Genomic DNA, 141,752 nt, shown 5'->3' with positions numbered 1-141,752 from the left:
ATATCATCACACCTTTTGAGTTCCTTTGTCCATGACAGAAAATTATTTCACCACCCCATTCCTTTTTCCACGCAACTTCATCTGAGGATGTAGAGTGAGTTTCCTGTAAACAGTACATGTTATATTCCTTTTCTTTTAGCCATGTAAAGACTGATCTTATTTTTTTATAATCTGCTAAACCGTTTCAATTATAACTGGCTATACTTATTTCACCCCTTACCATACCTAGATAAAGAGTATCTTTACAAAGCTGTCCATTCATTGCATTTATTTACAGAAATAAAGAAATGTTAGAAACATAGCTAGCTAGCTAAACTAACCTGGTTACATCAAATTTAAGGTAATCTCTAACGTTAGCTAGCTAACAGAATTTGCATCCATTCTCCTCAACTTCACAAGTCCGAATAAAGCTGTCACTGTCAGAAACCATTGAAAACCATTGAAAACCAGTAAAGTAACACTAACTCAATTAATCACCATGCAAGCATGAGATAATCCTGCCAAATAGCTTGGTTATATTATCCCACATGGAGAACAAGTGAAATCTTGCTATGGTAACTTAGCTAGCCAGCTAACTTAGCGAACATTAGCTAATGAGTGAAACAGTGTCGGAGACAGTCCAGAAGAAGTGTCAGACAGTTACATTCCGCGACAACACTTCAGTAAGCTATCGAGCATGGTCACGATGCTAACGTTAGCTAGTTAGTTAACGTTACCACAGCCAGAGATATTAGCACAGAAAATGGCTAGCTAGCACTCAAGCTAACGTTAGCTAGCTGCCTAATTATGGTATAATAACCTATTTAACCTGAATGACCATCAAATTCATAATTTGTAACGTTTGTTACTTACTGTTTTCAGTCAGCCATAACACCCTTAGTAGGTCGAAATAACGTGAGCCGTTTTCCACTCTTCAGTCACTCAGTCGCACTAGAACTACTATACTTCCAAGTATTCTGGTGGACTTCATGTGCTGGTGGCAGGAGAAAGGCTGGGCTGGGTATCCATATGGCTGGGCTGGGTCAAATATCCATAGCCCAACCTTAATGACCCAGCACCAACAACACAACATTTCTGTATTTACAGAAAATAACCAAACTATTGACCCAATTGCTGGGTTGCAGGCATTGGGTCAATAGTTTGGTTATTTTCTGTAAATACAGAAATGTTGTGTGCTGAATGCTGTCTGTTCTAGTAGAAATTCATCCTTCCAACGTGATCTAGTCTCGTGTAAATTTCGTTATGTAGAGTGGATGTTTAACCATTTGCAACCACAGCTCACGCTGGGGTTTGCTTAATCTGACATGAATTGGGTCACATGGGCTTTATGCTGGCGAAGAGAAGGGCGTGTTTCATCCCTCTCCAACCAATGTCTGTTCACTTGGACGTGGCCACTGAGTGAGCATAACATTACTTATGAAAACAATTCTCTCATTTAGAAGGCTGAAATTACATTTAATCTTTTTGACAATAGTTTCATATTATATTATATATTATATATTACATGTGAATCTGATTACTAGAAGGTGTAGACTTTCCAAGATACAATTTATGTTGTCCTGTCATCAGTAATAATGTCCCAGACAACAACTGATCTGACATCATATTCTTTAAGTACCAACGGGCAATTTCAACTGGTTGGATTACAGAAATATTTTTCCTTCCCAACCTTCTGATGTTATTGTATTGCAAAGTCTCTCTCTGTGGTAACAAAGGATTTTCAAAAGTCAATTTTTGTAGTGGAGAGAGAAGGGGGAAAGGTATTTAGGGGGGGGGGGGGGTCATAAACCGGTGGGTGGCAGAGAGGGAAAGGGGGTTTTATGACAATCACCCAACAGGACAAAGTCATGACAGTACTGTAGCTAGCTAGCTAGATAGCTTGGTTTCTATTTTCCAACACATGTTTCTAATCCTCTTGATTGGTCATCAACAGTTATTGTTCTTGGAACTCATGTGTTCACCAGAAACGACTTCTGGTAAAGTGTTTGCCACTAGTGCCAATAAATATTGTTGTTGCCAACGGTTTGCCGCAGATTCACCACTAGTGGCAAACGTTTGTAAACTTCTAGCAACATTGTGTGGCACACTATTTAGTTTGCAGCAAATTTTCCAGAAACTTTCAAAATTCACTTTTGTAAGGGCAGTGGTCTCCCGTTCAATTACTGCTCAAGGCTAGCTGACTCTGCTTAATTCATGCATTTGCCAGCCGACAAGACTACGGAAGCCACATAATAATTTTATTTTCAAGAAACTATTCTAAACATTGGCATGAGTGGTAGTCTTTAATTAAAAGTGTTGTATTATTGGTAATAATTATACTGGTTGCGAGACCTTGACAGAAAATAACGAATTATGGGGATTAGAAAAACAGCACAGAATTGTAATGTGTGATGCACACAAAATGTATGGTCACATTTGTGTTTATGTATTGTTTCTTTGTATTGGGGAAGAATGCTTTTACTGAAATGTCAGTCCTCCAAGGTTTTGCCATTGCAATGCACTTATACTACTGTTGCCCAGTAGGGGGCAGTGAGATGTGTTCCTTTCACACTGGGACTATATGCAATCCTGCACCTGTGTGTTCTCATAATTGAGAGCAACTTTGAAAGAGAAGCCACGTTCTCCTGTTTTATCATTTATCCTGTGTTACAGGAACTATTATCTGCTGCACCAGTCCCAAAACTGGTACCTGTAACAATAGCAGTCTAGCTCTCTGGTAATGAAAACATCAAACATACAGTAAAACATCAGATATACAGTAATGTTTTCAACCAGTAAGCTTGGCAGTGAGCATTACTTGAGTCTGAAAACAATCCATCAGCTTGGCAGTGAGCATTACTTGAGTCTGAAAACAATCCATCAGCTTGGCAGTGAGCATTACTTGAGTCTGAAAATGATCCATCTCTGCAACACTGATGTTGACTGTTTCTGCATGAGATTCTATAAAAATATAATCTTACAGAAATGTGTCAAAATTCATGACAAGAGTTGCAAAGGCTAATATCACTGAAATGCTGCATCACTAGATTCATGAACATTTCTCTTGGGAGCAGCAAAGAGGGACCAGACTTTTGTTCGTGTCACTTTTGTAAATCGTTTTTGTAGATCATTCCAGTTGGATCAACATAATCAACCTGTTGTTGTACTTGGGCAATTCTACAGAAACAGAGTGACGCTGATACGTACTTTTTCACTCTAAAATGTATGCCAAGCAAAAATTAACTATTGTAAAATGTACATTTTAGTAGACACTTATCCAGAGCAATTTATAGTAGTGAGTTTATACATTTTAATACTGGTCCCCCATGGGAATCAAACCCACAACCCTGGCATTGTAAGTGCCATGCTCGACCAAGTGGGCCACACAGGACTAAGAAGTATACTTTTAACAATTGCCACTGAACATTTTACTAAAACACATTTACTTTAGGAACGGTGCAGATACAACGTTTGGTAAATGACAGTAAAATCTCCCTCCGTTTTTTATGTGACCAAGTTTTCCAAAAACTGTTAAATATCTACTCCAAATTAAGATTCAAAGTTGTCTTCAAAAAGAATGCGATGCCAGCTATGATATGACACCTTGAGTTTGAAAATCTGTTTTGGTTATTGAACTACAGTAACTGAAGTGGATCCACACCCGGTAACAGAATTACAGTTACAGAATGACATCATGGGTCCTTGATCTGTACTATCCAGAAATGCATATGAATGTCATTTCCTTCATGGTGATGTATCCTGAATAGGTACCCAAAGTAGAAACATTTTATATCCTCCTTTGCATGTTTTGATATTATTCACACTGCCTATTTTTTGAATGAGCTCGGCCCCCAAACAAGACCAAATGTGGTTGGGCCATACCAAATCTGTATCCAAGCATAGACATCCATGTTTGGACACCACAGTACAGCACAGTAGAGTACAGAAGAGCAGAGTAGAGAACAGTACAATACAGTAAAGAAAAGTAGAGTAGAGATTAGTTCAGTACAGTACAGTATAGTACAATATAGTAGAGCACAGCAAAGTACAATACAGTAGAGCACAGCACAGTACAACATAGTAAAGAAATATAGAGTATAGTATACTTCAGTACAGTACAGTAAAGTACAGTCCAGTAGAGTATATTATATTATACTGTACTCATGTGTGCTCTACTGTACTGTACTAAACTCTACTGTGCTATACTGTGCTCTACTGAAACTCTGGTTTGTGACTACTATAATTTCCCATTGTGGCCAATTCAATTACAGTCATTATGTGACAGAATTTTTGGTCACTCTGTTACTGATTTGGTAACAGAGGGATGTGTTTTAATCACTTTTAATAATTCATAAACAACATTATCAGCAAAAACACCATAAGTAATTGGTAGGTCTACCTTTACTTGTTACTTCTGTGAACGTTCATAATCCTCCTTCCTCGTGAGTGAGAGAAATGAGAGAAACGATCTTAAAGAGATGTGGGTTTTTGCTAACAGAATGACAAGACATTAGGCAATATTTCTTAAACTTACAGAAGGCAAATACATTCTCCAAAACTAAATACAAATGTTGGGTAACACTTTACTTGACACCCAGTGTCATACGGTAACACATTATGACAGTGTCATGACCCATATATTTACACCTGTTGTGACATATATTGCGTTATTTTATGGCTGATTTTGACACCTACATAAGAGTGTCAAAACACAAGTTAGTTTTTTCAAGAAGTTTCCTTTCTTTCGTAAGTTTGTTTTTAAGTCATTTGTTTTATTGTTGTAATGAATTCTTTACAGTTATGTTTTTTTCATCATATTTTAAATAACTTGTAGAAAATAATCTTTATGACTGTCACGACCGTTGTATGTTGGAATAGAGGAGGACCAAGGCGCAGCGTGAAGTGAATACATTTTCTATTTATTGAAGCGACGTAATGAAGAACACTTAAACAAAACTACAAAACAACAAACGAACGTGACGCTATAAACAAATAGTGCTGACACTAAACACTACACATAGACAACCACCCACGACATACCCAATGAATATGGCTGCCTAAATATGGTTCCCAATCAGAGACAATGATAAACAGCTGCCTCTAATTGAGAACCAATCTAGGCAGCCATAGACATACAAACACCTAGACTAGACAAAACCCCATAAACATACAAAACCCCTAGACATGACAAAAACACCTACATCCCCCATGTCACACCCTGACCTAACTAAAATAATACAGAAAACAAAGATAACTAAGGCCAGGGCGTGACAATGACACTGCCATGAAGCATTATGACCAGCATAATCATATAAGTCACGTACATGCCCTTATATCAGTCATCAGTCAAAAAGAGGGTGTCTTGTCCTGCTCCTAAAAATCTGCTCCTGCTTTCATCCCAGTCATCAGAAACAGAGCATTGGGGTGGGTGCTTGTCTGACATCCACGTGTGTCCAATTACAGTGCTAATTTAACATGGTCAATTAAAAAATTGTTGACACGTAGGCTATGTAATGGAATGTTTTGCCTCGTGTGGTAGGTTTTGTGGGTTTTGACATTCTTATGTAGATGTCATAACCAGCCATAAAATAATGCAACATAAGTCACAACAGGTCTAAATATATATGTTGTGGTAGTGTTATGACCATATTATAACAGGTTATAACACGTTATAACAAGTTAGGTCAGCTGTCATGACATATCATGTTATGACGCGGAGTGTCACATACAGTTTTACCAACTTTTTCTAGATGTTTTTTAAGACCCCTTTTCCATCTGTGTGACCAGAAATCAAAGCTTTTGCGTATTCCACATTTTTAGGATGGAAAATGTTTGAAAAACGTACCTATGACTTAATTTCCCATAAATGTACACTTTTAGCTTTCATTTGACATCAAATTTGATATGCTCCTATAAACTTAATATGGGTACCCATGGGTACTTTTACATGGAAATCACCACTTGTGAGAAACAATATACTTGAGCACGTCAAAGGTTAATTAACATGTGAGACTCCTCCACTACAGGGTAGAGTTGATCAGGCGATGTGTGATGCTGTGGGTGGTTGTGATGGCTGTAAGTGATATGTGCCCTGACTCTTGTTGGCAGAGAGGCTTCAGTAAGGGAAACTACTGCAGTGTATGTAGGCTGTGACAGTATTGTGACGATTATTGTGACCCACCCACCCACATACTTCGTCTTATCTGTGGTCTTTATCTGCAGCTGACACCACGTTGAAGAGGCGATGTGACAGTTGTGACGTGTTCCTTTGGCTCTTAGTTGATGCAGCCAATATAGGCTGGTTAGGAATGAAAGAGTGACAGAGACTTTAAAGGCGGCTGTCTAGAGAAGTTTAGTAGGCGTGTGGGATTACCTTGTGACATTTTTTGAGAAAGTGTTACCCACAAGCATTGCATAATATCAACTAGCTCACAGGGGTATGCATGAACCTCTGACTCAGGCTGAGAATGGTCTTGCCATCAGAACACATCATGTAATGTGTACAGAGACACACATGGATTTCACATATACTGGTGCAAATCTCTTTCACTTCAAATAACAGTTCATTAAATACATCTGTCCTAAATCTCTCAGATATATCCCTCCCCCTCTATAGAAATGTTGTACAACGTGAGCTCATGGGCTCTCATTAAGTGTTTGATTAGATTTTTGAAACATTTGCATTGATATTAGAGTGATTCGAGGGACAATAGAGTGCTGAGTACCAGGCAGTTAGCAAGTTTAGTAGGCTGCCAATGACCATCAGCAGCATCAGCTCTTGGAGAAGCCTAGTTACCGTGACTAAACGGTCAAATGGAATTTGACTGCCGTCACGACTTGAGACTACCGGTGTGGCGGTAATACGGTCACCTTAACAGCCCTATGCATGACCACAATGTATTGATACAAAAACATGAATGTGATGAAGTTCACAGATCAATAGTTTAAAAAAAACTGTAGATTAAGTCTATAAAAACATGTGGTTTATGATTTTTAATCTAGCCCTACTATATTTACTATATTTATTTCTCAACTTTCCTAATATTAAGCACCGTGGGCGCCACTTTGGTTTTAAGAAACATAACCTGATGGGGGGTGTGCTGTCCTTCCCCAGAATAGTTTTGGGCATCTTCAGCTCATTTCATGCAGTTTTACACAATCAAATATGCTGTCTCTATATAGAACAAAAAGTAAGAAAGAATGCCCACAGTCATCAAGCTAGCTAAGGGATCATTATTAAATATGTGACTCGTTTCAGGAAACTAGGCGTGTGTCGTGTGTCACTACTTCACAGGAGAGCCATTTGAATGTAAACTTAAAAAAATAATCAAAATGTGTTTTTTTTTGGCAGAAATGCCTTCTGGAACATATGAACTTTCGTGTGCCTTATAAAAAAATGTGTATGCCATCTGTAAATACAAATAAAAGTGTTAAATTACAAGTCTAGTAGCCACAGAAAAAGTCAGCAACCTTCCCGCTAGACATGATAAGCTGAGATAATGAGTAGGTTGGATATGCCGAGTGATGATTTCAGATTGGTCTGCCAAGTAGCACGCTTCTGTCTATAACATGAGCTGGTCAGTGTGTGTAGGTAATCCTTTCTAAATAAGCTTTTTTTTTAAAAATATCACATTGTAGAACTGCACAAGTGTTGCTCTCCACTTTCTGGAGGACCAAGTTTTGAAATCAGTGGAATTAGAGTATGATAGCTAAGGAGATGGATACAATTCTGATGTTTGATTTCAAATATGCAGACGGATTCGAAAAGAGAACACACTGTTGTATCAAACATCGGTCTCCGGATCACATCTTAAAACAAAGGGCAACCATGGCATTCGTGACAGAGAGGGAGAAGTGTCCATCCATGTTTACAGGTAAGATAGTCGAGCTAGCTACATTTTCAGATATTACACGTTTGTAATTTTGTCAAAAATTAGTTTTAATTTCAAGTTAAAGTGTACTGTTAGCTAGCTAGCTCACTTTAGCTGGCTGGCTTGCTAGCTAACGTTACGTGTATGAGATCTGTGTAGTTATATTATTCATATCACAGATCCATTTGCATTGCTACTAATAGCCTAATGTTAGCTAGCTAACATTGCACATGGTTGTTTAGCTACCTGTCAGTAAACTTTGGGAAAAAAGCGTAATTCAATTGTTGTCAGCAGCACAGTTGCAGTAACCAACGCTCTGGATAACATAAAAACAGCCTAACCACCTCTGCTAGGGAGAGTAAAATGGTTAGAGTGAGCTGTTCTCTCATTTGTGCCTGGAAGTAGCTAGCAAGCTAGCCAATGTTGGCCAGTTAGCTTGGGTGCTTGACTGCTGTTGTTAGGTCAGAACGCTTGGATCAACCCTACTCCTCGGCCAGAGCGTCCAGTGTGCTCACAAAACTCTCCAAGATCGAAACGCTCTGAATTTATGAACGGACAATCTGACAAAGCTCTGAGTTTACGAACGCCCAGTGCGCACTCTGAGCACACTCTGACACTCCAGATTAAATGTATGAATACACCCGTAGTATAAACCAGCCTTTAGTCTTGAAATCTTTGGTTGTTTAGTACATGGCCTCACATGTGAATCCTTAAAGTAATGGGTGGGGCTAAGGCTTTAGATGGTGTGAACGATGATGAATAGGTGTAGACAAATTAGAGCTCTCCAGTAGGTGTAGCAAAACATTCAAGGCCATTTTCTTAAAAGTGGGGTTACAAGTTTATCAACTTTCAAAGTAGAATTACTTTCCCATTGTTCCTCAACTGTAGTGTATGACATACAATTGTCTAGCTCTGAGTCTCTATTTTTATCCAGTGTAAAAAACACAATTTCAAATTTTGCTACATAAGACCGATTTGAACCGGTCGGTCATATATGTTCAAGTGATTAATAAGACTGACATAGATCAAAGGTAATCCAATAATAAATATTGTGTTGCACCTTTAACCAATAGCCAAATAAATTAACAACTCTTGAAAAAATACAAATACCTTTGATTGTCTTTATTAAGACATCCTCTGTATCAAATTTCAGCAAGACTGACTAGCCAGCACGAGCCGCCTGCACGCCTGACCCCCACCAGTCTAGTCAATAACTCAACTCTGTCACAACCTGATCTGTTTTACCTGTGTTTGTGATTGTCTCCACCCCCCTCCAGGTGTCGACCATCTTCCCCATTATCCCCTGTGTATTTATACATGTGTTCTCTGTTTGTCTGTTGCCAGTTCATCTTGTTTGTCAAGACAACCAGCGTTATTGTGTCAGCTCCTGCTTTTCCCCAGTCTCTCTTTTCTCGTCCTCCTGGTTTTTGACCCTTGCCTGTCCTGACCCTGTACCCACCCGCCTGACCACTCTGCCTGACCCTGAGCCTGAATGCCGTCCGGTACCTTTGCCCCACCTCTGGATTACCGACCTCTGCCTGACCTGACCCTGCCTGTCGTCCCGTACCTTTGCCCCTGTTGCTGTAATAAATGTTGTCACTTCGACACGGTCTGCATCTGGGTCTTACCTTGATACCTGATAAACTCTCTCCCAACACAATTTCTTTCTCAGTTCCCAACTGACATTTTTAAATTCACAAGGAAGGGTTTGGAAACAAAAAAAAACACAAACAACCCACATACACTTCAAATATACACTACCGTTCAAACATTTGGGGTCACTTAGAAATGTCCTTGTTTTTGAAAGAAAAGCACATTTTGTGTCCATTAAAATAACATCAAATTGATCAGAAATACAGTTTAGACATTATTAATGTTGTAAATGACTATTGTAGCTGGAAACGACAGATTTTTTATGGAATATCCACATAGGTGTACAGAGGCCCGTTATCAGCAACCATCACTCCTGTGTTCCAATGGCACGTTGTGTTAGCTATTCCAAGTTTATAATCTTAAAAGGCTAATTGATCATTAGAAAACCCTTTTGCAATTATGTTAGCACAGCTGAAAACGGTTGTGCTGATTAAAGAAGCAATAAAACTGGCCTTCTTTAGACTAGTTGAGGATCTGGAGCATTAGCCTTTTAAAATGAATTTAATCAATTGAATTTATGCAGGTGGACTCCAATCAAGTTGTAGAAACATCTCAAGGATGATCAATGGAAACAGGACGCACCTGAGCTCAATTTCGAGTCTCATAGCAAAGGGTTTGAATACTTATGTAAATAAGGTATCTGTTTATTTTTAATACATTTGCAAAAATTTCTAAAAACCTGTTTCGCTTTTTCATTATGGTGTATTGTGTGTAGATTGATGAAGGATACAATTACTTAAATCAATTTTAGAATAGGGCTGTAACCTAATAAAATGTGAAAAAAGTCAAGGGGTCTGAATACTTTCCGAATGCACTGTAAATAACTGTCACACCCTGGCCTTAGTTATCTTTGTTTTCATTATTATTTTAGTTAGGTCAGGGTGTGACATGGGGAAGTTTGTGTGTTTTTGTATTGTCTAGGGTGTTGTATGTTTTAGGGGGTTTAGTAGAGTAGATGGTTTAGTGTTCAGTGTAGGTATCTAGGAAAGTCTATGGTTGCCTGAATTGGGTCTCAATTAGAGACAGCTGGTTATTGTTGTCTCTGATTAGGAGCCATATTTAAGGCAACCATAGGCTTTAGCTGTTTTGTGGGGAATTGTCTATGTCTAAGTGTTTTGTGTCAGCACTTATGTTTGTATAGCTTCACGGTCGTCTGTTTTGTTGTTTTGTTTTGTTTTTCCTTCTTCTAATAAAAAGAAGATGTATTTTTTCACGCGCTGCGCCTTGGTCCTCTCTCTCTCCCTTTGACGATCGTGACAATAACATGAGCAAGTCTACTTCTGATAAGCTTCCAAGTAAAGCATTAAAAACAATCAAGCAAACCAGAAATGCTAAAAATAGCCCATATTAACATATGTAGCCTAAGAAACAAGGTTCATGAAGTCAATAACTTGCTTGTGAAATATTCAATTTATATTTGACTATCTCTGAAAGTCACTAAGATAATACCTTTGATGATACAGTGGTAGCAAAACATGATTATAACATCTACTGAAAAGACAGAAATGACAATGGGGGGGGTGTTGCGGTTTATATTCAGAACCACATTCCTGTAAAGGTTAGAGAGCATTTCATGTTAAATACTGTTGAAGTAATATGGCTACAGGTTAATCTGCCTCACCTAAAGCCCATTCTTGTGGGAAGCTGCTATAGACCACCAAGTGCTAACAGTCAGTATCTGGATAATATGTGTGACATGCTTGATGATGTATGTGATGTCAACAGAGAGGAATATTTTCTGGGTGATTTAAATATAGACTGGCTTTCATCAAGCTACTCACTCAAGAAAAAGCCTCAAACTGTACCTGCAACCTGGTTCAGGTTTTCAGTCAAGCTACCAGGGTAGTTACAAGCTGCACAGGATTGAAAATCATCACCATGTATTAATACAGTGGCTGATAGAAATTGATGATAATATGATTGTGCTGGCTGTCTTGTTAGATTTCAGTGCAGCTTTTGACGTTATCGATCATAGTCTGCTGCTGGAAAAATGTATATGTTATGGCTTTACACCCCCTGCTATAATGTGGATAAAGAGTTATTTGTCTCACAGAACACAGAGGGCGTTTTTTAACGGAAGCCCCTCGAACATAATCCAGGTAGAATCAGGAATTCCCCAGGGTAGCTGTTTAGGCCCTTAGCTTTTTTCAATCTTTACTAACGAAATGCCACTGACTTTGAAGAAAGCCAGAGTGTATGTATGCGGAAGACTCAACACACGTCAGCTACTACAGCGACTGAAAGGACTGCAACACTTAACAAAGAGCTGCAGTTTGTTTCAGAGTGGGTGGCCAGGAATAAGTTAACCCTAAATATTTCTAAATACAAAAAGCATTGTATTTGGGAGAAATCATTCACTAAACCCTAAACCTCAACTAAATCTTGTAATAAATAATCTGGAAATTGAGCCAGTTGAGATGACTAAATTGCTTGGAGTTACCCTGGATTGTAAACTGTCATGGTCAAAACATATTGATACAACATTAGCTAAGCCGGGGTGAAGTATATCCATAATAAAGCGCTGGTCTGCCTTAACGAAACTATCAACAAGGCAGGTCCTACAGGCCCTAGTTTTGTCGCACCTTGACTACTGTTCAGTCGTGTGGTCAGGTGCCACAAAAAAGGACTTTTCAAAGAAGGAAAATTGCAATTGGCACAGAACAGGGCAGCACGGCTGGCCCTTGGATGTACACAGGGAGCTAATATTAATGATATACATGTCAATCACTCTTGGCTCAAAGTGGAGGAGAGATTGACTTCATCAATACTTGTATTTATGAGAGGTATTGACACGTTGAATGCACTCTATTCCACATCAAGTAACTGATGCAAGTCGTAAAATTAGATTTAAAAAAGAGATAAAAAACACCTTCTGGAACAGCGGGGACTGTGAAGCAACACAAACATAGGCACAGACACATGCATACACACACACGATAACATATGCACTATACACACACACATACACATGGATTTAGTACTGTAGATATGAGGTAGTGGTGGAGTAGGGGCCTGAGGGCACACAGTGTGTTGTGAAATCTGTGAATGTATTGTAATGTTTTTAAAGTTGTATAAACTGTCTTAATTTTGCTGGAGTCCAGGAAAAGTAGCTGCCTTGGCAGCAGCTAATGGGGAACTATAATAAATACAAATACAAATACATCTTTACTAATGCTGCAGAAATTTGCTTTAAAGTTGTATCCAAATCCATAGGATGTAGTGATCACAATATAGTAGCCATATCTAGGAAATCCAAAGTTCCAAAGGCTGGGCCTAATACGTGACCTGTTTCAGGAAATGTAGGGTCACTACTTCACAGGAGAGCCGTTTGAACGTGAACTTTATTTTGTTTTATCAAAATGCGTTTTTTAGGGCAAAAACATGTGAACTTTCATGTGCCTTAATAACAAACTTGTATGCCATCTGTAAATACAAATTAAATTATTAAATTATGAGCCTAGTTGGTTTAGGCACAGAAAAAGTCAGCAACCTTCCCGCTAGCCATGATTGGCTGAGATAATGAAAGGGCTTGACATGCTGAGAGATGAGTACAGATTGGTCTGCCATGTAGCACGCGTCTGTCTATTTGAGACGGTCAGTATGTGTTGATAATCCTGTCTAACGCTTCTTTAAAAAAAAGAAATTGTGTAGTAAAACTGCATAAGTGTTGCTCTCCACTTTCAGGAGGACCGAGTTCAGTTGAATTTGAGTATGATAGCTAAGGAGATGGAGAAAACACCTGTCTCCAGATTACATCTTCAAAATAATGTCAACCATGGCATCCGTGACAGGAGACTCATCCATATATGATGTATACAGGTAAGAAAGTGGTTTCATTTCCAGGTAAAGTGTAATGTTAGCTAGCTAACGTTAGGTGGCTGGCTCGCTAGCGAACGTTATGTGCATGATATTATTATTCGTATCTCAGAGCCATTTGCTTGGCTTGCTAACATTGAACCTGGTTGGTTAGCTACCTGCAGAGTCATGCGTGAGTTGTGATTATGGTTCATTGTTTAGCTAGCTAGCTACATGTCTGAACAAAGACCCATCTAGCAATGAGGAATTGGCCCAGAAGCGGGCGGCCCTCTTCCGGGAGGCCAGAACTGATTGAATCGGCCCAGAATCGGGTGTCGGACTCCGGCCGGAATCAAAATGAATGACTGAATCGGCCCAAGTACCTCGGGCCATTTCCATCTACCGGAATTCAGCCGACTTTGCCGGCATCTTACCAGAATCCTCCCAGAAGCAGCCCAATGCAAATGTAAATAAATGTATACAAAATTACCTGATTTAGTCATTTTAAATATGACTATTTTATACATCCAAATTATACTCATCCAAAAAAAACATTTTGTGTCGGAGGAAACACCAAATCAAATCAAATGTTATTTGTCACATACACATGGCTAGCAGATGTTAATGAGAGTGTAGCGAAATGCTTGTGCTTCTAGTTCCGACCATGCAGTAATATCTAACAAGTAATCTAACCTAACAATTTCACAACAACTACCTTATACACACAAGTGTAAAGGAATGAATAAGAATATCTACATACAATTATATGAATGAGCGATGACCGAACGGCATAGTCAAGATGCAGTAGATGATATAGAGTACAGTATATACATATTAGATGAGTAATGTAGGGTATGTAAACATTATATAAATTGACATTGTTTAAAGTGGCTAGTGATACATTTATTACATCAATTCTTCATTATTGAAGTGGCTAGAGATGAGTCAGTATGTTGGCAGCAGCCACTCAATGTTAGTGATGGCTGTTTAACAGTCTGATGGCCTTGAGATAGAAGCTGTTTTTCAGTCTCTCGGTCCCCGCTTTGATGCACCTGTACTGACCTCGCCTTCTGGTGACCGTGTCAGCGTGCATGTGCCTGGCCTGTCATAGAAGTCGCTACATCCCAGCCGGCCAAACCCTCCCCTAACTCGGACGACGCTGGTCAAATTGTGCTTCGCCTCATGGGTCTCCCGGAACGCGACCGGCACGGGTCTTGAACCAGCATCTGTAGCAACGCAGTTTGCACTGCAACACAGTGTCTTAGACCACTGCGCCACTGAGGAGGCTCCATGCGCAAAGTCTTTAATGCTTATCAATTGCTTTAAACGAATGAAAAAACTAAAATACTATGCAGAATTCTTAAAGAATTTAATCGAAATGTTAATTGTATTTTTTTAAATCACAGAAACAATGAGAAAATATGGAAAGATAAATGATGAAATGTTAATTATATAAATCAGTGTAAATCAGTGGCCTTAGTTATCTTTGTTTTCTTTATTATTTTGGTTAGGTCAGGGTGTGACATGGGGGATTTATGTGTTTTGTCTAGTCGAGGTGTTTGTATGTCTATGGTTGCCTAGATTGGTTCTCAATTAGAGGCAGCTGTTTATCGTTGTCTCTGATTGGGAACCATATTTAGGCAGCCATATTCCGTTGGGTATTTCGTGGTTTATTGTCTATGTCTAGTTGCCTGTGTCTGCACTTTTGTATGATAGCTTCACGTTCGTTTTGTTATTTTGTATAGTTTGTTTAGTGTTCATCTTCATAAATAAATAGAAGACGTATTCATATCACGCTGCGCCTTGGTCCTCCTCTCTTTCACATTACGACGAACGTGACAATCAGCCCGTGTAATCATCTGCCAGAGAGTAGCCCCAATCGACCCGAGCCCCAAGTAATACATTTGGGCCAGATAAATCACATCGGAATCGGACCGAGCTCAAGCCTCACATCCTAGCCATAAGTAATAGTGCCGGAGGCGGCCCAGACTCAGGCCACATGACGTTGGCCGAGTCTGACTCTCAGCCGAGTGCCCAGACTCACTGTGCTAGCTGAGGATCCACTGTGCTAGCTGGGGACGCCACTGTGCAAGTATCCATTTCAATAGAATGTCACTGCGACAACTGTTGATAGACGTTGGTTATCTACCTGCAGATGCATAAATCGTAGCAACATCATGAGTTGTGATAATGGTTCATTGTTTAGCTAGCTAGCTACATGTCTTAACAAAAGTCTTGAATATGCAAGTATCCATTTTAATAGAATGTCACTGCGACAACTGTTCATAGACGTTGGTTAGCTACCTGCAGATTCATGCAGGGTAGTAGCGTCGTGAGTTGTGATTATGGTTAATTGTTTAGCTAGCTAGCTACATGTCTTAACAAAATACTTCAATATGCAAGTAACCATTTTGGGTGTGTTCATAAATGCAGTCTAGCCATCTACTCCGATATCAGAGCACTCTTGTCTGAGTGTGCCAGAGCGCAAAATAACTGATGAATTTAGGAGCTCAACACCAGTTGAATATGGCCGGTGTCAATAAATGTTGGCAAAAAAGCGCAACTAAATTGTTGCTGGCAGCACAGTTACAGTCATCAACGCTCTGGGCAATCGGACAGCACAGTTGCAGTCACCAATGCTCTGGATAACATAACAGCCTAACCAGCTCTGCTAGGGCGAGTAATGTTCAGTGAGCTGTTCTCTCATTTGTGTCTGGAAGTAGCTAGCAAGTTAGCTTGGGTGCTTGACTGCTGATGTCAGTACAGAAGCTTAAGAGTTGGTGAACAATGCTGAATAGGTGTAGACAAAGAAGGGCTCTCCAGTAGTAGTACCAAAAGATTCAAAGGCCATTTTTTCAACTTGTATACAAGTGAGTATACAAGTTTATCAACTTTCAAAGCAGAATAACTTTCCCATTGTTCCTCAACTGTAGTGTATGATATACCATGTTGTAGTCTCTACTTTTATCCAATGTAAAAAAAAACAATTTGAAATTTTGCTACATAAGACCGATTTGAGGGGTCGGTCACAAATGTGCTCAAGTTAATTAACGTTCAATTACCGTGAGTCTGGCAGTTTTTAGCTTGACAATCACCAGCTGACAAAATGTAAGGACCGCCACAGCCCTAGTCATGTGTCTGTCAGCACAGTCTGCTCTTCACTGTACCTTTTCACAGAAAATCTCACCACACTGGCAAACCCACACAGAGAGAGAGCGAGAGAGAGAGAGAGAGAGAGAGAGAGAGAGAGAGAGAGAGAGAGAGAGAGAGAGAGAGAGAGAGAGAGAGAGAGAGAGAGAGAGAGAGAGAGAGAGAGAGAGAGAGAGAGAGAGAGAGAGAGAGAGAGAGAGAGAGAGAGAGAGAGAGAGAGAGAGAGAGAGAGAGAGAGAGAGAGAGAGAGAGAGAGAGAGAGAGAGAGAGAGAGAGAGATACCTGATGCCACTGTGTAACGTCACTGTGTACAGCAAATAAAACCCTCACGGTTGAAAGGAGAGGATACTTAACATTATGAACACTCAATACATACAGATGACAGTCATATGTCTTCTGTGTTTTTGGACTTCGGGTTTAGCAGCGGATCTACGATGCAATGATATGTATGAAAAAGATGGCAGATGTTGTGGACTTTGTCCACCAGGTTCGTTTTTAGCCTCTAACAACAATTCAGTAGACTAGTGACCATGGGATTAAACAACTGAACATATGATATAAAATCATTATACCAATTGAAATCCTTTTTTAAAATCATAATTATTCTAAAAAAGGATGCATGTAAATTTTAGTTGGACCCTGTGTGATGATTACTTGATGTATAAGACATATAAAGTAATATTGAATGAGTGATTCTGTGAGTGGTAGTGATTATGATATACAATCCTGTCTTGGTTCATAGGCACATTTTTGAAGAAGCACTGCACCACTCATGCCAAAACCGACTGTGGTGACTGCCCAGCGGACTCCTACTCTGAGTTCAGTGACCGCGTAGAGAACTGTCAACCATGCCTCAAATGCCAACAGGGTAAGGGTTAAGATGAGAGGTGACATAAACAAAACATTCTATTGATCTAGCTCTGAAAAACATTAGCGTCCTACACTTAGATTGTTGATGGAGCCTCAATGGTCAAAACAAGTAATGATACTGTAGGAAAGAAAGAATGTCAGGAAAGTGGTGGCTTCTGGGGCTCACACTTTCATGTCATTGTTTGGAAATCCCATTACTGAATTATTGGACTCACACCTAGTTGTCTTCTTTCTCTCTTTGCTTTTCTGGGCAGTCTATGCAAGAGCATGCACCTCAACCGCAAACGCAAACTGTTTGTGTGGCTCTGGTTTCCTGTGCTCAGACCATGTCTGCTCAAAATGTGAAAAGGAAAAGAAATGTCGTAAAGGAGAGGAACTGAAGAGGACAGGTAAGACATTCATATATTTTCCTTCCTCATTACTTGTCACGGACTATTTACAAATGTAGCGAAAGGATCAACAGCCACTGCTAACTTAAAGTATGTTTTCCAATGGCAGGTTCAAGGGAATACACTTGGAAATGTGTCCCATGTCCTAATAACACATACTCTGACACTGAACAGGGTCACTGCAAACCATTGACACAGTAAGAACACAGTTTTGAAAAAATAGCCAAATATCAGTTCCTCTATCGTGTGAAATGTTTTTGGAGGCTCCTAAATAACTTGTAATACCTTGTCACCAACAGGTGTGATACACATGGATTTGTTGTGATCTTCCCTGGGAACAAGACCCATAACTCAAAATGTGGTATACATGGTATGTTGACGATTACAGTCAAGCAGTTCATAGGTATTAGAAATGTATTTGGGTTGTAATCATTTCTTCTGTTTATCAGGGCAAGGAAACAAAGAGGACGGGCATTACATTCTGGCCACTGGCTTCTTCTTCTTTGCTGTCATCCTCTTGGTGTTCCTCACTTATGCCTGCATCAGGAGAATCGGGCACAAGCCTGAAGCTAGTGAGTACCACAGAGTTGGTTAAGTCGATGATACTGTGTGCTGGTCTATTTGGAATACTTTGGAACACATAGCTTGGGCTAAAATTTATTCTCAAATGAATTACAGTAAAGATCAAGTTCAAGTACTGATGTGTTAAAAACAGCCTTCAGTGAACTGCCCTGCAACAAGTATTTCCATCGCTTCTCCAGATATACATGGTCTCCCGCTGTCAAAAGAGGAGAGTGAAGGCCAGCTCATCCAGCATGCTGAAACCAAGGACAATGCCAGCCAGATTCTGCTCTCCATGGCGAGCCTCTCCACTGTGTGATATCTTACATCTGCTTGCAGGAGGGCTTTGACTTCAGGGTAGCATGTCAGCTAGTCCTGAATGAACAAATGCTACTTCTACAATTTGTTTTGCAGTTAGCTTGCTATAATTCCCTTGTCTTTTGTAATCTTGTTTGTTGCTATTTCCTTTATTTGTGCAGTCTTTCATCAATACTAATTACTATTTTATATAGCTTTTCTTACTTTTTTTGCACAATTAATACTGTTTTGACTTTTTCTAAAGAATCCCAACATTTTTCGTTTTTTATTTAACCTTTATTTATACAGGTTTTCGCGCATTAAGATAAAATCTATTTTTCAAGAGAGACCTGGTCCAACAGCTACGGGGGAACAAAGTTTCAGGCAAAACATCTTACATACACTGATACAACATTTAACAAAACATTAGACACATATACAGTAATATAATTACATATTACATAAAAAAACACAAATGTCATAACTAAAAAACAGCTGTCCCAACGACAATTACACTTTTTTATGATATTACATTGACCAAGTGTTTAAACTCCACCAGCGTGACTAGATCATCTAATTTTAAAATGTTTAGGAGATAATTCCAGGACAACGGAGATGAGTAACTAAAACTATTTCTACCATGACCTATTCTAATTCTTGGTACTACAAGAAAGCAAATGAGAATAGGACCGTAATCTATATTTATTTACTGACCTGATTAGAAAAGAACAGAGATAAAGTGACATTATACCCAATATGGCCTTTTAAATCAGTGTATACCAGTGTTTAAGACTATGCAAGGTCCATCACTCTCCTTCTTGGTCAAATAGCCCTTACACAGCCTGGAGGTGTGTTTTGGGTCATTGTCCTGTTGAAAAACAAATGATAGTTCCATAAAGCGCAAACCAAATGGGATGGTGTATCGCTGCAGAATGCTGTGGTATCCATGCTGGTTTAGTGTGCCTTGAATTCTAAATAAATCACTGAGTGTCACCAGCAAAGCACTCCCACACCATCACACCCCCTCCTCCATGCTTCATGGTGGGAACCACACATGCGGAGATCATCCGTTCACCTACTCTGCGTCTCACAAAGACACGGCGGTTGGAACCAAAAATCTCAAATTTGGACTCATCAGACCAAAGGACAGATTTCCACCGGTCTAATGTCCATTGCTGGTGTTTCTTGGCCCAAGAAGCCACTTCTGCATTGTCTTGGCTGTGTGCTTAGGGTCGTTGTCCTGTTGGAAGGTTAACTTACGCCCCAGTCTGATGTCCTGAGCGCTCTGGAGAAGGTTTTCATCAAGGATCTCTCTGTACTTTGCTCCCTTCATCTTTCCCTCGATCCTGACTAGTCTCCATGTCCCTGCAGCTGACAAACATCCCCATAGCATGATGCTGCCACCACCATGCTTCACCATAGGGATGGTGCCTGGTTTCCTCCAGACATAACGCTTGGCATTCAGGCCAAAGAGTTCAATCTTGGTTTCATCAGACCATAGAATCTTGTTTCTCATAGTCAGTCCTTTAGGTGATTTTTGGCAAATTCTAAGTGGGCTGTCATGTGCCTTTTACTGAGGAGTGACTTCCGTCTGGCCACTCTACCATAAAGGCCTGATTGGTGACGTGCTGCAGAGATGGTTGTCCTTCTGGAAGGCTCTCCCATCTCCACAGAGGAACTCTGGAGCTCTGTCAGAGTGACCATCGGGATCAGACCATTTGTTACCTGAATATGTTACTTTACTTTGATTTGTCTTTCCTTCCAGGTTACCCATCTGGTCATTTTGTAAATATATATTATTTTCTGGAACCATTACATGTACCCATCTCATTGTTATTTAATTATTAGAGTTATAAACATGTTTTTGGCACCCACCATGCGTCGTGTCCGCAATGGTCATGTGAGGTGAAATGTATATATTAGGGATGTGAACACTCAGTGTGTTGGACCTGACACAGGTCTGTTTCCAATCGAAATGTTGTCAATAAAGGAGTGAATTGGGAGCTTTAACAGTGTGCAGGCCTTTTTGTTCTATACTTCTGGAAGGTTCTATCATCTCCACAGAGGAACTCTGGAGCTCTGTCAGAGTGACCATCGGGTTCTTGGTCACCTCCCTGACCAAGGCCCTTCTCCCCCGATTGCTCAGTTTGGCTGGGCGGCCAGCTCTAGGAAAAGTCTTGGTGGTTCCAAACTTCTTCCATATAAGAATGATGGAGGCCACTGTGTTCTTGGAGACCATCAATGCTGCAGAAATGTTTTGGAACCCTTCCCCAGATCTGTGCCTCGACATAATCTTGTCTCGGAGCTCTACGAACAATTAATTGGACCACATGGTTTGGTTTTTGCTCTGACATGCACTGTCAACTGTGGGACGTTATATAGACAGGTGTGTGCATTTCCAAATCATGTCCAATAAATTGAATTTACCACAGGTGGACTCCAATCAAGTTGTAGAAACATCTCAAGGATGATCAATGGAAACAGGATGCACCTGAGCTCAATTTCGAGTCTCATAGCAAATGGTCTGAATACTTATGTAAATAAGTTATTTCCGTTTTTAATTTTTAATAAACGTGCAACCCTTTTTGGCAGTTATTTGCTTGACAATCACTGGGTGACAAAATGTAATGACCCCCACACCCCTAGTCATGCGTGTGTCAGCCCAGTCTGCTTTTCAGTGTACCTTTTCCAGTTGTGATTTTAGCATGTAAATCTTGGTGGGGCAAACAAACCCCCCAAAATAATATATGCATGCCAGCAAAGCCACTACACAATACTAAACAATACATTAATTGCACTATAACAGTGACAAACGGCACCCACAGACTCTTATGGCCTACAGAAAGCTGTTCCAACAGCAGAGTCCCAACAGCAGTCCCAACACCTTACCACTGCTACACCTGGCTATCAGCGGAGCCTTGTCTGGCAGCGAAACATTTCATTCAGCCTCATTTACTGCCTTTAAAAAAAAAATCATAGTTGATATGGCTGACTTGTGTAAACAAATGTGGTTTCTACTGACAATTGAGATTTATAAACTATGGCATAAGGGAAAAACGAGCGATTAAGAGGCAATCCATAATTTCGATTAAGAGATTAATGAGCGAGCTAAGATGGACGTTGTCAATATAACTATTTGTTCACGACTTTTCAAATGTACAGTGACAGAATTCAGAACATGGGCCATTCTTACAGTGTTCTCCCTGTACACCATGTCAGAATCGTAGAATAAATAACGGGGGGATATAAGCAGACAATGAAAGCTCTTACAATAGTCAATGATTACTTTTATCTAAAAGAGTCTCTAGGCTACATGTGCACCCCCAAGTGAGAACAGTAGGCTAAATTAAGAGGGGAAAAGGGACCAAATGATTAGCGTGAGGCACATGGGCTACTAACAGCTTACTACACAACATACACTTAGTATTATTTTCTTAGCTACAGTATACATAGCTCCCTGGCATATTACATTGTTTATGCAGCAGCATACAAGACATATTTTGACTCACCTTGTTGTGCTGTGCTCACTTGAACAGGAAGGTGGGGTGTCGGTCCTTCGTGGGCAAATGTTGTTATTAAAGTCTGGCATTCTCTAGATTTATGGTGCTCTCAAGACAACTGGGAACTCGGAAAAAAACAAGGTCGAATCATGATGACGTCATTGATCTTCAGGTTGTAGCTCTAGAAAGAGGCCCGAGTTCCTGACTTACAATTCCGAGTTGGATTACCGTTCAAAACGTATTTCCCAGTCAGAGCTCGTTTTTTCCAGAAATCCCAGTTGACTTGAACTCACTGAAGTCAAGTTTTCCGAGTTCCGAGTTAACAGTTGTATTGAGCGCGGCACAAATCAGACTTCACTGACAGCATGGCCAATGTTGAATGTTTATCATATTAAACTTGGAAAAGAGACACTTAATCCCAGATTTGGGACCACACAGCCACTCCACTGAATAGCAGGCAAGTGATTGCTTTGCAATGCTTGCAGTTAGCTACTGTCACTGATTCCTTCCAAACCACTCATTGTTGAATTTGCGATTTCCAACTTGTTGTTTAATGTTTATGTCCAATGGCCAATGAGCACCGATACGTTTTGTCTATAATTTCTCTTCATTATTTCTCTTCATATGACAAGAATTAAAAAGGATTTGCCAGTACATTGTCGACTTGATTCATGATGATGACTGCTAGCTAAGATTTTGAAAGTATGATGTTGACATGATCAGTCTAATCAAAGCTACTGTAGATATAACGTGATCTGTGGGCAATGACCTTGAGCCTTCTTGGATGGGCTCTTCTAATGTAACTCTATGGCTGCAACCAATGGGCTTGAATTTTTTAGGTCGACCCTTAGACTTGCCGGTGACATACTGTCCCTACTAGCGACAGAACACTGAGCTAATCATGGCGCAACTAAAGAACATTACCAACACCTACGCTCCATATTTCCGGTGGCTGCCCCACCACCACAGAAAGCACTAAGCTAGAATGAAACACCTGCATTTTGGAGCTGCCTTACTGAAGAAAGCAAAAATAGACCATATTTATATTTATACATAGCTAAAAATAAGGGGCTCAAAACAGGTGCCCTAAATGAACGGTCGCCACTGTACAGAATAATTATTTAAAAGGGTGGACAGCTCCAGATCTGAATAGCAGGAGTGTGTATAAGCTTTTGTTCCAGCCCAGTTGATACCTGATTACAGATCGCCATGATTCGTTATGTTGATTTTTTAAGTCAGGTGTTAGAGCTGGGCTGGGACAAAACCCTTCTGTAGCAATGAAGTGCTATGAAAGGCTAGTCATGGCTGACATCAACACTATCATCCCAGAAACCATAGACCCACTTCAATTTGCATACCGCCCTAACAGATCTACAGATGACGCAACCTGTATTGCACTCCACACTGCCCTTTCCCACCTGGACAAAAGGATCACCTATGTGTTCATTGACTACAGCTCAGCGTTCAACACCATAGTACCCTCAAAGCTCATCACTAAGCTAAGGACCCTGGGACTTAACTCCTCCCTCTGCAAGTGGATTGTGGACTTCCTGACGGGCTGCCCCCAGGTGGTAAGGATAGGCAACAATACGTCTGCCACGCTGATCGTCAACACGGGGGCCCCTCAGGGGTGCGTGCTTAGTCCCCTCCTGTACTCTATGTTCACCCACGACTACGTGGCCAAGCACGACCCCAGCACCATCAATCCAAACTCATCTATCGGCATGTCCAGCCCACTCATAATCTCAGCCAATCATGGCTAGCGGGAAGGTTGCTGACTTTTTCTGTGGGTAAACTAACTAGGCTCGTATTTTAACAGTTTTGTCCATATTTACAGATAGCATACAAGTTTGTTATTAAGGCACATGAAAGTTCACATGTTCAAGAAGGTATTTCTGACCAAAAACGCATTTTGATTAAAAAACAACAACATATGCCTAGTTTCTTGACACGAGTCACGTTTATTTGACTTCCTGCAATGACTGAAACAGACCAAAGCAGGAGATAGTGTTCCAGGTCGAAACAGCTTATCTAGTTGAGAGGTAATAAGACGCAGGCACACCCATTGGTCTGGAATAGAGGAGGTGCAAATAAGGTTTGCAAGTTTTGGCGTCAATAACATAACAGTAATTCTACCACAAAAACAAACATGTGAATACCATTTAATTTCAAACCCACCATAGCAGGTAGGACTAAATAAGGTTACATAACCTTGCCTACTAGCTATACTAATTATCTGCTGTCCTGCAGTAAAGTAAGCAAACTGTTGACTCAAGAGAGGATGCTAATCAGTCCATATTTGACACCTCTCAAAAAGCCAGACCAAAATGATACAACCCCTCACCCACAGACACAAACAAACATTATCAAGAATGCATAGCTTCACCATCTAAGTTAGCTAGCTAGTTAACTAGCAGGCTAGACTGTTGGTTTATAAAAGCCAAAGAAAGCTAAACTAATTTTTATGATTTTCTCATGCTAGACAATGGCTGGACAAATAGAATGCTAATGTAGCCACCTAGTCAGGCTAATGTTGCTAACTAGTTAACCTTGAGCTATCTAGATAGATAACAGGTATTGTGTACATTTAAAACTTGCCCAAGACAGTTCACAGAATTGTCAATTTAAACAAATTCAGCCAAATTTTCATTACTAAATTTAGCTATCATAGTTCATCCAGAGATTCTTACCTTCTGCCTTGGTTCTCATCCAGATCATCATGGCCCTGGTGAGTGAAGTGAAGCTTGAGACAGCAATTCGCAGTTCTGTTCAGCAGCTAATTAGCATTTCATTTTTTTTGGGGGGGGGGGGGGGATGGGTAAATAGAGGCAAACATATTAATAAAAGTCACCTCGGCCTGCGGCGACAGCAGGTGTGGTAGAGACTTCGAACGCTTGCCCTGAGAATCCTACCAGAAATGATTTTTGACCGGTAGGAGTAAGTTTCCTGTTTTTTGGGCGACCCATGTCAAACTGGGTAATGGACAAACTGGCAATGGTTACATCTGGGAAAGTTTCGAGAAGTGAAATTGTTTAGATCTTTTGTGTATCCGCTGCCCAGAGGAAGTGGGCGCTTCGAATCATGGGTCTCGGGGCACAACCTGTCAAGTTCCTGACCTTATTTCCTTATTTCCTGTTCAGTATTGTTTAGTTGTGGGCATTCTATGTTATGTGTTTCTATGTTGGGTTCATTGTTTGGCCTAATATGGTTCTCAATCAGGGGCAGGTGTGTGTCATTGTCTCTGATTGGGAACCATATTAAGGTTGACTGTTTTCACTGTTTGTTTGTGGGTGATTGTTGCCGTGTCTGTGTTTGTTCGCCATACGGTACTGTTTTCGCTCGTTTGTTTCTGTTCATGTTTTATATGTTATCAAGTTCAGGTCTGTTCACGTCGTTTTGTTGTTTTGTATTTTGTCAGTGTTTCTGTTTGTTGGATATCATTAAAATTCGACATCATGAACATTTACCACGCTGCGCCTTGGTCCTCCTCTCTTCCACATAACGACAAGCGTTACAGAATCACCCACCAAAACCGGACCAAGCAGCGTGGTAACAGGCAGCGGCAGCAGGAGCAGCGCAAGAAGGAGGAATGGACATGGGAAGACGTTTTGGACGGCAAGGGTTGCTACACATGGGAGGAGATCCTGGCTGGAAAGGATCGCCTCCTATGGGAACAGGTGGAGGCAGCTAGGAGAGCAGAGGCAACTGGAGAGAGGAGCCAGCGATGTGAGGAGGCAGCACGGCAGCGCGACAGGTACGAGAGGCAGCCCCAGAATTTTTTTTTTTGGGGGGGGGGGGGGGGGTGGCTAAAGAGGAGTGTGGCTAAGCCAGGTAGCAGACCTGAGCTCACTCCTCGTGCTTATTATAAGCAGTGCGTTACTGGTCAGGCACCGTGTTATGCGGTTAAGCGCACGGTGTCGCCAGTGCGTGCCCATAGCCCGGTGTGCTATAGGGCAGCCCCCCGAAAGTGTCATGTGAGTGTGGGCATCCAGCCGGGGCGTGTTGTGCCTGCTCAGCGTGTCTGGTCTCCAGTACGCCGTTTCGGTCCAGGGTATCCTGCGCTGGCTCTGCGTGCTGGGTCTCCGGGCGCTGGGAGGGTGCAGTGCTCCTATGCCTGCGCTCCGCTGGTACCGGGCAAATGTGGGAGTGGAGCCTAAGAGAGAGGTGCACGTAGTAGGCACTAGATCTCCAGTGCTCACCCACAGCCCGGTTCAACCTGTGCCTGCACTCTGGAGGGTCCGGGCTAGAGTAGTAGTCCAGCCTGGGGGAGTGGTGCCAAGGCTGCGCACCAGAGCTCCAGTGCTCCCCCACAGCCCGGTCCTTCAGGTGCCTCCTCCATACACCAAGCCTCCTGTAGGTCTCCCCAGCCCGGTGGGTCCTGTGGCAGCCCCACGCACCAGGCTGTCTCTCCGTCTCCTCCCTTTGCTCTCCGGAGCAGGGAGGGAAAGGGGTGATCAGTGGTGTAGCTTTATGTGGATCAAATTAAAAAATAATATTCCTAGTGTTTGTGACTCCGGCCGTTTGTTGAGACATAGACCCTATGGCAATGGCAAGACTCAGAATACCCTGTCTGTCTTGTCTAGCTTCGACAGAGTTTCTACCTGATAAGGTCAGGTTAGGTTATATTTGCTATTCAGTGATGGCCTATGTTCCAAACCCGCTACAGTTTTTTAGGTGCCAAGGATTCAGACATGTTGCAGCAGTGTGTAGAAGGGAGATACCACAGTTTGAGAAATGTGCAGGAAGGCATAGTCAGAGGGAGTGTACCAGGTTGAATAGAGAAAGCACTCTACCTCAACTGTGGGGGTACGCACAGACAGGCGGAGGCGGAGACAGGCGGAGAATGCCAGAGTTTGAGTGGGGCAGAAATGTTCCTATGCTGAGCCAGTGAAGAGAGTAGAGGACAGCCCAAAGGTGAGTGAGTCGACTGGGAGCCCCCCAGTGAGTAGGCCTGAAGAGAGAGATCCAGAGAGGACAAGGTTTAGTAACGTTGGATTTCTTGCATTTATAGCCATGGTGATCAACTGCAATGCACTGATTGAGCGGAAATCACAGAATGTGATTAGATGTGGTCGTTGCAGCAGGAGTTAAATATGGGGTGTGAGAGATTTTAGTGCAGAAGATCTACAGGAAGTTTAGAGAGAAGGGGTTCCATCCTCCCAGGCCGAAGTCCTGGTGTACGATCGTTTAGTGTGGGATGGGGTGGTGGGTTTTTTGGGATAGTGTATAGGCGAAGGTTTAGATGTTGGTGTAATTAAAGATTTTCTCATTACCCTTTTTCATACATGTTTTTGAGTGACCAAGTTGTCTAATCCGCACTCTGACCTGCGAAATGCAGCAATATGCAACACATGAATACAAAGCTAATTGGTCTTTAGCATTTGCAAGTCATATGACAGTGCACACTTGTGCAAACCAGTGGTGCACACCACAACCAATGATTTATATTTCCACTAGATGACTTATAGGGTGTGCTGTGTTGAAGCAACTGTGCCTCCATCTTGGCACTCCCTCGCCAGTGTAAAAAATATATTTTGAAAGCTGTAGAAATGCATTCATTAATGTCCTCATTCCTTAATGCATACTTTTAAATTATATTATGTGAGCTAAACATACACATAAAAAAATGAAATACTAATTACTAATGCTACTGTCCCAATTATAACAAAATACTTAAATACATGTATTTGTTTTTGTCTTTGAAACATTTAATTGAATACTGTCGAATTCCATTCATTCCTACGGAGGACTGCTCCTAGTAGGCATTGCAAATATGGCCGACCGGTGGCTTCAAAGCCTCTCAGTATTCAATTCATTCCCATTGTTGGCCCCAACACCTCAAAAGAATCCGGACAACAAAAGTTTTGTGTTTTGAACTTCGGAGTAGAGCACCCGTCAAAGGAGTCAACTCAGGGGTGACGACGGATGTTCAGGTTGAATACCTGCATGTGAAGCTTGGTTATGTAAGATACGCCGTAAAAGCTTTCTTCCCAAAACCAAAGCAGAGTAAGAATTGTAAAGGATTTGGCCATGTTTCAAATGTGTGCAGACGAACAGAGTATACTGATGAAAGGTGTGTAGAAAGACGACGGTGTTGCAATTGTGGTGAGGATCATTATCCTGAGTTCCTGGGGTGAGGTGGCAAAAGTTAGAGTGGTCAATTGAATCTCCTATGTGGAGGTGATTAATAGAATTGAGAAAACAAGTGGCGCTAGTGAAGAGATGGTACTGGAAACACCACAGTCTGTAGTAAATGTTTGCTGCCAGACAAAAGATACCTTGTGTGTTAAAAAGGTGGATTTTGTGGCATTCATTTCCACAGTTATAAACTGTACAGCACAATTCTCAAATAAGTCAAAGAAACTAGACATGATTGTGGCTGGGACTCAAGGATTTTACATCGAAAGACTTGCAAGGAGACGTGCTGGCACCGGAAGACCTGCCCTCTCAGGTTCCCCTTGAGCATGTGTAGCAATCAGATCTGTTTTATTTATTAGTTTTTTTAACAGAAAAGTTGTTTGATTTATTTATTTAAAAAAAATGTTTTGGGAGAATCATGTTTCCATTACTTTGTGTGATCGCCAATATACCATATAATAAGTAATTAGTAGAATTCTGTGTTTTCCCACGAAAAGTGATGGCTTTTGATAAAAACACTGTATCTGCCTTATCAATGAAAAATAGAACAGTCTAACATTTACTTTCTGGAAAATAGCTATTTGTTTCTGTACAGCGCACCATGCTGCCTTGTTGACAAAATGAGAAGGGCGCTCTTCCCTCCCCGCTTACGCCCGGTGCCCCACGGCTCAGCATAATCGAATCCTCCCACTGCCAGCTTTCTGCCGAAGTTGAGTGGGAATATCAAATTCAAGATGCTGACACTTATAAACCGGCTTTTGGACTGGTTTAAGTCCCTCTTTTGGAAAGAGGAGATGGAGTTAACCCTGGTTGGACTTCAATACTCGGGGAAAACGACATTTGTTAATGTGATAGCTGTAAGTTTTTATTGTGCTGCTGTGCTAGCACTAGCTAGCGATATGCAATATCGACTTAGCTAGTATCGTAAAGTTAGCCAGCTAGCCACCGTTAACGTACAATTAAGTATTGCTAATTAGCATACCTTAAACGTACTGTGCTAGTTTGTAAGGTTAGCGAGCTATAGCCGGTAACTAGCTAGTTAGCTAACGTTATATGTATGTTGATATTTGTGTGGTTTGATGGCGATTAGAAGCAGAGGACTACGTTAGTTAGCTAACCACTTTATTGGAATTTGGCTACAGTACAGATCATATTTTTCTCCCTAGACTAGGTTTCTTTCTAAAACATCTGGATTAACTAGCTAGCCATGTTAGCTGTCAACTTTCATGTTTACAACTTGGCTAGCTAGTTAGCTGTCTAGCACTTATCTTCCCAGGGAGTAGGCCCAATTGTTGGTCATCAGACTGTCAAGTGTTATGCCGCGTTCAAAACAACTGGGAACTCGGAAAATAGGTGGTCAAATCATGACGTCAGTAATGTTCCGGTCAGAAAGTCGGAGCTCTAGAAAGTGGCCCGAGTTCCCAAGTTGGAATTCCGAGTTGGATGACAGTTCAAAATGTTTTTTTTTACTAGTTCCCAGTTGTTTTGAACGTTCGGAAATCGGAGGTTTCCGAGTTCCCAGTTGTTTTGAACTACAGTAGATTTCAGATGATGATGTTTATAGTGGTGGCATCATTGAACAGAGGTGGAGTTGAGAAACTCGGCTACATTGAACATTGTGCGGACCACACGGCTCTGTCTATATTGGTTTGATGTCACACGGCCCCTGAGGCTGTCACACGGCCCCTGAGGCTGTCACACGGCCCCTGAGGCTGTCACACGGCCCCTGAGGCTGTCACACGGCCCCTGAGGCTGTCACACGGCCCCTGAGGCTGTCACACGGCCCCTGAGGCTGTCACACGGCCCCTGAGGCTGTCACAAGGCCTCAAAGTAGCCACCCTTTGCCTTGATGACGGCTTTGCCCACTCTTGGCATTCTCTCAACCAGCTTCATGAGGTAGTCACATGGAATGCATTTCAATTAACAAGGCTAAGAAGGAAAAAAAATCCACAAATTAACAAGGTGGAGGTGGTATACATTTCTTTTGATTTTCCCATGATGTCAAGAAAAGAGACATGAGGTTGAAGGTAGGCCTTGAAATACATCCACAGGTACACCTCCATTTGACTCAAAGGATGTCAATTAGCCTATCAGAAGCTTCTAAAGCCATGACATCATTTTCTGGAATTTTCTAAGCTGTTTAACGGCACAGTCAAACTTCTGACCAACTGGAATTGTGATACAGTGACTGATAAGTGAAATAATCTGTCTTAACAATTTTGAGAAAATTATTTGTCATGCACAATGTAGATGTCTTAACCAACTTGCCAATATTATAGTTTGTTAACAAGAAATTTGTGGAGTGATTGACAAACTAGTTTTAATGACTCCAACCTAATTGTGCGTAAACTTACGACTTCAACTGTATACAACCCTAATTTTCATTGAAAAAAATGGAGATGCAATGACTGATTAATATGACAGAATTTTTTTTCCGGTGCGATAAAAATGATTGATAAAATATGTGAAAGTTCGGACTGGACTTAATGGGTACAGAATGTATCCTTTAAGCCCATTGGTGTTCCAAATAAGCCCACTTCTTAAATAATAAATAGTTAATATAAGGAAATCAGTCAATTTAAATAATTTCATTAGGCCCAAATCTATTGATTTCACATGACTGGGCAGGGGTGCCACCATGGGTGGGCCTAGGAGGGCATAGGCCCACGCACTGGGGAATAAGGCCCAGCCGGTCAGAATGAGTTTTCCCCACAAGGGCTTTATTAGAGACAGAAATACTCCTCCGTTTCATCAGCTGTACGGATGGCTGGTCTCAGACGATCCCCAGGTGATGAAGCCTGAAGTGGAGATCCTGGGCTGGCGTGGTTACATTTAGCCTGCGGTTGTGAGGCCGGTTGGCCAAATACTCTAAAATGACGGAGGTGGCTTATGGTAGAGAAATTAGCATTACATTCTCTGGCAACAGCTCTGGTGGACATTTCTGCAGTCAGCATGCCAAATGCACGCTCCCTCAACTTGCGACATCTGTGGCATTGTCCTGCGACACAACTACACCTTTTAGAGTTGCCTTTTATTGTCCCCAGCATAAGGTGCACCTGTGTAATGATCATGCTGTTAGCTTCTTGATGTGCCACACCTGTCAGGTGGATGGATTATCTTGGCAAAGGAGACATTCTCACTAATAGGGATGTAAACAAATGTTGTGCTCAAAATGTGAAGCTTTTGTGCATGTGGAAAATGTCTGGGATCTTATTTCAGCTCATGAAACATGTGACCAACACCTTTTACATTTTTGTTCAGTGTAGTTCAACTTGTCTTCCTAAAGCCTGTCTGAAGACGTTTTTAAAATCTCCCTCTCTACTGTTGGAACAAACATTTTAAACGCCTAGACGAATGAGGGACAACATATATATATTTTTTACCTTTACCAAGTCAGTTATGAACAAATTCTTATTTTCAATGAAGGCCTAGGAACAGTGGGTTAACTGCCTGTTCAGGGGCAGAACGACAGATTTGTACCTCGTCAGCTCAGGGATTCGAACTTGCAACCTTTCGGTTGCTAGTCCAACACTCTAACCACTAGGCTACCCTGCTGTCCCTAAATGCATGAGTAGTCATTTTCTAGTCCCTCATTTGTTTTTTTGTTTTTACCACTACTTGTAGGTCTTCTATCCATGATATCCTTCAACCTTGATCTTATTCTTATCTCTCTGCATCAATGACTACCTGTCCACTCCATACATCTTGGAGAGAGTACAGAGGCTTTCAATTTTTGTAAAGGCACCATGGATAGATGCATGATATGCATAATGGTAGTTTGAGTATTTTAATCAATGTAAATCTGAAGAAAGGCTCAGGTTTATTGAATATCAGGGATATCAACACACAATCCCCATGTGTCAATGCATACTGGGCTTAATTGGATGATTGCAATGAATTATGTTAATATATTTTTTGAAAGTTTCCTCAATATTTGGAAACTAATGGTCTGGGGTGTAAATATACACTATATACTACAATATTATGCTAAGTTAGTGTTGATAATATTGAACAATATTCATTTATTTACATTCTGTATAGAGGGTGCTACTTTTTCTTTTTAAGTCCACCTGAGAGAGATGTAACATTTACCAAAAAAGCATCCATTTATAACAAAGCAAGGTTAATTCAACAGTAAAATAAGACAAGTTGTATTAAATGTTAGCTGTGAATGCTTGAGATCCATTATATTTTTGTGGTTGACCAGTTATGCTGCCATTGTATTGACTCTGACATGTGGTACTGTTAGCATGAAAAACACATTTTCAGTTGGCAAGAAATGGCATACTAGATGGATATTAAGTACTGTAATGTGCATATGTCAACACATGAATCTCGTGTAATTTTGCATTAAGCCAGATCACTTATCTGAGAAGATGCTACAAATATCTGAAAAATGTCTCTGAGTCGCCCCATACAAATATTTTTTGCAGCTTTGAAATTGGCCAATAGTAGGAACTTACACAACTGTTAATAACTTAATAATAAAACATCTGATTGGCTTAGAATTAAAAGCTGCTATGGATACAACTAAATGAACTGGTTAAAACATTAAATAGCAGAAAATGTTTATTTTTGTCTTTTGAATCCAAAGATTGAAGTGGGTTTAATGGGTACGTGGGCTTAGTAGGTACACTTACCCTAACTCTTCCATCAGTGCTGTAGTGAATGAGATACTTGCCATTGATAGGGAAGTTCCCATGTGGTTGGTTGTAATCTGTTTGACTGAGTAAAAAGGAGTAGGGTGTGGGTGGTGGTTCCAGCTAGGCTTCAGTCATGAGACCTTTTGCACCCACTTCCTCTTATTCCTAGTCAAGTGACTAAGTCATGTGCTGTTGCATACTGTATATGCCCTAGACAAAGCATAGGCCTATTTCTTGCTGAGATACTGTTTGGGTTACACAGAAGGGGAAGAGAGCAGACATCAGAATGACTGAAATTATTTTCCTGTCCTATCGTCAAAAGTGTAGCCAATGATTTAGGGTTGGCTAAAAAAGACACAATTTTCAGTGATCTTAGAATTATAGAAGATTGGGTCTGCATGCCAAACATATTTCCTCTAGAGCCCTCAGCCAACTTTGGATTTTCCACAGCTTTATTTGGGGTGCAATTTAATTATCAGGTAGAATAGAACCAGCAGGCTCCAGACCTTGTAGTTCTAGAGCATAGTTTCCCAAGTTCAGTCCCCTCCCCTGATTTAGTTTGTGACCTTCACATGCCTTTAGGCTTAATGGAACTTGTGAAACTACCATAAACCTTTTGCACGTGATAATCTATTTTTTCTTCTCAAATGGAATAACAGGAAATGTGCAAAGTCTAGTAACCTACAATGAGGCCTAGGTTTGTCTGACATTCTTAGTAAGTATAGTGGCAATTCCAGATGACATCACATACAATTTGACCTAGATTTTCTGTTTATGTCAGCTCAGCTTGTACATCTAAAAATGTATCAACGGCCTTCTCTTCTTTTTCAGTCTGGGCAATTTAGTGAAGACATGATCCCAACAGTCGGATTCAACATGAGGAAGGTCACAAAAGGCAACGTTACCATCAAGGTAGGTCTTCAGTCACTACAGTGTGTAGGTTACTGTAATGTTCCACAGTGACAATCTATGCCGACTGCATGAGGAAATGAAAATACCTAGGCTAATTTTTGTTCCTCTGGTTTTCCAGATCTGGGATATAGGAGGGCAGCCGAGGTTCAGGAGCATGTGGGAGCGCTACTGTCGGGGAGTTAACGCAATTGTGTGAGTATCTGAGTTTGGCCATTCCTGTCATGGGTGCAACTTGAAATGCAGGAAGATTGATTGTTCTGTTAGGGTTAGTTCAGTGGCGACCAGTCAGTGTTCGAACATTGTGATGGGCATGTTTTGAACACTTCCATTACTTTTCAATATGCACAACACTTGCTCTTTTAGATTTTTGATGCAATTGTAAGCTTGTTGTGACCTTTTTTTTTTTTTTTTTTTTTTTTTTTTAGATATATGGTGGACGCAGCAGACCATGAGAAGGTGGAAGCTTCCAGAAATGAGCTACACAATTTGTTAGACAAGCCTCAGTTGCAAGGAATTCCTGTAAGTAGGCCTACACTTTGGAAACTGCTACGAACACATGTAAATGAGGGAGTTTCTTTATATGATCAGTCAGCAGACATTTCTGCCACACAAGATCTAAACTGTTATGCTTTTTAGGTTTTGGTGCTTGGCAACAAAAGAGATCTCCCCAGTGCTCTAGACGAGAAGCAGCTCATTGAAAAACTGTGAGTATGAAGATAAGTTATTAGGCAGTGTTGTAATACTCGAGTCCCAATTTCTTTCATGACTTGGACTCTACCATTGGTGACTCACAGGCCTTCTTGTGACTTCTCGGTATTTGCACTTTGATTGGATGGGCTAGTATGTTACACAGAATATTAGCAGCACTGGGTTGTGCATAGCATCAAGGGTTCTGTCCTCTAGCAGTGGAAAGGATATGCCAAATCAGGCATACACAGCCTACATCAGCTGGTGAGTTGCTGAGGAAGCAAGAAATGTTTGTGGGAAGGCATGCTCCGCTCCGCCTCCGATCAAAGGCTACATATTATTGCGCAAACAACTTTTGCTTCCTCCTAACCCCCAGCCTACTGCTTTACGAAATTGAAAACAATCGTATGGCGTTTAACCAGTTAAATATATCTAAATGTCATCCCTAAAATTCATAATTTATCGAGAGGGCCATAAACAATAACTAGTAATGCTGCATACTCCAATTTCACTTTTGAGGACACAAGCTCAAGTACAGAGTACAAATGATAAAAATATGAAATATTTGATGGTGCATTTCTTATTCAACAAAACTATGAATAAGACCCATGCTTTCTAAATATAGCATAATCTAATTATAAAACGACTAACTGTACAATATGTACATATTTGTGTGTTTAGTGTTCGAGAACAGTTTCTTATTTTCGAATGGTTTCTCTTGATCAAAACGTCTCTCCGCATCGCTTAGAACGTCAGAGATCTAGCTTGGCTTCCTGAACTCACCTTTCATTTCATATTAATCCTGTCTGTCTGACAGCGATTTTTCTGTTTAAAATCTGAATTATTTTAGATTAAGGGCTATAAATTGATCTCCGAATGTGCTACCATGATGAAACGACTCTATCCTGCGGCGTTATAATGTAACAATTGCAGGAATGTGCTTTGTCCGTGGCTGTGATAAAGGGTTCAGCCAGGAGTTGGACAGTTTGAAGAGCGAATTAAATGGTAGGAGGGACATCCCAGCTTCAAGTGGTTTCAGATTTCACGTCGTACGTCACACAGGTTCAGAAGAAATACTACTGTGTCAGTGGCAACAATTTGGATCTACAGTATCCACAGATCGATTTATAAGCTAAAATGTTGATCAGAACTGGTACCAGAACCATGCAGGTCCCCTAAAAAGGAGACCTTAAATCCTGAGCTTTTAATAGTAAAACGACAGTCTTGCTATTTTTCTCTCTCTCCCCTTGAATATAGAAAAGTAGGCTGTCTTTGAATTTCTTGTCTTGCTCTACCCTTCTGCTTTTCTCCCTGCATTCCATAGCCAGGTTCGATCAAGTCTCCCTTTTAGTTTTCACTGCAATAAAAAAATCAACAAAAAAATCAGTGGGCAATTACAAAAAAAGTAGCTGAAAGCCTGACTTATCATTCCTTTATGGAATAAATAAGTATTGAAACACAGGTATTGAGTGTAGAACTGAGGTAGTCATCAATAGTAAATTAGTTGGGGGTTTTCATGAGGGAGTGGCGATATACTAACATTCTGTGGCGACTAGAAACAATTGCATAATAAGACCTATTATATATTGGTGACTCGTACTTCAGCCATAGTGAGTCGACTCGGACTTGAGTACAGGGGACTTGGGACTCGACTACAGCACTGGTATGAGGCGTTCCCTACCAGTAAACCCACAGCAGTAATCTGTGATGCATCTGAGCTGAGGTAGTTTAACAACTCTAATTCTAACAGAATGACAGAAGAGTCCCTTTCATTTTGCCTTGCCATTGTGAGTGAGGGCCTGTAGTGGCAAGGTTCTAACATTTCAAAAGGCCACTTTAGATGCTTTTACAAGGACTAGTTCAAACACTTTTTTCCAATTGAGAGTTGAGAGTTTTGTTCTTGTTGCAATTAAAATGTAATTCATTATTCACACAAAAAGAATGTCCAGGTTTGTCACACAGATTCCAGTTGATGAATGGTAAAACAAAGCAGTAGTTTCTGGGTGTTCAAATCGAACTTTATTTGTCACATGCGCCGAATACAAGTGTAGACTTTACCGAGAAATGCTTACTTTCAAGCCCTTAACCAACAGTGCAGTTCACTAAACCAATTCCAAGTGATATTGATGAAGTCAAAAAGGTACAATACAGCAAAGGTAAAGGATGAAATAAAACAAATATGAATGATAAAGTAAATGGTTCAAACGGCTGGAAACTGTTTCTTTCCACAAGAGATTATGGCAGTAAATAGATTTAGGCATACATTGTGCCTCCTAACTTTTAAACAAAAGAGCTGTTCATTTTTCTTCCATGATGTGAACGTGGATGTGCTTATTCACTTTAAGACGGGTACCCTAATATGGTAGCAGGAGAAAGACGTTCATATCACACACAATGACTTACCCTACCGTTCAAAAGTTTGAGGTCACTTAGAAATGTCCTTGTTTTTGAAAGAAAAGCAATTTTTTGTCCATTTTAAATAACATCAAATTGATCAGACATACTGTGTCGACATTGTTAATGTTGTAAATGACTATTGTAGCTGGAAATGGAATAGAGTACAGAGGCCGATAATCAGCAACCATCACTCCTGTGTTACAATGGCACGTTGTGTTAGCTAATCCAAGTTTATCATTTTAAAAGGCTAATTGATCATTAGAAAACCCTTTTGCAATTATGTTAGTACAGCTGAAAAATGTTGTCCTGATTTAAAGACGCAATAAAACGGGCCTTTTAGACTAGTTGAGTGTCTGGAGCATCAACATTTGTGGGTTCGATTACAGGCTCAAAATGCCCAGAAACAAAGACCTTTTTTCTGAAACTCGTCAGTCTATTCTTGTTCTGAGAAATGAAGGCTATTCCATGCGAGAAATTGCCAAGAAACTGAAGATCTCGTACAACGCTGTGTACTACTCCCTTCACAGAACAGCGGGCTCTAACCAGAATAGAAAGATGAGTGGGAGGCCCCGGTGCACAACTGCGCAAAAGGATGAGTACATTAGAGTGTCTAGTTTGAGAAATAGACGCCTCAAGTCCTCAACTGGCAGCTTCATTAAATACTACCCGCAAAACACCAGTCTCAACGTCAACAGTGAAGAGGCGACTCCGGGATGCTGGCCTTCTATTTGATGTTATTGTAATGGACAGAAATGTCTAAGTGACCCCAAACATTTGAACAGTAGTGTATATATTTATGACCTTAACTATCTTGGAAAATTACAGTTACCATTCTTGAACATGAAGTTTGCTTTTATAAAGAGCTACTTTGCTGGAGGTTTTAAACATGTCTATTTTAATCTCACATCAACAAAGAGCTAATGGTTTTATTTTAGGAGGAGCAATTATGATTTATAAATAAATAAAAATGCCTTTTTTAAATAGAAGCGTCATTCTTACTGAACCATTACCCTCGTTTTCCATTTAGAAACACTGCATTCTATTTTCTCGGTCACTAGTACTGTATTAGAAATGATACAGGCTTTCAAAATTAACCAGCTCCCTCTGCTGGCCAGTTTAACAGTTTGTAGCAGGTTATCAGTTTTCTTTACTTCTTCCTTTCTATAGGAACTTGGCAGCTATTCAAGACAGAGAGATTTGCTGCTACTCTGTTTCCTGCAAAGAGAAAGACAACATAGGTGAGTAAGACGGTGACAGGAGGGTGACAGGTTTTTGTTTGTGTCCCAGTGGAAGGCTGAAGGAGAGAGCACTACAACATTGTGCACCCAAAGTGGCTATATAGGTGTCCGTTGTTTCACCCATTCACCTGCTGTCTCCTGTTTCTCACGCCCCCCCCCCCCATGCCTCTCCTGCCTTCCAGATATCACACTGCAGTGGCTCATCCAACACTCAAAATCTCGGAGAAGCTGAATGTACCAGAACTGCACCCTCCCAGCTCCATCTGCCATATTACCCTCATGCCACACCCTGCTCACGCTGATGTATAGTTGTCCCTCCAACTCCGTTACTGCACTGTGCTGCTTGTGCCCCCCCTGTTGTTGTTATCCCCCACAACCCCTCGTACTACTGCACTACTAAAAGATGGTACCCCCTGGTATATATCATATTCCAAGGCCCATGAATCACAGAATCGGCGTTACACCTCCTCCAAGAGGGGCTACTTCAGTGTCCTGAACAGAGCGATTCAGTCTGCCTTCTGCGTCCTTCAGGCGGCACGACAGACGTCTCCCAGATCTGTAAGCCCAATAGCCCAACTCTATAACACTAGTGCAGGGTATGCTATTGGGGTTGTTCAGCCACTCACTGGGGCCTCTAATCATGATACATGTTCTCCAGACAGTCCTGTATGACGCTAGAAGAAAGTACATAGACATGTTTATATACATCATTGGGACTTCCAGGTTCCCCTCCTGTTTGTCAGATTGTAACTTTTATGGCTATTGCCAAATCCAAATATTTTTGAAACGAGAGCAATGAAATAAGTAAATAGCTCAGCAGCCAGGTGTGTACACATATCAAGCTGGTAAGATTTTTACTGACATGAGCGTATGATTATATTTGAAAAGTTTGAATGTACTGAAGGTAAAGCTATAGTGTGTTGGTTGTGTGGTTATCAGCCTTGTTTTGAATTTGCCTCAGTGGGATGATGTCCTCTGTGGTCTATGAGAGAGAGAGTGGTAGAATTCAAAGTGCCTTGTGCAATACCTCTCATCCCTGAAGTAAAGCAGCATGCAATGTGTGCTTACCTTAGCAATAAAACATGAACGCCACTGGGATATATTGCAGAAATAAAAAGGCATGCTTTTTAATTTAGACATGGTACTGTTGTGTTTGCACTCAAATTGCAATATTTGCTGTGGCACACGTTTGAAAATGATAGATATTAATGGTGTCAATTATTATTTTGTAAATATGTTAAATCTGGGTGGATAAGAAGGGTGAGCTGTGCTTAGAGTAAGTTTGTAATAAAAATGAAGGAAAACATTTGATTTAGTCTACACTCATCATTGGACTAATAATTGTACCAAGAATCTCAGATGACTGGTAGGCTATGATTGTAACTCAAACAGATGCACAAACAAATGTCAGATAGTAAAAACAAAAAACAATTTGATGTAATTTGTTCTGACTGTAAATAATGCTAAGTATGCTGATGTGATTTTCTGGTCGAATGTTATTTTCTGACACCGCCTGTCTCTGCCCCCACTACTTTTTCATGCTTGTGGCTATTTTCTATTGGCTCTAAAGTTATATTGCTTGACATACAGCAAAACTGACATGCATGGTAGCCAATTGCTGAGACGCGCCGCCCCCCTCTTGATGACGATATGACTGGAGCTCCAATCACACCGGGGAACCGGGGAGGGGCTGGTTTTGTTGACAGGAAGAGTGTGGTGCGCTGTCGAATTTGTCAGCCAGGCTGCCTAGGTGGCTTGTAAGCAATACACAGAAGACAATTCAGCCATCTATTCATCAAAGGATTGTCAAATTGAACTATGGTTTTTAAGACCGATCCAGGGCAAATATGCAATGGAGGTCAATAGTGGTTGCTCTCGTCGTGCTCAGACTCACTGTCAGTTGTCTGCTATGGCTAGCGTTTGGACTGGGACCTAGCTGGGGGTTCAACTTCCCCCTTAATTTCAATTTCAATTTGCACAAAATAGAACTTTTTAAGCAAGATGATGGGGAATCCGCAAAGGCCAATTCCTGGTCACAACGAATACACGGCCATGGAGACGCACAATGCAGGACCTCTTGTGCCAGTAAAGAGGACTCACCTAAGAAGTCGTACCTTAGCCTCTTTGAGGGGGACAGGGACGAGTATGACAGGAGATATAGCTCCTTCCCGGACACACTCAAGATAAAGATGAAAGGCATGGCCAAAGACATGTTCTACTTTGGATATGACAACTACATGAAATATGCCTTTCCTGAGGATGAGCTGAATCCCATTGACTGTCAAGGGAGAGGGCCTGACGTTCTCAACCCGTGAGTCATCTATAGCCCGATAGCTAGGCCTAGAACCAATTTGGTAACACTCACGTGAAATTGATTATTAGGCTACGGGTATGTGTGTGCACGATAATTTGCTGGATTGATTGATGTATTAGGTTGGTAGACTACACTGTTTTACTAGCTGAAAGGTATGTCCACTGTCCGTTCAACATTTCCATTCTGACTGATGTCTGGTAACTGTGTGTGTGGTTAGTGTAATTTGCATCGGTCTGTCATGCAGGACTTGCTAACAGATCTGGTTAAAGTTATGTAAATATCTAAATAAATATAGTTATAGTAAGGCTGGGGGCTCTATTTGCCGGGAGACCAGGCAAGGGTTCTATTTAAGCAATATGGCTAAGGGATGTTCTTATGCACGACGCAAAGCGGGGGGCCGGATACAGCCCTTAGCTGTGGTATTTTGGCCATATACCACAAACCTCAGAGGTACCTTATTGCTATTATAAACTGTTACCAACATAATTAGAGCAGTAAAAATACATGTTTTGTCATACGTGTGGTATACGGTCTGATATACCACGGCTGTCAGCCAGTCAGGGCTCCATCCACCCAGTTTATTATTGCCTTTATATACCGGGTAGTTTGGATACTGGGTGCTGATTGGCTAAAACAGCATTCAGATGTGTGTATGTGAGACCATATACCACAACGGTTAGCCTTTTCACCTTGACATTCTTTAGAATCTGATAACAAAAGGCACAGCTGGACAAAACCTAATTTCTCTCAAGCTGAAACGGTCAATCCATTTAACTTGTTCAACGTGTGATCAAGTTGAATGTGATCCCGTTATTAATAACTTGGTGCTTGCAATATAGCCTACATATACATGCCCTCGTTTATTGTCAAGCCTGTTCTCCTTTTCATTGCTGTTTTTGCAGGTCAAACATCAACATCAATGATGTTTTGGGAAACTATTCCCTGACACTCATTGACACCCTTGACACTTTACTGGTAAGCAGCCTTATTCTGTATTCCTGTTTTATTTTTTGTGGGCTTTTAGAGGAATGGTATTGCTAAAACAGTTTACTGTCAAGGGCCTTTTTAATGATCCTGATAATGTTTCTCATTCCAGGTCCTGGGGAATGTGTCAGAGTTTCACAGAGCGGTGAAGTTGGTGATAGACACAGTCTCTTTCGACAAGGACTCCACTGTGCAGGTGTTTGAGGCTAACATCAGGTATACATGTCATTTCTTTCAGATAGTGACTGCCCTTTGTTTCATTAGCTTAGGGTCAAGCTACAGATGTAAAGATGGCGCAAACCGATTTACAACCACGGCGGAGTTTCCGCTAACGTTTCAGTAAACCACAAAGAGCATTTCGTTGTCTTCTCAAGTGGCACAAAAGAAATAAGCAATGAAAGTGTTGTGATTGTAGATGAGGTATTGATTAAGTATTGTTTAATTCGTTCATTCTTTGTCCCTCCAGGATCCTGGGTAGCTTGATCTCTGCTCACATCCTCCTGACTGACCCCAAGCATCCCTTCGGCAACGTGGGCCTGGTGGACTATGACAATGAGCTACTGCACCTGGCCCACGACCTGGCAGTACGCCTGCTGCCAGCCTTCGAGAACACCAGCACAGGCATTCCCTACCCCAGGGTAAGAGGAGAGGAGAGCTGCGTAGTTAATGACCTGATATTGCCTGGGTTCATAGCGATTTGACAGTCCTGGTTTCGTAGACGGGGGGGAAAAATACCAAACAGGGGTGGAGGGAGATCCTAAGACCATTAAACAACCACAGAGATCCACTACAGTATGTCTCATTGACATTTACTTGTTGTTTACAATATATTACGAGTACAACTATGCCCTATTGAAATGACTGTAATGTTCTTCACTGACTGGATCGCCCTGTCACTTCCTTTCCTCAGGTGAACTTGAAGAATGGTGTCCCTCCAGACAGCATCAATGAGACTTGCACAGCAGGGGCTGGCTCCCTGCTGGTGGAGTTTGGCATTCTCAGCCGTCTGATTGGAGACTCCACGTTCGAGTGGGTGGCCAGACGGGCTGTCCGAGCCTTGTGGAAACTGAGGAGCAATGAGACCGGCTTGCTAGGTGAGTAGAGGTCCATTTTTTTTGGGTGTAGTCTATGTTTGTATGTAGGTGTTTGCTTATGCGTAGCAGCGTCTTTCCCTTCTTGTTGCACGTCAAATGGTTACCTCTCCTCTTTTAACTATCAGGGAACGTGGTGAACATCCAAACCGGACAGTGGGTTAGCAAGCAGAGTGGCCTGGGAGCAGGGATGGACTCGTTCTACGAGTACCTGCTCAAGTCGTACATCCTGTTTGGAGAGAAAGAGGACTACCGGATGTTCCAAGCTTCCTATGAGAGCATCCAGAACCACCTGAGAAGAGGGTCAGTCCTGTGCTTGAATTGACTTGATTGTGTGTGTGTGTGTGTGTGTGTGTGTGTGTGTGTGTGTGTGTGTGTGTGTGTGTGTGTGTGTGTGTGTGTGTGTGTGTGTGTGTGTGTTGGTATATTGGTAATGTGGCGGCGTGTTGTTCTACGCTCTGTAAAGGTAATGTGTATGATGATGTCGTCTGAGAACCTTCTCCCCTGTCGACCTGCAGGAGGGAGTCATGTAACGAAGGAGAAGGGGACCCTCCACTCTACGTCAATGTGAACATGTTCAACGGCCAGATCATGAACACCTGGATCGACTCCCTGCAGGCCTTCTTCCCCGGCCTCCTGGTAGACACCTCTCTCTCTGGGAATGGGGAGCTGCGCAGCCCTGCATATGTCCTCAGCCAACATTGTCCCAATAAATGTTGTATGTTCATCCTGACAGTGTTATTACTGTTTGTGATGATGACGTTTTCCCTGTGTTGATCTCTGACCATGTGTTGTACACGTCAGGTGTTGAATGGTGATGTGGAGGAGGCCATTTGCCTGCATGCATTCTACTACGCCATATGGAAGCGCTTCGGGGCCCTGCCGGAGAGGTACAACTGGCAGCTACAGGCACCTGACGTGCTCTTCTACCCCCTGAGGCCAGAACTGGTGGAGTCCACCTATCTCCTGTACCAGGTACCAGTGCTTCACATTAATTTGAAACACAATGTTTGTCTGTTTTAATGTTATGAGCTGCTTTGAGTGAGCAATTTCATTTCCCCTCCCAGGCAACCAAGAATCCTTTCTATTTGCACGTTGGAATGGATATCCTAGAGAGCCTAGAAAAAAATGCCAAAGTCAGGTATGAGTCGGATCTTGGAAAAACACAACTTGAGAGTGTTTTAGGATGTCTCGTTCTACTGACTTGACGTCACACCTGGGTTCCCTAAACGGATGTGTGTATTTGGCAGGTGTGGGTATGCCACTCTCCACCACGTGGTGGACAAGTCCAAAGAGGATCGCATGGAGAGCTTCTTCCTCAGCGAGACCTGCAAATACCTTTACCTGGTATGTGTACCTGTACTGTCTGCAAATACCTTTACCTGGTATGTGTACCTGTACTGTCTGCAAATACCTTTACCTGGTATGTGTACCTGTACTGTCTGCAAATACCTTTACCTGGTATGTGTACCTGTACTGTCTGCAAATACCTTTACCTGGTATGTGTACCTGTACTGTCTGCAAATACCTTTACCTGGTATGTGTACCTGTACTGTCTGCAAATACCTTTACCTGGTATGTGTACCTGTACTGTCTGCAAATACCTTTACCTGGTATGTGTACCTGTACTGTCTGAAAATACCTTTACCTGGTATGTGTACCTGTACTGTCTGAAAATACCTTTACCTGGTATGCGTACCTGTACTGTCTGAAAATACCTGGTATGTGTACCTGTACTGTCTGAAAATACCTTTACCTGGTATGTGTACCTGTACTGTCTGAAAATACCTTTCCCTGGTATGTACCTGTTCTGTCTCTTGCCCTGTTGGTCAGAAACTGAAATGGGCTTTTCTAAGCTAATATAACCTGACTTTCCTTCTAGTTAATCCTATGACCCTCTCCTTCCAGCTGTTTGATGATGACAACCCCTTACACAAATCCGAGAACAAGTACATCTTCACCACGGAGGGCCATGTGGTGCCTATCGACAAGCGTTTTCGGGAGAAGCAGTGGAACGACCTGTCCCCCTGTGAGAAGGTGGTAACAGATCAGGAAACTTCCAACGGGCCTTTCTCTAACAATAGCAACGTAATGACCCTCTGATATATAAATACATATTACTATGACACTACCTGCAGATCAAGTACAGCAGTTAAAAATATACAGTAATGAATGACGTACATTTCTTTTATGCTAAAATATGTGAAATATGCGGAGTAAGATTGCTGATAGGTTACTTGTGTATAATATTTTTTTCTGTACAAATCTTCCGCTCTCCTCTGCTTCCTCTCTTCAGTGTGACCGGATCCCTGAGGAGCGGAGGTATTCTCTACCTCTGAAGAGTGTGTACATGAGACAGATCGATCACATGGTGGGACTGTTTTGAGCTCTTGGAGGAGAGGAGGACACTGGTGTGAATGGGTCCCCAGTCTGTAGACTCACTCAGGCACAGCTTGTTGTGTGAAGAGGACAGAGGGGAATAGACCCTTATCGTCTCACCTCACCCCCCACTCCGAACTCTTCTGCTGCTCAGGACCAAGGTGGACAATACCAACTCTCTAGAACACCTTTGATTTTTATTTTTTTATTTTGCGTTATTGTTTTATAATATGCATCACTTAGTGTACAGAGGGAGACATTTCTTTTTTAAAGGAGACTTAAAAAAAAAAATGTTTTGAGTGTGACTCGTCGGGGTTGGTGCCAGTACGACTGGGATTTTTTGCTTCAGGAATAAATGAACGAAGCAATGAGGGATTTAGTGTTTGGGTGTGGGTCTGTAGCTAGGTGTTCTGAACATACAGCTGATCTGTGAAATATTTTTGGGTTGGGGGAACAGTGCCATCCAGATACAGGTTTGTAGTTCAAGTGCATTACTCAAAAATAGATCGCACTACACAGGGTGACTAGTGCCTCACTGCTTGGGATTTCCAAAGGCCTTTTGGAATGTCACAGTTCTTATGTTTTCAGAGGCCTCCGCTTCGGAGTCATCCAGCTTTTCTCTTTTATTCATTCAGTAATATTACGTTTGTGAGGGGAGTGTGTGAGATATGCATCTCTGACTATCATGCGATGGCCCTTGCAATAGGCAGATGTATGCATGTCATTTTATGTGCCATGACCGTGAGATAGAGATACTACACAATCACATGGACAACAGTGCCTTGGGCTTTTTGGTTCATTATTAATACAGACTTGACTTGATGCCGTGAAATAGGTTATTCTATTCTGAGACCGTTCTGTTTGTTGGAAGTCATTCCTCTTTAGTACAATATTAATGACACGGATCACGGCACATAGCCAGGTCAGTCTGTCATACCTGTATCGTTTGAACAAAGCCATAAAGTGTGTCATGTTTTTAAGGTTGCTGTGTAAGAGTGGCATGTCTCCATTGAACAATAATGATACATTTCTATTCATAGTATTCCTATTCAAGAAAGGGCTATGTCATGTCAGACACTCATGCGGATATATTTTCTGTTGAGTATGCAGGTTGTACTGCTTTGTTCACATTCCTGTTAGCTTAGCTCTATATCCAAAGTTTTAGTACGTAGTAATACAGTATGTGTATGTGGAAGCAAATGGTCCTTCCCATCGATAACCATCCCTTAATGCTGCTAGCAGAATATCTCAAGTACCTGTATGTGGAGAGGAAACTCAGGGATTGACAAATGTCATGTTTCTTTTCTGGGAGTGAACTCTTGGTGGTTTTTGTTAAAGATGATCTTCTTGACATCTTGTTTTGCCTCCATTGTCTTCGAACCTTCTCAGTTATTTTGGTATTTTGATAAACTAATCAGGACTTAACCATTCTTCTCTTAGGCCGTCATGAATTTTAACTAACGATTTTCTCCTCTACAATACGATTCAGACCAAGTTGTAAGAATGGTTTTCTCTTCATGTCAGAAATCTATCTTAAAAATAGTCTGAAATAAATGCAAAGTACAGAACATGCCAATATTGAGGTGAATTTATTTAGTAATTAGTTCAGAGGTTAGTTTTCTACAGAAGCAAATGAGTTTGTGACCAAGCTACATCCATAAAAATACTGCATCTTTACTACATCAGTGAAATAGTTTTAGATACAAGTTACTCTCAACTTTACAAATCTGTGATGTTTGACATATAAGAATGAGTTGGTCCGATTTCATGTCATTGGTCCTCCTGTAGCTTGAGGTCTTTCATATTATGCCCACTATACATACAGCTCAATATCTGTTCTACACATACAACCCATTTTTGCTGATGAATGGGTTTTGTAACTTATTGTAACACAAGTTGAAATACGTCTGCAGGTGATGAGGCCATCTCGTGTCCATCTCTTATGGCTTTATATGCCAGTTACTGGAGCACAGAGATGATACATTGCCTTACACCTATTCAAATGTACTGTCTGGGGGAAGAAGAAGTGCTTTCTGCTGACAGGCGCTGATGTATCAACTACAGGTTGCATAGCACTGCAATGAAAAGGAGTTCCTATTCAAGACATTTAACAAAGGATGATAGCTTGACTATGATTGACTTATAACATAAATCTGTACAGTATAGATCCTCTTACTTTGACAGCACACCTATTTTCCAGGTCTCACATGAACTGAAATGTCTTTGGTTATGATGCTGCGTTTGCCTGTATGAATTCATGTCAGTGTGTGTGTAGTATCATATTTGTGAATGGCAGCTTCCAGAGACAGTCGATGTGTTGGTCTCCTTCGTCCGGTCTTCTTGAGGAGATTGTTGCCCGCAGTTTGAAAGGGGAAGGAGATAGGATTCTGGGGGTAAACCAACACCCTGAAACAGAGGAGTGTTTAGTGGAAATCACAGACGGCGTGTGCCATTGGGTGAGTGACAGAGAAATTACGTGCTAATTCATAGTGAGCTATCTTCCGGGTAAACTATAGTTAACTACGGGGCTCTGTGATTCAATGGGCAGAGTACCATCCCAGAGGCAGACAATCTCTCAGTATCATAGTCTCGGCCAGAAGAGTTCCACTCACCTATACGGCGTGCCTCTTAGAAGAGACCGCAACTCTTTAGGTTTTCTTTGATGATGATGTCAGTTACGGCGTCGAACACAAACTTGACGTTCTCTGTGTCTGTGGCACAGGTCATGTGTGAGTAGACCTCCTTGATATCTCGCCGCAAGTTCAGGTCCAGGAATTGGAGTTTGATGTAGTTACCAGCATCCTCATAGGTGTTGGGGCCTACAGGGAATCCAACAACGTTCAGGGAAATAATACTTACAATATTGTCAAAAGACTCAAAAGAAATCAGAGCTGTCTTAGGGTATGGATGACAAACACAGTATGCAATAGTTAAGCTCTGACATTGCTCTAACATCAAAATAACATAGAGAGAAAAAAAAATTGTGTTCCAAAGAGAATAGGCCAGAGTGACAGATCTGCTGTTGTGAGCCCACCGTCGTAGTCGGGGAAGCACATGCTGAGGTGAGCCTTCTTGATCTTCTCGGTGAAGACGTCTTTCTTGTTGAGGAAGAGTACGATGGAGGTGGCAATAAAGTAGCGGTGGTTGCAGATACTGTTGAACAGGTGGAGACTCTCGTGCATTCGGTTCTTCATGAGGAGAGAGCCACATTCAAAAAAGAGGGACAAATGGATTGCATGCATGAAACACGCTTATGAAACACATTTCTCTGCAATTCATCTGTCCGAGGGCTCACAAAAGCTAATTTGACCACGACACTACTACTACTACAGTGCCACAGTGACTACCTCAATCTACCCTCTTTGATCGTGACGTCTCTTCACTTCGTCCAACAGTGACTCCTTCAATCTAGCGTCTATAATGTGACGATAATGTATCTCACCACTTCGTCATCCTCCACCAGCACCATGTCGTAGGCGCTCAGAGCAGCGATGAAGATAATACAGGTCACACCCTCAAAGCAGTGGATCCATTTCTTCCTCTCTGAGCGCTGGCCGCCCACGTCAAACATCCTGCAGGAGAGAGCGAGAGGGAGCGCTTGCAGATGTCATTGTGTTGCTCGCCAATGTTATTAATATGTTATTAAAATGTTATTGTCATCTGAGCTCATTGGATTACTTAAGAGAAATGTTGCTTTTCAGTGTTTTGGGGATTCTGATCAATGGGGATTAATGCAGACTTTGTTGTATTTCTAGCCTCACCTGAAGTTGAGGTCTTTTAAGCCGAACTGGGTCTCTATGATACCAGTGGTCTTTACTCTTGATCGCAACATGTCCTGCTCAGTGGGGATGTATCCAGGCTGGACCAGCCTCTCCAAGTCATTCAGATAGCTAGGTGGGACACAGAGAGAGGAAAAACCTCCTTCCTTCGTCTGGTTCATCAACACACTAATATAGGATTAACGATTTCTCTATATAAATGTCTAGCAAGAGGTCCAAAGAACTTAGGGCTAGTTTCCCAGATATAGAGCCAGGCCCTGGACTAAAAAGCATTCTCAATGGAGATTCTCAATTTGAAAGAGCTTTTTAGTCTTGGAAACCAGCCCTTTGTAAACTATGTGGATATGATGGTAATGGTTTCATAGGGATGGGGGAAAGGGAACAGGGATGGGGTTGGTCCAGTCCAGGAGAGTAAACCTACTATCCAGCGGAGTCGTTAAGCTGGTACTCGGAGGCCCTGTCGTAGCATGCCTGGATACCAGTGTCCTTCCACAGCCGGATGATGATGTCAGACAGCTCTTTGGGCATGGAACCCTCCTCAATGGTGTCTGCCAGGTGCATGAGCTTCCTGGAATCGTCCTACAGACACACACAAGCACAAAAACACACATCATGCTCACTATACTCAGTTTGTCAAAGGATTTTATGTCATATCCCAAACAATCTGATGTCTGGCTTGGGTATGTTATATAATCCACCTGTCTGAATAGTGTACTGTAGACAGTCAGTGTACAGTAGCTACCTGCTGAGCGGTGTCACCGTAACCGATGTTGAGTTGAGTCATGCCCTTTACAATCGCCATGATGGACTGAAGGGTATTGCTGTAGATGATGGTGACAAACTCCATAGACTCTTCAAGAGAGTAACCATCTTGATGGATAATTCTGTTGCGAGAAGACAAGCAGCCACAAATAAAGTTGACATTTGATCTTAGAGACACCGATATGTTTTATGATATTGCACTTAGTACAATAGTGTCACCAGACTCACTTCATCTGTTTGACGATTGTGCTCTTTCCCGATTCTCCAGCACCTATACACAAGTGGGGGGAAAAGGTTTAGTGACACGCAGTAAAATTATTTAGATCTCAGGTGTATAGAAAGGGCAGACCGTGATCTACTGCATGGTGAGGTTTTGGGAGTGTGTAGATCAGTCTGTATGTAGGAAGCAGGATTCACATTTACAATACCAAAGATGACCACAGGGCCGCAGTGTTAAACTATTTTAGACCTGGATTACAGACCTGGAGTGACAGGCCCCAAAGTGTACTCCTTTCTTCCATTTCACTTTTCCCCTTTCTTTTCCTCTCCTACTATTCCCTACATTTTCTTTCCTGCCCTGTTATGGTCCCCTCTGTTGAATCAGTGTGTGCCCTGACCCACAGATGATCCACACAAGGGCACAAAGCTCATTACTCCTCTCCTAAGCCCCTCCAAAGCTGATGGCAGGAAGAACTTTATTGTCACGGAGATACAGTATGACTCACTCTCCTGCTGAGCCCTCTATAGCCATCATGGTTATTATTTGTCCCTGCCGGTCATCTATGAATGTTTGAACGTCTTGAGAAATGATCAGGCCTTAATGGCCACATGTTTTCTTTAAATCTCCACTCGGTACAGCCAGAAGAGGACTGGCCACCCCTCATGGCCTGACTCATCTCTAGTTTTCTTCCTAGGTTCCTGCCTTCTAGGGAGTTTTGCCTAGCAACTGTGCTTCTGCATCTGCATTGCATGCTCTTTTGGGTTTAAGGCCGAGTCTCTGTAAAGCACTTTATGACAACTGCTTCCATAAAAAGGGCTTTATAAAAGAAATTTGATTGATTGATTGCAGGGCCAGTGAGAAACACTCACTACTTTACTTTCTATTAGAGTTTATATGAGTTGTGGAGGCCCCTCAGGGACAGTGTCAATGTGATAACTGAGCGCAGAGTCCTATACATGCTGAATGCTGTTATGTCAGCAGCACCACCTGGAATCTGCATGTGTTCCACTTTCTACTACACCTCAGGGATTTACAATCCATGTTGTGGCCCTAATCAAGTTTCTGAAGACATGAAAGTGCTCCCTCCCACTGCCTCTCTCTCACCCTCTCATCCTTTAGGTCCTTCAATAGAAATCCTCGTTACTTCGTTCTGAACGATTTTGTAAGTTGAGCATCATTACTTCTGTATGGGTCTCCACTTTCTCGTTCTGAACTTCTAACGAGAGTGGGGCTGGTGTGTCTTCGTGTCAATGATCGCAAGAGCAGCTGCTCACCGGTTTGACGGCTCCAATGCAGTTCCACCTCCGACACCGACAAAATATCAACTATGAGGGTTTTTGCTATCGCAGGTTAACACTTGATCTGATTGAATCTAGGCCTTAGTTCATGAAGTATTGGTGCAGGGTGTTATGTTAAGGGTGGACGTTGGCGTCAGTAGAGCTATGATACGTTTGCCTTGGGGTAATTAGGCTGTAGGGCATGTGTGTGTGCAGTAGTGGGAGGTTAAACCTTCTGTAATGCAACAGTTGTTGTTTTAGGATTACCAGGAGATTGAGGTGATTAATTACCAGAGTGTTTAGAACAGTAGTGTGACAGCCAGGGGTGGATAAGCTACAGCCTCTGGCCTTCACATAGAGACCGATGCTTAGTCTCACCAATTTTGCTGATGCAAAATGTAGTGCCTCTGAATATCAGCAGTTTCAGTCAATTATTTTAGCAAATGTCTACAAGAGGGTAAATGTATTTGGCATAGTAATCCTATTATCATTGACATTTCCCCAATAAAGACAAAATCATGAAAAATGATGTGTAATTATCTCTTCAATGAAAATAGCATTTGCAAGGCTGGTAAAGTTTAAATTATAAGCCAACTTGGACACCATTCTTAGAACCAACTTGGTCTCAGAGCTTTTCTTATTATTCTGTGTGTAAATCCGAGACACTCCATTTATTATGATTTGTTACGCTTCGTATTGTATATATTAATTTGTGAATGTCCATTACCCATTTAGTATGATATATTAAGAATTACTATTCGTATAAAATCTTACAAATTTGCAAAACATGATATATTACGAATTCTAACTAGGTGGCTAGGTAGCTAATGTTAGCTAGCTTGCTAACATTAGCTAGGCTATGGGTTAGGGTTAGGGTTAAGTTTAGGAGTTAGGTTAAAGGGTTAAGGTTAGGGGAATGGTAAGCTAAAAGGGTTAAGGTTAGGGTTAGTGGAAGAGTTAGCTAACAGTTGCAAAGTAGCTAAAAAGTAGTAAGTAGTTGAAAAGTTGCTAAAGTTATACATGATGAGATTTGAAATCGCAACATTTGAATTGCTGGACGTTCGCATTATACGCCCACCCGTCCACCCCGGCCAACCAGCTTACTTTCTTTTTTGCCTTAACCATCTGTCTTATGTAACCATACCAAACGTAACTTATCATACTAATTTGAGTGTGCCCGGATTTGCATTTACTATGTTACGTCTAGTCTATGAGACCAGGCTGTTAGAACTGTAACTGGGTGATTAACGATGAATGATATAATACCAAGAGCCAAGATAACATTGTCTCTGTCTACACATCTGAATTATTCAACCCCACCGGACTTAGAAAAATTGCAATTGGCTCAGAACAGGGCAGCACGACTGGCCCTTGGATGTACACAGAGAGCTAATATTAATAATTTGCATGTCAATCTCTCCTGGCTCAAGGTGGAGGAGAGATTGACTTCATCACTACTTGTATTTATGAGAGGTATTGACATGTTGAATGCACCGAGTTGTCTGCTTGAACTATTGGTGCACAGCTCGGACACCCATGTGTACCCCACAAGACATGTCACAAGATGTCTCGTCACAGTCCTCAAGTCCAAAAGAGACCATGGAAGGCGTACAGTACTACAGTAACTCATGCAAGCAGTAAAATTTGATTTAAAAACATAAAAAAACACCTTATGGAACAGCGGGGACTGTGAAGCAACACAAACATAGGCACAGCCACATGCATACACACACACGATAAACATACGCACTATACACACACGAACACATGGATCTTGTACTGTGGGTATGTGGTAGTGGTGGAATAGGGGCCTGAGGGCACACAGTGCATTGTGAAATCTGTGAATGTATTGTAATGTTTTTAAAATTGTATATACTGTCTTAATTTTGCTGGACCCCAGGAAGGCAGCAGCTAATGGGGATCCATAATAAATAAAATAAAAAATACTATGGACATTATCTTCTCATCTCTGTCAAAGCTAAACGACAGAGGAAAAAACTATCTCTATCCCCGTCCATAGTATAGTCTACTCATCAATATAAACATAGGATTATACGCTTAGGGTCAAAAGGTTGCTTTTCACAAAATGTTCACATTTCTATTACATATGCTATGGAAACAATAGACCTTTGACCAGATAAGATACAAGCCAATCACTGGACAGTCATATAGGGCCTTCTAGACGTCATTTTGTGTATAGTCTGGAGGATACCAGGTTATGATGAGACACCCAATAGAACACCCTCAACCCAGGCCATTCCCCAGAGCACAGAGCAAGAGGACCAGACATGCAGATGTTACCCAGCAGCAGCAGCTTGACTGTCCTGGCGTCCTTCTCTGCATCCTCCTTGAGTTTCTTCTCCAGCTCTTTGGAGTGCTTGTCCTCTGCACTCGCTCCGGCCCCCATCCTCACACGCCGGCTTCGGCCCTGTAGTGCTCAAAACCAAACGACGGGGGAAAAAACAGGAAAAAGGGTCCTAGCTGATCGTCTAGAGGGCCGACTGGCGCCGTCAAATACGCAGCTGGCACGTCAACTGCTTCTAAGGAACGCGGGAGAGGCGAATGGTGGAGTGTTTTCGAGTCTTAGGGAAGATTTTGGGCATCCTCTGTCCACCTGATCAGCGATGGCCAATGGGGCACAAGGACAGGAGACTCCTGGGGCAGGGGGAAAGGGAGCGGGAGGCCGGGGGGTACATGGGCGTAGGAGTGACCTAACCTTTTTTAGGTTGAGGTTTAGGGGGACTTTGCTGTGCTCAGCGGAAGATGCACATCGGCTCAAGTGCTTATCTGTCTACTCTGTCCTCAGCTGCCTTGATAAGAGTGAGGGAGATAGAAAGACATCTATTTACCCACTGGCCTGTGTTCCAGGAGGAGTAAGAGGCCGCAGTAGTAGGTGAGGTAGAAAGAAGAAACCAGGTGTACAGTTGATCAGTGTGGTTCATGAAGCATGTTCAATGACGCATGTTATCACTTGTTTATGAAAAGCTCGCCTATAGCTCCTATCGTCTATAGAAACACTCGTCTGGTCGAAAGCAGGACAGGGGTAGATACTGCTGTGTTCACTGTCTTACGCTTTAGAGGCTCACTGTATTTCAGCTGTGCCTTTCATGCCAGGGCTGACATCACCGTTTAGTAAAAGACTACAGGGACTCTACAACATACAATAGTCAGCTCACGCTTGTGGAACACATTGAGGATGCTGTATTTTCCCCCATTGAGGGGTGGGATCACTAAGGTACTTACGGGGCTTTAACAGTCTCACCTGACAGATCGCATTGACCTCAATCTGAAGACGGCAACAGATCCTAATCCTCACTGTGTCCTCTGAGCGACGGAGGGAGGGATGGAGAGAGAGAGAGAGAGAGAAAGAGAGAGACACCTACTCATCCATTCTCACTCAACTCCACCACTCAGTTTTGGTAGTTGTAAGAACCACTACCGTCAAAGCACAAACCAATTAGGATTCAGTTGACACAATAAAAAGGGGTAAGGCCAGTGTACGAGACCCAAAACCTGTCTATGTTCCCTTACTGTATATAGATATCCATGCGCCATATGAATATAAAAAAAATGATCTGTTTTTATAAAATATAGAGCTTTAATTTTTTTAGTCAGCAACATCAATGAGAAAGAAGAAAGGATAGAGTAATTTACACAAGTCATTACAATAACATCAACTGTGCTTTATGTTATATTAACTGATTTTTCCTCATTAACCCATACCAAAAAATAACCAAATATGCATATATTTAAAATATGCAAATCAATTGTACCTTTTTGGAGAGAGAGATAAAGAGAGAGAGAGGAGAGAGGGAAAGAGAGCAAGAAAGAGAGAGAAGGGGAGAGGGAGAGAGAAAGAGAGCGAAAGAGACATAGGGGGTCCTACGCGGAGTTGACAAAACATTAAGAACACCTGCTCTTTACATGACATAGACTGACCAGGTGAATCCAGGTGAAAGCTATGATCCCTTATTGATATCACTTGTTAAATCCACTTCAATCAGTGCAGATGAAGGGGAGGAGACAGGTTAAAGAAGGATTTTAAAGCCTTGATACAGTTGAGACGTGGATTGTGTATGTGTGTCATTCAGAGGGTGAATGGGCAAGACAAAAGTGCCTTTGAACAGGGTATGGTAATAGGTACCAGGCGCACCGGTTTGTGTCAAGAACTGCAACGCTGATGGGTTTTTCACACTCAACATTTTCTTGTGGTATCACAAATGGTCCACCTCCCAAAGGACATCCAGCCCACTTGACACAACTGGGGCACGCATTGGAGTCAACATGGGTCAACATCCCTGTGGAACGCTTTCAACACCTTGTAGAGTCCAGTCCCCGATGAATTGAGGCTGTTTTGAGGGCAAAAGAGGGTGGGGTGTAACTCAATATTAGGAAGGTGTTCCTAATGTTTTGTACACTCAGTGTATATCTCCTGTGTTTTGAATATTCCATCACTAGGGTATGAGTCCATCTGCCTTTCCTTGCACTGACATTATTCCCATGTTCCCGCAACAAGAGAGACATCCACTGAGATCCGCAGCAACACACTGTAGCTTGTTGAACTAGTATCACAAACAGGACATTATACATTTCATGCACACAATGAAAAGCCACCGTCCCAAAGAGTTTGGCGTGTCTTTTCAAGAGCTGATCATTCTAGTGACTGTAGCTATATACATGGAGACGTTCCGCGATACACATTTGTGGCATTTGACACCTTTCCAAGGCAGAATGCCATCAACACCGGCTGATCAGAGAAGTTGCTTAAATTCTTTAGTGAGAGTTATGTAACATTTACCTTCTGTAGGAGCTGGATAACAGCTCAGAGAAACCTACGGTGTCCCTCTCCAACTAGTCAAACTAGAACTCTGGAAACAGTCTTCATGAACTTTCGCTTTAGTGACTTACATGGGCTAACCGTTGTTGTACGTCAGGTGACGTCACTCCTATGCGATGCTAGTCCCTCAACTGACAAATCAGTGCGGGCGGTATCATCGCCGCGCTAGTTGATTTAAGACAATGTGGACTAACGGTACATTACTAAGAGAGCTGTGATATGAAACTACACGGGACGATTGGAGGAGTTGAGAAATGTTAAGTACATGTCTTATGAAACAACTGAACCCATAAGGCGAACGGGAAATGGCTGGAATGCAAACCAGTATATTTACGGCTTAGTTTGGAAACGAAGAGAATGGGACCAAATTCAACAAGAAGTGAAAAAGTTCTCTATCTCTTGTCATAATTGTGCATAATCAAATTGGCACAAACGATTTAGCTGCCTGCTTGACGTTTTAATCTCAGTTGAACAATGGTGTACAAAGAGAAGGCAATGCTATTTAAATCCCATAACAACAATCAACCCCCCCCCCCCCCAAAAAAAAACAGCTTATTCTAACCATCATGGCCTCAAGAGTACAACATTGAGTGTTATATTTACACATACTCTACACAAATAGCCCACATCAACTAGTTCTGGAGGAGACTGGGAATATGAATGTAAATGTAACACATGGGATAGACAGAGAGCCATATTGGACCACATGGCCCAAGAAGAGTGGAACACAGGTGATTTGGGGTTGAGGGGATCTGGGGTCACCCCAGGGTCAGTTCAGCGGGCAAAGGAAGAGGGCGTTATTTCCCACCAGACCTTTCACTCTAGTGTCTCTCTGTGGCCGTGGGACCAACTCAAAGCTGCAGTCTCCTATGGGCATTTCCTCATCTCTCTGCGCGTCCAATGAAATGCTATGAAGTGTCATCCTTATAGTCCATTGGCTGTGGGAATTAAATGTCCATCATGGCTTTGGGGGAGGTTCTGGGTCATCACTCCATCAGTGATCTGACTCTTCCCACCTCAAAGACTACATACTGCCAGCAGTCAAATGGACCCAACATGGAGCCTACATACCAAAACCTTTCTGAAGGCATTCTTCTGAGTCCAAACAGCTGGAGATATTTACACTTTCAAATGTCCTTTCAACGTTTTGCTTCCTCCAAAAGACAGAACATAAAGATCTTTGCCATATAATAACACAATTTGTAATAAACAATGACACTAACAACAATAATAGCATCATAATAACAATAATATTTGCACAGATCTACCTATTCACAAAAAAAAGCCTTGTTTTCTATTTAAGTACAAAGAAATCCACAGAATCTTACTATGTACAACCTACAATAAATACTGTGTATCTTTTTTTTTAACAGTTAAGAAGAATCTGTTTGTTGCTTACTATTTTTGCTATTTGTAGTGGTTTCTCTTTCTGGTTGCTTTTGATTATTCAGTTTTTGAATCCTTTAAATTGAAGTCTTTCCCATTTTTGGAGGGGTGTGCAGAGAGGGAGAGAGCGGAGGGGACAAGGGGTTTGGTGTCGGGGTGTAGGGGGTTAGTGTGCGGCCTGTGGTGTAAGTCCAGGGGCCTCATGTCTCGGCTAGGTTGGTGTGCTCATCTTTGTCGTCCTCGTGCTTATCCTCATCGTTGTGATGCCGGCGGTTGCGGGGCTTCTTCTGCTCTTTCAGCTCCTTGAGTCCCCGGGCCTTGCTGATGGCCAGTATGGGGTCCCCCGGACTGCCCTCTCCCAGCTGCCAGTAGTCCTGACAGTACTGGTTGATCAGACCCATCTCCGGCTGGCTCAGTATGGTCAGCAGGTCCTTGTACTGACCCGCGCTGGGGGTCCAGGCGCTAGACTGGAGGGGTGGCAGGGCCGGGTTGCCCGTCTCCACCAGGACACTGTTGACCGTGCGGCTGGACAGGACCACCAGCTGCAGCTTGACCAGCGTGTGTTTGAAGTTCTTCTCTGTGGACGTGCACTGGTAGACGCCGCTGTCGGACGACTGGAGGGAACGCAGCAGCAGACCTTGCTCTGTTTTCACAGTCCGGCCCTCAGAGCGGATCTAAGAGCAGGGAGAGCGAGACGCCATTCATTTATCATTGCACTCATTTAGCAACCATTTTGTCCCCACAAACAGCAGGCCATATTGTTCAATGACTAAGGAGTCCCTCTGATTGTCAACCTATCCTTTAGATGTCAAGCAGTAGAAGACCCAATACAGTACATAGCTGCAGTGGGATGAGAGTTCCTGACTCACCTCTTTCCTCCTGTCGCTGTTCTCCCTCTGCAGGTGCCATTTGAGGGACACATGAGGGGACCTGGCCTGACACTCCAGGAACGTAGTGCTGCCCTCCACCCCATACTGCACCATCTCCAGCGTGTTCTTATTGGCTGCGGCAAAGCATCGTCACAAACATTATTCAAACACGTTTGAGGCGTAATTTCTCGACGTCTCTTACTGTAACCGACCAAATCAGTCAACTATTCCTCAGCAGAAATGTCAACCGCGTCCACGTTCCGTGAGTCACATAGGACACTAGTGTGTACGGCTTCTGTCACAGGGAACAATTCGGCACTGTTTGAGTGTCTAGTTTGGGGTACGTTAGAATGTTCTTGTCAGCTCACCGTTAGAGTTATAGCCTCTGCACTGGCGGATTGGGTTGCCATACTTTACATCCTGTCGACGGCTGCGCCTAGAGGGGTCAGATCAACATTCCCCAAATAAAAAGAGGTTAACTACGCTACGTTCCACAAACTGAAAATGTGCAGTGAATAAAATAAAATGAAAATAGGACAAATGGAATAGTATAGCCATGATGAAAAACATTATATTGGTAAGGGTTGCCATTCCCGACAGACAAAGACAAACACATTCTCTTGGAACTCACCTCTTCTGCGAGGCGGAGTAGCGGGTACAGGATTTGCCGTCCCAGGCGCAGTAAGGGTCCCGGGCCAGGCAGCAGTCAGCACACGCCTCCCCGTACACGTCACAGCGATGGAGGGCAAGGTGGGTCACACCCAACACTGAACCCACGTACAGCTGTTGCTGTAGGGAGAAAGAGGCGGAGAGACAGAGAGCGAGAGAGGAAGAGAGACCAAGTGGGAAAATGTTGCGTCATCCAGACTTTGGCGTTCACTTTTTACACTCCGCATTGATTTATGGGATATTTTATGGGAAGACACAATTCTGAAATTGTGTGCACTGAACCATCAGACCGTGGACATGTTTAACTTACCCTTTTGGATGAAATCTTCATGGTGGTTATGGGAGTTGGCACCTGAAACGTAAAAGATAGCAGCAGATCTTTATAAGAGAAGAATGGAAGTTGGAAAGATGTTCCCGCACAATAAATGTTTCTCATCTGAGGAATACTCCAGAGACTACGGATGAAAATAGCTAAATCTGGTGCAATGGCATGTCAAATGAACAAAGAAATAAATAGACACAAATAGAAAGATACTACAGAGAGAGAAAGAGGGAGAGAGAGAGAAATAAAAAGAATGAGAAAGACAACAGAGAAGAGAGAGAGACTCACCCTGAACACTTCCACCTCCTCCAGAACCAGCTCTTCAGTCTGCAGGTCATCTCTGGGCAGGACAATCACCTTCTGAACCGTCCCCCTGTCTGAAGACCCAAAAAGCAACAATTACAAAATACAATGACAAAATTCAGATACAAAATACCCTAAAGATCAAGGACTGAGTTTGGGAAATCCTTTGCTAAATGACCAAAAAGTACATATATATGTGAAAATTAACATACCAAAATTAACTGCAAAGTACACTGGGTAATATTATTGGCCTTATTTCAGGGCGGAGCTCATTAGAATAATACTCAACATGATTTTCAGTTGTTAATTTTTACATATACATTTATATTTTGTTGAATTAGCAGACGCTCTTATCACACCATAGTCCTATAAGACTTCTAATACGAATGCAGGGTGAAAGGGAGCCACAAAATGCAAACCACTACATAAATGGTATATAAAAGTATTTTGTATTTTGAAAATACAAATTACAGTATTTTGAAAATACCAAATATCAAAATACATTGAAGTGTAGCCCAATGTAATTCAAATGACAAAATACGAATTTAAAATAAATGTAACAGAAATACTGCCCTTCTCTGCCAAGAGGAGTGATCAGGTTAACCTCTAATCTAGTCCTCTCTGGCCTGCTCCCTCCCTCACACATCCTCTACTCATATCCACATCCCTCCAAAACATTTATCCATATAAGGTCAAATGCCATGAGGAAAATAGGAGGATCCCCCTCGTCGTGCACAGTTCTACAACGGGATCCATTCATCACCAGGCTGAGCACTGTAAAGTCAGCAGCCCTAGGGGTTCCCAGCTCCCACCCTCAGATCCACATGATTTATGGCCATAGGGAGAGGCTGTGTGAAGTACTGCCAGACGATGACCAGGGTAGTTCTACCGTACATTCCCAAAACAATTACTGTAACTCACATTACAGTAACTCAAATTACAGTAACTCAAATTACAGTAACTCTCCCATCTATAAAGATAGTAGGCTCTATGTTCTCCAGTCTTTGAGAAGACAAGCACTTCTAACATGTCATTAGGTGAATGCACCAATTTGTAAGTCGCTCTGGATAAGAGCGTCTGCTAAATGACTTAAATGTAAAATGTAAATGTAACAAAATCCTAACCACAATAGGTTCCCCAGATCGTAGATTGTTTAAGATCTCTGAATCTATCACAGATGTGAAAACACACGCACAATAACAAGTCTATCAAATCAACCAACAGGCGGGCACTCAGAGCACTGACCTGTCCCCAGGAATAGGACCTCGTAGCTCCCATCGGCAGCGGCCACCTGGTCCACGGTGATGGTGGTGAACTCATAGTCCACGTTGTTCCGGACCACCAGGGGGCGCTTGTGTATTGGGTATACAGCGTGGTACATGGTGGGGTGGTTCCGCATGAAGTTAATCACCTCGTCTGGGTAATCCTTAGTGGACTTCATGTTGGGGGTGAACGTACCTCCGGGACACTGGGTTTAGAAAGAGGGCAGAACCAGCCATGTTAAATGTATTAATTAATTGAATTTACAAATATATTTGTGTGTGTGTGTGTGTGTCACCCTCTGCATGTCACTCACCGTCCCAGGCCGAGGGTAGGGGATCTTCCCAGTGTAGGCCACCCACTGGTAGTTGGGCCCCTCCTTGTGAGCATAGGGTCCATTGAAGACCTGACGGATGTCAGCCATGGAGTAGACACACACTGCTGAGCCCTTAAACACGGATCTGCAAGGTAAAGGGACAAGGAGGGTCAGAAACACGAAAGGGCTTTAGGAGACATGGGATTACTACTCACTCTGCGAGCAATTAGCTACATTCTCCCGCTCATAGAATCAACTCGCATCACAACTCAGAGATATGAAACAGGCGTGCTCCAACATTACGATGCCGCACAAACACTCTCCACCACAGACGAGCTGTCTGACACACTGACATGCAAACACCCACACACAGCCAAGCGAATCATCTCTGCTGTGCTGTGGTGGGTGTACAGTACAGCATTATATTAGTATCTTCTGTCGAGGGCCCTATCATTAGCACTGGGGGGGTGGGGGGGGTGGGGGGGATTATTACAGCGAGTTAGTATTGAGGCCTTGGGTGAGACAGGGAAACATATAGAGTACATTAAAAACTGGGTGGCTTGAGCCCTGAATGCTGATTGGCTGACAGGCGTGGTATATCAGACCGTATACCACGGGTATGGCAAAACATGTATTTTTACTGCCCTAATTACATTGGTAACTAGTTTATAATGGCAATAAGGCACCTCGGGGTGGGGTTTGTGGTACAGAATATGGCCAATATACCACGGCTAAGGGCTGTGTCCAGACACTTGGTGATGCGTCATGCCTAAGAACAGCCCTTAGACGTGGTATATTGCCCTATATACCACACCCCCTTGTGCCTTATTGCTTAGGTATCTCACAGACGCCAACGCAGACACACATACAGTACAGCCGTGTTTATTATGACTGGGCGTGAGTGTGAGAGCGAACTCTCCGTGTGTGCACCCTCCACTCAAAATCTCCCGCTGTATATGCTGGCGCAGGAGCCGCGAGCCGATTCCTTGACTCCTAATGCTGTGCTGCTGACTGATGACTTGTTATCAAAGCCCAGCTATGTGGGAACACAGGTCAAGTCTCTCACTGGAGAACCCCTTCCCGACCGACTTCCTCCTCTGCCTTTGTAGTGTGCAGAGCAGACTGTGCGGAATAGGCTTTTTCAATAACAGACCGTGTTACAGAGGCGCCTTTGGGCACAATGAATATTGATGGGAGACGGGAAACCACGGGAGGATACCCCCCCCCCCCCCCAAAAAAAAAATATATTCTACACATCTGATGTCCTTTAATGGAGACAGATACTTGTGGAAATGCGATTTAGTTAAGGGGGGACACAGAGGCACACAGTCCGTGACTCACCCTGAAACTGAGAACACGCCATAGATGACAGGATTCTTGGTATCCTGAGTTGGCTGGATGAACACGTCCCCTGTTAGACAAAGCGAGAATTACACATTACCAAAAGTGGCACTGCAAAATGTCTTACGCTATCACTGTACAATAACAGTACGAAGGACTCTGGTAAAACAGTGGTAATCTGAGATAAACATTGAAGGATGGAGTCTATTCTCTTCTCTCTTTCTTAGTTAACCGGAGGCTCTATTATTCCACCTGGGATTCCTGAGCAACCAGATCTAATTCAAAGCGTGACATACGGACAGTTACTACTTCCTGGACAGGAGGCGGGTTCAAGGGGAAGCCCTTTTTGGATTGGACAGCACAGCAGTGGTTAGTTAAGTTAGCAGGGTTTCCGGCCACTGTGGGGTCCTGAATCAGAACGCTTCCAGAGCAGACCCCAATTCCTGTGTCTCAGAGGGGGAAGGTATGAAATGGAGATCTGTGGGGTAACAAGGCTTTAATGGAAGCCATATGCTTCCCATGATCCTCAGAGCTGTGGTAATTGGACCCTGTATCCTCCAATGGTTTAATGAGCGAGAAGTGAAAGGAAAAACAATAAAAAGGGGAACATTTAAATCAATTTAGAGTCGACTACCTCAGTTGAGAAGTGTAACACTTCAGCCCCTTGTTGGAAACACAATTCCAGGGTAAATGTTTTCCATCGAGAGAAAAAGAGTGAGGGGAGGAGGGGGAGGGGGGGGGGGGGGGCATCGGCTGACTCTTTCAAGGACAGGGAGAGTAGATAGGATGTGTTAACCCACAGCCACAAGTCATTGGAAATGCCAATCACTAAGAATATCTAATGATTAGATGAAGCAGGAAACATTATACCCTCCATTTATAACTCTGGACCTCTGTCATGTGCATTTATGAAGCCAGACATTACTAAGATATTGAGCCTCGTAGATATCAAGCAGCTCCACACCCTGAACTTTTCAAATAAATCTCTGGGCCAAGATCAAGTTGAAATGGAAAATACTCAAAGAACAAAACAGCAGGTTTCTCCAATCACACACACTCCTAACCCTTCTGGATTCAAGTTTAAGAACAAAATGTTACTTGGGAGTTTCTGCCCAAGGCCTTATTAAGCCTTAAGAGTGTTCTCCCGAAGAATAAACTTGAAGAGTTTTAAACCACCACTCTTTATTTTTCTAAAGAGAGATGGCCTCTGATAAAAGCTGTAGCTATGACTGAGTTGCATTGAAATGATGTATGTAATCATCACAAAGAAAATCATCCCCTTTTTTATTGCCAGAGTAGGAGAATGACAGGTTGAGGCCATAAACAAGAACGGGAATTAACTTTTGGTAAACGGGAGAGAAATTCCTAACACATCTGACGCCAGTTTGACAGCCCTCCTGGCTCCAGACAGAGGGGGGTGACTTCAAGAAAATTTGGAACAAGTTGCATCATCGACTTTTATGCTGTATCTTTTTTGATGCGTCATAGCAGACAAAGACTCCTTGAGGTTCATTGAGTATCTAAAGTCAGCACATTGTTCCTGCAGAAATACCACATCTATGAGAGAAACAGCGTTACTTTGCAATGTGTATGTACACAGTATGGTGTTATTAAAGACCAACAAACCTACTGCACCTTTAATTTTCCCTATGAATGCCCAAAATACAATTCCCATTCATATCACGAGGAAGTGCAGTATAATATACAGGTAACTGACAAAATAAAGGAAACACCAACATGAAGTGTCTTAACAGGGCGTTGGACCACTACGAGCCAGAACAGCTTCAATGCACCTTGACATAGATTCTACAGGTGTCTGGAACTCTATTGGAGGGATGCGACACCATTCTTCAATGAGAAATTCCATCATTTGGTGTTTTGTTGATGGTGGTGGAAACGCTGTCTCAGGCGCCGCTCCAGAATCTCCCACTGTGTTTACACACGCACACGCACACGCACACGCACACACACACACACACACACACACACACACACACACACACACACACACACACACACACACACACACACACACACACACACACACACACACACACACACACACACACACGCTCTGTCTGTCTGTCTGATGACGGTCAGATGGTATTGTATATATGGTCTCTACCTTAGGGACCCGTCTGACTGCACAGCGTTACAAAAGCAAACACAAATAAAAAGCACATGACTCCCTTGATGACACAGAAAAAGATGTATTCAAAATGTCCACACAAAAGCCCATTGCTCAAGAACGATGACTACGAGAAAAAGAACGGCAGATGATAAAAAAACTGACTGGCGAAGGAAGGGAAAGAGGTGGCTTCTGAGGTTTTGTCCTTGTGTTATTATAAGTAACTATGAAATGAACCAGAAACCAAATGTTCCTTTCCCCCATCACACTTTTGAAAAGGCAATAAAAAAAAATAAAAAAAATCTGACAGAGACACTTTTTGGAATCCTGCCAACTCTCTTTCACCCCCCCCCCCCCCCCCCCCCCCAATCCCTCTTCCTTTTCAGACTCTACTGTACGTAGCTCCAATGCTGGCCTGGGAAGACAAGAAGACTTCCTCAACATCTGACTTTACTCCCATCTCTGCCCTCACCACCCCCTCAGCCCCTCTCACCACCCCCTCTCATCCACCCCCTCAGCCCCACTCTCAACCCCTCTCTGCTATAGGCTGCCTGATGGTAGAGGTTGTGGGAAACCAAACCACAGACAGACGTGTGGTGGGTAGCTAAACGCTCAGGGGTGACAAGCCTAGTATGACCCTCACTGAGAGTGACCCGGACTGCAATTGACCTGCAGATGGGGCATTTACCTTGACAAAGAAATGAGTAAGAATTGCTCAACATAAGTGTGTGGTTTGGGTAGACATGTGGTATCAAAACTGGTCATTCACAGCCCTCAGGCTAAAGCTAAAATGAGCCTCCACTGGGCTATAGTATAAAACAAACAGAATCAGTAAAAACAAATGCCCTGCAATAAAACAACATCAGTTGTTGTGATTTGCATTTGACTACTAATGAAACATGTCCTACTAATAACTAGTGTTCATAATCATTTCAAGGAGAGCGCTCAAGTCTCCTCAGAGTCAGACCTCCACAGCACGGTGCCTCACACTGATGTTTCCCTGAGACGGTGAGCCACCAGTCATGTGAGAGGAGAGATGTGATTGACAGGCAGGGGCGCCCCCCCCCCCCCCCCCCCCCCCCCCGGCTGATTCAGAGACAGACCTTAAAGCCCTGCGCTTCATTACCAGTCCTCCCCAGACACTTACACACACACCTCTACCCCCAGCACTTCCACTGCTGTCTGATCGAGCCAACCTGAACCCAGACATGCTTATCATACAGGAGCGATGTTGACATCTAAAGCAAAACAGGCTGCAAGCTGGGTGGGACAGCGATATCTTGATCACTGCAGTACCTTCCTCAGATTTCCCCTTTCCTTTGATTTACAAGGGCAGAGAAGAATAGTAAAATGATTTTACAGACCCATTGGTACAACATAGGAGCAGTCATAAACTCTTTGCCAATTTCCTTTTTTTTGCGCTAAATCAAACTATATCAGGAAGGATGGCTGAAGACATGGTCTATGTTAAAACAAAATGGAAGAGTTACTGTCTGTGAGAAATCCCTGTTTGGCTACGGTAAAGGTCAGCAGTAACCCTACGTACGGTAGACTCTTGTTTCCGACTGGTCACATAGGAGCTTTCATTCTCCAGGTAGACTCTCGTGTAATATCTGCTGCCACAATGATGGAATATTGGACAGCAGAATCCCAGACACCACAATGTTACAGAACTCTAGAATCTAGACACATGATTCCTGTGCGGGCTGATGTGTGTCAAACCAGAACGGACACTTTAACGAAGCCCAAACGAAACAGGAGTGCAATTTGAAACGGTTCAAAAGAATTCAGATGTTACAGAGATATCCCAGAAAGATGACAGAGTGGGGTCTGAATGGATGGTTGGTCATTTTACATGCTGTCGCTTTTATGTGGGGCTGACTATGTTTAGTGTCTACCAGATGAGGGAACAAGGAGTAAGACAAAACTTGAGGAAAACTGGGAAGTTAGTGCAAGGGCTCGGACACACCAATAACGTTTGCTAGCCGGGAGTACTTAGCACCTCTGAACAGAGTGCCAGTTGTAATTTGATAACCGAGTGCGCACCGATTGAATCGCATGAAAATGTTGTCAGTCAGACAGCAGTGGTCCCTAAAACACAGTGCGTTGAACGATCGGTAGACGAGCGCTAGAACCACATTCGGTGGGATGTGTGCGAGCCTTAAGAACATAACTTAGCAACTGGGTTATACCACTGTTGGAAAATTCTGCCTACTTACGGAGCTCATCAAAGTGGGTCTCTATGCCGTCCACTCCAGGTACCGAGCAAATGAGTCTGGCCTTCAGGAAAGTGCTCCACTTGTTGACCAGACAGCAGTGTCCACCATCATCATTCTGCAAGGGGGGGGGACAAAAGGCAGTGTCACTCACACCTGACCCCTACACAAACACCACAAGTGGACCGGTCCAAAGATCCAAATCAACAGCTGTTTTAGACAACTAGCAGCCAACACTAGTTTAGAGAGAAGCCGAGAGTAAAACCATCCGCTGGGTTACAGTCTGTCTGCCCCATCTGTTGTGGACAGACGCCAACCCCTGCACAGAGTAAAGGGAGGGAGGTGAAACGCGGTGAGGGCGTCGCCATCATTTATATTGGAGTAATATAATAATCATCATACAAATCCAAAGTTATATTCCGTTATTTTGTAGCTTTTATAGTGAAATTAGATGTACTCAAAATGGTATCAACATGTGCGCTTTTTCTACCATGTACTTGTATAGGTATCTATGCCCAGTAGTGCTATTTCTAGTGGGAGTCATCAGAGGACAGTGGCTTAGGATCCAGACACAGGCAAGGACCAGCGTCCCTAGGGTCCATTCCGAGGCGTGCAGCGAGAGGGGGAAGGCTTGCACACAGCCCAGGGTCCCCCTCTAAGGATAAACAACGTTCTGAGTCACGGCAGCCACTGGGACATACATACATCATTAGATAAACATTACCCTGAGTGTGTATGTGTATGTTTGCTTACGTGTAAATACTGGAGGCCAAAGGCAAACTCTCCCACTCCAACAGTTTATCACAAGGGGACAACAGCATTCCCTTTAGTTTGGGTTTCTTAGACTGCTCATTGGCTGTTGAGGAAGTGGGGGGCAGGGCTGTGTTGTTTTTTGTCTGACTGTGTTGAATGGTAAGACACATTCATGGTTTATGCAGAGTTTCCAAGGAGACCCCTCTACTCTGGGGATGTCTCAGTATCATTAGTGGCCGGGTTCTGGGTTCGCAGGGTCAAAGGGGACAATATGAGGCAAGGGTCAAAATATGACCTCTTTCACATTCTTATTGACTGTGTTTTTTTGCAGATAATGAGTTACAGTATGTGGTTATGATGGCCACTTACCAGACAGATCCTGCCTATCCTGGACTGGGCCATGGGACTCTGGCCCATCTCTGAAGACTTCTCCCGGAAGAAGAAGTAGAGCTTGTCATCGTTCTTCTCAGCACTGTCTGGAATGAGGTGTGCCTTGATGAATGTGGGATCTGAAAGACAGAGAAAGTGCGAGAGAGAGAGAGAAAGACATAGAGAGAGGAAGAGAGAGGGAGGGAGAGAGATGGAGAGAGAGATGATAATGAGACAGATGCTAGTGAGAGTCAATTGAGGCCTAAATTTGAGCTCATGTCACTGCTGTACATTCCAAATATCCCTCATTATTCTCACTCTATGAGCACAATATGGCGTCGCCCTCTCTTCTCATGCTGGCTCACTGATTGGGGCACTGCTGGACACATCAAATAAACCCGGTCCTCCCTGCTGCTACAGAGACACAACCCAAATGGGGGCAGACCCTGTGGAGGGTGGGGAACATTAAGCCATATTGGAAGAGCAGGATGTCTTAGTGTGGCCCTGGGGCTGATGAACAGGACTCAGGAGGGGATGGGGTATGCCTCCTGCTGGTAGACGGTTGGGGGGCAACAGGGGCACTGTGGAGAACTGCCTGGGACCCAGCCCCACTCTGAAATAATCAAAAGTGGCAACACTGACCTCCCAAAGCCACCCACCCAGCCAGCAGAACTAACGTGCACAGTCTCGTGACTTTAGACTACGGAGAAGAAGAGACCAGGATCCAACATGATGAAATGCCAGCAGACATGTATTGCATTAGAACAAACCATCGATGACTCGGCTACAGCACATACAGCATGTGTCGAGGCTAACGAATGACAGTGAGGAGAAACGTTTCCTTAACATTTCCTAGAAAAGGCACTCGGTGAGTTGAGTACAGGCAATACTGGTTTGATGTGATAGGCATTGTTGATTTTCTAATGGCTGGAACAGCTAAAGGCTTGGACCAGAGCCATATATACAGTATGAGATAGGTACTGTGAGACAGCACCGGAATGTAGAGACTGAGGAATCGATTGATACACAATGGAAATAAAGACAAACGCCGTAGAGAGGTGATGTTTGTCAGGATGAGACGTGAGACGTTACCATTTAACCATTTGGAGTTGTATTGGTCCGTCCTCATGGCTGTCTGTTTCCCCAGAGTACGGAAGATGGACGCGTCTGTCCCCATGAAGTCAATGTAGACCCCCGCGTAGAGCTCCCCATCTGTCAATCACAGAAAAAGAGAGAGAGAGAGAGAGAGAGAGAGAGGGAGAGAGAGAGAGAGAGAGAGAGAGAGGGGGGGAGGGAGAGAAAGAGAGAGAGAGAGAGAGAGAGAGAGTGAGAGAGAGAGTGAGAGAGAGAGAGAGGGAGAGAGAGAGAGGGGGGGGGGAGAAAGAGAGAGAGAAAGAGAGAGAGAACCTTTCATAACTAAGCCATCACCTACAGAGAAATTAACATAGAAGAGACCCCTAAGCAAGCTGGTCCTGGGGCTCTGTTCACAAATACACACTCCCCACAGAGACTCATGATAGCAACACAATTAGACCCAACCAAATCATGAGAAAACAAAAAGATAATTACTTGACATTTTGGAAAGAATTTACAAAAGAACAGAGCAAACTAGAATGTTATTTTGCCCTAAACAGAGAGTGGCAGAATACCTGACCACTGTGACTGACCCGAAATCAAGGAAATCTTTGACTATGTACAGACTCAGTGAGCATAGCCTTGCTATTGAGAAAGGCCACAGTAGGCAGACCTGGCTCTCAAGAGAAGACAGGCTATGTGCACACTGCCCACAAAATGAGGTGGAAACTGAGCTGCACTTCCTAACATCCTGCCAAATGTATGACCATATTAAAGACACATATTTCCCTCAGATTACACAGACCCACAAAGAATTCGAAAACAAATTCAATTTTGCATATCGCATATCAATTGTGTGAAATACCACAGTGTGCCATCACAGCAGCAAGATTTGTGACCTGTTGCCACGAGACAAAGCCAACCAGTGATGAACAAACACCATTGTAAATACAACCTATATTTATGTTTATTTATTTTCCCTTTTGTACTTTAACTATCTGTACATTATTACAACACTGTATATATACATAATATGACATTTGAAATGTCTTTATTCTTTTGGAACTTTTGTAAGTGTAATGTTTACTGTTCATTTTTTATTGTTTATTTCACGAAGTGTTTATTATCTATTTCACTTGCTTTGGCAATGTAAACATATGTTTACAATGGCAATAAAGCCTCTTAAATTGAAATTGAATTGAGAGAGGAGAGAGAGAGAGAGAGAGAGAGAGAGAGAGAGAGAGAGAGAGAGAGAGAGAGAAAGAGAGAGAGAGAGAGAGAGAGAGAGAGCGTGAGAGAGCGAGAGAGAGAGAAATCAATGGAAGATCATAGAAAGACAATAACAAAGAGGTTGACAGGAAGGAAACCACGGGTGATTAGTGACTACAGTCCTTTGTTATGGAGATATAGCCCTGTTTTCTGTAGGGCAGGAACACACTGTATCCCTCCGCTCACCATAACCAACAGTAGGCCTCAGCTGGTGGCCAGAGTCAGGCTGGACAAAGAGGAGAGAGATCCCAGGGTAGACACTGGAGACCTGGGGCAGGATGTGAGGATGTGGTCATTGGCGCTGGTCATGCTAACAGTGTGGGGTGGAGACCTGGGAAATGCCCACCCCCAGTTGACAGTGTGAGTGAGCAGGTGCTGCCCCAGTATAGGACCTGTTTAGAGAGTTGACAGATCTCCCTAAAGACAAGACAGCATTTTCCTTCTACAATCGGATCAGATTGAACCTCTTCACCATAGCGACCAAACACGACAGAAATATTGGGGTCAAGAGAGGTACATTGAAATCTATAACAGAGGAATTCCTTGTTTTGTATTTGTGTGGTACAGTATGACTCTGTCCGTATTGTAGGTCGATTATGTAGTAGCTGAGTTGCTACAGTAAGTGGATGCTTGGTAGTTCCACCCAGGTCAGCTCTAGGTGTGGGCTGACCGGTGGTGTCAAGTACTTTTAAGTAAAAATACTTTAAAGTAGTATTTAAATGTTTTTTGGGGGTATCTGTACTTTAATATTAAGATTTTTGTCAACTGTTACTTTTCCTTCACTACATTCCTAAAGAAAATCATTTACTTTTTACTCCATACATTTTCCCTGATACCCAAAAGTACTCATTACATTTTGAATGCCTAGCAGGACAGGATTCACACACTTACAGCATCAAGAGAACATCCTTGGTCATCCCTACTGCTTCTGATTTGGTAGACTCACTAAACACTAATACTTTAATTGTATATCATGTCTGAGTATTGGAGTGTGCCCCTGCCTATCTGTAAATACAATTTTTAAAAGAAAATTGTGCTGTCTGGTTTGCTTAATATAAGCAATTTGAAATGATACTTAAGTATATTTAAAACCAAATACTTTTAGACTTTTACTCAAGAAGTATTTTACTGGGTGATTTTCACTTTTACTTAAGTACTTTTCTTTCTATTAAGGTATCTTTACTTTTACTCAGTGATGTAAAGTACTACTTAAGTAGTTTTTTGAGTATCTGTACTTTACTTTACTATTTATATTTTCGACAAAAGTAATGTACTTTTTACTCCATACATTTTCCCTGACAGCCAAAAGTACTCGTTACATTTTGAATGCTTAGCAGGACAGGAAAATTGTCAAATTTATGCACACATCAACAGAACATCCCTGGTCATCCCTACTGCTTCTGATCTGGCGGACACAATAAACACACATGCTTCATTTCTAAATCATGTCTGAGTGTTGGAGATAGCCCCTGGCTATCCATAAATAAATAAAAACAAGAAGAAAGTTCAGTCTGGTTTGCTTAATAAGGATTAGCCCCTTTTTAAAATTTTTGCCTAAAATGACATACCCAAATCTAACTGTTTGTAGCAAGGATATGCATATTTTTACCTTCATTTAACTAGGCAATTCAGTTAAGAACAAATTCTTATTTTTAATGACTGCCTAGGAACAGTAGGGTAACTGCTTTGTTCAGGGGCAGAACAACAGATTTGAACCTTGTCAGCTCGAGGATTCGATCTTGCAACCATTCCGTTACTAGTCCAACGCTGTAACCACTAGGCTACCTGCTGCTTTTGATACCATTTGAAAATAAACACTTTGAAGTTTATGGAAATGTGAAAGAAATGTAGGAGAATATAACACAATAGATCTGGTAAAAGATAATACAAAGAAAAAAAACAACCGTTCTTTTGTGTTTTTTTGTACCATCATCTTTGAAATGCAAGAGAAAGGCCATAACGTATTATTCCAGCCCAGGTGCAATTCAGATTTTGGCCACAAGATGACATCAGTGTATGTGCAAAGTTTTAGACTGATCCAATAAACCATTGCATTTCTGTTAAAAATGTTGTATCAAGACTGCCCAAATGTTCCTAATTTGTTTATGAATAACTTTTCATGTTTAAAATTGTGCACTCTCCTCAAACAATAGCATGGTATTCTGTCACTGTAATAGCTACTGTAAATTGAACAGTGCAATTAGATTAACAAGAATTTAAGCTTTCTGCCAATATCAGATGTGTCTATGTCCTGGGAAATTTTCTTGTTACTTACAACGTCATGCTAATCGCATTAGCCTACGTCAGCTCAACCGTCCCGTGGACGGGACACCGATCCCGAAGAAGTTGTTAATATAAGGAATTAGAAATGATTTATACTTTTACTTTTGATACTTACGTATATTTAATACATTTTAAAAAGTTTACTCAAGTAGTATTTTGCTGGGTGACTTTCACTTTTACTTGAGTCATTTTCCATTAAGATATCTTTACTTTTACTCAAGTATGACAAATGGGTACTTTTTCCACCACTGGGGCTGACATAGGCAGTCACAGAGGGGGGTCATGGGTAGTGTCACAGAACCCTGGGTGGCTGGGAGGTCAGTGGAGTCAAGCCAGAGAGGAAGAGGTCAACTGCCAAGTCTGACCACCTGCCTTTAAGCTGCTGACAACACCAGACCACCTACTGATATGAGACCTTACATACCGCACGCTTTACCCATTTAGAATGTTCCATCCAGCAAATAACTTTGCAGTACACTCTTTTTGATTATGACAATAATGTGACAATGGGGACAGTTAACGTCACCACAGGGTAGCTGCACATGAAAAGAGGCAGAAGTATTTGAATTAAGAAGATCTAGAGTGTGACTAGCCAATGGTGCAGTAATAGCTTCCACAAGGGTTGGACTGACCACAAACATTCCTTGGGGAAGAGAGGAATAAACCTTTACGGGAAACAAAGCTTTTGTTTCCATAGAGAGACATTCAACTCTTCTAATAATGGAAGAAGTGTGCTGAGAGAAAGGAGATAAACGGAGACTTACTGATCAAAGCTGAGACGCTGTTGAGTTTAGGGTCATAAGGACATTTGCCTTTCCCCGAATCCACTTTGCCCGGCTCCAAACGGAAGATATATTCCTGCAATAAACAATAAAATATGTAAACTAACATTCATTATTCTTTCGTATCCATTGAGAACACAGAGCAGAGTTGATTCCGGCCTTATAGAATTTGTGTATTACAAGTTGAGATACTGACACAGGGATGACGATACATTGGGAGACCAGTTAGGGCAACACCATGAAGTGATGGGCAGACTAGAGGTTGGTACACAAATGGTTTCTGAGCCCGTCTCTCAAATGTTGTTTTTGTACTGATCCAGGTGTTCTCTCTGCTTCCACACGACAAGCGGTGCCAGAGCAACACGTCTGACACCAGCAGGCTCCTGAAGAGCTTCTATCCCCAAGCCATGAGACTGCTAAATAGCTAACTAAATAGCTAACTAAATAGCTAACTAAATAGCTAACTAAATAGCTACATGGACTATCTGCATTGGCACTTTAATTTCTATTTTTGCACTGACTCTATGCACACTCACAGGACTCTACACATTCAAACACACACGCACACACACACACACTTCAATGGCTCCCACACATAACACACACACACATTCATACTGACTCTTCACACACACACACCCGCACTAACCCTAACCCAGACAGACAGACAAGAGCACCCCTTTAATACAGCCTAGCCAGAACAGATAGAGAACAGCTATAAACCCGCACGCACGCACGCACGCACGCACACACACACACACACACACACACACACAATCATCATATACTATATGCTGCTGCTACTCTGTTTATCATATATCCTGATGCCTAGCCACCTTTACACCTATACACATCTACCCCGTCCACTCCAGTATCCCTGTCACCTTACTCCTATACATATCTACCCCGTCCACTCCAGTATCCCTGTCACCTTACACCTATACACATCTACCCCGTCCACTCCAGTATCCCTGTCACCTTACACCTATACATATCTACCCCGTCCACTCCAGTATCCCTGTCACCTTACTCCTATACATATCTACCCCGTCCACTCCAGTATCCCTGTCACCTTACACCTATACACATCTACCCCGTCCACTCCAGTATCCCTGTCACCTTACACCTATACACATCTACCCCGTCCACTCCAGTATCCCTGTCACCTTACACCTATACACATCTACCCCGTCCACTCCAGTATCCCTGTCACCTTACACCTATACACATCTACCCCGTCCACTCCAGTATCCCTGTCACCTTACACCTATACATATCTACCCTGTCCACTCCAGTATCCCTGCACATTGTAAATATGGTACTGGAACTGACCCTGTATTTAGCTCTTACTTACTTTCTCCTGTTCTTCTTATTTCTATTTGTTTTGTGTTTTTGTTCTACTTCTCTTTATTTTATAATACTACGGATATTGTTTACTACGTTGTCGGGAAAGAGCTTGCAAGAAAGGCATTACTTGAAACGATGTAAAACACACACTCGCACCCCCGTATTAGCTCTGAGCAAGGGAGTACGACGCGTACAAGGCCGGTTATCAGCGCGATGGAGTGCCTGAGCTAAAATATGCAGAGAGCGATCCAAAACTCATCCATCATGCTCCTAGTGTTAGTGATGCGGAGGATGGCTCAGGTCTACGAGCCAGGAGGACATTTTTAGCATCGGTCTCAACATTGTGTCAAGTAGCTTGCTGTACTACTGAGGGTTGGTAGTAATAATAATGGTGTATTAGTTCAACATGTGTGATTGAATGTAGAGCATGTGATTTAGGCACAGTAACAGAAAACCTAAACAGATTGGCTTTCAAGACACATAAAACGTAACGCTTTCCTTTTGCGCCTAAGAAGAAAACTGTCCTTTCACTTAGCTGACAATGAATTATCACATGCCAAAAAAATGCTTATTGCACACGTCAGGATTACATATTTGACTAAAATGCGAGTTGGACAAATACACTTCCCCTTCTCCCCAAAAAAGAGTGTTTGCAGACTGTTTCGAACTGAAGCTAGGTTGCTATAGTTGGACTGTGTTCTTATACCCTGGTGTCTACGGTTCCACTTGACGTAGCTGCAGTACATACCCTTCCTGAATGGCTCCCAAGACACATGAAGGCAGTACATTTATAAAGCATTAATTTCTTTTCCAAGCTACTGGGGTGAATCAGGATCTCTACATTTGTAAGGAATGCATTTATTGCAAACTTTTGACAGTATATTGTATGGCCAAAGTTGTGTCTTTTTTATGACTTGTTGTGGTACTCATTGTAATGGATCTTGCCATTGTCCTCCACCACACATGTTTTCATTACATGCCTTTGAATGATTTGGCTGATATTAATACGTAGCCTACTTCTCAACATTCTAGTAGCCAAGATGAATTATCGACCAAGTACAGTAAAATCCCCTTTTTAAAGTAGGCCTTTGAGGTCACAAAAATCAAGTCATATTGGATGCTAGTGAATGTAAAGGACTGGACTCTGTTATACTAACCAACTTAACCTATGAATAAAACCGTTCTACTATATAACTGTGATCATAAACACTTTAATCCAAATCTCTAACACCTTATTTCCTCCACACCATAGTCAGCTGCGTCCATTTTGAATCTCAGCAGGAGGAACATGATAAGACAGGGCCTCTCAGACCCCAAATGGGCACCTGACCCAGGACCAGGTCCCAGACCCAAGCCCCTTTCTACAGTAGCCTCCCCTCGGCCCACGGCCCACCTTTGGCTCCACAGGCCCTGCAGTAGTGGTGAAATCTGCCGCCCGGTTGGTCCTCCCTCCGGACTGGGCCGCCTGCAGGTAGTGGGCCTAAAAAAAGAGGACACGTGCCACGCGATTACCACGACAGTCCCATCGGCTGCACCCAACCGGAGACCCCAAAACCAATGGAAATTCAGTGAAAATTTAACCGAAGAGTTGACCAGGAGCAGAACAGAAAAAGCTCAAAGAAAGACCCATAACCGTAAAAAAAAAAAAAACATGACCACAACAGAAGAAATTAGTTTGTACTCCATGAGGAATGTAAAGACTGACAGAGGTGAGAATAGAACCCAAAAAAGTAACAAATCAGAACTCTAGTAAACCGCGCTAGAGAGTTCAACAGAGAGTTCAGTGATGATGTCATGTGCATAAATCAATCTGGATGAGTATCAGTACCAGCCTCTATCTAGGTTGCCAGATACATGCAGAAAACATGCTATGTCATGCACGTGCACACATAGCCAAGGTTCAGCAACATATACAAGACAAACGAGACAAAGGTGGACCCATTTAAGCGAAAAGGAGCTCAGAGAGAAAAAAGGACGATGGTGGGAGTGATCTCAGAGAAGGCGATGTCAGGTCGTATCTGGAAAACCTTGGATAGCTGTCTACGGACTCAACACGTGCGAGGCCTTTGGAACGAACACTGGGAGAACTCCCAAACAAATGGTTTCTGTTTACAGCTCTAATTTTACCCAAGGAAAACCTTTACAGTTCAAGTGACGTAGCTAGCGGATGAATGACACGGGGACGACTGGCCTGTACATTGAAACCCAAGTCCTCCAATTAAACGTTGAGACTAAACAGGCGGGATAGCAACAGTAAGTGTGCACTGGGGACGGCAGCTGCCGAAGCTCTGATGTCTGCTGGTCTATGAGCGAGAGAGGGAGGAATGGAGGGACGGGGGTGAGTTACAAGGCCGGTGATGGATGAGAGGCTCCATCAGTAATGATGGGCTTTCAGAGCCTCCCAGTCAGGCCAGAACACTACACATAAACAGGTGAGGGGGGAGAGGAGACAGCCACTAGGGGGGAAATAGTAGCAGTTGTTTTAGACACACTTTCAACATGCTCTTCCCAACGGTACTATAGCTGGCAGTTTGCTTCCTATGGTGGACGTTAGCTGCCTCACCAACAGGAGCCGCCATAACAGTGTGACACAAAGTGCCGGGATAAAGGAGAGTTACACATCTGTGGAGAGCTCACTATAAGCCTTTCTCTGGGTTCACAAGACCATGGACAGAGCAAATCAACGTGAACAGGGGAGAAGAAAATGAGTGGAGAAAAGGAACAGACCGTGACAATGACAGACAAGGTGGGTTGATTGACAGATCTGACTCTGAAAGAGGGGGAGTTCAGGGGTCAGTGTCACCATGGTCAGATACATCTTGTCTCTGGTTACCTGGGACCTGCGTCCGCGGTCCACATAGGTGCAGACGGGGTTGTAGGCCCCTGTTCCACACACGTATAGGTGGGTCCGGTTCCACGGCTCGATCAGACGGATGAAGTTCCCACATTCCCCCTGAAAGAGAAAATCAAAAAACGTTGATAATAGGAGACGAGGACAATCTCCTTTCAGCCTTCTGAGAGAGACAAAATGTCAAATTGATGATTAATAACCTTCAGCTACCTCAAACACCCTCAGCTACCATTTTTGATTGATCTGAGTCTGGTGTTTGGCTGCAGTACTACTTACTCCCTGCTGGCTTTCTTTATTGGACACACACACGCACACACTCGTACACGCACGCTGGATCACAAACACACACCGAGTCTGGCTTTAGAATAGGACAGGTCAGCGGCCCCTTCTTGGAGGTGCTGGTAATGAGAACAGATCTGTGCCTCCACGATCTGAGGCCCCTAATCTCTCCTACCAGCTGTATGGAAACCCAGTCCCCTTACCTTAAACCCAGCCAGTCCTCTTGCCTTAACCCTAGCCAGGCCCCCTGCCTTAACCTCAGCCAGACCCCCTGCCTTAACCCCAGCCAGGCCCCCTGCCTTAACCCCAGCCAGGCCCCCTGCCTTAACCCCAGCCAGGCCCCCTGCCTTAACCCCAGCCAGGCCTCTTTGCTGGCCACAGTAGTACAGGGTTACACAGCTAGGGCCAGTCTGGGCAGATATGATCTCTGTGAGTGCTGCATGCTGTTCATCTTGTTGCAGGAGAAAAGGATGTACCAACCATCCACAATGAGATGTGTGTAGAATAGGGGATAAGCCATTTTAGCATAGCTAACCCAAACAACATGACAGATGCACACCAGTCAATTCATTTCATTGTGTGTGTGTTTGTGTGTGTGCACATGTGTGTGTGCACAGGTGTGTGCATTATTCATTCCACAGTTGTGCTCCCCCCAAGAGTGCGGTGTGCATGATTGCCTTTGACCTCTTGCCTGAACTGACATCCCCTTTGAATTGCTTTTGAATTGTCATCATCTGTCATTCCCTAAAGAGGGGCCAGGTTTGCCAAGATGTCTACAGCCAATTTAATATTTTATTATTACGGTGTTGGAATTCCACCCCTCTCTCACATATGCCTGCACAACACACACACACACACACACACACATGCACACATGCATGCTAGCTCATACATGCATATGCACACACAGGGGCCCATACTATGTAACCAAAGGCGGTGAGATGTGCGGGTCAGCGAGCACGTTTAAATGAACATTCCAGTAGGATAAACAGAGGCCTGCTCTCTCAATACCAGCAGGGGAGCACGGTTATTATCCATACCCCCCATCACCTCTCCACCATACCCCATCCTGCATGCCACTGCCCAAATACACCCCTTAGGGCTGTGTGTGGGGGTGTCGACATGTGTGAACAAATCAACAGAGAATTCAGAGGAGGATCAGACCTTGATATGGATTTAAATGGTGCTCTCAGGTCCACGGGGGGCTTGTGTGTGTGTGTGTGTGTGTGTGTGTGCGTGCGTGCGTGCGTGCGTGCGTGCGTGCGTGCTCGTGTGTGTAAAGGAACCTCTGAAACAGATGTGGTTAAACAGGAGCTTTAGCCTCCAGCTACAGTCCTTCACACCCTAACGGCCATTTTAGCATGATTCAAAGGGGTAAAGGGAGGGTATGTTGGATAAAGAATGAATGATGTCAACAGCACAACTAACCCAAATGTCATGATGGTTGAGAGAGTACGGTACTTACGTTGGTATCCTTCCCCGACAAAACACACTCTGTCTTCCTCTGAGGAGGCACAGGCCAGTGAATCTGAGAGAGAAAGGAAAGAGCTGGTTAGTTTTAATGCTTCACTATACAGCAGGTCTAGGATCAATGGTGGCTTGGGGCGTCTCTTACTATGAGCGGCTCCTTGTTGATGTCATGCAGGTCCAGGGACAGGATGTAGTCCTTGCTGCCCACGTACATGCGGTCGTGGTCCTCGTCCATACGCAGGATACGGTAGTCTGTTGAGTTGAGCAGGAAGGAGAAGTGGTGGGCAGTGCCAGTAGATCGCAGCTCTAGAGAGAGAGAGAGCGAGAGGGAGAAATAGGTTTAAACACTGTCGTCATGAACACTGTGGCCGTAAAGTGCAGCATATATACACATTGAGAGACACGTGTAACCCACAGAGTGATTCACCCACCGAGCGATTAGCCTTTATTGGGAGTCAGTTCAGGGCAACACAGTCCTAGAACTGGCACAGGAACTTCACAGTAACAGTCTTTTGCTTGGCAAAACTCTGAAAATACTGTTTCTGGAAATGATATTTCCTCCACATACAGTCATGCCAAACACATCCAAGCACACACACACACAAAAACAAATGTTGTACCATACCATGCTTAGAGCAACTTCAACCACTCATAAAAACACGCTCCAAATCTAGACCTCCGACACCCCCACTACCCAGCTAACAGCTACAGTAGCTGTGGTGGAGCGAGCCTGCTACCCCAATCTGTTGTTTGGAGTCAGTTGTTCTCTATGCAACACGGACCTTCACGGCCTGTTATTATGGTTTTGGTTTGACTCATAGTATAGAAATGTGATACACACATCCTGAAACGTGACATACGAAGAGCCTTTCCATAGACGTTTTCATTCTGTGTAAAAAGTCCAATTGAAAAGGTGCCCGTCAGACTGTGGGTGATGCACGACTAGCAGGGAATGGACGCTATCTGTTCTGCTGTAACGTGGGAACTAAAGGAAGGCACACTCAAGAAAGAAAACGCAACCTGAGTTTACAGGAAGAGTGTTTCGATGTAAAATTGATCCCGTGTGGTCCCGTGTGGCTCAGTTGGTAGAGCATGGCGCTTGCAACGCCAGGGTTGTGGGTTAATTCCCACAGGGGGACCAGGGTTCAATTCCCACGGGGGGACCAGGATGAATATGTATGAACTTTCCAATTTGTAAGTCGCTCTGGATAAGAGCGTCTGCTAAATGACTTAAATGTAAATGTAAAATTGCCATGCTGCAAAATATCATAAGCCATCATAAACCTCCTAGCCTGTCTGAGAGGTGGGGGTGGGGAGGGGAGAGAGACAAAGGAGGCTGAAACCTGCGTGTCAGATACCGGCTATCATCTCTGATCTGGCCCTGGTAATGGAAGACTTGTAACGTGACTCCAGTCCTAGTGTTCTAGTATTGTAGGGCCACCTGTAGAGAACAGCCCAGCTGAATCAGGCTGCCAACACACAGAGAGGAACAACTTCTTAAAAAAAAAAAAAAAAGGATTACTTAAAAAAAACGAAACATTCTGGTCACACCACAGTCCAATATTATACGTAGCTTTAACTGTCATGTGAACTCATCGTAATGGTTTTTAAACAATCTGGAAATAAAATCTCTCGCAAATGACTCATCTCTGCCGTTAATGGCAGATTGCTGCCGTGGATTAGTGTGTGTGTGCGCTTCTGTGTGAGATCAGCGGGCGTGAGGGCAGATGGATGGGAGGTCTGGGACACAGAGTAGAACTTTATCCCTCTCCTCTTGCCATTAGTTTCAGCTAATCTGCTGTGGTATGAAAATGGCTCCATTAGAGGTTGTGAGAGAAGACTTTAGCTGGGCGGGAATCTGACAGACAATCTATCTCTCTCCCTCAAGGTGGGCCTTCTCTCTCCGTGCAGCTCGGGAAAGTTGATCCAGCACTTGGATCCCGAGCGTCCCAGAGGACACCACGATGGAAGTCCTGTTCATTTTCCACTCCAATGGGTGCAGACAAATGACCCGCTGTCTTCTGTAACTTCTACTACGTCTCAAGTCCCCTGAACCGAATTGTACGCTGCATTGAATCGAAAGGAGAAAGCTGGAGACAGATTACTCTCAATAAAAAAGTCCTCCCCACAACAGCTTTAGTGAACATCTGTCCATGTGGAAATAAACGTGTATAATATTGTGTTTACCCAGATGGGAGAAATTATTGAGTGAGCTGGGGAGCTCTCCACTGCACACAGAGACACAGGAGATGGTGTAACTGTAAAACTGACATGGACCCGCTGGCAGAGGGCTCCTCAGCTGTTAACGTGGTGAGCGCTAGCTTCTGTCTTTTGGAAACTTTGTAACGGTATTGTTATGGTTTAGCAGGTGTGCTCTAGCCACACACAGAGGAGATGGTGATCTAAAGTGCAGGACGTCTTCCCTTTCTCCTTCTGTTAACGTGAACGCACTTCCAAACACATGCACTAACCCTCACTAACCATAACCCAGACAGACACACACACACGCACGCACGCACACACACACACACACACACACACATATTAAAAGGTCATCTCCCTTCATAAACACCCCAGTCTGAGCAGCCCTGTGTTGTTGTCAACTCAGGTCATCAGCAGGCGGGACACCAGCCAGCCAGCCCTTCCTTGCCGTGCCCAGACATCACTCCCGTCCCATCCCGTGGTGCTGCTGGCTGGAGCACCGGACTGAGGGGATATTGGAGACGCTGAGTTCAGAGGACAAGCCGTCACCAGCTGACATGTGGCATTCATCACCTCCGCGCTGAGATTAGCACTCAGGGTCATTTGAATGGGACCGCTGCCGCCTGCTTGCTCTGTTTCTAACGCTTGACTGCACGGGGGAAAGTTAGGCAGTGCCAAAGTCCCTAGCAAGTCCAAGGTCATAGGAGAGACACAGACCCAGACAGAGAGACAGACAGACATAGGAATATTACATGTGACAGGCAGACGTCCATCACAAACCTTATCAGTCACACCAGCCTCTCGTGTCAGTCTATCAGGACATCTCTCAACTGCCTCTTTATACTCCAATAACCTGTCTCTCCATCTCTCAATTTTTTTTATATCAATTGCTAACATTTCTGATGTAGAGCATAGAAATCGTTTAACCCTTAGTGAAATAGCTCAAGTGCAGCGCCCAGACAGAGATAACTTAAGACCAACAACCTACAGATATAGAACTCTGAATTTGGCTGCTAAGAACACTTGTATTCTCCAGCTGGCAACAAAGAAGACAATACATGAACTATAACAGATATTGAGAAACCTACTGAGAATGTTGAAATAGCAGGACACTTAATATCTGCACATTCTGCTCGAGTCCGTCCCCTACATAGTGCACTACTCTCATAGCGCTCTGGTCAAAAGCAGCGAACTACATAGAGAATAGGGTACCATTCGGGATACACAGTAGCTACTCAGTGGAGCCTCTAATTCAAATCACTAATCAGGGCAACATAAACTCAGCAAAAAAAGAAACGTTGTCTCACTGTCTTTAGTTTAGTTTAGTTGATTAATTCGACCATTTAAAAAAAACAAGCACACATAAAACTTGAAAAAGCCATACATGCACATGAATAAAATCATCGAGGATAACACACAATAAAGTCTGGGACTTATTTCCATTGTGATTCTGATTGTCAACTGCGTTTATTTTCAGCAAACTTAACCAGTGTAAATATTTGTAGGAACATAGCAAGATTCAACAACTGAGACATAAACTGAACAAGTTCCACAGACATGTGACTAACAGAAATGGAATACTGTGTCCCTGAACAAAGGGTGGGGGGGGGGGTCAAAATCAAAAGTAACAGTCAGTATCTGGCCACCAGCTGCATTAAGTACTGCAGTGCATCTCCTCCTCATGGACTGCACCAGATTTGCCAGTTCTTGCAGTGAGATGTTACCCCACTCTTCCACCAACGCACGTGCAAGTTGCCAGACATTTCTGGGGGGAATGGCCCTAGCCCTCACCCTCCGATCCAACAGGTCCCAGATTTGCTCAATGGGATTGAGATCTGGGCTCTTCGCTGGCCATGGCAGAACACTGACATTCCTGTCTTGCAGAAAATCACGCACAGAACGAGCAGTATGGCTGGTGGCATTGTCATGCTGGAAGGTCATGTCAGGATGAGCCTGCAGGAAGGGAGGAGGATGTTGTCACGTTCCTGACCTGTTTTCTGTTGTTTTGTATGTGTGTGATGGTCAGGGCGTGAGTTTTGGGTGGGCAGTCTATGTTTTCTGTTTCTATGTTGGTTTTGGGTTGCCTGGTATGGCTCTTAATTAGAGGCAGGTGTTTTGCGTTTTCCTCTAATTGAGAGTCATATTAAGGTAGGTTGTTCTCACTGTTTGTTTGTGGATGATTGTCGCTGTGTCTGTGTTTATTGCACCACACGGTACTGTCTCGTCTCGTTCGTTCGGTCGTTCCTGTTCATGTGTTCTTCGTTTCATGTAAGTTCGTAGTTTAGGTCTGTCTAGTTCGTTTTGTTATTTTGTAAATTAGTCAAGTGTATTTCGTGTCTGTTCTTCGTCTTGAAATAAAGTCATTATGTATTCACAACCCGCTGCGCCTTGGTCTACTAACTCACCGAAAGACGACCGTTACAGATGTCTTCCCTGTAACGCACAGCGTTGAGATTGCCTGCAATGACAACAAGCTCAGTCCGATGATGCTGTGACACACCGCCCCAGACCATGACGGACCCTCCACCTCCAAATCGATCCCGCTCCAGAGTACAGGCCTCGGTGTAATGCTCATTCCTTCAACGATAAACGAGAATCCGACCATCACACCTGGTGAGACAAAACCACGACTCGTCAGTGAAGAGCACTTTTTGCCAGTCCTGTCTGGTCCAGCGACGGTGGGTTTGTGCCCATAGGCGACGTTGTTGCCGGTGATGTCTGGTGAGTACCTGCCTTACAACAGGCCTACAAGCCCTCAGTCCAGCCTCTCTCAGCCTATTGCGGACAGTCTGAGCACGGATGGAGGGATTGGGCGTTCCTGGTGTAACTCAGGCAGTTGTTGTTGCCATTCTGTACCTGTCCCACAGGTGTGATGTTCGAATGTACCGATCCTGTGCAGGTGTTGTTACACGTGGTCTGCCACTGCGAGGACGATCAGCTGTCCGTCCTGTCTCCCTGTAGCGCTGTCTTAGGCCTCTCACAGTACGGACATTGCAATTTATTGCCCTGGCCACATCTGCAGTCCTCATGCCTCCTTGCAGCATGCCTAAAGCACGTTCACACAGATGAGCAGGGACCCTGGGCATCTTTCGTTTGGTGTTTTTCAGAGTCAGTAGAAAGGCCTCTTTAGTGTGCTAAGTTTTCATAACTGTGACCTTAATTGCCTACCGTCTGTAAGCTGTTAGTGTCTTAACGATCGTTCCACAGGTGCATGTTCATTAAATGTTTATGGTTCATTGAACAAGCATGGGAAACAGTGTTTAAACCCTTTACAATGAAGATCTGTGAAGTTATTTGAATTTTTACAAATTATCTTTGAAAGACAGGGTCCTGAAAAAAGGACGTTTCTAATTTTTTGCTGAGTTTAGTTAAACAAATATACAGTGGAGGTGCATGCTCTCTGCCATGACACGATATCAAAACATTACATTAAATGATTCACTTTTAAAATAGAATAATTACAGTCTTAAGTTACATTAAATGCTACTTGTGCACTGTGGTTTGTTTTGCAAAATGGACATTTCATGTAATTGTGTTTTGGAACGATCACTGCATCCAACAATCATCTTAAAAATAATCTCAAACCTTTCTGCATTTTCTTTCTCAGAGCAAATTTCCATTGTAAGCAAAGAGCATTATCGGATAATGGAAACATTCTCTGGCTATGTTTAACATAAAACAAAACAGAGGGAAAAAAATCTTGGCATGGGACTCTGCGATGCACATTCCTTGTGGCTAAACTGACTGTACTGTCAAACATGGGAGGTGTCTCTAGTTTCAAATTGGCTGAATGAAAAGCATCAGGAGTGCCAACCATACAGTAAAGCATGCCCCTGCATGACATCTGACTGAGGATCTGGAGACAGGGAGGGAGGGAGGGGGGAACGGGATCCACACTGAGCTGAGATGTCTGCTTCTCTCCTGCCTGCCTGTCCTCTTCCTCTGTATCTGTCCAGAATTACTGAGCACAAAAGGAATACTGTAGGACATGACATGGACGAAGGAATGAACACAGGATTGGACACAAGCCACAGCCAGGACGGGGCTACTAGCTGTACGGCTACTTAGCGCTCTCACCTCCGAATCAGATTAGCAATCCATTTGTGACACCTACAGTACACTGGACTGAAAGACTGACTGGCACCCAGTTCTCCTGGTGAACGGCGTATCTTTCTCATTCAGCGTATCCTTTCCCGTCGCCATGGGCCATGGGCAAATTGAAGTGCAATCTGGAATAGCTGAGAAGTATCAATTTCCTTTGCCATAAGCAGGTTCCAGCATGTATCCACTGTAACTAAGCTACTGGTAGAGGCATGGTGACATCCAAGTTATGGTATGATGATGGCTCTCAAATCCACATCATCCTATCGAGACGGGATGGGGAAGCTATCATCTACACTGAGTAGTAGATCGAAGTCATTCGGTGATGATATAATAGTATATTCCATTTATCCAAAGCGACTTCAATTGCAGTGAGTGCACATTTAGTATTTGCACGTGATCCTTGTGAGATATATGCTCTTCTCAGTTGCGAATCAGATCGTTTTATCTTCATATCGATACATTGAAAGTGAGAGGAAGCATATCGAGGAAAAACGTTCCCTTCACATAAACTGTGCATTCAGTGCAAACTGGTGATAAAACTCCACCAGTGATGGGATACAAGTGTTCCACCCAGAGCAGAAGGACCTAGTATATACCACTGGAGCTCTCACCAAGGCCTCTGTAACCACAACCACCCACAGTCAGACAGGGCTCAACTCCACGGGTGTGTGTGTACGTGTTTCCCAGGACCTTATGGTTATGGTGAGGAGATAAGGTTAAGGAGGAAAGAGACAGGGAATTTAAGCACCTGTCCCATTTACTGCAGCTCAGGGGAGATTGACAGGTGAGATGAGGGAGAACGAAAAAAGGTATTGCAAACGATAATGGGATGACTTCGGCCTAATGGAACATGTGGCAGACCTAATGGAACATTGCATCATAGGTAGGCCTGAGAATGTAACTAGTGAAGAGCTCTGTCTACCACAGACCAAGGCCAGCATGTCAGTGACATCTGGTGGTAAAATGATATGGTCTGTCTGTCCACCTGTTGATTTGATCCCTCTGCTCCCTCACTGTTCTGTTCTACCAGGTGTGTGGACAGGCAGCTTGGCTGGGGCTGGGGGTTGGGGGCTGGGGTTGGGGGCTGGGGTTGGGGCCCAGGCTGGGGTTGGGGTTGGGGATGGGGGCTAGGACACAGACTGGGTGCAGCTGGACAGGGTCACACGGTGTCCTTGGTGGACAGAGAGAGAGACCCATTGTATACCTGCCCAGGTCTCTCTGTGTGAGGATCTGCTGGGGAGTGAACTGCGCTGTGAGAGTTTGTGGAGCCCCTCAGCCCGACATGATTCTTCCTGTGTGAGGAGCCGCTATCAGACCTGGAGATCTCCCCTGATCTGCCTGCAGCACTAAGGTGGGGAGGGGAGGAGGAAGGAAGGTGCAGACAGCAGAATATCCCACATACCTGCACAGGCATCCCTGGCATGTTGTCTGAATTCCCCGTCTCTACTCAGAGCCCTATAATGGGAAGGTGTTGCTCACCTTGCTTTGGCTTGTCTCCAGCCATGCATGTGTGTGTGTGGGGGGGTGTATGTGTGCATGTGTGGGTGGTGTGTGTGTGTCGTCTTGCATGTATGATACAGAGCATACGATGCCGTTTGACCATACTGACAAGTAGGATTGCGCATTTTGGGGAATATTCAGAGGTGGAAACTCTCCGTGGGAATTAACGGGAATGTATGGGAATTAACGGGAATATATGAAAATTAATAGTAATACCATTTAAATGTAGATGTTTTTTGCATTGGATATATTTACCATATCATATGGAGACAGAAACATAAACCTTTAGTCAAAAGTAGACATAATTGCAAATGATTAAATCCTTCCAATAGAAATAAATAAAAAACAATTTAGTTACAAATGTAACTTTAATTAAATTAGTTGAGAAGATTGGGAAGATTTCACTGAACAACAAAAGAAAGAAAATATTGAATGATCCATCGCATCTCCCAAAAACGTTTTCAACAAACATCTGTAAAATGATAGTCTAAACTAAGCTTTGGTTGTCTTCCTCTCAGGCTTCCGTGTCTTCTCCCTGGACCTCCTCAATGTCCACCTCTTGAACATCAGACTCTGAGTCCTCATCTTCACTGTCATTTTCCAACCTTGTTGAGGATGGCTCGTTGTCAGGCTCAAAAAGCCAAAAATTTGCCTGGATGGCCACCAATTTTTCAACCCTTGTATTAGTCAGCCTGTTGCGTGCTTTGGTGTGTGTGTTCCCAAAGAACGACCAACTGATGTTGGTGGGATTTGGAGGATGATGGAGGCAAAAGGGGAAAGAGCCTCAGATCCACAAAATCCCTTCCACCAGGTGGCTGATGAGATATGTTGGCATGACTGCCAGTGTACTTCGCCAGACTGCCAAGAACCTTGCCCTCATCCAGGCCAAGGTGGCGAGACACAGTAGTGATGACACCATAGGCCTTGTTGATCTCTGCACCAGACAGGATGCTCTTGCCAGCATAATTGGGGTCCAACATGTACACTGCGGCGTGTATGGGCTTCAGGCAGAAGAATTCACGCTGTTTAATGTATTTCAGAGCTGCAGTTTCCTCTGCTTGGAGCAACAGCGAAGTGGGCAGGGCAGTACGGATTTCTTCTCTTACATCTGCAAGCAGAGTCTGAACATCAGACAGGATGGCATTGTCTCCCTCAATCTGTGCAATGGCTACTGCTATAGGTTTCAGGCTGCTAACCACTCTCTCCCGAAATGCATCAACCCGGAGGATCCTCTTGATGGGGCTGTCCATATCGGCAGACTGTGATATGGCCATTTCTTGACGAGACTCCTTCCCCTCTAGGAGACTGTCAAACATGATGACAACACCACCCCAAGGGGTGTTGCTGGGCAGCTTCAATGTGGTGCTCTTATTCTTCTCACTTTGCTTGGTGAGGTAGATTGCTGCTATAACTTGATGACCCTTTACATACCTAACCATTTCCTTGGCTCTCTTGTAGAGTGTATCCATTGTGTTCAGTGCCATGATGTCCTTGAGGAGCAGATTCAATGCATGAGCAGCACAGCCAATTGGTGTGATGTGAGGGTAGGACTCCTCTACTTTAGACCAAGCAGCCTTCATGTTCGCAGCATTGCCTGTCACCAGTACAAATACCTTCTGTGATCCAAGGTCATTGATTGCCTTCAGCTCATCTGCAATGTAGAGACCGGTATGTCTGTTGTCCCTTGTGTCTGTGCTCTTGTAGAATACTGGCTGAGGGGTGGAGATGATGTAGTTAATTATTCCTTGCCCACGAACATTCGACCACCCATCAGAGATGATTGCAATATAGTCTGCTTTCTATTTGATTTGCTTGACCTTCACTTGAACTCTGTTGAACTCTGCATCCAGCAAATGAGTAGATAAAGCATGTCTGATTGGAGGGGTGTATGCTGGACAAAGAACATTCAGAAATCTCTTCCAATACACATTGCCTGTGAGCATCAGATGTGAACCAGTTGCATGCACAGCTTGAGCAAGATATTCATCAGCATTTCTCTGACTACGTTCCTCCATTGAGTCAAAAAAAACTTCTGATTCCAGGAGGACCATGATCTGTTGCTATCGATAAGGTGTCTGATTTATAATTTTCACCTTGAATAGAAGTAGAGGGACTTTTGTCAGAGGTTGCTTGTTGTGAGCGCTGAGGGAAATTTATGCACTTGGCCAGATGATTCTGCATCTTTGTTGCATTCTTCACATATGATTTGGCACAGTATTTGCAAATGTACACAGCTTTTCCTTCTAAATTAGCTGCAGGGAAATGTCTCCACACATCCGATAGCGCCCGTGGCATTTCCTGTAAAGATTAGAAAAAAAATTGTAAAAAAAACAACAAATACATTTCCATGTACAATAAATAGTTAAGCAGTTAGATTAAACAACTCCTTTGTAAGATACATGTTTTAAAATTAAGCATGTATGGAAACAGGTGAATTAACACTCATCAGTTAGCAGGCTCAAGCAAGCTAAATCATCAAATCAAATCAAATGTATTTATAGAGCCCTTCTTACATCAGCTAATATCTCAAAGTGCTCTACAGAAACCCAGCCTAAAACCCCAAACAGCAAGCAATGCAGGTGTAGAAGCACAGTGGCTAGGAAAAACTCCCTAGAAAGGCCAAAACCTAGGAAGAAACCTAGAGAGGAACCAGGCTATGAGGGGTGGCCAGTCCTCTTTTGGCTGTGCCGGGTGGAGATTATAACAGAACATGGCCAAGATGTTAAAATGTTCATAGATGACCAGCATGGTCAAATAATAATAATCGCATGGTAGAAAAAAATAACTAGCAGAAATTGTTAACAAGTTAGAAATTATTTAAACACACTTTGTTGTAGGCTACTATTTACTAGTTAGCAAAAAAGCAGGTATGTCATACAAAATATATTCACCCCACGCAGTATTGTAATCAAAACTTACCAGAAAGCATGTTGTCCTTGGCTCAGACAGTGTAGTAGTGTGGGCTCAATAGCATCTCATTAGCGTGCCATATCTTGAGAATCAGCTGTACATGTGATGGAAGAGTGCACTGTGCATGCAGAGGATTGCAATTCCATTGAATTGGGGATAGTTTAACCAAAATATGCCACAAGACCGAGAATTGCCTTATGTGTACCTACAAAAAAGGTTCATTGTTATAAGCTAACTTTTTTGATGAATTTAAGCAAAATTCCCCAAATTGCCGGGCTTACCTTTCCATGGAAAATTGCAGGAAAATTTCCGGAAATGTACCGGAAAGTTTCCGACCCTTTGCAACCCTACTGACGAGCTGCTACATATAAGAAAATAATACTTTCTCAATAGTTAATACTGTTTCTCTTCTAATCTATTACCTATTCCCACACATCTATCTCCACCTCTCTCTGTCCACCAAGGACACAATGTGAACCTGTCCAGCTACACCCAACCTGAGCCCCAACCCCAGCCCCAACTCCCAGCCTGAGCTCCAACCCCAGCCCCAACTCCCAGCCCCAACCCCAGCCTGAGCCCCAACCCCAGCCTGAGCCCCAAGCCCAGACTGAGCCCCAATCCCAGCCTGAGCCCCAAGCCCAAGGGACACATCCCCAAGGGACACAAAGACGGCCACACTTATCTTGGCCGTACGTGAATCCCTATCAGAAAGCTTGCATGATTTGGTATGAGTGTATAAGGGCAATTCCATGGTGACAGAGCTGAGACTTTTCACTTTAAAATGCATGTCAAACTAAAAGCAATGCTTGCAAAGTTAAACAAAGCATACAACTCTATGCACAAGGACCACTTTTAACAATTTCCCATTTTTTTGCAAAAATAAATTTACTTGAAGAACAGTGCAGATGCAAAGTTTGGTAACAGAATGAGGGCACCAACAGCACAAATCATCATTCTGTTACCAAACTTTGCATCTGCACTGTTTTCCAAGTAAAATTTTCTGTGGAAATTGTTAGAAGTCGTCCTTTTGTATAGAGTTGTATTGTTTGTTTAACTTTGTAATCACTGGTTTTTGTTTGGCATACATTTTAAAGTGAAAAATCTCAGCGTCACTCTGTTACCGCAGAATTGCGCATAATTATGTGTTCAAAAGCAAGCGTGAGAAAAAGAGAAGATTCATTGAGCCTCACAGAGTCAGGGACACAGAGAGAACCAGGTGTTGGAACTGGTTCAGGGAACAGAACTGAAAAAGGTCATATTTTGAGAAACAGAACAAGTGATCTATACTGTTCCCGGAACAAAACCGTTATTTGAAAAGCATGGGAACCGGTTAATATTATTTTACGTTCTGGGCATTTGTTTCCAGTCCCACAAAAAAAGGCAACAAAGCACCTATGAAAAGCCCTCACTGTCACTCAGAAACCTTTTCCAGTGTCTGCCTGCCTGCCAGCTGAAAATCTTTGCCAGCATGTGCGTGTAGGCTACCTGCCCCTCCCCCTCTCTCCAAAGGATGTTACAGGCATGATTCAGAAATTAGGGAGAGAGCGTTTTCAATTAGAGAACAATGGATTCACTTTTTCAATACTAGTTGAGGATATTATAGCAATCACCTTTCACATTCAATTGATTAACTACAAAAAGGTAAGACGTGTTTTTATTTTAACTCTGGTGCTGGCCTACACACACAAGCACGTTAGCTAGCTAGCTTTGGTCTAGCCCTCGGAAACTCGAGGCTGCATTATGTGTAACGTAATTGAACTGAGAGTCGTGATCAAAGGGCTAGCTCCGGTCCAACGTTATTTAAGCCAACGGTCTGAAGTTCAAAGACATTCAAAGTTCCTTCATAGAAGCCGCTCCTCCTAGGTGTAATTCTGTAGGCCTAATTCAGATAATGCGGGTCATGACAACAAGACGCCCAGCACTTCATGCCCAGCGCTCTCCTCACCTGCAAAATTTCAGTCGTATGTTGCACCCTGCACAACACTTGTCTGTCCAATGCAACTCCATAGCAAGCTGCTCTATCCATTGCTGTAGTAATTTAATGTTGAGCTTAATGTACAAAAAAACCCCCAAAATTTGGGAGTTAGACCCGGTTCAGAACTTTATTTTGCTGGTCGGAACAGTGGAACGGAACAAAAAAAATTATGGTTCTGTTCAGAACGAAACAATTTGAAAATAATTTCTGTTCCAACCCCTGGAGATGGCATCCAGGACATCAGAGTAACTGGAGAGCCAGGTTGATCAGAAAGAAAGGCCCCTTATCACAGGGAACTGTGATGTGACAGCTTGGTGTTGGTCTCCAATCGACACCTCATAATCAGCCCCCTACCACCACCAACAACCACTGGGCTTGGACTATTGACTCAGAACACAAGTCACAGGAGCTGATTGGTGTTTACCTTCGCCTGTCAAGGAGAAATAATTGCCACCAGATTAAGTCTTATCTCCGAGCTTCTGGAGGTTGTCACTCCGATGCTCTCATGCTCCTCCACAGCTATGACTGACAGTGTGTGTGTGTTTGTGTATCCATGTGTGTGTATCGAAGTGTCAGTGTTTGTGTGTGTGTGTGTGTGCGCATGTGTGTGTGTGTGCGCGTGTGACAGTGCAGCAGTGAGCAATCAGGGACACCTATCTCCCAGTGCAGAGATCAGGAAGAGGAAACTGATGATTCGAACAGCGCTGTTCCTTCAGCTGAGCTCCTGGGTGGAAACAGGAGATTATCAAAATCTATCTGGCCTTGTTTCGGATGACAGGACTTTTCTCTCTCTCTCTGTCCCTCTAGTCAGAGCACCTGATCTTGACTTCTCTTCGGTAAAGGAGAACGACTGAGAGAAAAGAGACGTGAATCAACTGCAGATGTGAGTGGAAGAAGGCGAGGACTTATTGCTTCGGAAAGAGTTGCCTCAAGATGAGTGAATACATACTGTACATCATCAGTCAATTTAAAGGCAGTTGCAAATGTGCCACATCCCATCACTAACCTTTGTCCTTGCCAGAACCCAGCCAGGGATGTTACCGACTGACTGAACAAAAAGTGACATGCTTTCCAGAGTGATGCCAATGGCTTTTTTAAGCATAATTCAACCAAACAGTCCAAGCAAACTCAACTCATGAATCATCACTTGTACTTTGTCCAGAAAAGACCTGTAATCTCTCAGTTTTGCAAGGACAATAATCAAGTTGCCTAACCAAATGAGCAGAATTGCACTCCGCACTTGGGGAAAGTAGTAGAAGACAATCCTTGAGTTTAGATCACACTAATACACACTGAGCTCTGGGAGGTTGTTTGGGTGGGACAGTATTATTCTGATGTAAATAGTTGAGACTGTTGCTTACACCCTTCCCTCTCCCTCGCCAAACAAGGCCATGGACAGATGCCCGACCCGCAGCAGCCCAGGGTCAGGGGCTAAAGGTGAAAGGTCACCAGGGGGCTGGTGTAAAGGCTCATCCTGGTCCCATACACGCTTCAGCATAATCTGGGATTATCTCAGGGGTCAGGGTGGCTCGCCCCTCTGCCTGATCACAATCAGGGGCTAGGGATAGGTGGAGTGGGATGAGAAGGGGGAGAGTGGAGAGGCACTTCTTTCAGCCTCCATCAGAATAATTTAGCTCCCAGAGACCCCCGTCCAAATGTGCAAAGACCTTGGATGGACCAAAGCGTCAAACTCCCGGCGCATAGGCATTGGCATAATTATCTTAATCTACCAACCAATCATCTCCCACAATCATCTCCCACAACACCTTCCCCCTAACCCTCCCGCGTATGTGTCTTGTTCACCTCAAGTTCCTGCCTGGGCTCTGCCTCCATTTGGAGCCACAGTTCACAGTCGTATGATTCGCAAAAAAATGTAATTATGACAAATACTTTACTCAGTAAGATTACTCCCACATAACTCGATGGTCACTCCCACTAAAGCCAACTTTGAATCGTTGATTTCCCAGACTTATATGCGCAATAGCCCAGGGGCGGGGTTACCATCAGAAAAACTATACTGGAGGAGGGTGAAATGGTCAGATACTGGAAAGGTGTTGACAGTCAAGGGAGGAGGGGTTGAGTTGTCCCTGAATTTAATATTGCCAGTGACCTGAACCTTGACAGTCATTTTCATATGATTTTTTATTGTCTCTCTGTATTCAATGGCATCCTTCCAACAAAACAATAGGCTGTAAAAAAAAAAGCATATTGCACCAAATCATTCTAACATGTCTCCAAGAATCTCCAAAGATAGTTTCCATATTCAACAGCAAAAAACAGTCTTGGAGATGCCAAAAATATGCTAAATTTATGCAGAGCTGCTAATACCGTAAACCCTGTTGCCCTGCAGCACATCAGTCTATTGGCTCCCCCGTTTCTCAGAACACTAATCTCTGGGTTCTGGTGAACGTGGGGAACGATGGTTCTTCTCTTTGTTTGTTTACCATGGGGCCTGTATCCCAGCGGCGCTGTCTGGGCTCCTGGCTAGTGAGCTAGCGCGTGGGTGTGGGGGATTCATAGTAGATTAGAGGCTGCAGTGGGGTATACGTAGCTGCTAAGCTAGCCTCTGTTATGATGATGAAGCTGTGTTTATTGTTGTAGCTGTGCTGTAGGCTAGTCGGTGGTGTGGTGGGGTAGGGTCAGGGTGGTTGTGTGTGTGTAGCTGGCCCGGTGCTGAGACTAGAGGGCAGAGGTCAGAGGGAGCAGGGAGGGGCTGAATGATGAGACAGAGACGTTGATGGTGGTGTAGATGAACAGAGCATCCATCTATCTCACCATCGCTCTTCCTCTCAAAGAAGTGGAGGCCTCCCTAAACCTCCAAATCCTCATCGTGGCCTTACGTGGAAAAAGACAGGCGATTCCTACTTTTTCTTTCTCTATCTCTCTCTATCTCCACCAGACCTCTGACCCGGCACACTCTCACCGTCAGCTGCACTAACACGCCCATGATGGATTCACACTGGAGATTCAATTTCTACTCACTTAAGGATCTAAAATGTCTTCCCACCCTACATAAAGTGTTTTTCCTCTGGGGATTATATAAACAAAACACACACATAGCCCCACGGGTTAAGTAAAGGGGGTGCACTAGGTTGATTCTTTAGCCTGATCTATGCTCCTCCCACATATCTTTACACATACAATGGAGTGCTGGGCTTTATTTGGGGAGTAGTGTCGCTGTCTTCCCCTTCCCCCTCTCCTGTAACAGGGTCGTGGCCCGCATGGTGAGAGGAAGGTAGGGGTAGTTAGGGGTAGGTGAGGAGAGGTAGATGGGGAAATGAGTGCGGGTAATTAGGAGGTATATTTAGAGAGACAACTAGGACTGAGTGTTGCCTCAGGGTCTACAGGTAAAGAGCCATCCACCGCTCTCCCTCTCCCCACTCAGGGTGTTCCACTCCAGGGCAGCGAGGGGAGCCTAGGATGCCGGGTCCTTTTTCAACCGCAGGACAGGAGTGATGGTGGTGGGGTAGAGGGGTGAGAATGGAGGGAGGAGTCCCCAGGGTGGAGGAGTCTGACAGCATGGCCTAAGAGCTGTCAGTTATCAATGCTAGCCTGGGAGCAGGAGTGCCTTGGCAACTCCGCGTTTGCTCTCTCTGACACTGAGCCTGAATGACTGTAAAAAAGCTACAGAAAGAGATGCTACAGGTTGACTGAAGGGGGCAGAAAACACTCCACTCGGTTTTCATTTTCATTTCAAAGCAGCTCACTCACAGTCACAGTCACAGGCGTAGCTTTGGGAGGCGTTCCGTGGTCTAACCATGAGAGAGTGGCTTGACACTGAGAGAAACGCTGACCGACATGGCTGGCTGTGACCATCAGAGGTGGGAAAGAAAGAGAGCTGGTGTGAGCTGAGTGGAACATTTTCTTTAGAACCACACCAGTTAGGAGGTACTAGACTTGTAGGGTCCCTCCCAGGTGGCCAAAGTTGTCTGGCCTTAAATAGAAATACAAGGCCAGCAGCGCAGAACTGAGGAGATATGAGGCTCCAGCAGCATTCACACTGACTTACATGAAAACTCTGTACAGTCAGGCAACTCTTTCCTCTCCGTCTGACGCTTTCCTCTCTATCCATGTCAAAATCCTCCATTCTCTCCTCATTTTCCCTTTCATTTGTCTTCCTATGCTTTTGTCTCTTTATGTCAGTAGCAAACAAGAGAAAAAATGTCACTCTCCCTCCCTCATTATACCTCAACATGTCCAGACTGCAGCCTCAGCTGTCCAATTATGTCGTGTTGAGGGAGAGGGCTGCTAAATACACATCACAGAGAGAGAGAGAGAGAGAGAGAGAGAGATAGAGAGAGAGAGAGAGAGAGAGGGGCTTATATAGTACTGTAGTAGAGCATTTAAACAAGCTATAATTATAGTCATATAGTCACTCTGGCTCAGGGTTGAACAGTGAAAAATTATATTTTACTGCAAGGTTGTAAAATGAGTGTACAATCATCCTACAGCTACCTGTATAATTTAGGTTTGGTTTACAGAAAGTCAGCTGGAAGTTTACAAATGAAACCTATGCTGTATGGGAGGCTGGCAGTAATGTGGGCTTGGTTGCATTACTTCGCTGTCTGACCAACCTGTGACTGAAAGGCGAGCGTAAGAAGTCACTTTTAGGACGGAGAAATTAATAAGGTTTGCCAGAGGTTGTTTTCACAGAATCAGGTACGATTACGTTCATAGGTGAGGTGTGTTTGGAGTTCCTTCACTACTCTGTCGGAGATGGATCTAGCGTACAATGTGGCCAACAAAAACATTACGATTCCCCTGACCTCATTACTCAGAGCTTTAGAGGGATCAGATTTAGCGTAAAGAAGAAGGCAAACACTGCATTGTTTAGAATAAGCTGGAGGTATAACAACAGTCATACTATTCATTATATCAGATGTAGAAGCAAATTGTCTTGCCATGCTGCAGTATGACAATCCATTCTGATACACAGGAAATGTGCAGCATGCAAACACTCTTTCTGAAGCAACTGTAAATATGGTCCATTGAACACGATTTTTCACCTGATTTTCCAGGAGAAGATTGAAGGCTGAAAAGGTGTGGAGAAAGATACATTTACTCTGCATCCCACAGTGTGCCCTTTCACAGTCATTTTAAGCCAGGCCACAGGTTATGCCGAATCTCAGACTCTGGACCAGCTAGCCAGGGATAAAATAGTTACCAAGACTCAACATGACATCTACCTACGGTTAAGTTCCAGGTACTCATTTGGTCACCCATAATACATCTTGCCAGAGACATACTTTAATCAAATGCAAAGAGCAATCACCTTTACGCCGCAGTTTACAGTGTCACAAAACATTCTGCAGTGTGACCACACTGTGGATCTGAACTCATTCCAAAACCACGGATCTCATGTATTACTTCAGTGAAAGTATTTTTGCTCAATCGTTGCAATCAACCCCTTAATCAGCATCGGGATGCTCCTTTGAAATAAAGGTGATGGGTAGTGGAAGTGAACCAAATCTCTGCTTCCTATTTCAAGGAATGATAGGGAAACTGAGCCAACGTCTCTCAGACACTATTTCCATGTATCAACCGCCGCTGTTTGTTTTAATATCCCCTCCACCATTCTCCATCCATAACACTGTGGATTCTTTGAAGGTGTCGTCATGGCAGTTCTGGGAGAGGAATCTGGCACCACCATCTCTCAGGCTGTGCGTGGTGCGTTAATGTCGTGTTCTGATTTATCCCCTAGCTACCTTGGACAACTTCACTCCCCACCACCACGCCTTGTCTGATCCTGCCAGCAGCCTCTAGACTAACCCGCCGCCTACACTCCGCCTACCCGCTCATTCAGATAACGCAAGCCTACCTTTGTTGATTCCTCCTGTCCTTTCTCTGGCAGGCAGCGTGTCGCAGGTGGAGAGAGCGGGGGGGGGGGGGGGGGGGGGTGAAGGTAGTGCATACGTGACCCGTGCAATAAGGGCCTGCTAGTTCACTCTGACTCAGGGTATTATGGTTCACTCCTAAATAGTATTCCACTGGATCATAATAAATGGTCCCTTAAACCTGTTTGGGATAGGGGGCAGCATTTTCACTTTGGATGAATCGCGTGCCCATAGTGAACTGCCTCCTACTCTGTCACAGATACTTATATATGCATAGTATTATTACTATTGGATAGAAAACACTCTGAAGTTTCTAAAACTGTTTGAATTATGTCTGTGAGTATAACAGAACTCATATGGCAGGCAAACGTCCAAACAGGAAGTGAGAATTCTGAGAAGGGTCGATGTTAAAGTCATCGCCTATTCAATTTCCTGTAATATATGGATCTGTTTGCACTTCCTACGCCTTCCACTAGATGTCAACAGTCTGAAGAACGTGGAATGAAGCCTCTAGTGTGATGTGGGGCCGGATGGCAGCTATTTGAGTCAGTGGTCTGGCAGAATGCTAGTTGCTGGTCATGCGCGCTAGTCATGCAATGGCCATGTATTCCATTACTTGAAGAAATGCTCCGGTTGGAACGTTATTGGATATATATGATAACAACATCCTGAAGATTGATTCTCTACTTAATTTGACCAGTTTATTCGACCCGGAATATAACTTTTTGAAGTTTTCGTCCGAGTTCGCCTGGACCGGCGCCAGCGTTTGGACATGTGAACTAAAAGTGCTAGCAAAAGTAGCTAATTGGACACTAGTAATGGACATTATCGAAAACAACGATTTATTGTGGAACTAGGATTCCTGGCACTGCATTCTGATGAAATATCATCAAAGGTAAGGGAATATTTATGATGTAATTTCGTATTTCTGTTGACTCCAACATGGCGGAGAAATGTTGTGTATTTCTGAGTGCCGTCTCAGATTATTGCATGGTATGCTTTTTCCTAAAGTTAACCTGTTGGGGATGGGGGCGCTGTTTAGACTATTTATGCTAATGTGGCTAATTTTTTAAACGGCTTCCCACAAAATCCTTGATCGTACAATATGCATATTATTATTATTATTGGATAGAAAACAGTCTATAGTTTCTATAGGAGTTGAAATTTTGTCTCTAAGTGGAACAGAGCCCATTCTACAGCAATTTCCCTGACATGGAGTCAGATTTGAGAAACGTTGGCCACTTTTCTGAAGTCATTTAAAAGGGCTCTGTCGTTGCTATGACTATACGGACACTTCTTACGTCTTCCCCTGGATGCCTTTACGTGATGACGATTCCAACGGGCTCGATTGCTCGTTCACAGGCCCTACAAATGAAAAAAACCTTTAGCTAGCAAGTCTTTTCTTGCTGCGTAACGCGCGTGGAAGACACCGACCCTCTCCTGTTCCAAGCGTTAGTTTAGCCTGTTATATTTCTCCGGTCATCTTTTCACTCGTTATAGGAGTTACAAACATCACAAAGTAGTTAATTTAAAGCGTTTTATAGCAATTTATATCCGTTTAGTGCGATTTTGGGACATTTATTTTTGCAACGATGTGAAAAGTTGGGTGCGCTTTTCAGTTCATCCCGAACGTAGTTGACATTTCCACATGGCAAGAGGACAGCTTTCCACCAAAAGACGATTTCTCCCAAGAAAGGATCCTTTGCCCAAGATACTGATGGAAGAACAGCTCAAGGTAGGACATTTTTATTATGATAAATCGTGTTTCTGTCGAAACATTTTAGTGGCTTAGGACGCCATGTTTTTTGACGTAGCTTCGCTTGGCGCAAACTGTATTGAAAAGTAAGGATAAATTAAAAAATGTAATAACGCAATTGTATTAAGAATTAAATTGTCTATCAATCCCTGTCCACCCTATATTTTTTAGTCACGTTTATGAGTATTTATGTATAAGAGTAGATCACTGTCTAAGTGGCGCAAGGACGTTTTCTTTACCAGCTTGTCTACATTTCACATTGTCTAACCATGATTTTGGTGGCTAAATATAAACATTTTCGATCAAACTGTATATGCATGTTGTAATGTGATGTTACAGGAGTGTCATCGGAAGAATTCTGAGAAGGTTAGTGAAAAAATTAATATCTTTTGGCGATGTTGACTTTTATCGCTCACTTTGGCTAGAATCAATGCTGGGCTGCTAATTGCTATGTGCTAAGCTAATATAACGATTTATTGTGTTTTCGCTGTAAGACACTTAGAAAATCTGAAATATTGTCTGTATTCACAGGATCTGTGTCTTTCGATTCGTGTATGCTGTGTATTTTTACGAAATGTTTGATGATTAGTAGTTAGGTAAACACGTTGCTCATTGTAATTATTCTAGTCCATTTGTGATGGTGGGTGCAATTGTAAACTATGAAGTCTACCTGAAATATGCACTTTTTTCTAACAAAACCTATCCCATACCATAAATATGTTATCAGACTGTCATCTAATGAGTTTTTTTGTTGGTTAGGGGCTATAAATATCTTAGTTTAGCCGAATTGGTGATGGCTACTGGTGTTGGTGGACAAATAAAAGATGGTGGAATATGCTAATGTGTTTTTAGGTAATAGATGTACATCTTTACATATTGTGTCTTCCCTGTAAAACATTTTAAAAATCGGAAATGTTGACTGGATTCATAAGATCTGTGTCTTTCATTAGCTGTATTGGACTTTAATGTGTGAAAGTTAAATATTTTAAAAAAATATTTTTTTTGAATTTCGCGGCACTGGTTTTTCAGTGGGGGGGGGGGGGGTGTGCCGCTAGCGCCACGCTGATCCTAGACAGGTTAAAAAAAACCTGACAGAGCGGTTGCATTAAGAACCAGTGTATCTTTAATTATATGTAAAACATGTATCTTTCATCAAAGTTTATGATGAGTATTTCTGTTATTTGACGTGCCTCTCTGTAATTACTCCTGATATTTTGGAGGCATTTCTGAACATGGCGCCAATGTAAAGCGAGATTTGTGGATATAAATACGCACATTATCGAACAAAACATAAATGTGTAACCTGATGTCCTATGAGTGTCATCTGATGAAGATTATCAAAGGTTAGTGATTAATTGTATTTCTATTTCTGCTTTTGTGTGACTATCTTTGGCTGGGAAAAATGGCTGTGTGTTTTTTGGATTTGGTGGTGATCTAACAGAAATATATGTTGTGTTTCCGCTGTAAAACATTTAAAAAATCGGACACGATGGGTAGATTAACAAGATGTTTATCTTTCATTTGCTGTATTGGACTTGTTAATGTGGGAAAGTTACATATTTCTAAAAAATATTTTTGATTTTCGCTCGCTGCCTTTTCAGTGGAATGTTGTGGGAATGTTGTGGAATGTTGTTCTGGCCCCCTGGGCTAGAAAGGTTAAAGGGTTCCTTATATGGTTCCTTACATGGTCCCTTGTAGCTCAGCTGGTAAAGCAAGGGACCATCCATGCGGAAAATGTATGCATGTATGACTGTAAGTCGCTTTGGATAAAAGAGCCTGCTAAATGGCATATATTCATCAATCTATTATAATAATTATAATGATATATTATATTATAAATGATGGATGACAGTAGATGCGTGAAATAAGACTCAGGCGGCTCGCATGCGGCCTTAGCACATGTGATGAGCCCATAGAGAATGTTTTAACTCTTCTTGTTGCATGATGTGGTACCTCATAAAAGCCCCTATCTCTGTATGGAATGAAGAGAGCCAGTGGGGAGAGGGACAGGTCTATATTGTGAAAATAAATTATACAACGTGACTGGGTGGGAGTGACTACAACCCTCAACCCTACCAGATCCCCCCTCTCAGAGTCATCAGCATGTTGTGGCTAGCTGCCCTACAGAACAGGGGTCACTAGGGTCTGGGTGGTTATCACACTACAAGTCTCAAACCCCTCTGCCTCCTCCAGGATGGGGTCATCCAGGGCTTTGCCTGCCCTGCATACACCCACTTGACCCCTCCGTCTGTGGGACACAAAGGCCAGGGTCACCCCCGACCAGGTAGGTGTCAACAGAGACCACAAGCCCAACCTCTTGCAGCTAATGCCATGTGACAGGCAGAAGACACTGGGATAAAGAGGGCGTGGTGGCTGGTTGTTGTGCTGTGTGGCGTGGAGGCGTGGGTCTGTGATGGGGTGTCAGTGTTGGGCCCTTCCTGCAGAGAGGCTGGCTCATTCAGCTGACAGGCTTTGTGCTCACTGAGCAGCAGACGGAGGCCCTGCCACTAAGACGATGTGACAGGCATGGAGTCCATGATGGGGGAGACATCAACCACCCACCAAAATGAAATGCTCCCCCATTTCAGCTTCACCAAGAGAAATATGAAATCACCTCTTTAAACAACCTCAATCATCTTGATCTGTGTTTGTATAATATAGTATCTGTCTTATATTTCATTTTCCTATCCCTCCTCAATGCTTACTGTATGGCCTCCCGTTCTGAGAAATAAATAAAATATTAACCTTTTTTGTTTGTGTCTGTATTTGCTTGATTGACTAGTTCTGTCAAATGTTTTATTGACAAAGTGCTACTATACTATTCCATTCCATTCAATGGATTCTGCTGAAGGTCAAGTCTCCTGTCTGCCCAAATTCCCTAAAGAGAAGTCTTCAGAAAAAGGATAAAACATACCATTCCTTGACTAATCTATTCTATTACCGGCAGCTAGGCTGCTCACAGGTACGGGATAACAAATCAATACTGCATTGACCCAGCGTACGGATTCTGTGGATAATTACACTCAAAGAGAAAACTCTCTCCCTCGGGTTTGTTATACCCTCTCAAAATGACCTTGGCTTTAAAATAACATATTAACCAACGGGTTACTCAGAGAATTCCAGAGTAATATCTCAAACAATCTGAAACCTCTGACAAGTTATCCCAGTTAACTCCTGTGCTGTTTTTATTCTGCGACATGGAGAAGGGGAGAGATTGGGAAATGGATCTTCAGAAATGTGAGCTCTGTTTTCCCATCTCTATGCCGGCCCTTGGCTTTTGGATTCTCTACGTCTCTGAACCAGCTCATCCAAGGGCTAAACACCCCCACTGGAGTCTGGTTCCCCACAAGAACAAACCACCGCCAATTACGGGCCATTGATCCAGCCAGCCTACTCCCTGGCGGCGTGACCACTCCGATGGGAGAGGCCCAGAGGATCTCACGCTCAACACAAAGTGCACTTTGAAATCAGTGGCGGAGACGCAGAGGAGCAACAGAGCAGCTGGTGTGCATGGAGAGCATCCCACCACCATCTCTGTTTAGGAGCATCTTCTCACTTTCTCTCTCTTTTACATTGTCACAATGGAACCATTCTGAATATGACTGGACTGTGTGAATACAGCAAACTTCGGTTGGATCTCTTTCATGGGAAGCGTAAAAGACTACATACAAACACTCACCCTCTGGTGTTTTCACACACATCATAAATGTGATCCAGGCTTTGAGTGGAACGCAGCAGGAGTGGTGGATGGGGGTTAGGGGGAGCGGGAGAGGAGAAAGAGGAGTCGGCAGGGTGCTCTGACTGACAGGGAGATCCTCAAGGCTGACTCCTCCCCTCTGTCCCATTTGTTTGTCTGTTAGGGCTGGGGTTGTCATGAGGGGAGTGCTATAGAAGTTTGTTTCGATGGAAATAGTGGAAAGGGCCTGTGGAGGTGATTGTAATGGCAGTAAATGTTTGACAAAACATCTCACTGTTGAACCCATTACCCCATTGAAACCTCAGTCACTACAAACACTCCTGTCGCTTTAGGTTGTTGTGATATGAACAGTGTCTCAATGGAGGCTGGTTTGACAAGGTGAGAACTGAGAACGTATCCTATCAGAGGTGTGACGAGAGATCTACCTCTGCTGTCCAACATGAAATATTGAATGACCTTGAATTATATATCTTGCATAGGATAGGTAACGTGGGGTCCAAACTAATAGACACCCTGTGCCTTGTCCTAAAGGACGTCTGTTTGTCTGGTCTGTCTGGGTCTCTACAGCCAAACAGGAGAGTGAATAGAAAAATAAAAGCCAACGCTCTTCAAACCTAATGGGCCGAATACCTTTCAAACGAGGAACGTTCAGAAAATAATTACAGGCTAAAACTGCCATTTTACATTCCAATAGTGCAAATTCATGTGCTGTGAAAGGAAGATTTGTCATTCAAGATTAAACATGTCGGCAGCCATTACATATACGATGGGTAATGTGAATAGTCTGGAATGGGCAGGCCCTTCTTGCTCATCCTCCTCTGTAATTTAGTGAGACGCTGCCCAAGGCTGGTCTGACGGACAGGCTGACAGGCCTATAGATTACTGTCTGTCTCGGTAATCCAGAGCCTTTTTAACTCCCCGTGCTGACTGACACACTAACCCAGCCCATTAAAACACCATCGCCCAGCCAGTCACTTTAGCCCTTTCATGTTTGACAGACAGATGGGACATCCTACCCTATGACCCTGCAACCTTTTTCTCACCCGTGACAACTAGGGTCAGTGTGCAGTGTAGGGTTATGTGGGGGAGTTGGAGGAGACTTTGCATTGCTTCAGTTACTAAAATAGTAAAAAGGCCTGCGACTGTCCATATCGCTATGGATCACGTCACAGATCTATAAAGAGACATCTATAGATAAAGATAAAGTCTATAGACTAGAGAGAGAGAAAGAGAGAGACACTCAAGTTGCTAAATTCTACAAAACTTTCAGAGGAAAAATTAAGTGAGAAAAATATGAGAGGCAGGGACTAGTTCATCTTGTTTTTCACACTCTCAAGACAAAGGAGATGATTGTGGACTACAGGAAAAAGAGGACCGAGTACGCCGCCCCCATCCTCATCGACGGGGCTGTAGTGGAGCAGGTTGAGAGCTTAAGGTTCCTTGGTGTCCACATCACCAACAAACTATCATGGTCCAAACACACCAAGACAGTCGTGAAGAGGGCACGACAAAACCTAGTCTCCCTCAGGAGATTGAAAAGATTTGGCATGGGTCCTCAGATCGTCAAAAGGTTCAACAGCTGCACCATCGAGAGCATCCTGACTGGTTGCGTCCCAACCGCAAGACACTACAGAGGGTAGAGTATACGGCCCAGTACATCACTGGGGCCAAGCTTCCTATCATCCAGGACCTCTATGCCAGGTGGTGTCAGAGGAAGGCTCTAAAAATGTCCAAAGACTCCAGCCACCCAATTCATAGACTGTTCTCTCTGCTACCGCACGGCAAGCGGTACCGGAGCACCAAGTCTAGGTCCAAAAGGCTTCTTAACAGCTTCTACCCCCAAGCCATAAGATTCCTGAACAGCTAATCAAATGGCTACCCGGACTATTTGCATTGTACCCCCCCCCCCCCCCCCCCCCCCCCCATACCCCCCACGCTGCTGCTACTCTCTGTTAATTATCCATGCATAGTCACTTTACCTCTACCTACATGTACATATTACCTCAATTACCTCGACTAACCTGTGCCCCCGCACATTGACTCTGTACCGGTACCCCCTGTATATAGCCTCTCTACTGTTATTTTATTGTTGCTCCTTAATTACTTGTCATTTGTCATTTTTTCTTCTTTTTAAATTATTATTATTTTATTTTATTTTTTTACCCCAGTTTATTTTAGTAAATACTTTCTTAAAACATATTTTTCTTAAAACTGCATTGGTTAAGGGCTTGTAAGTAAGCATTTCACTGTATTTCACCCGTTGTATTCGGCGCGTGTGACAAATACAATTTGATTTAATTTAACACAACCTACCAGAGCCCCACCAGAGCCCCAGCTTCGGTGCTGGTACCTCCACGAACCTTTCCTCTCATTAGTGCAGTCTAAATGATCTTCTCTTTTTTCATCGTTACAGTAATTAACCATAAACCAGCCATGAAATTGGCTAATAAGATTTCCCCTTGTTCAGATTAAGAGATTAATTCAATGTATGCGCCAAGCGGAACAAAACTCTCAGCAACGAACAGCTACGAAACCGCAGATCATAAAATGTTGCCAATTTCTTTGTCATGTTATTGTTGGCTATTGCGCAGTGTGAGACGAGAAAAGCAAATACATACAAGAACCGTTATAGTGACCTTTTCACCCCGAACCGCAGCCAAGAAAGAGCTCTCTACAGTTAGAAAACAGCAACGCCACAGTTATTTCTCTATGGGCACTGACGTCCTCTATCGATCTCCTTCTTCAGGATAGATTGTAGGACGAGAAACTTTCGGACTGCTTATTAGCTCCTCTGTCACGTTCCTGACCTATTTATGTTAGTTGTTATGTGTGTTAGTTGGTCAGGACGTGAGGTTGGGTGGGCATTCTATGTTTTCTGTTTCTGTGTTGGTTTTGGGTTGCCTGGTATGGCTCTTAATTAGAGGCAGGTGTTTGGCGTTCCTCTAATTAAGAGTCATATTTAGGTAGGCGTTGTCACAGTGTTCGTTGTGGGTGACTGTCTCCTGTGTTTGTGTATGTCGTTGCGCCACACGGGACTGGTTTCGGTTTGTTTGTTAAGTGTCATTTATGTGTAGGCTTTTTCCCTGTTCGTGCGTTCTCGTGTGTTATGTGAGTCCGTCGTTCAGATCTGTTCTACACCGTTTATTTGTTTTGTTAGTGTATAGTCAAGTTCGTGTTTTTTCCGTCTTGTCATTAAATTCATTATGTATTCAAACTCCACTGCGCCTTGGTTCAATCCCTGCTCCTCTTCGGATGAAGAAGAGGAGGACAGCCGATACAGAATCACCCACCACGCTAAGACCAAGCGGCAAGGGAAAGCTCGACAGGGCAACAAGGATTTCTGGACTTGGGAGGAAATATTGGACGGGAGAGGTCCATGGGCACAGCAGGGAGAATATCGCCGTCCCAAAGCTGAGCTGGAGGCACGGAGGAGAGTAGAGGCTACCGGAGAGAGGAACCGGAGCTATGAGGGAACGCGTCTGGCACGGAAGCCAAAAAAGCCCGTAAGTAATTCCCAAAAATTTCTTGGGGGGGGGCTAAGAGGTAGTGGGCCAAGGGCAGGTAGGAGACCTGCGCCCACTTCCCAGGCTTACCGTGGAGAGCGGGAGTACGGGCAGGCGCCGTGTTACACAGTAGAGCGCACGGTGTCTCCTGTACGAGTGCATAGCCCAGTGCGGGTTATTCCACCTCCCCGCACTGGTAGGGCTAGATTGAGTATTGAGCCAGGTGTCATGAGGCCGGCTCAACGCGTCTGGTCTCCAGTGCGTCTCCTCGGGCCGGCATACATGGCACCTGCCTTACGCATGGTTTCCCCGGTTCGCCTACATAGGCCGGTGCGGGTTATTCCACCTCCCCGCACTGGTCGGGCAACCGGGAGCATTCAACCAGGTAAGGTTGGGCAGGCTCAATGCTCAAGAGAGCCAGTACGCCTCCACGGTCCGGTATTTCCGGCGCCACCTCCCCGCCCCAGCCTAGTACCTACAGTGTCTACACTACGCACTAGGCTACCAGTGCGTATCCTGAGCCCTGTTCCTCCTCCACGCACTCTCCCTGTAGTGCGTGTATCTAGCCCGGTGCCTCCAGTTCCGGGCCCACGCACTAAGCTACCAGTGCGTCTCCAGAGCCCTGTACAAACTGTATCTTCTCCCCCTACTAATCCTGATGTGCTTGTCCTCAGCCCGGCGTCACCAGTGCCGGTACCACGCATCAGTTATAGAGTGGGCTTTGAGAATACAGTGTGCCCTGTCCCTGCTCCCCGCACTAGTAGGAAGGTGCTTATCCTTAGCCCGGTGCCTCCAGTTCCGGCACCACGCACCAGGTCTACAGTGCACCGTATCCGGCCAGAGCCATCCGTCTCCCCAGCGCATTCTGAGCCATCCGTCTCCCCAGCGCCATCTGAGCCATCCGTCTCCCCAGCGCCATCTGAGCCATCCGTCTCCCCAGCGCCATCTGAGCCATCCGTCTCCCCAGCGCCGTCTGAGCCATCCGTCTGCCAGGAGCCTGCAAAGCCGCCCGTCTGCCATGAGCCTACAGAGCCATCCGCCAGACAGGAGCCGCTAGAGCCGTCAGCCAGACAGGAGCCGCCAGAGCCGTCAGTCAGACAGGATCTGCCAGAGCCGCCAACCAGACAGGATCTGCCAGAGCCGCCAACCAGACAGGATCTGCCAGAGCCGCCAACCAGACAGGATCTGCCAGAGCCGCCAACCAGACAGGATCTGCCAGAGCCGCCAGCGAGCCATGAGCAGCCAGAGCCGTCAGAGAGCCATGAGCAGCCAGAGCCGTCAGAGAGCCATGAGCAGCCAGAGCCGTCAGAGAGCCATGAGCAGCCAGAGCCGTCAGAGAGCCATGAGCAGCCAGAGCCGTCAGAGAGCCATGAGCAGCCAGAGCCGTCAGAGAGCCATGAGCAGCCAGAGCCGTCAGAGCGCCATGAGCGTCGAGAGCCGTCAGCCTGCCATGAGCGTCGAGAGCCGTCAGCCTGCCATGAGCGTCGAGAGCCGTCAGCCTGCCATGAGCGTCGAGAGCCGTCAGCCTGCCATGAGCGTCGAGATTCGTCAGTCAGCCATGAGCTGCCCTTCAGCCTGAAACGGCTAGATACCCAGAACTGCCCATCAGTCCAGAGCTGTCTCTCTGTCCGGAGCTGCCTTTCAGTCCGGAGTTGCCCCTCTATCCTGATCTCCCTCTCTATCTTGATCTACCTCTATATTCTTATCTATCCCTCTGTCTTGATTTATCTCTCTGTCCCGGTGCTGTCCTTATTAGTGAGGTTATTAAGAGGATTTTGTGGGGGTAAAAAGAGGGTGGACATTCTTAGAGAGAGGAAGCTAGGATGGATTATGGTGGGGTGGGGACCTCGCCCGGAGCCTGAGCCACCACCGTGGTTAGATGCCCACCCAGACCCTCCCCTAGACTTTGTGCTGGTGCGTCCGGAGTTCGCACCTTGTGGGGGGGGTAATGTCACGTTCCTGACCTATTTATGTTAGTTGTTATGTGTGTTAGTTGGTCAGGACGTGAGGTTGGGTGGGCATTCTATGTTTTCTGTTTCTGTGTTGGTTTTGGGTTGCCTGGTATGGCTCTTAATTAGAGGCAGGTGTTTGGCGTTCCTCTAATTAAGAGTCATATTTAGGTAGGCGTTGTCACAGTGTTCGTTGTGGGTGACTGTCTCCTGTGTCAGTATGTATGTTCGTGCCACACGGGACTGTAGCGTTTGTTTGTTTCGTTTCGTTTCGATGTCGTCTGTTTCCTGTACGTGAGTTTATGTTTAGTTATGTAAGTTTATGTTCAGGTTTCGTCAACGTCGTTTTCTTGTTTTGTAGTTTTGAAAGTGTTTTGTTTCGTTTCGTGTTGCCATCGTATTTATAATAAAGATGGCTTATTTCCCAAATGCTGCGTTTTGGTCTGAAGATCCTTCTCTCCTCACCTCATCCGAGGATGAGGAGAGCGACAGCCGTTACATCCTCATATAGGCCAATTGGTTTCTCCCGCCAACATTTCGATAACATTCCTAGCATTTTCACCAAGCAAAACACCAAAACACCAAACACTCCAATGGGAGATGCTCAGACAGATTTGAGGAGAGGAAATATTAGTCGGAAGCATCGGTTTTTCTGTGGCCTGTACATTTAAGGCGGGGGAAAAATAGAGTGAGTTTTATCTGCTGGGAGAAGCAGCATGCGTGACAGTGGGAAGTGGTGGTCCTGGTTCCTGCTCCACCCCATCACTCTCTCTGTGGAGCGCGTGTTTGGTTGAAGGCCAGGGATTCCAGTCAGGGACACATGGAGGGGCTTAAAACTCTCTTATCACACACTGTCATACCTGCTCAGAAATCAAAGCTCACGCCATCCACTCTGGACTGATAAGAAACGCAAACATAGACCATTCCACACCCCCTCCCTTTACCTCATATCTCTGCTATCTGTTTTTCACCAATCTCATTCCAACAGCAGACGTGTTATTTTTCCGCTCTGATCGTTCACACAGGATAAAGCTGGACGATTCTTGTAATCTTGTGAAAAATATTAAGGGACAAAACATTTCATTTCAATATTATTTTCTGGATAACTGTAGCCGTGACAGTATCGGAATGATGTCAGTCAAGGTTTAGCATGGAAACTTCCTCTGAGAGTTCAGAAACGCAACCTGCATGGACATTTGGACACCTCTTAAAGCACTTCATCAGACCATGTAGGATTAATGATGAAAAAAATCTTTAAGATGTCTGTTGACTATCTTGTTGAATTATAACAGTGATGGGTATGCTGGGAATAAAACAACTTAGGCTACTTCAAATAAAATTGAGATATTTGTCCTAGGCAGTGTTATTACAGACCAAAAGACTTCAGTGTCGTCTATATTATTCCTCCACATACCAGAGGCAGACTTCCCAAATACTTCCCTGGCCCAGGTCAAAAGCACAAAGCCAATTCTTCATCTCTGAAGCTTTTACTACTACATTTAAACTGTTTCATGTTAGCGTGCTGATTTCACACAGCATTGAGAAACCCAGTCCTTTAACCTAATTCATCAAAATGTTCTCTCCCTGATCTTCTTGGAACATTACACTGAGTATCCAGTCCTGCACAGCACAACGACAGAAGCCAGAGTTTTTTGTAATTTTACAACAGCTTAACCTTTCCACTTCTACCAGGAGCAAGGAGAGAACAAGATTCATAGCGATCATCTTTCCTATGCCAACAGTAGGGCGGTTGTAAATTGTCAAGCTATCGAGTAAGCCTTGCCATCATTGGGATGCGTTCTGGTCTAAATAAATGTCTTCATTTCATTGTTCATTATGAATTAACCATGCAATGACGGTTTAATTAAGCACAAACATTTTCAATAATGGGAACAACATAATCTGGTCATGGATGGTAGTATTTAAATCTTGCTGTGCGTAACCATTCCCCAGTGACGCTGGATTAATCAACAGTCCGGCTAATATATTCCAGGCTAGCTGAGAGTCAATAGAGGAGGTGATTACTGGTGTCAACTGTGCCGGTTTCCTCCCCATCGTTTTCATGCCAAAAGAGGTTGGTTTTGTTTCCTCTCTCTCTGTGTTGCTCAACTGAGAAGACACCATTAAAAATGACTCTACAGAGCAGGCATGCCATGAGAAGAAATGCCATGCCCCCCAATTCAAATGCGCACAATGTACATCACCTCATTTGAAACCGTAGAAAGACACTTTATCTTAACGTGAACCATGGAGGCCAAAGCCAGCATAAGGGATACAAGTGAAGCTGTAAGGTGTTTTGTGGTAGGGTTCCAATAGAACAATAACATTGGAATGGCTGGAACTATCACATTCTCTAACTGTCCTGGGGATTCTTAGAAATACTGTGTCTCTGCAGTAGAATGTCATTGCCTAACTGATCATGACATTAATGTTCACCATAAGGTTCCTAGAGGACAGTAGATTCACGGTATGGAAGGTTTAACACAGGGTACAGCGGAAAGCATGAGTTCACGTAACGTGAAATTCTCAAGAACATAAACGCTTTGGATCATTTCCAAGTTCTGGGGCGCCAAGAGGAGTGAGTAAGGGAGAAAGAACGGAGAAAGAGAGAGCAAGAAAGAGAGTGAGATGAATTTAACATGAAGTCATTGCCAATGTTGTCTGCCACTACTCCTGGCTTCCATTGAGACAGTAAGTGAATGATGGACCCAGCCCACACAAATGCCCTACTTCTACTAAGACGTAGCATTCCTTTCACTGGGATGAGTGAGGAGGCGACACCACCAACAACAACAGCATTGGGAACGGGGGCCCCTGTTCTTCATTTTCATTCTCTCTCACACACACATGCACACACCAATGACTGTATATGAACAGACAAAGCCATCGATCATCACGTGACACCATTCCTTCCTATGTGAAGACTCAATAGCGCATTGAAGCCAAATTAAGTCAGTTAAGAGGGTGTTTCGTGGAGACATAACATGCACAGTTTGAGCTACTCCGGGAAGTGATGTTGCAGGCTAGCTCAGTGCTGCCCCCTTGTCATGGAGTAACTCAAATTGAAGGCTGACTGAGGTACTGCAGGCTGTTATTAGCAACTAAATGATCCTTTCAACTTCTCTTTGTGCGATATTAAAATAATCAGTTCAAGGACATATATCTGGAGTAATAGAAGCAATTACTGTTACCATGATTGTCTTCAAAAAGCATGCTTTATTTACATTTTTCACTTGCTATAATGGGGGGTCCTGTTTCTGCAAACAATGCCTGCAGGTCAGCCTTGAACTTCCGTGGTTTCAATGAGAGGGGGAAGTCATTCTCCCCTGACACACACACATACAGAGACTTTCCACGCAGGCCCACATTTCCAACATACCATTTGAGACACCGACAGAGGGTGCCTGAGAACAGGGGCATCCGACAAAGCAGGAGGGTTAGAGGGGAGTGAAGGGGGGTGAAGGAGGCAGGACATGAGGAGAATCTTGGCATCATGTCAATGAAACCACCACAATGACTGGGGATGAGAGGCCATCTCCTCCTCCAACAATCAGCACATTATCCACGCAACAGAAACCCCATCAGTGCATGAACCCAGAAAACAAGGTCCGGAACCTCATGTCCCACCACAGAATCTACACTCCCCCAGTCCCTTCATTACAAATGTTCTCTGTTCATCTTCCAGGAAGAGGTCCATTGGAGGGATCCAAGCCTCCAGAAGCCGTAGCCCACCCAAAGGTGCTCTCTGAGGAGTTGTCACTGCTCCTCAATGTTCTGACACCCACACTGATTGACACTCACATGCACTCTGCCTTCCCTAGCCTGACAGCCACAATGACTATGGAAAAAAGATGTGAAAACAAATCCAGGTGGATGGAGTCTTGGCCCTGTACATTATACTACGCCTGAAGGTGGGGCTGGAAAGTGGTTAGCATTCGACTCAGCCACAATACTCTACCACACTTGTTGAATTCATGTTCAGTACAATATGCATGCTGTAGGAAAGTGAGAGCGAGAGATCACCGGATACAGGATGTGGTCTCAAATATAGTAGCCTACACATTTCTGTGGTGTGTGACCAAACCATGGTGTATTTGAACACGCACAGCGTGCCAGACAAGACACTTGCTCTGTTTATTTGTATTTAATAAGCGGGAACTTTGATACACTCCAAGTGCACCTGATGGGTTAGCTGAGGTTGGCGAGGTAGGACCTGTAGGGTATGACCTCATTGTTGGTTTGCGAAGGGAACTGGGTTGAAATAGTGCTGTCACTAAGGGAGGAGGAGGAATGCTGCTGAAGCTGTTTTAAATCCAGCAGTTAAGCACAGCTAGAAGCCTCCCTCCCACAAGATCAACGGTCACTCCCAACCACACGCTCCATCCCTGATTCCTCTCGTACTCCCATAGACAGACAGCTCGTTGGTCCCTGTCCCACCACATGCAATGAGCAAATGGGTTTCTGTGTGTTCCAACGGGCAAGTCCTTTCTCTCTGGTGAGAGTTTTGCAGCTGGGAGTGGTCCTGGGTGATATATTTAAGCAATAAGGCATGAGAACCCGGGGGTTATCGATCCCAGGGTGCTTTTATAAAACTGGTGCCAACATTTAAAAAAAAAGATTCATGACATGTTTTCATAAAAAAAAACGTAATTTGAATTAGTACATTTGTTTTATTTCATCCTTCCACCAGACGATATAGTCCTGACAGAAGCCAGTTGTTAGTTCCTGAGGTTCAGAAATTGCCAACCAAACAGGCTGGTCGTTATTTAGTTTGGGATGTTTTGAACCGGTCGTACATTCTATTCATTCCATGTTGCTAAGCTAAACAAATAATTGGAATATAGCTAGCTAGAAAGCTAGCAGAGGCTCAATGATGACGAGAGACAAGCTTCAATAAATAATGATTTAATAAATCATTTATAAATAGGAAACAAGAACTTCGGCAAATAATACTTTGATAAATAATGTATAAATAGGCAAAAACCAGCTGATTGCCAAGTCAATAATTTAGTTATGGAGGATAGCTTGGCCAGGGCTCACCAACCCTGCTCCTGTAGGTTTTCACTCCAACCCTAATCTAGCGCACTGGATTCTAATAATTAGCTGGTTGGTAAGCTGAATCAGGTTACTATAACTGGGGTTGGAGCGAAAACCTACAGGAGGGTAGCTCTCCAGGAACAAGGTTGGAGAGCCCTGAGCTAGGCTAACGTTACTTCTCCTTTGCGAGCTAGCTAGCTAACTAAAGGCAAGCTAACAAACAATCACATTATGCAGCGGAAATGACAGCATACCTTTTGCCACTATTTGTTTGGATATACAGTGTCTATGATACTGATCCTGATAAATGAATTCTCCTGGCTCAGAGAAGCTGTCAGTCTCGTCACGTTCATACACATGGCATGGTGGAGATCGCAAAAAGATATATATTTTCTTTGCATAGGTCACATAGGTTTGTATTAATCCCCGCTGTACCAAACCAAATGCTTGGCTAGTAGCATGGGGAAATGTTGTCTTGACACTTTTCCCCCGGGGGAGATTAAGTTTACAAATTGACTGGCTGGGCTGTGAGACAGTGGATGCGCATTGATAAATCTAACGGGAAACTGTTGATAGGCATTACCTGAGGAATGTGGGGATTGTGTTGCTATAACTCCCTGCCATCAACCAATCAGCATCCAGGATCCAAACAACCAGTTTTATAAATGCAGTATATGCACGCGCACGCACGCACGCACACACGCACGCACGCACGCACGCACGCACGCATGCACGCACGCACACTTATCTTAAGCAGCAGACCTCTAGCCTTGTTTATTTCAGACTCCATCTGTGTGCAGAGATGACAACAAACGCCAGGGGAAATAAGACCAATCCAGAGATTGCATTTCTTTTCCCTCTGAAGAGAGAGTCATTTGAACTCAGTTTGGTTTGTTTGAGAGGAGAAGTGACAGCAACGCTGCTATGGCAACCAAGTCAATGTACTGTTACACTGCACCTCCAAACATGGGCTCTGTCCCTGTTTCCAGACACATGTGGCTCCATTTGTCTTTGTCCTCCTGAAAAGAAGAGCTCAGTGAAGATACGCACGCACGCGCACACGCACACACACGCACACGCACACGCACACACACACACACACACACACACACACACACACACACACACACACACACACACACACACACACACACACACACACACACACACACGGTAGGGATCTCCCAGACCTGTGCCTTATACAGAAAACCCCATCCTCAGAGTAACTGTTGAGGTTGTCCAACTCCTGAACACAAAACAACACACATTTGTAGATTTTCTCATTTTGGCAGACAACAACTTATATCGTCAGTGACTAAATGGTATAGCTCAGGTATATTATATGGGCTTCAGTACAAATAAGCTCACAATGCCAAGTGATCTGAAACAGTTAGTTTAGCATAATTTGTAGAACAATTCAAAGGTGTGAATAAAGTAGGGGCTTGTTGACGTTCATATAGGACCTAACAGTCGAGGATTAAGGCACTCTATAGAATGCCAACACTCAACCACTACTCAACCAGTACACAACCAACACTCAACCACTACTCAACCAGTATACAACCAACACTCAACCAACACTCAACCAACACTCAGAGACAGCTAATGGGAAACAGACAGACAATTTGTTGAGTACGCCTCCAGCTCCCACACCCCCCCCCCCCCATGCATCCATCCATCCATCCAGCCCTGGCCTTTTTAAGATACCAGACCTGACATTGATTCTCCTCCATCCATTAGCAGTAGCTCAGCCCTCTCCATCTCACCCTTCAGGTTTTCATCCCATCACCTCCTCTCTCCCTCACTCCTGTTTTAAGTCTCCCAAGTCTGAAGCTCTCTTTCACTCCATCTTTTTCCCATCCATGTCACTCTTCCCTCCTTTCTCTCTGTCACTCTCTCTCTCACTCCCTCTATCCACCACCATCTCCTTTACTCCCCTCCCCTAATTATCTCTCTCTCCCAGACAAGTCTAGTCCATCAGTTCGTCATGTCCCTCTAACTGTCACCACAAGAGAAGAGCCAGGCCGGCACAGTCTCTGGTGATTCGTCGCTCCACATCTAAAACACATCACTGGGATGGAATAAGACAGGCTCTCCCTCCTTACCACCAGCAATAGCTCCATAACTAACTACCTTTGTACCTTTCATCAGCCCCCTCCTACTACTCCTCAGAGATAACTAGTATCTCTAATAAGATAGCCAGTCAGCTGTCCTCCCTATGTCGGGTACACTATATGGCCAAAAGATAATCCACACCTGCTTGTCGAACATCTCATTCCAAAAATCATGGGCATTACTGTGGAGTTGGTCCCCCCTTTGCTGCTACAACAGCCTCCACTCTTCTGGAAAGGCTTTCCACTAGATGTTGGAACATTGCTGCAGGGACTTGCTTCCATTCAGCCACAAGAGCTTTAGTGAGGTCGGGCACTGATGTTGGGCGATTAGGCCTGGCTCGCAGTCGGCGTCCCAATTCATCCCAAAGGTGTTCAATGGGGTTGAGGTCAGAGCTCTGTGCAGGTCAGTCAAGTTCTTCTACACCGATCTCAACAAACCATCTCTGTATGGAACTCACTTTGTGCACGCTTTGTGCACATTGTCATGCTGAAACAGGAAAGGGCCTTCCCCAAACTGTTGCCACAAAGTTGGAAGCACAGATTCATCTAGAATGTTATTGTATGCTGCAGCGTTAAGATTTCCCTTCACTGGAACTAAAGGGCTGAGCCCAAACCAAGAAAAACTTCCCCAGAACATTATTCCTCCTCCCTCAAACTTTACAGTTGGCACTATGCATTCGGGCAGGTAGCATTCTCCTGGCATCTGCCAAACCCAGCTTTGTCCGTCAGACTGCCAGATGGTGAAGTGTGATTCATCACAAGTGTGATTCATTCATCATTCATCATGCTCCAGAGTCCAATGAGGGTGAGCTTTACACCACTCCAGCCGACGCTTGGCATTGCGCATGGTGATCTTAAGCATGTGTGCGGCTGCTCGGCCATGGAAACTCACTTCATAACGCTCCCAGCAAACAGTTATTGCGCTGACGTTCCTTCCAGAGGCAGTTTGGAACTCAGTAGTGAGTGTTGCACCCGAGGACAGACAATTTTTACTCGCTATGAGCTTGGTGGTCCAGTTCTGTGAGCTTGAGTGGCCTACTACTTCGCGGCTGAGTCGCTGTTGCTCCTAGACGTTTCCACTTCACAAAAACAGCACGTACAGTACAGTTGACCAGGGCAGCTCTAGCTGGGAAAAAAATTGGAAAGGTGGCATTCTATGACGGTGCCACATTGAAAATCACTGTGCTCTTCAGTACGGGCCACTACTGCCAATGTTGGCTGTGTGCTCAATTTTATACACCTGTCAGCAACGGGTGTGGCTGAAATAGCCAAATGTACTAATATTTTTGGTCATGTAGTGTATATATATTTATACTCCGGACTCCAACATTGCTCATCCTAATATTTATATATTTCTTAATTCCATTCTTCTACTTTTTAGATTTGTGCGTATTGTTATGTATTGTTAGATATTACAGCACTGTATGAGCTAGGAACACAAGCATTTAGCTACACCTGCAATAACGTCTGCTAAATATGTTTATGCGACCAATATTATTTGATTTGATTAGATTTTGATGTTAATAAATAATATGAGTGATTCCTCATGAAACCCAGACAAAAAAAGACCAGGGTTTTGGGGATTTCCAAGAAATGTAATCAAAAGAATAGTCCTTTTGATTGTTGACATATATTTGACATTTGTATCTAAAAGCATAATTCAGAAATCATTTATCAAAGATGGCATGTTAATGACATTTTGGGCTTATCCAGGTCTCTTTTGAGAAGCCATAGTGTATCATCTGCTGGTGCTATAAAACAAACAGTGTCATCTGAAGCTTTACCACTGCTCTGTAATACGAGTAGTATCGTGATTTCAATAACTTTTTTAACATTCATTTATGAATATTGACAAATATAAACATGAATATTGAAAATATAAAATTTGTGATTGGGTTAATTTTTCTATATATTGTTGAACATAATATACTCTACGGGCATATCAAAGTTCCAGAGTGGGATCTCTGCTACTTTTAGAGTTATGATCCAATTTGTAATCATTACAAACAGAGTGAATGGGAAAATGGATTCAAAATGCTGGTAATTTGCAGGATGTGCAATGATACAAGTAAAAGGAGGGCTATGATTGGTTACATTGCCTACTATGCCAATTTCTCTGTATAAAATGGGCCAAACCAATTAAAACTAGCAGAGATCCCATTCTGGAACTTTGATATGCCCGTAGAGTTCATTATGTTCAACAATATATTGAACAATTAACAAAATCAATGCATTTCTATATTCATGTTAATATTTGAAAATATTCATCAATGAATGTTTAAAAAAAAATCTAAATACTTCTCATTACAGAGCAAGTGGTTAAGCTTCATATGACACCAATTTAGCTTAGTAGCATCTACAGATGAAACATTATGGAGTCTTTACTGGGTGGTCAACATGTAATAAATAGGCCTATGCCAACATTGATAAATCATTTTCCAAATATGATTTTGTTGTTTGAACAACTTTTTATTATTTATTTTTTGTGAGGGGTTCAGATCAGACACTCAATAATATTGAAAAAGTACATTTGAATTCAGAAGTTTACATACACTTAGGTTGGAGTCATTGAAACTCGTTATTCAACCACTCCACAAATTTCTTCTTAACAAACTATAGTTTTGGCAAGTCGGTTGGGACATCTACTTTGTGCATGACACAAGTAATTTTTCCAACAATTGTTTACAGACAGATTATTTCACTTGTAATTCACTGTATCACAATTCCAGTGGGTAAGAAGTTTACATACACTAAGTTGACTGTGCCTTTAAACAGCTTTGAAAATTCCAGAAAATGATGTCATGGCTTTAGAAGCCTCGGATAGCCTAATTTACATAATTTTAGTAAATTGGAGGTGTACCTGTGGATGTATTTCGAGGCCTACCATCAAACTCAGTGCCTCTTTACTTGACATTATGGGAAAATCAAAAGAAATCAGCCAAGACCTCAGAAAAAATTGTTAACCTCCACAAGTCTGGTTCATCCTTGGGCACAATTTCCAAACGCCTGAAGGTACCACGTTCATCTGTACAAACAATAGTACGCCAGTATAAACACCATGGAACCACACAGCCGTCATACCGCTCAGGTAGAAGACGCGTTCTGTCTCCTAGAGATGAACGTACTTTGGTGCGAAAAGTGCAAATCAATCCCAGAACAACAGCAAAGGACCTTGTGAAGATGCTGGAGGAAACAGGTACAAAAGCATCTATATCCACAGTAAAATGAGTCCTATATTGACATAACCTGAAAGGCTACTCAGCAAGGAAGAAGCCACTGCTCAAAAACCGCAATAAAAAAGCCAGACTACGGTTTGCAGCTATACATGGGGACAAAGATTGTACTTTTTGGAGAAATGTCCTCTGGTCTGACGAAACAAAAATTGAACTGTTTGGCCAGAATGACCATCGTTATGTTTGCAGGAAAAAGAGTGAGGCTTGCAAGCCGAAGAACACCATCCCAACTGTGAAGCACGGGGGTGGCAGCAGCATGTTGTGGGGGTGTTTTGCTGCAGGAGGGACTGGTGCACTTCACAAAATAGATGGCATCATGAGGTAGGAGAATTATGTGGATAGATTGAAGCAACATCTCAAGACATCAGTCAGGAAGTTAAAGCTTGGTTGCAAATGGGTCTTCCAAATGGATAATGACCCCAAGCATACTTCCAAAGTTGTGGCAAAATGGCTTAAGGACAACAAAGTCAAGGTATTGGAGTGGCCATCACAAAGCCCGGACCTCAATCCTATAGAAAATTTGTGGGCAGAACTGAAAATGCGTGTGCGAGCAAGGACGCCTACAAACCTGACTCAGTTACACCAGCTCTGTCAGGAGGAATGGGCTAAAATTCACCCAACTTATTGTGGGAAGCTTGTGGAAGGCTTCCCGAAACGTTTGACCCAAGTGAAACAATTTAAAGGCAATGCTACCAAATACTAATTGAGTGTATGTAAACGTCTGACCCACTGGGAACGCGATGAAAGAAATGAAAGCTGAAATAAATAATTCTCTCTACTATTATTCTGACATTTCACATTCTTAAAATAAACTGACCTAAGACAGGGATTTTAAACTTGGATTTAATGTCAGGAATGGTGAAAAACTGAGTTTAAATGTATTTGGCTAAGGTGTATGTAAACTTCTGACTTCAACTGTATATAGATAAAGTAACGAAAAACAGTAGAGAAATGTCCCATCTCCCCTCACCCTCCCTCTTTTCAATAGGTGAGACTCACTCCCTCCCTCCCCCCAGGAGCTAATTTGGCATAAAACAAAACATAATGGGTAACCCATCTAATGTTTGTGAAATTGTTTGTTGGACCAAGGCATACATGAATAGAATCAGCCTGGATACATATTCGATAGAGATACTCAAAATACAATACATCAATTCAAACATGATTACATTACATTATCTCATAATAAGCCACTGACCTTTTCGACTGCTCTATTGAATGTATCTAATGTTGTTTCCTTGGCGCTGTTTACATGAGCTATGGAGAGCTTATGTGGAGGCCTCCATCTGGTCACTAACATCCTTTTTGCCGCAGTTAGTCCAGACAATTGTTTCTGGGGTACTGTGAGAGTTAGCGAAGGGTCATCATTCAACAATAATATATTGGGGAGATAGGGAATGGCAGCACCAACTATGCTCAACACAGAACTGGCAAACTATGACCAAAAGGTCTTCACACTGGGGCAGTCCCACATCATGTGACCAGGAGGTCTTCACACTGGGGCAGTCCCACATCATGTGACTAGGAGGTCTTCACACTGGGGCAGTCCCACATCATGTGACCAGGAGGTCTTCACACTGGGGCAGTCCCACATCATGTGACCAGGAGGTCTTCACACTGGGGCAGTCCCACATCATGTGACCAGGAGGTCTTCACACTGGGGCAGTCCCACATCATGTGACCAGGAGGTCTTCACACTGGGGCAGTCCCACATCATGTGTATGTAGCTTCCAATATTGGTTTGAGAACACAACAGACAAATTAGGATGGGAGCAAGTTTACATTGGCATTTCCGCAGAGTCAAATAAAATCGGTGAATTAATTTGTAGTGTGTATTAGTCGATGACTCAGATTTCGGGACAACATTGGAATGTTGTTCCAGACTCTTTTCCAGTATGTATTTTGTTAGTAGTCTTTAAAATCTATGTTCCATTTCCTAACTACTCCCATTAGTTTATGGAGGGTTTCTAGTAGTTTTCTTTATATAGATTGAACACAAAACCTCCACTTGTGTTCTGGCTACCTAATAACTCAGTGAGTGGAAGGAATGGGACTGGTGGATTCCATGGGATGTCATAAGTGCGCCTAGCGGTTCTTAACTGCAATAAAATAAAATGACGAACAAGGTAAATGATAGATATTTTTAGGTCATGAAAGGATAATAAACCTTCATCCTTCATTCATGTTAGAAAGTTGATGAATTCCTTGTTCAGAACATTATTTAAAAAGAATACGTCGTCTGGGTTTCGTGAGGAATCATTCATGTCTGGCTGGATAAACAGGGCCAGCAGGGCGAGAGAGAGGCGCCTTTGACCCCCCATCACTCCCGTCCCCTTAATTTCAGCCCTGGGGTCAGGGCCCGACCGCTAACCCCAAGAGAACTCCCACACACACACAGGGGCCACATCTGGAGGCCCCACAGGGTGTCTGTGTCCTTGAGGAATCAACTTTTCCACTTTCTCTTTCTCTATGTCTCTTTCTCATTTGATTTCTCTCTCTCTCACACACACACACACACACACACACACACACACACACACACACACACACACACACACACACACACACACACACACACACACACACACACACACACACACACACACACACACACATACACACACACACACACACACACACACACACACACACACACACACACACACACACACACACACACACACACACACACACGCACACGCACACGCACACGCACACACACACACACACACACACACCAAACCTCGATCGCATTCCCAATATTGAATCTGTATGAATCCATATGAGGGTTAAACTATCTCTGAAAATCCACATTTATCTTACCTAGCAGACCTCTATCCTTGTTTTTTTCAGACTCCATCTGTGTGCAGAGATGACAACAAAAGCCAGGAGAAATAAGACCAATCCAGAGATTGCATTTCTTTTCCCTCTGAAGAGAGAGTCATTTGAACTCAGTTTGGTTTGTTTGAGAGGAGAAGTGACAGCAACGCTGCTATGGCAACCAAGCCAAAGTACTGTCACACTCCACCTCTGTTCCTGTTTCCAGACACATGTGGCTCCATTTTTCTTTGTCCTCCTGAAAACAAGAGCTGAGTGAAGACGCACACACACACACACACACACACACACACACACACACACACACACACACACACACACACACACACACACACACACACACACACACACACACACACACACACACACACACACACACACACACACACACACACACACAGGCTTGAGGAGATGAATATTCAAACACTCATCCTCCTCCATCTCCTCCTCCTTCTCTGTCACTTTGAATCTTAAGAGAAACACTTCTCGAAATATCCATTATCATCTTTGTCTGTGCCTTCCAACTGCAAATGCTCCCCTTATCCTCCATCCCTCGCCTTCACCACTCCGCTGCTGTCAAACAGCATCTTAATATCAGGGGCTGGGGTTTACTCTATAGCCTCTGCCTCCATACTCTTTCATTAGAAGCAAAGGATTTGCAAGGATTCACCAAGGAGTTTCTTACATTCACGAGGAACAATGACCATTGACGCCTATAGCCAAGGGTCAACTGCATATGAAAACCAAACAAAAACCTAAACTAGGCCTAAGACATAGCTCATGTCTGAATGTTCAGCAATCCTCAATTCTGTTTTAAAGGGGATAAAAAAAATGAAATTAGACAACATCATCGTTGCATCTACCACTGGCCTATTTTTATCCTGTCTGTCACATTTCAACTGGGATAAAACAGCCACAGCAGACATCAAGAGACATTAACACATTTAGACAAATGCATCAGAATGTGGCAGTCTCTCACCCCTGCTGAGTGTTGCCCCCCTTTGCACAGCATTGAGAGCGAAACAGAAGGACCATTTACCAAGCATGCCAAAGTGGCCCCATGTGAAGAAAACTATGATCTACATGTGATATTGCATTCTGAAGAAGCATTTCATGTGTTGGGAAAACTGAAACCCGCACTACGGGGAAACCATAAAAGCTGTATCCGATCTGGGTTTTCATGGTTGGTCAGAATTCGAATCAAAACATAATTCCACAGATGCACACATGCATAGATAAACATGAAGTTTCAAGACATCAGGCTATTAACGTACACACCCTATAGGGAGCTTAAATGTAATGGGGAGGAACACTGTTGGAAGGTAAAAAATGTACAGTATGTGGGTGAAATAAAGAGAAGCAGAGTAAAGAAAGATTGAGGGTGAGAACGAGGAGAAAATGGAAGAGTATAGTGTGTGTATGTCAGTACTGTAAGTACTGTACTGTAAGTACTGACAGGCAGACTCTGGTCTGGACGACTCTTGCATCTCTTGCCTGTCTAACGTAGGCTGCCTGTCTAACGTAGGCTGCCTGTCTAACGTAGGCTGCCTGTCTAACGTAGGCTGCCTGCCTGTCTAACGTAGGCGGCCTGTCTAACGTAGGCTGCCTGTCTAACGTAGGCTGCCTGTCTAACGTAGGCTGCCTGTCTAACGTAGGCTGCCTGTCTAACGTAGGCGGCAAATCTAAATTAGGCGGCCTGTCTATCGTAGGCGGCCTGTCTAACGTAGGCTGCCTGCCTGTCTAACGTAGGCTGCCTGTCTACGTTAGACAGGCAGCCTACGTTAGACAGGCAGCCTACGTTAGACAGGCAGCCTACGATAGACAGGCAGTCTACGTTAGACAGGCAGCCTACGATAGACTGGCAGCCTACATTAGACAGGCTGCCTACGTTAGACAGGCAGCCTACGATAGACAGGCCGCCTACGATAGACAGGCTGCCTACGTTAGACAGGCAGCCTACGTTAGACTGGCAGCCTACGTTAGACTGGCCACCTACATTAGACAGGCAGCCTACGTTAGACAGGCAGCCTACGTTAGACTGGCCACCTACATTAGACAGGCAGCCTACGTTAGACAGGCAGCCTACGTTAGACAGACCCCCCTACGTTAGACAGGCAGCCTACGTTAGACTGGCAGCCTACGTTAGACTGGCCACCTACATTAGACAGGCAGCCTACGTTAGACAGGCAGCCTACGTTAGACTGGCCACCTACATTAGACAGGCAGCCTACGTTAGACAGGCAGCCTACGTTAGACTGGCAGCCTACGTTAGACAGGCAGCCTACGTTAGACTGGCCACCTACATTAGACAGGCAGACTACGTTAGACAGGCAGCCTACGTTAGACAGGCAGCCTACGTTAGACTGGCCACCTACATTAGACAGGCAGACTACGTTAGACAGGCAGCCTACGTTAGACAGGCAGCCTACGTTAGACAGGCAGCTTACGTTAGACAGGTCCCCTACGTCAGACAGGCAGCCTACGTTAGACAGGCCGCCTACGTTAGACTGGCCACCTACATTAGACAGGCCCCCTACGTCAGACAGGCTGCCTACGTCAGACAGGCTGACAAGCAGATCCTGGAGATAAGGGAATCTGTTCTTTCCCTGTACAGATTATGAATTCATTTGGATGGTGTGCCTTTATAACTCCATTGAGCGAGATTGCAGCGTGAATAACTATTTGGTAATGGCTCTGTCTCGTCACTGTCGCCTGCTAACATGAACTACTCTGCTCACACTAGTATAAACTGCACCAGCCTGCCTGCTTTTCATTTGCTGTCCCTTCGCGTTGATTGAAGAATAGTTTTGAAGTGCTTCAAGTCTTTCTTTTAAAGCCATGAGATCATTTGGAGGGGGGAGAGCCAGGGATTAATAGCTTGATGGTAGAAATATGCCAGCCATTATACAACGGGGCTGACATAAAACGACACAGAAAAGAACAGAGGAGATTACTTGGAAACAAACATCATTATGTTGTCAACCAGAATCACATGTATTTATTTTCCGTGCTATAGCACACAATATTTTGCCTCCAGCAGGTTTTCAAAGTTGAGTTTGGTCTGCTTCGTGTTAAACATTTTGCCATGGAAAAAAATATACCACCCTCCCTCCTCTCCCCCAGTGAAAGTCTGGTCACTTCAGAAACCTTGCGGCAGTTTCCCCTTTCCCCTTTGGAGCGTGCTAAAACAGGGTGCCCCAGCTGCGGGAAGCATGCTAGTCACTCCCCTTCCTCCCTCCCTCCACCTCACCTGCCAACCCCTTATCAACAAGCAACAAGAGAGGGTGTAAGGAGAGGAGGAGTAGGAGGAGGAGGAGGAGGAGGAGGAGGAGGAGGAGGAGGAGGAGGAGGAGGAGCAGGGTGATACATACAGAGAAACAGAGACATGAAGGACACTATATTTAGAGCTTGAGTTGTCATCTTCTGTTTTTCTTCCTTGAATAATCCCAGCTTGACAGCACGAATCCTGCGGAGCAGAGGTTGCTGGGATATACCACCCCATCATCTCTGGAGAGAAACACAGCCAGTGAGATAATCATGTTCTCTTCAGGCTTGCGTGCCACAGCCACCTCATATAATTCTGTTGAAGCAATTTTTCAAAGGCCTTAGCGCTAAAAAGACAGACACGAAGGGGAGCTATGAGCCTGCTGACCGTAACAATGCTGATACACATTTCATGCATGGGAGTAGAAAACTGGCAACCCAGAGAACTCCATCCACCACCCCCAATCTATAGATCAGTGGACAAGCACCGACCCACTAGACCTAAACTATCAGACCACCCAAGTGACACGTGGGAACTGCACTGACTTGGCTTCTCAGAGCCCACTCTGCCAACACGCAGCAAAGGCATGACTGCAGGTTCTTACATGTATTACAAATCTTCTATCCGCGACAGTGCTGTACATCTTTTATCAAAGTTTGTGTACACACACAGCCGGCAGAGAGGAGTGAGGGAGAGGGAGGGAGGAGGCGGGACGCAGATTAAATATGACACGGCAGCAGCAGATGTGCAGAGCAAGGGGGTGGAATAGCTCAGTCACAGTAGGGAGAGGAGAGCAGGCAGGCAGGGGCTTTGACATTACATGCGTGGACTGATGTACTAGCTATGTCTGCTGCCCCATACATTGTATGTCTTACATAGCACACTCCATCCTTACCTAACAGCAGGGGCTCTCCGCGTCAGGTGGGTTAGGGGACTCCGTGCTATGGAGGTGGGAGGGTGCACATAAATAATCAGCAAATTGTATCCTGCTGGGTCTATGTGATGTCATTCTGTCAGGTGTTGCCTGTACCTGGTCATGTGGTCAGATGTCATGGAACCATAATCAACTTTAAGACAAGTTAATAAATGACCTCTTAGGCAAAAAGCAGCCACCTCTACCTGCTTGCTATGAAAATGAAACGTTGAGTCATCGCGAGTAGCGGACATAACTGGAGACTCAGACGCTGTTTCCCCAGTGATCATTATACCTTTACAAAGTTTCATGTCGTCTAAGTGAACCTTTGTTTAAAAAGGGAGAGGCAACGGTTATTGAAGGAGTCAGTGGATATATCATAACTGATTAGCAGTGGCAAGCAAGAAGCCTTGTACTGTACTGGTGGTTTTGATTCTGGTCTCATTGGGAGTGTTGCACCCTGAAACCGTGTCCGTGTCAGTATGTCGGTCTGGAGCCCAGGGCAGGTTTGGTTCTGCCTGGGAAGACTTGGGAAGGCTTGGCAAAGTCACCCTGGGTCTGTGCACTTGCTGTCTCTTGGCAGGTTAGCTGTGGATAAGCTTTCAGCGGCTCATTGATTGCTGAGGGCCTCTGTTCTGGTGAGGCCTGCTGGGGCACTTAGCTCTGGCTCCAGTGTCACACTTACAATTGACCCAAATAAATAGGAACCTTGGAGCCTGGGAGAGAGATGGAGGGAGATGGAGGGAGATAAACGCATGGGCATCTGACTCTCTCTGTTTCACTCTCGCACACACAGACACCCACCCACCCACCCACCAACTAACCCACACAAACACACACACACTCCCACCTCGTGTCCATTACATGGAGACCTGACTGCGGCCTTTTCTCCTCTCACTCTCTTGTCTTTCTTTCTTGGCTGGCCGTCTCTCTCTCTTTTAGACACTGACAGTGGGGTGGAAAGCTCAGCGCAAGGCTCTCAGACAGACAGAGCACAAATGGACTGCCATAATGCTCTCCCTTTCAGCAGACACGTCAGCAAGGGTATCAGACAACCCACACAGTGGAGAAACGAACCACAGGCAGGCGGAAAGCTTAGGAAGCACCTCCAGCAAGGCATTTATCCATGAATAGCTTTTACTCTCTTACCAGCCACAGTAGGCATAGCACTATGTCTACCCACGGTTCTTTTTTTCTAATCTAAGAAATCTGGGCTATTGTAATCGCAGAGCTAGAGAGCAACAATGAATGAAGTCTAAGTGAAGGTCACTGAGAGTAGCAGCCTAATTCACAGAATAGGGACGCAGGCATATAGTCAGACATGATCTCTCGTGTTAATATCGTCCACCCGGAGAGCACAGACAGGAGAGGTGCGCGAACACTGAGCTCTTTGTGCTACTGTGATAATTATTTAACCGTAATGTTGTGTGATAGAGAAAGATAAAGCGAGGGGGGGGGGGGGAAGAAAAAAGCCAGGGGAAGTTGAAATAACCTTGAGATCCTGCATGAGAAATAGTCCAATTATGTGACTGTCTGGCCGTGCGTTTTCTCTCCCATTTCAAGTGTTCTTTTTTTTCTCCCTCGCTCCCCGGCAACTCTGTTTCCAGGTGTTTCACCCTGGACCGAAGGCAAAAGGAAAACAACGTTAAACACTTTCAAATGCGACTGAAGATTAGCGTAACAAGCTATTACTAGCTAATACGCTCCCATTCTCCCAGGGTGTGGGGGCCGTTAGTTAAGCCCAAGTGTGACTGGATCCTGTTTTTGGGGGGTCATGACCCCTGAGGAGCCCCGCACCCTGAAATAGCACGTAATTATAGAGCTTGTTTGAGCATAAATAAGAAGCTAGAATCAGAAGCTAAAACCAGTCGGGCCTACTCACTCTTCACAAATAAAGATGGCAGAAGGTACACTTAATAAGGAACACAATGGTGGTGCTTTGTTTGTGTTGTAACATTGTATTACAACCTTCACCATCCACTTTGTCAGCAATTTCCACCAGCCGGAAGGAAGTGAGGCAACGTCTACACATCTAGTATAGGTCTCAGCAATGTCTGTAAACACACTCTCTGTTCTTTGAAGACCCAAGTGCCCTCTTTATCTCATAACCATAAAATCTGTTGGCTAAGCAGCCTGTGATGAGCACTTTGAAAATATATTTGTACTTGTACGTGAGATTGTATGTGTGTTTTTGTGTGTATACCTTTTTCAACGGTGCTGTAGTGTATACAATAGGTGTAGATGGTGTTCATGCCTGCCTGTTTGTACATGTGCCAATGTTTCTTCTTCCCCTTTCGGCTTATACTGCTAAAGCAGTGTGGGAGATGATCGATGCTTACGAGTACCAAGTGGACATTCCTTTACTCTGAGTCGCTGTTTGCTCTACCGTTATCACAGGTGATAACTCAGAGCCCTGCACTGACTCTGACCCGCTCATTGGTTGCTTTTATAGACCTCAGTATACTACAGACAACTGATAGGAACTTATAAAGAAAGCTCAGGCCTGATGGGAACTTAGGCATAGATTTGAAGATAAGGTAGACAGACTGATATTATTCAACAGAAACTAAAAATGATTTCAGAATCAAGAAAACTGAAACTGAACTCAATACTCAGATGAGAATGTCAGTTGAATAAACATATAGAAATGTACAGCTCAGAATGACCGAAAACTACATTCTAAAAAACATGTGCTACAATTACCTGGAGCATTTAGCTTTTCCGAACCACTGTGCTGGGAATTAATCATAGTGAATCTGCTGTCATGTCACAATGGAGTTATGTGATGGCTAGCATGTGACGTGTCTCTCCCCTCTCTCCTCCGGGCCATCGTTTAGCATGTAAATCCTTAAAGCTTTCACTCATTCAGCAGAAAGCTTTTCTCTCTCTCTCTCTCTCCACCGAGGAAAAAAATGACAGAAGATGAACTAGATCTATAACATTTCTATTAAAATAGAACCTCAATTGTGAACTGATGACAAAGGTGCATTAAATGGCAATGTGAACCAACATGACTTGAAGGCGGATTCAACCAGGGTAGTTGCATTAACTGAAAGAATGCCTCTTCTATCTTAGATGCATCAGTCCGAGGTCTCTGTGAGATTGTCTGTAGCGCAGGTTTCCTGAATGAGTTGACTGACGATGATCATGCTCTCCAAGTAGCAGGAGCCTACAAGCACTCATGTCCTCATCCAAAGAAGGAAGTGCTTGTATTTATATATATATATATATACACACAAAGTTAATGTAAATCAGAAAGTGTCTTTGTGTTGCAAGGCACCCACGTGCAGATTCAAAGCAATCAATAATGCCAGACATACTAAATGAACTCCCAAACTTGTTTTAGTTACTCTGTCTGACGGTCTGAGTCCTCCTCAACAGACAGGGCTGGCCAAAGTCTAACCCCTCTGATGACCAGCACAAGGTCAACAGCAACTCAAACTCATCCAAGATTATAACATAATAACAACACAAAATGACATCAAAAAAACTGGTTTAGAAAACAGTCAAAAACTGTCTACAAGTCTGATATTGAAACTTGAGGTGAAGGTTTTAACCTTAGTGTTTGGCAACAGACCAACCAGATTAAAGAAGACATATGGACCATCAGACCACACTAGTGGTATTAGACGGAAGCCACATTAATGCCACAGGTGAGCTTCTGCATTTTGCCAACACAGTCCACAATGTCTAACTGTTCCAATAGACAGAGACTGCCAGCATGAACCAGTGGGTGCAATAGGTTGTGTAACGCTTGGAGCGTTGAAAACATAAAGCTTGTTAAAAACAGTTGGATGGTTATAAGGAGATTAGAGTTGCATTTTCAAGAGGTTGTTAAAATTCAGCCGAGCCCCCTTGGAAAGCTCCAAGGAATCTTGCCCCCCATGTGTATGCTTTGTAAAATGTGTAGCTAATTATTTGGCTCACCAAGGTCCATAAAGGAATCAATATGGGCACATTTAAAAGCAATTCCCCTTAGTGTGAGCCAAAACAACACAATTAGAAAATGTGCAGCTCATGTTCAATTCTAGTCACCAACAAAGTGAAGTTGCTCTGTCAAGCATATAGGGTAGTTCCATTTGATTTCAAATGTTTTTTGACCTTACCCCTTTTGATTTGAACGAAACTTTCCATTCATTTTTGCCCATTGTAGAAGAGGTCGGAAATTGACTTTCTGGACCTAAATGCCAAAACATTCAAGAGACATCGGTGCTCAAAGTTGACACATTTTTGCATACCCCACAATACCATGAGAATTCAAAGTATTCATTACTGGAAAAGATTAACGGAGTTTGATATAATTTAAAATCTTACAAACAAGGTTGTAATCTGATGTATCTGATCATTTGATCATTTCTTGAATTTATTTTTTTACATACAAATTATGGTATTTTTTTTTTTAACCTTTAGCGTCAATGATCGTAAAATGTGTAAACCCCCATTTTTACATATGTTGTAGCTTAGACCCTATTTTACATTGTCTGAGGTGTTTGTGTTGTGCCCGCCATCGGTTGAGACCCAGCATACTCAGGGTGGGTGTCATTTCAATCATAGAAACATAATTCAGAGAATGGACATATACCTTCAGACCACTGCAATGTAGCTGAAACACCATTGAAATTGAAATTTTATTGAAATTGTAACTTCCAATTACTACCACAAAGATGCCCATCGAATGTCAACTTATTTGGGAATTGTCTATTCTAATATTTATATTTAAATAGGTTTCCTATACAATATTTACAGTATAATTTAAAACAACTGATATCCCCATTCAAGTCAACATTCTCTGATGTGTGGGCTTCCAACCATCATTGTGGCCCAATTTGAGTTTAAATGTCAATTTTATAAGCATTTTAGTACATTTATTTTCCAAAATATGACACCCAAGAGCATGCATGTATTCAAGAGCATGCAAAATCATAAACTAGACAACGCTGTTTGTAAGCTTTTAAATAATATCAAACTCAACCGTTAATCTTTTCCAGTGACTAAGACTTGGATGTCTCATGGTATGGTGGGGAATGCAAAATGTGTCAACTTTGAGCACCTCAATATTTTAACATTCAGGTCCAACAAGTCACTTTCTGACCACTTCTACTATGGGCAAATATGTATGGAACATTTTGTTCAAATCAAAAGTGATGCAGTCAAAAAGGGACTGAATTCAAATGGAACAACCCTATAGATCTCTCAAAAACCAATAAATAACAAAAAAAAGGAACTAATTTAAAGGAAATTGGAAAGAAATTACCATTTTGGAGCAGTGCGATTGTAAACTTGAAACCAGTGGGTTGTGAAAACCAACTTAATTAGAGAGTGAAAACCAACAAGTAAGCAAAAAAAAAGAGAGAGAGAGGGAGAGAGAGAGAGAGAGAGAGAGAGAGAGAGAGAGAGAGAGAGAGAGAGAGAGAGAGAGAGAGAGAGAGAGAGAGAGAGAGAGAGAGAGAGAGAGAGAGAGAGAGAGAGACTCAGGTTACCCAAGACTCAGGTTGCCCAATTCCACATAACTCACAGACAAAAAAAAATTAAAAAAATTAAAAAAAGTGCAGAATCTATGCTCATTCCCCACATGAGGTGATGAGGATTTCAAGGCGGTTGAAGGAGGTTTAGCGAGGCCTCCTCTCATTTGAGCTCATCACGATTAGCCTTACATTCACACAGTGCAACGGGCTTGATAAAGGGCTTGATAAAGCATCAGAGATTATGGTACACCATAAAGGTCCACTTTCAAGGTACAGTTCACTACACAGACAGGGCCTCATGTGCCAGTTGAAGTATTCATAATACACTGGGCTCTGCCGAGGGCAGACAAACCACTGTTGGAGGACTGTGGTAGTCAGTCAGACAGTCTGTTTAATGAAGATTTGGTCTCTGGCCCTGACAAGTAGGCACAAACAGTACTTCTTCTCTCCCCTGCTCATCTCTCTCGTCAACCTCCTCTCTCAGCAGATAATCAAGCTTCAGCCAGAGAGAGGTGGCTGGGCTCACACTGACACCACGGTGTGCCAAGCACGTAGCTGTCTGTAACGCCTTCCTAGTCCCCCTAAGCCCTACATTTCACAAAGAGCAAACACAAAGCTAGGATGAGCTGGGAAAATAAAAGCAACCACTAGAGCTCACATACAGGGAAATACTATCCACCTGTTTCAGAGTCACAGAGAACCACAACAACTAGGCAAGATATCTAAAAGTGTGTCTTACCTTTGAAGGAGAGGAAAACCCGAGGGGCAGAGAGGGGCTCAATGGGCAGTGTGGGCAGTGCCTGAGCCGACAGGGCCAGCATGGTGGACAGCCACCACATTTTGTCCCACAGCATGGTCCCTCCGCTTCTAGACACAGAAGAGGAGCGAGAGTCCAGGTACCTGGGGAAAGAGAGGGAGAGAGTGAGTTGATGATCAGCTCTGTATCACACCCCCATACAAAAACCTCCAACACACACACATGCCACCAGTTTTGGGGGTAATACTTCACAAAGTAACACGTTACGTTATAATATAACTTTTTGCAGTAATATAACAAAGTGCGGTTCCAATTTAAGTATTAAATTACAGTTACTGATCAAAGATAGCTCATTGTTACTTTTTATTTACCTTTATTTAACTAGACAAGTCCGTTAAGAACAAATTCTTATTTTCAATGACGGCCTAGGAACAGTGTTTTAACTGCCTTGTTCAGGGGCAGAACAACAGATTTGTACCTTGTCAGCTCAGGGATTTGATCTTGCAACCTTTTGGTTACTAGCCTAACGCTCTAACCACTAGGCTGCGCTGCCATTATCATTCCCTTCCTTATAACACCAGCGCGGGCTCGTTGCCCTCACCGGTGCACAAACTCCCACCTCTCACAAATGATCTGGGCCCTACTTTTATGCCCACTGAACGAGTCTGTTGTCGAATATGGAGACATTTTACCCAGGCGCGCAGCACACTAGATATCCAAAAGCTGACAATAACTTCAATAACGGGCGCCGTTTACAAATAATAATATCCTATGAATAGGCTCTGCTGTAATAATCAAATCAAAGTTTATTGATCGTGTACACAGATTTGCAGATGTTATTGCAGGTGCGGTGAAATGCTTCTAACGAAATAACACACAAAACAACGAAGTACTGCAAAGTTGGCTAGGAGAAAGACATAGGGCGACCGTGTCTGTCTACGCCATCTTGTTGTAGGGATAGGCCTAGGTGGGTGAATTTACATACACTAGCATTGCTAGGTGGGCAGGACTGTTGGTAATTATGACGGGGGAATTTGAGACAAAATATCAAAAGAATCATATCATTAAACAGACGTTCCAAATGTTGGGTCTGTTGTAGACCCACTTCCTCACTGCTTAACTCAAAATGAAAAGTCCTGCACGTGCACCAGTGGCGGTTGTGATGTTTAAGATGAGGGAGGAGATGTTTTGATGAGCATGGCCTTAATTCTATTAAACATATTAGATGACGGTCATTCATATACCATTCACCCAGTTCAATGTAACATCAATAGGTTTAGGCTACTACATGATATTAAAATTGTCCCTATACCTATCATGAGGTTGCTACAACCTAGCCTATGAATGAGAGAAAAATGTGAGTAATCAAGGTGAGAGACAGTGACACATTCAATACGGCCTTGCACACTCTTGCATGTATCTAGTTGATCTAGGGTGTCCAAAAGTTACAAACGAGAGTTTCTATTGGATAAATTCAGGTATGTTAATCCCTGTTTCAGAAATTTTCAACAGAATCGGTGGACTGAATAGACCCCTGATCACACGCAAGTACAGTTCACTTTCATAGCAGCCACATACAAACAGCATGATAATTTTGCTCGCTGTAGAATTCCTTCTCGCACCTTTTCCCTTTGCTTAGGGTCTTCAGTCTCAACACATCAGCTATATGTGAAAACCTGGCGAAAAAAACTTTCCAAGCCAAACCTTCATATCATAAGAGCTAACTGCTACACACAGCCTACATTATTGTCACCATATTAGCTAACGTCATAACAAGTCAACATACCTACTAGAACTAACGCGTTAGTAAACCCGCGACAATCATGCAATACAGTGTACAGTCAGCAAGCAGTTTAGAAATAAATGTATAAAACCAAAAACTTACCTTGACTTGGAAAAGTTCCAGTGTTGGCTAGCCATAGCCAGCTAGCTAAAATAGCATCCCTCTCTGTTTGAGCCGGGTGTTTGAGTAGGCTAAACTACCTAGCTGCATTCGCTAGCTAAGTGAAAGTGAAAAGAAAACTACAATGGAATATCTCTCTCTTTCTCTCTCTCTCTCGCTCTCTCTCTTCCTTCATTTTTACATACATTAATTTATCCAAAACTGTTCAACTATTGTCTTACTCACCACATGTTATGTACTGCAGTGCTAGCTAGCTAGCTGTAGCTTATGCTTTCAATACTCTATTAATTATCTGATTGGGTTGACAACATGTCATTTGATGCTGCAAGAGCTCTGATAGGTTGGAGCACGTCCTCCGGAAGATGTCATAATTACTGTGTAAGTCAATGGAAGAGGGTGAGAACGACAAGTCTCCTAGGTTTTGTATTCAAGTCTATGTACCCAGAGGAGGACGGAAACTAGCTGTCCTCCAGCTACACCATGGTGCTATCCCACAGAGTGCTGTTGAGGCTACTGTAGACCTTCATTGCAAAACAGTGTGTTTTAATCAATTACTGTGTTTGGTGAAATGTGAATATATTTAGTATAGTTGTATCTAAAAAGGATACGTTTTTTAATGTTTCACTATTTTTATTTTTATGAAATTCACTGAGGAGGATGGTCCTCACCTTCCTCCTCTGAGGAATCTCCACTGACATGCACCATATGTGGACAAAAAAGGAATAAGTTGTGGGGGACTTTTATTTTGACATGACCTAAGCAGAAAATAAGTGGGTCTACAACAGACCCACCTTTCGAAAGTGTATTTAATAATATAATATGATGCTTTATATATTTTGTTTCAAATTCCCCCTTCATAATGACCAACCGTCCCGCCCACCAGCACAACTTGAACTTCTGGCTTCGGAAGGACTTTTTTGCGCAACCCAATACAATTGAAAGCACTGCTAGTGTATGTAATACATCGCTAAAAGCACCCAGGATAGGCCTATTTAACAAAACACCACATTAGTAAAGATAATTTAAATATTGTGCTTGATTTATGGGGGTTGGAGCCCATAAAGGCTATTTAAATACTTTCTTTGCCATCTATCACTGTTCTGTTCGTAAACGCTGGTCAACAGTGTATGGGGTTTAAAGCTACCATAAAAGGACGTTGGATGAAGTTCCGAATGAGAGCGACAATCCATTTAAAAGCGCGTCTCGGCAGAAATATATATATATATATGTATAAAAATATATATATATTTTTAAATATTATTATTATATTTAACCGATATTTAACTAGGCAAGTCAGTTAAGAACAAATTCATATTTACAATGACGGCTTACACCGGCCAAACCCGGACGACGCTGGGCCAATTGTGCGTCGCCCTATGGGACTCCCAATCACGGCCGATTGTGATACAGCCTGGATTTGAACCAGGGTGTCTGTAGTGACGCCTCTAGCACTGTATATATGAACTCTTTTGTTTTTCACGCAGAGGCTTTTTGCAGCGGTGACAACAGAGATGGGCCACCGCTGCTTAATGAATATAAAGAAAACACTACACATTCCTTTTTTATTCGGGAATGGGGTTTGGGCTATAATTAACTAGAATAACATTAAAAGTCTGTACAATAGAAAATGAATTAGGCTACTCTTAAAAGATATTAGGCTGGCTATAAGTGGGAAAATGTTCCTGTTATAAGCGAACAACGAACAGTCTTGACTGTTCACACAATTAGGAGCGCAGGCTTCTACAGCCTGTTGTTGGATGAAGAAACTTGAACGCTATAAAATGCTGGCTTCTTGTGACGCTCGTGAGAAGTAGCTGAAAATACCATGCAAGAGCTCCTACAGCCGTTTGAAATGCAGAAGAATTATGGCTAATATCAAGCCATAGCCTACCGCATCTGAACGCTTATATTGTTCCTCGTGCAGCCATACAGCAACAACAACAAAAAAAATCATAAATGTGTAGGCCTAATAATAATAAAAATAAACAGAGACCTAACAAAGCATCATTAACTTATTATTTGGCTAAGTGGACTGAAAATAATAATACATAATAGACAATAGGTCTAAATCACCAATTGTAGTTCGACTCAATTACTGGAGGCATTGTCTTGATAATAATCTCTTAGGATAATAAATAATTCAACACGGACATATGAGTCATGATTTGACCGAAAAACCTGATGCATGAAAACATTAGATAAATTATGTAGCCTACTGTTGTGCCTACCTGGTTATTATTGCCCGGTGGAAATTACGCCGATTCCGGTCATAAGAGTCATTTAGAAGGCAGAGAACAAAATCCTACTAAATTCTCCTTCTCCGTCCCCAGTGTACGAATGAAGTAGCGGAGATCCTGCACGATTCCCCAGCAACAAAGCTATGGCTCCAAATGAACTTGGCAATCACCTAAGCTTGCAATATTTGTCTCCTATTCTCTACTCTTGTCTCGGTCAATAGTGTACAATCCCACTTTGTTGTTCTCGTTAATATCTGTTATTCCTTGAAATTGAAGAGTTGCTAAAGTTGACGCGGCGCACTACACCACAGACAGCTCTGTAGGCTACTGAAGGGGAGACGCATTGGCAGGTGAATACAGTGCGCTCGCCGGTAGTCTACATAGACACACACCCATGGGGCGGGAACTTACCTTAGCTGCAGACGCATCTGTACCGCCCCCCTGAAAATGATGTGCCTGTAACACAATGGCAAGATTGCACATCAGCATCCAGAGCCCACAGGTAGAGTAGGCCTAACTTCAAAACTGAACGTTTCAGAATATCCATTTTACTTATACATAGCCCCTAGACTTAGGCTATTTACTGTGTTGGTGATTTACATCAGATCGCACCAGACATGAATCCATCCAGAGTATTGCAGTAATGTCTAGAGCTGCACTCGTGGCTTCCATGTGTTTGAAAATGTCCGTAATTTCCAGAGTCGGTCCTTGTGTCATTTTATTGTCACTCGCATATTCTCGGAAGTTTTGTCTTCGAAATATGCAAACGTCTGTGAAGTCGAGGAAGAGTGCCACTGAAGTGTACCGAGATGGGTGGTGCAGAAAATGTAAGCCACATCCTGGGAAAAAAACGAAGCCGCTGGGGAGATGAGAAAAAAACCTCCATTCTGTTTCAGAGGAAAGGGTTGCTGAGTTAATACACAACACAAAGGATTATCTAAGATTTGCTTCGGCTTTGGAGTAAAACCTCATGAAATCTCAACTGGACCATAGATTTTTCATAGATGTTGAGTTGGTTTTCATTGTGTCCTGCACACTGTTCTTTTGCATCAGTGAAGCAGATCCCACATTGTGTGTGTTACTGGGAGAACGAGAGAGCATGTATGTGTGTGAAGGGGGAAGGGTTCTGATGACAGCAGTCAGATGCTTGGCCAGATCTGAGTAAACACACCTGATGCCAGATCAGCCCATTGTATACTCTCAACAGTTCAACTGCCTAAGCAGAAAAGGGAGTGAATTTGTGAGCCCTAACCTGACGGAGGATGGAATGTTATGTTTTGCTGTGCCTCATGCAGAGCTTTTTATTTGCAACACTCCCAACATGCTTTCTAGGCTACCTGACGATGGGCAAGGATGTTCGGATGGAGTACTATTTAAGCAATAAGACCCGAGGGGATGTGGTATATGGCCAATATACCACGGCTAAGGGCTGTTTTTATGTACAACACAATGCGGATTACCTGGTTACAGCCCTTGAAAGTTGCCTTATTGCTATTATAAACTGATTACCAATGTAATGAGAGAAGTCAAAAATAAATGTTTTGTCATACCCGTGGTATACGGTCTGATATACCACGTCTGTCAGCCAATCAGCATTCAGGGCTCGAACCACCCAGTTTATAATGAGTATTAGGTGGGAGCAGACAGCAGAGCCATATATACACAGTGCACAAAACATTATAAAACTAGTTGTTTGGTATCCTGGATGCTGATTGGACAAGCAGCGTTCCAAGTCGTGCTGTATAGGCCGTCATAGACACCCCTACCATGCCTGCTAACAGTTACATCTGAAAATGATCACTGTGCCTCCATTAGAATATCATGTTGCTCTCTGAATCATCTTTTGCATTTATTTCAATTCACACATTATTTCCCCGTGCTTCCAGCCTAGCATTTAGTTTGTTACAGCAGGGTTAATATAAGCCTGGAAGTCTGCCTGTCCGACCTCGGAAACAATGTTTCACTTTTTAATTTTGATCCGTGTAGTACCATACAGTGGCGACCGGTCATTCAAGGCAGGTGGGGCAGAGACCCAACTGTTTAGCTGTTTTTTTGTTGTTGCCTGTGTAACAGTATAACTTTAAACCGTCCCCTCGCGAACCAGGGACCCTCTGCACACATCAACAACGGTCACCCACGAAGCATCGTTACCCATCGCTCCACAAAGGCCGCGGCCCTTGCAGAGCAAGGGGAAACACTACTTAAGTCTCAGAGCAAGTGACGTAACTGATTGAAATGCTACTAGCGCGTACCCGCTAACTAGCTAGCCATTTCACATCCGTTACACCTGTTTTGCATGTTATTATGGCATTAATATGTGTCTCATATCAGTTTGTAAACAATATAAAAAATATATATAATTGAGTTAATAAAGCCGCATACAAACATGGTCTCTTTGCTTTGTTGAGTAATGCAGCTCAAAAATGCAGGTGTTTCAGCCGAGCTCAGTGCTTTCTGTGGTAGTGGGGCAGCCAGCGGAAAATACGGAGTGTAGGGGTTGGTAATGTTGTCTAGTTACCCCGTGATTGGCTCAGTGTTCTGTCACTCATGGGAACACTACGTTACCACAAAATCTACAGGGAGAGCACGAAAATGTAAGCCCCTTGGGTGCTGCCATAGTTACATTAGAAGTGCCCATCCAATGAGGTTCAAGGTGATTAGCCACAGATAAAATGACATCAAGTCACGTTATATCAAGTCGACAATCAACTAGCAAATCCTTTTTAATCCTTGTCATGTGAAGAGAAATTATAGATAAAACGTATCGGTGCTCATCGGCCATTGGACATAAACATTACACAACAAGTTGGAAATTGCAAATTCAACAATGAGTGGTTTTGAAGGAATCAGTGGCTAACTGCAAGTGTTGGAAAGCAATCAATAGCCTGCTATTCAGTGGAGTGAGTGTGTGGTCCAAGTCTGGGTTTAAGGCTCTCTTTTCCAAGTTTAAAAGGATTAACATTCAACATGGTGGGCCAGAAAAAGTTGAATACATTGGCCATGCTTTCAATCCAGCATGACTTCTGCCGTGTTCAAAACAACTGGAAACTCGGAATTGGGAAATCTCAGACTTCAGCGAGTTCACGACAACTGGGAACTTCGGAAAAAACAAGCTCCGACTGGTAAAATACATTTTGAACCGTCATCCAACTCGGAAATCCAAGTCGGGAAATCTGGTCTCTTTCTAGAGCTCCGACCTGAAGATAACTAGCATTATGATTCAACCATGTTTTTTCCGAGTTCACAGATGTCTTGAAAGCACCATAAATCCAGAGAATGCCAGACTTTGATGACAAAATTTTCCCGCAAAGGACCGCCGCACCACCTTCCTGTTCACGTGAGCACAGCACAACAAGGTGTGTCCAAAAACATCTTGTATGCTGCTGCATAAATTATGTAATATGCCAGAGCGATATGTATACTGTAGCTAAGAAAGTAATACTAAGTGTATGTTGTGTAGTAAGCTGTGTAGTAAGTAGTCCATGTGCCTCACCCTAATAATTTGGTCACTTTCCCCCTCCTAACTTAGCCTACTGTTCTGACTTGGTGGTGCACATGTAGCCTATAGCATATTTCAGAGAAATGTCATCATTGAATATTGTAATTGCTTTCATTGTCTGCTTATATGCCCCATTTATGTATCCTACGGGTCTGACTTGGTGTACAGGGAGAATACTGTAAGAACGACCCATGTTCTGAATTCTGTCGCTGTACATTTCAAAATTGCTGAAAAAATTGTTATTTTGACTATGTCCAACCAAGCTCGCTCATTAATCAAAATTATGGATTGCCTCTTATCCGCGTGTCGTTCCCTTATGCCATAGCTTGTACATCAATTGTCAGTAGAAAACACATTTGTTTAAGCAAGTCAGATAGTAAGGATTCACTCCATGGTGCTGAAAAGAAAGCTCTGCTGTTGGGACAGCTTTCTGTAGGCCCTAAGGGTTTGTGGGCACCGTTTGTCACTGTTATAGTGCTATTAATGTACTGTTTAGTGTTGTGTAGTGGCTTTACTGGCATGCTTCTGAAACAAGCTAAAATCGTCACTGGTACCATACATAGAGTGAACGGTGCCCAGAGGAGATGAGTTCTACTTTTTCTTAGCCAGTCAAAATCAAGCATCAATGTCATTATCATCTACATATCCAGGTAAATATCCCCAACCACTTTGCCAAAGCACAGCCCCCATACCACTAGAGGGATATCAACAGACCACCAACTTACTACCCTGAGACAAGGCTGAGTATAGCCCACAAAGATCTCTCCACCGCACAAGATCTCTCCACCGCACAAGCCCGAGGGGGCGCAAAACCGGACAGAAAAATCACATCTGTGACTCAACCCACTCAAGGGATGTCCCCCCACCTCCTAAGGACGGTATGGAAGAGCACTGTAAGCCAGTGACTCAGCCCCCATAATAGGGTCAGAGGCAGAGAATCCCAGTGGAGAGAGGAGAGCCGGCCAGGCAGAGACAAGGGCGGTTCGTCGCTCCAGTGAATTGCAGTTCACCTTCGCACTCCTGGGCCAGACTAAACTCAATCATAGAAGAGATGAGTCCTCAGTAAAGACTTAAGACTTCAAGGTAGAGACCGAGTCTGCGTCTCTCACTTGGATAGGCAGACCATTCCATAAACCTGAGCTCTGTAGGAGAAAGCCCTGCCTCCAGCTATATGCTTAGAAATTCTAGGTACAGTAAGGAGGCCTGCGTCTTGTGACCATAGCGTATGTGTTGGTATATCCGGCAGGACCAAATCGGAGACATAGGTAGGAGCAAGCCAATGCAATGCTTTGTAGGTTAGCAGTAAAACCTTGAAATCAGCCCTAGCCTTAACAGAAAGCCAGTGTAGAGAGGCTAGCACTGGATAAATATTATCACATATTTTGGTTCTTGTCAAGATTCTAGCAGCCGTATTTATGAAAAATGGTCCACCACCCAAAGGAAATCCAGCCAACTTGACACAACTGTGGGAAGCATTGGAGTCAACATGGGCCAGCATCCCTGTGGAACGCTTTCGACACCATGCAAAGTTCATGCCTCAATGAATTGAGGATGTTCTGAGGGTAAAAGGAGGTGCAACTCAATATTAGGAAGGTGTTCCTAATGTTTTGTAAACTCAGTGTGTGTGTATACTGTCTATACACTTTACTTTTTCAAAATTTTATTAGGTTACAGACTTTTTCTAAAATGGATTCAAAAAAGATTTCCTCATCAATCTATGCACAATACCGCATAATGACAAAGCCAAGATGGTGTTGTAGACATTTTTGCAAAAATAAATAACTGAAATATCACATTTACATTATTATAAAGACCATTTACGCAGTCCTTTTTTGAGGAATCTTTGGCAGCGAGTACAGCTTTGAATCTTCCTGGGTATGATGCTACAAGCTTGGCACACCTGTATTTGGGGAGTTTGTCAGGTTGGATGGGGAGCATCGCTGCACAGCTATTTTCAGGTCTCTCTAGAGATGTTTGATTGGGTTCAAGTCCAGGCTCTGGCTGGCCAACTGGAGGACATTCAGAGACTTGTCCCAAAGCCACTCCTGCAT

General features: G+C 43.5%; 4 protein-coding genes across 8 annotated transcripts; 2 read left to right on the top strand and 2 right to left on the bottom strand.

Annotated features, from left to right (window-relative positions):
• The first annotated feature begins 28,861 nt into the window (after positions 1-28,861).
• LOC129814942 (ADP-ribosylation factor-like protein 8B-A) lies at positions 28,862-39,391 on the top strand. The gene is made up of 7 exons (XM_055868113.1): positions 28,862-29,060; positions 33,678-33,758; positions 33,877-33,950; positions 34,184-34,277; positions 34,395-34,462; positions 38,010-38,080; positions 38,263-39,391. Exons 1-7 carry the CDS (start codon positions 28,938-28,940, stop codon positions 38,310-38,312), a joined length of 561 nt encoding a protein of 186 aa, XP_055724088.1. The 5' UTR covers positions 28,862-28,937; the 3' UTR covers positions 38,313-39,391.
• A 378-nt stretch (positions 39,392-39,769) lies between these two features.
• On the top strand, positions 39,770-46,418 carry edem1 (ER degradation enhancer, mannosidase alpha-like 1). Its single transcript, XM_055868111.1, has 12 exons — positions 39,770-40,391; positions 41,297-41,369; positions 41,491-41,594; positions 41,845-42,016; positions 42,289-42,472; positions 42,598-42,772; positions 42,988-43,108; positions 43,274-43,444; positions 43,537-43,610; positions 43,720-43,816; positions 44,378-44,557; positions 44,766-46,418. The coding sequence occupies exons 1-12, from the start codon at positions 39,928-39,930 to the stop codon at positions 44,853-44,855; spliced, it is 1,905 nt and encodes a 634-aa protein (XP_055724086.1). The 5' UTR covers positions 39,770-39,927; the 3' UTR covers positions 44,856-46,418.
• A 7-nt stretch (positions 46,419-46,425) lies between these two features.
• Positions 46,426-53,504, bottom strand: LOC129814941 (guanine nucleotide-binding protein G(t) subunit alpha). The gene is made up of 9 exons (XM_055868112.1): positions 53,188-53,504; positions 49,618-49,660; positions 49,370-49,511; positions 49,049-49,206; positions 48,610-48,738; positions 48,291-48,420; positions 47,883-48,036; positions 47,461-47,667; positions 46,426-47,254 (listed from the first exon to the last, which is right to left on the bottom strand). The coding sequence occupies exons 1-8, from the start codon at positions 53,291-53,293 to the stop codon at positions 47,477-47,479; spliced, it is 1,053 nt and encodes a 350-aa protein (XP_055724087.1). The 5' UTR covers positions 53,294-53,504; the 3' UTR covers positions 46,426-47,254; positions 47,461-47,476.
• A 958-nt stretch (positions 53,505-54,462) lies between these two features.
• LOC129814939 (semaphorin-3F-like) lies at positions 54,463-137,030 on the bottom strand. Of its 5 annotated transcripts, none has more exons than XM_055868106.1 (19): positions 136,614-137,030; positions 132,045-132,205; positions 79,156-79,316; positions 79,006-79,068; positions 77,244-77,363; positions 75,804-75,890; positions 73,046-73,139; positions 68,748-68,867; positions 67,656-67,795; positions 66,537-66,651; positions 62,190-62,259; positions 60,849-60,993; positions 60,518-60,740; positions 59,258-59,346; positions 58,958-58,999; positions 58,610-58,767; positions 58,347-58,414; positions 57,979-58,112; positions 54,463-57,783 (listed from the first exon to the last, which is right to left on the bottom strand). In XM_055868106.1, the coding sequence occupies exons 1-19, from the start codon at positions 136,628-136,630 to the stop codon at positions 57,310-57,312; spliced, it is 2,481 nt and encodes an 826-aa protein (XP_055724081.1). In that variant the 5' UTR covers positions 136,631-137,030; the 3' UTR covers positions 54,463-57,309. The 5 variants fall into 5 exon arrangements, with proteins under 5 accessions (XP_055724081.1, XP_055724080.1, XP_055724082.1 ...); XM_055868105.1 differs by having other exon boundaries at positions 58,347-58,430; positions 58,611-58,767; XM_055868107.1 differs by lacking the exon at positions 136,614-137,030 and adding an exon at positions 136,194-136,562 and having other exon boundaries at positions 58,347-58,430; positions 58,611-58,767.
• Positions 137,031-141,752: the final 4,722 nt, after the last annotated feature.

Source organism: Salvelinus fontinalis, chromosome 18 (assembly GCF_029448725.1).
Source record: "Salvelinus fontinalis isolate EN_2023a chromosome 18, ASM2944872v1, whole genome shotgun sequence".
Taxonomy (NCBI): domain Eukaryota; kingdom Metazoa; phylum Chordata; class Actinopteri; order Salmoniformes; family Salmonidae; genus Salvelinus; species Salvelinus fontinalis.
This window is presented reverse-complemented; position numbering and strand designations above follow the sequence as displayed.

Bases quoted from the DNA above. Each gene is read 5' to 3' on its own strand.
- LOC129814942 (XM_055868113.1), top strand. From the start codon at position 28,938: ATGCTGACACTTATAAACCGGCTTTTGGACTGGTTTAAGTCCCTCTTT. The intron at 29,061-33,677 runs GTAAGTTTTTAT...CTTCTTTTTCAG, and splicing joins CATTTGTTAATGTGATAGCT to TCTGGGCAATTTAGTGAAGA. The intron at 34,278-34,394 runs GTAAGTAGGCCT...TATGCTTTTTAG, and splicing joins CTCAGTTGCAAGGAATTCCT to GTTTTGGTGCTTGGCAACAA.
- edem1 (XM_055868111.1), top strand. From the start codon at position 39,928: ATGCAATGGAGGTCAATAGTGGTTGCTCTCGTCGTGCTCAGACTCACT. The intron at 40,392-41,296 runs GTGAGTCATCTA...CTGTTTTTGCAG, and splicing joins GGGCCTGACGTTCTCAACCC to GTCAAACATCAACATCAATG. The intron at 41,370-41,490 runs GTAAGCAGCCTT...TTCTCATTCCAG, and splicing joins ACACCCTTGACACTTTACTG to GTCCTGGGGAATGTGTCAGA.
- LOC129814941 (XM_055868112.1), bottom strand. From the start codon at position 53,293: ATGGGGGCCGGAGCGAGTGCAGAGGACAAGCACTCCAAAGAGCTGGAG. The intron at 48,421-48,609 runs GTGAGGCTAGAA...TCTCTCCTGCAG, and splicing joins TTAAAAGACCTCAACTTCAG to GATGTTTGACGTGGGCGGCC. The intron at 48,037-48,290 runs GTGAGATACATT...CTCCTCATGAAG, and splicing joins TGGTGGAGGATGACGAAGTG to AACCGAATGCACGAGAGTCT.
- LOC129814939 (XM_055868105.1), bottom strand. The intron at 58,431-58,610 runs GGTGAGTTCCAA...TTGGGGAATGTT, and splicing joins CTACTCCGCCTCGCAGAAGA to GATCTGACCCCTCTAGGCGC. The intron at 58,113-58,346 runs GTGAGCTGACAA...GCTTTGCCGCAG, and splicing joins CAGAGGCTATAACTCTAACG to CCAATAAGAACACGCTGGAG.